We start from the raw sequence: 144,179 nt of genomic DNA on the forward strand, positions 1-144,179 counted from the left end.
AGTTGTGATGTTTCTCAGAAGAGATATGTTGAGAGGTAGTTATGACATGCAGATCATAATGGAATGTTAGAGAGAGAGAGAGTGTGTGTGTGTGTGTGTGTGTGCGCGCGCACACGTCTGTACTCCTGTGTCTTTTCTAGTGTGTGCGTCACGAGTGTGTGTAGGATGGATTGCCAATGCTTTGGTGGTGACTGAACCACAGCACCTGACTTTACAATAAGCTCGCCCCTTACTCCTGAAAGCTACAATTGGCTTATTCAAGATTCTGGGGATATTTCTACTGTTACACATTTATTCAGCAATAAACACCTACATGTGATGTGATCCACTTCAAATTCGAGTAGACACCACAGCTAGGACCAGCAGGAAAGACAATGGGACAATTATCCACAGGGTGGTTCCCTGGAAATGGGGACCTTGTGGGTCAGCTGTAAAATTCAAAGAGGAAATATTCCATGAATGATCCACAGGGCTGCATAGCTTTAATCACTCTGGTTGCATTCTCAGGAAATAAAGATCTGGAGAAATCCAGCTACAGTCAGAAACATTGGGTCATTCATTAGTTGGCCACACTTGTCCTACCGCTTGCCATATCTAGCCAACTGGCAATGAAGGCTAAATTCATCACTATTGACATTCTCAATGGTCTTGACACACATATTCTGACTAATTTATTTTTCTATAACACAGAGTCCTTGCTCAATAGCAAAGCTGCAGATGATACTCCACGTTCTGCAGGATATGTGTATTTTCAATCTATTTACCAGCATATTTTTCTTTATGGAGCCCAAAAAAAAAAGATATTCTGTCAGTTCTTATGCACCAAATGGCCCACCTAAATTTCCATTATTGGCCAGTTTGGACACCAGAAACAGACTTAGAACTTAGTGCTAGGTTTGCTGGCCACACCAGTTCAGACACAAACTGCATTTTCACCCGAACCAGCTTCTCATATCTCCTGCGAATTTGCCACTGACCTAGTATTTTTCACTGCAAAAGTGCACTAAATAATATCTGGCAAAAACTCCAGATTCTTTCCAGGTCAGATAATTGGAAAGCTTGCACCATTCCAGCGCTGACTCCTATTTGTATCTGTGGAACCCAAGCACAGTAGTATTGCAGCAGGAAAAACTACAACCTACAGTATTGGTACTTACCCTGTGGTTATTACTTAACTAAGTAAATGATAAATAAGCCAGGCTACTGCAGGTTAAAATGTGTAACCACAGAATTAAAGATTGACTCTGCGTCTTTTCCCCATTTAATGCTACGTTTTTCCAGTGCTTAATTTTGAAAACAATGGAGTGCAAGGGCCCAAGGCTCTTCATAGGCGTCCACTCAACCTTACAACCAACAGTCCTGCCACTTCTGCCAAATGTAACAGCATTACCTATGTGCTCGATTTTTCATTTTTAAATAAACACTGCACAACAAATTCATCTGAAGAATAGCCCCACAGCACCACCATGTGGTGTGATCCAATAATATTTACGAGAGTTTATAAAATAAGTGCCGGTGCCATGCACTAGAAAACACTGGCAAAAACTAAGCACTACTTTTTCCATATTACAGCGAGTTTCACTGTTGCAGATTAATTAAACTGCCACAGTTTTCTTGGCCAGTTCTTAACAAGGAGCTCATTGTTCCAATATTTTGTGGCTGAGCACTGCCTACTCTGAAGTATACTTGTGTAGGATGAGTGTGGGTGCTGTCTGGTTACAAAGCTTTCCACCCCAATGCTTTCCTCACGGTGGGTGGACAGGAGTGTATTGTACAAGAAGATGCACTATTCTAACGTAAATCAGCATAATGTAGAGAAACACCAATTGAACCAAGTGCAACAGTTTTTGTCCTCGTGAAAGGTGGCTAGTGTTTGCTATTGTGCCCTGAAACCCCCTTCCAACATCTTAATATTGTCTTTCCCTTAAGAGAGAGCAAGGCCTCTTCAACTATACTTAATAAATGTAAGTGCCCTAGTGCTTTCTACTCTCCTCATTGTACATTGTATTTGATACTTGGGTTGTTAGGTCTCATGCTAGCCAAGACCTTTAGCTTTACTAAAATTATAAATTATATAGTCCTAGGGGCTTTCAGAATACCCTCTTCATCCACTGGTCTGAAGATCTGTCCTTCCCGTTTTACTTCCACCAACTGCAGGACACAGCAGGAGCAATAGGTCAGCCCACATCAGCTATTGGATAACATCACTGTGAGTGACAGCTTTCTGTTCTTTCACAGGGACCACATTCACACACAAAGTAGTTCCCTTCATAATTGGCATCTTACAACCCTGAGGCGTGTTATAAGCAAACCAATCACAATGATCTAAATTCTCATACTTGCCCTTCTCAACTGCTATGGAAACTTGGGATTTTGACAATTCCATTCAATTTAAATACAGGGCACTGACCACACAATTGTTCCTGCATTTCTAAAGCTCTCTCTTCTGCCAGTGATGGTGGATTTACTGAACTAGACAGAAAAACATGCCACATAGACCCCCCACGCCTGGCTCTGACTCCCATTCCTTAAGTTTTCATTACTATTTACTTAGCACCCCATCTTCACCAGTGTGCAACTGACACGTGTTTTCTCACTGGGAACCACAGGATGGCGCTGTTCTAGCACTTTTTGTCACCTTTACTGTTAGATGAAGAACGCCAGCTCTGTTAGACCCAAAGGTTTCATTTGGATCAGGGGCCCCGCGTGGGAAGCTCTCAGTTCTGGACAGGATGGAGGAGCGGGGGCGCTTTGCACACTCTGCTGGGGTTTTGATGATCTTGGTTTCAGTTCTATTGCTGACACTTTCACACAGTTACTCATAAAGCATCCACGTCCCTTCCTACCACAAAGGAACGATAATAAGGGCCAGTGGTTGCCTCAAGGTTTGCTGAGTGTCACGTTTGCTGTCAAACCACAACTAAGCCCTGTCACTGTACTGTTTGTAAAAGAATATGTGCCAGGGCCCAAAGTTTATTTTTCACCAGCCCATCGCCGAATACCAATCCTGTCTAGTCTTGATTCCACCTCATGCCTCTTCCATCCACCAACATCAACTCCCTGCCTTTTTACCTCACTCTTCTGGTTCTTCTTCTGCATCTGTCATGTTTTTTCCATCTTCCTCTCTCTCCTTCCTCCCTCTTTTCTAGTGATCGCTCTTGATCCGGGTCAAAGTCTGATGATGAAAAGAAAGTCCCAGTTCCCAAATATGACTGACGGTGGTCCACACCTGCAACCACCGGTTCAAATTAAGTACTGACCTTTCTCCAGTTTTTATAGGAAAGATTATTCTTTGATTGGATGTTGCAAATGAAGCTGGCTCTTCAAAATCACCTCTCCTGGACCTGAGCTAAAATATTCAGTAGCTGATGACCTGTACACATTGTTACCACAGGAAACAACACTAAGGGGCCTGTTTATGCACTGGTTTGCATTGCTCTTGCACCACGCAAAGTGGTGCAAGAGCGACACAAACATTAAGTGAGATTTATGAAGCCACGAAGACCACTTTGTGTGATCCTTAGTGGTTCCATAAATCTGGAGTAAGGCACCACAGTGCAACATCGCTGTGTTGCCTTACTCAGCCCTGAGCATAGTTTGGATGTTTCCAGGCAACTCCCATGGATTTCACACATTCCCAAACTTACTAGAAATGGGAATGCACTAGGGTGTGCGGGGAGGTCTGCTCCACTGGCGGAGCTAACAGAGTTAGATAACTGGGCTGCAGCGTACACTGGAGCAGACCCAGAGGAAGGCAGCTGCTGAAGAAGACCCGTCGGCGTTGGACGACCAGGAGAGGAGGACCCCCGGAAAGACCCATGTAAGTCCTCACCTCTTTTTGTTGTTGTCGCTGTTTGTGCACACTGGTGCACAAACAAGGACTGAAACTGCAGCTTTTGCTGCCTACGGCCCTGGCCTGACTCCAGGCCAAGGCCGTAGGCATTGAAAGCTACAGTTTCAGCCCTTTTGTGCACCAGCCTGCCCTGTGTGCAGTGCACAACAGGCCTGGCAGCTTTCATTGCCTAGGGCCCTGGCCTGAATGCAGACCAGGGCCGTAGACACCGAAAGAAATCTGCAGTGCACACAGGGCAGGCCGGTGCACAGAGGCCTGCAACCGCAGCTTTCACTGCCTACGGCCCTCCTGAATGCACCCGATCTCGGAAGGGCTAAGCAGGGTCGGGCCTGGCTGACCAGGCCCAACCCTGCTTAGCTCTTCTGAGATTAGATGCATTCAGGACTCCAAGAGGGTCACAGAACTCCGCCTCTGCAGAATTCCACAGAGTTGTTTTTCATCTCCACCGAATTCCACAGAGTCGGACTCAGTCAACTCCGCCCAGACCTAGAATGCACCAAAAAGATAAGCCTTCCCCGGAGGAGTAACAAGGAGAAATATATTTATTTCTCCTTGTTATTTTCTCTTTCTTTGTGTGGTGCATTCTGCAGCACACATAGAAAGAGGACTATGCCTCCCAGGATTGTCTTTGTGTAGGAATGTATTCTATCCTGCACAAAAACAACCCGGCATATAATGCTTTCAAGCTTGCACCATGGTGTAAAGGTGGGGGCGTTGGAGCTAGGCAGTCAAAAGGGCACTATCCCAGAGGGAAAAGCAGAAATGCACTGTACTACCTTGAATAAAACACATTACTGCCCTTTCCCTGTCACGCAGTGCACAGCAAGTAATTGTCTTGCTGCACTGCGTAGTTTTTTCCAGAAATAAGCCCCTTTTAATTTATCAACCGCCATCTCATGATGTTTTAGGGGTGTCGGGCTCCACATGTGACAATGAGACTAAAAACTTCAGCCTTACAAAACACATGCTACCTCCCCCAGCTTAAAAAAAAAACCTAATTTAGTCAGAGACCCAGTGCCAACACGCTGTGCCTGTTATCATCCAGTCTCCCTACCCAGAAACACAACTTCAAAAAGCCACAAACAACAGGGGCAAAATCTGTCCTTTGGTGCAAGACATCACCACCCAGTACGCCACTGCCACACTCTACCTTAACTTCCCCTGTACTGCACATATCACGTCCCACCTCATAGAGGTAGACTGCCTTCCAATCCAGAAGTGAGGCTAATTCAAACTGCTCACCCATGCATACAAAGCTCTCCATAATGTCGGACCTGTCTACCTAAACCACTGCCTCAACTTCCACCAACCCCCAGGCAACTGCTCTCAGGCTCTCTCTTCCTTGTGCAGGTTCCCTGCATCCGCAGGAGCAAGACAGGAGGACACTTCTTTCCACAGAGGGAGGGAGAAAACTCCCTGCTTGTCATAACTATTCTGACACAAACTCCTGCTCTGTGAGGTTGTTTCTGAAAAGCCAAACAATGCTAGATCGGCTGCTGTAGGGTGGTAGTCTACTCTGCAATGCATGTTCTCTGACAGCACTGTCACAGTGGAGTGTTTTTGCCAATAAACCGCCCCGTCATAACAGGGTGGAAGCCAGACTGTGGGAGGAGGTTTACCTTATTGTAGGTGAGCAGAGATGTACATTGGCACATTTAACTGTTTATGTGTTTAACTCCACAGAGACAATATGTCTCTTTGTGGGGATACCCAGACTCAGAAGCCTCCATGGAATCTGGAGGAGCTTTATTCCCATGTTACATTTTCCTTTTTTGGAAGAAATATTATATGTATTTCTATGGCAGGAATGACCATGGAAAATATTTTTTGAGTACCTTCAAACTTATGTTTTTGTTTATGCCCCATTTATTTTGCTTGGTCAGCCACCCTTACCCTCGAACTTGCCCACCTTTAACCCTAAAAATATAATGACAGAAGATCTGCCATATTGGATGTGCTCACAGATTGTTTGCCATCATAAATTAACTTTACCAATTTCGACACAAAGATTCAATAATTAGTAATTTAATAACAAACAGTGAGATGTTACATTTGGAAACATAATTCAAAAGTATCTTTTATTTAAAATAAATCTGTGGTGTCAAATTAACATTCCAAGGACATTAATGTCACAATATCACTGTCAAGGAAAAACAAAATCAACAAAGCAATCAGCAAAGATATTTTGGGACAGATTTATGGAAAGTGGCGCTGCACTGAGTGCAGCGTCACGTACCCTGCGCTCTTAGCACCCCCTACCGCCACCATGTGTGCACCGTATTTAAAATACAGCACAGCATGGCGCAGGGTAGGGGCCAATAGTGTAATTTTTCATGATGATATTGATGTACTCTGCAGGAGTAGCGCCAAACTGTTGGCGCTACTTCTGCAGAGTACAAAGGCCCAATTCTAAAGAAGGGAAGCCCCCTTTTAATGCCTGCTCTTGAGCAGGCGTTAAAAGTGCCTTACAGAATTACACAAGGAAATCTCTTAGATTTCCTTGCACCATTTGTTCGCCCCCCCCGCCCTAATGGGGGAACTCCCCCTTTGCATACATTATGCCTGGCGCAGGCATAATGTAGCGCAATGGGTTACAAAGTGGCACAATTCATGCATTGTGCCACTTTGTAAATATGGCCCTAGGATTTTGGCCTTGTTGGGCCACATTAGCGTAAAAAAAAATATGTCAATGTGGCGCAAGTTGGCTCTAGGGGCTTATAAATATGCCCCTTTGTGTACGAAGAGGTGTAGAATCTTTGGAATTCCCCCAGTTAATCTTCCTCCCTTATTAAGAGTGTCCTATTTTCCTTAACAATTTTCTTAATAGATTCTCTCTCCTTTTGCCTTGAGTAGTCCAGTTATCGGGGCTTCCACTAATTGTCCTGTCACAATCCTATGTATTTTCACTGTAAAGCTCACCTACGACCATTATTTTCCTGTCAGAATAAAGAACTATGAGGCAGATTTAAGAAAAGTGGCGCTGCACCCAGAGCAGCACCGCTTTACTTGGGCCCCTTAGCGCCCCCTACTGCCACCATATGTGCACCGTATTTAAACTATGCTGCACCATGGCGCAGGCTGGGGGGCAATAGCGTCAAAATATTTGACGCTATTGATGTACTGTTCAGGGTTAGTGCCAAAAGTTTGCTGCTAACCCTGAAAAGTACATAGGGGTCAATTATAATTAATGGAAGCCCCCTTTTAACGCCTGCTCTGAGCATGCGTTAAAAATGCTGTAAAAAATGGCGCAAAGAAATCTTTTAGACTTCTTTGCACCATTTTTTCGACCCCTGTTAGAAATGGGGTCTTTGGTTGACAGTCAGGTTACCCCCTGTTCAAGCAAGGACCCTCACTCTAGTCAGGGTAAAAGAGAATCACCCTCAGCTAACCCCTGCTTACTCCCTTGGTAGCTTGGCAGAGCAGTAGGCTTAACTTCAGAGCGCTAGGTGTAAAGTATTTGTACCAACACACACAGTAACTTCATGAAAACACTACAAAATGACACGGCACCGGTTTAGAAAAATAGGAAATATTTATCTAAACAAAACAAGACCAAAACGACCAAAATCCGACATACACAAGTCAAGTTATGAATTTTTAGAGATTAAACTCAAAAATAGCGCTTAGAAACAAAAATGCTTTGATGAGATGTTAACACGGCGTCGTGACGGAGTCGTTCCCAACACGACGACACCAGCGGCGCCGAACACGGAGTCGTGTAGACCCCCAAGTACAGTACCTTTGGTGAAGAGTGAAAACAAGCCGATGCGCGAAGTCGGGAATCGCGGCGTCTGTGCGAAACGTTGAATCCGTGCACTTTGAGCGGCGTCGGTCACGGCGTGGTGCTACAACTTCCACGGAGTCGCGTACTTTAGCGGGGCTGCTGCGGCGTCGGGCCTGCGAAGAGCGTCGCGTTCCAGCAAAGGTCACGGCGTCGGGTGCAGGCGGCGTTACCTGATTCAGCAGCGGTGTCGGTCCGAAGTCGTCCGAAGTCGATTTCCTTGGATTTCCACCAGATTTCCTCTCAAGGGCCCAGGGACTGGATAGGGCACCACTTGTCAGAGCAGGAGTCTCTCCAGAGACTCCAGGTGTTGGCAGAGAGAAGTCTTTGCTGTCCCTGAGACTTCAAACAACAGGAGGCAAGCTCTAAATCAAGCCCTTGGAGATTTCTTCACAAGATGGAAGGCACACAAAGTCCAGTCTTTGCCCTCTTACTCTGGCAGAAGCAGCACTGCAGGAAAGCTCCACAAAGCACAGTCACAGGCAGGGCAGCACTTCTTCCTCAGCTATCAGCTCTTCTCCAGGCAGAGGTTCCTCTTGGTTCCAGAAGTGTTTCTCAAGTCTGTAGATTTGGGTGCCCTTCTTATACCCATTTTAGGCTTTGAAGTCACCTTTCTTCAAAGGGGACTCACACCTACTTGTGAAATCCTGCCTTGCCCAGGCAAGGCATCAGACACACAGCAGGGGGTTGGAACCGGCATTTTCTCAGGCAGTCACAGTCCTTTCAGATGAGAGTGACCACTCCACCCCTCCCTCCTAGCAGAGATGGCTAATCAGGAAATGCAGGTTACACCCCAGCCCCCTTTTTGTCACTGTCTAGTGCGAGGTGAAAAACAACCCAACTGTCAAACTGACCCAGACAGGGAATCCACAAACAAGGCAGAGTCACAAAATGGTTTAAGCAAGAAAATGCTCACTTTCTAAAAGTGGCATTTTCAAACGCACAATCTCAAAATCAACTTTACTAAAAGACGTATTTTTCAATTGTGAGTTCAGGGACCCCAAACTCCACATGTCCATCTACTCTCTAGGGGAATCTACGCTTTAATCATATTTAAAGGTAGCCCCCATATTATCCTATGAGAGAGACAGGCCTTGCAACAGTGAAAAACGAAGTTGGCAGTATTTCACTGTCAGGACATATAAACCACATTACTATATGTCCTACCTTATCCATACACTGCACCCTGCCTTTGGGGTTACCTAGGGCCTACCTTAGGGGTGCCTTACATGTAAGAAAAAGGAAGGTTTATGCCTGGCAAGTGGGTACACTTGCCAAGTCGAATTTACAGTTAAAACTGCGCACACAGACACTGCAATGGCAGGTCTGAGACATGATTACAGAGCTACTTATGTGGGTGGCACAACCAGTGCTGCAGGCCCACTAGTAGCATTTGATTTACAGGCCCTGGCACCTCTAGTGCACCTTACTAGGGACTCACTAGTAAATCAAATATGCCAATCATGGATAAACCAATTACATACAATTTACGCGGAGAGCATATGCACTTTAGCACTGGTTAGCAGTGGTAAAGTGCTGAGAGTTGAAAAGCCAACAGCAACAGGTCAGAAAAAAATAGGAGGCAGGAGGCAAAAAGACTGGGGATGACCCTGCATAAGCAAAAGTCCAACAACCCCCATAATGGGGGAACACCCCCCTGTATACATTATTCTTGCCGCAGGCATAATGTGATGTAAGGGGTTACAAAGTGGTGCAACACATGAATGTTGGCACTTTGTAAATCTGGTGTGATCTTAATAAATCTGGGTCTATATTTAAGAGGTTGTGGGCTAAGCCTCGGGCAGTGACATATGAAGATGGTTGGGGGGAGGGGGGATTCTGACATGAATGTGGTTTATTGACCTATTGTGCTGGCAATGGGCTGTCTGGCCCTGTGGCGTGGAGTTGGCCTATGGAAATTGTGCTGTCCCATTTACAGTCCTAGGATAGTTTTATGGTTAAATAGCTAATGTTTATTTGCTCATTGTCCTTGGTAAGAGTGCAATGTATATAATACACATATTCTCCTTTGTTGAATTCAGATATATGATTTTTTAATAATGTTAAATGTAATTTCTGTTCTACAGTTACATGGATATACATTGCAAAGAGCAGGCCTGCACCAGCAGTGCTCACACCACTGCCATAAAAGTGAACAGTCAGGGACAGGCAGAAATTGTTCTCCAGATGGAAAGAAGACGCACCACGGTGGTGTTTGCTGCAACACGAAACTCAAGAGTAGTCAGGTACCCACAACACAAGTGTTAGTTGCCATAACTGAAGTCTCATAAATCTGGGCTCTAGAGAGGTATGTCTAAGCCATAAAATACACAATAACAAAAGGGGACACTTATAGGAGGTCAGGAACCTAATGCTTTCCACTCTATGAAAGCTATTGTTCTACGATGATTACTCTGATCGAAATGCCCATCTGCAGCCCTAGTGCTGCCTTCTGAAGAAAACAGATGGTCAGTGTCCCATCTGGTGGAATATAAGAGCATAGTTTAGAGGAAAGAGGGAAGGTAGCCGGAATAAGAGGACTTATCACATGTCAGTACATCTTCACATCTGTTGTCTGGTTTCCTCCTCCCCATGCAGAGCTGTGTATCCCTCCTTGTCCTCTGGTTTCCTCCTCTCCTTGAACTGCAGAGCTTTGTATCCCTCCTCATCCTCTGGTTTCCTCCTCCCCATGAACTGCAAAGCTGTGTATCCCTCCTCATCCTCTGGTTTCTTTCTTCCCTTGAACTGCAGAGCTGTGTATCCCTCCTTGTCCTCTTGTTTCCTCCTCTCCTTGAACTGTAGAGAAATGTGTCCCTCCTCGTCCTCTGATTTCTTCCATCCTTTGAAATGCAGAGCTGTGTGTGCCTCCTTGTCCATTGATAAACATCTAAAACTGGGTTTATGAACAGAGGATGTGATCTTTTCATGGTTTTTCACAAAAATGGCTGGCTTATTCACTGCTGTCTGCACCATGTGCAGAAATCAGAAACCACTTGCCCTCTGACAGAAGGTTACACATTGTGAAGAACTGCCTGAAAACCTCTGAAAAACTATTGAAGAAACTCAAGCAATGGAAATTTTAGGCACTAAAATTCATGCTTTAAAAGGTATGGGGAGTAAAATTGCACCAGAGACAGCTGGCAAGTAATCTAAGTTCCACACGTCTCCCTTTTATCTCAAAGTATTCATGACTACTCACAGTATAAGGCAAAGCCTGATTTCGAAATCAGTGGCATGAAAGCTCTAAGGATTTCTAGAGGAAACGTAAAATCCAGAGTTGAAGGTACCTGTTCATGTTGCTCCACCACACAGATAAATCAGGAATCAGAGGGTTTCCTGTTATCCCTCAATTCTGCCTCGTGTCCTCAGTCTCTTTACTTGTGTACTGTTACTTTGTTATCTTTCCCAATCATTCACTCAAACATACATTTACAGGTATAAAACAAAAAATGGAAGCCTGTAAATAACACTCATCTGAACATTTCTGTAATACAAAAAAGCTGTAACATCTTCTAATGTTCACCTATACATTATTACATGGCAAGTATTACAAATTTGTTAAAGGGCCTTCATTAACAACATGTGGATGCCATCAGTGGGAAGTAAAATATTTCTCTTAGTAAGAACATATGAGAACCTGCCTCTCCTGTTACATCTCAAAGGCTCAGACAAAAGTCAGCTTTCTAATACTCTCAGACACACAACAAATATAATTTGTTTAAAATGGTAGAGGAATGATGTGCCTCCTAGACAGTATTCTGGTCTTCAGTACTTCCACTCATTAGCAGTAGGGTTTAGATACCACAAACCATACAAAGTTCTTACAAGAATGATGGGAAGAATTGGTCCACCATTGACACTCCTTTTTAAGAAAAACAGAAGAATTGAGGCTTGTTAGAAATTGGGCTTCTGGTTGGCAGATTTATGCAAATTGTCCAAGCAGGAACCACAATCGTAGTTATGTTAAGTCACAAACACATCCTTGGTTAACCTGTGGTCACCCTTCAGTAGCTTGGCACAGAGCAATCAGACTTAACTTGAGAGGCAATGTGTAAAAAATAGGTGTGCAACACTTCAAAGAGTAAAGCAGTGAAAACACCACACAAAAATAATCCACAACAGGTTAGAATAATAGAGCTTAATTTAATAAATAAAACAAGACCAAAGTGAGAAAAATACAATAAATAGAAGTCGAGATATGAACTTCTAATGAATAAATGCAAAATAGTGCTTAGAAGCAATAAGTGCTTACATAGGATATCTGGCTGGGGGCTAAGTCAAAGTTTAGGCTGACCTTGATGGAGCACATTCCAGAGACAGGGACCCACTTGGACCTGCTGGACAAAAGACCTTGATCCAGAATGCATCATTGTTGGCGAGGATGAGAGGTGCAGCTGAAGCAATGCATCGGTGGCAAGCCATGTAGTGGATGAGATACATTGACTTTCTCCATGAAACTGTGGCAATGTGTCAGTTCCAAATGTGATGTGTGGCTGCTGCTCCTGTAGTAAGCGATGCATTTGTTCAAAAGCCGATTGGCTGGTCTACTCCTTGCAACAAATAGAATGCACTGGTTCTGACTCACACATTGGCGAAGATATACCGTTCCAATGAGGATGTAGCAGTTCTGGTTGTAGCAGCACTTTATACCAACTTCCAAAAGTCAGGGACTGGGTTGGCACCATTTGGCAGGGCAAGCCTTGCAGCAAGGTGCTGTAGCAGGGTGAGTGGAAGGCTTTTGTGTCCCTGACACTTCAGAAAACACCAGGCAAGCCAGCAAGTTGTTGGAGTCAGTTTGGTTCTGGGATGGAGAGATGCCGGTCTAATCCTTCTCACTCCTAGGCAAGACGGCCGCAGATCAGCACAGCAAAGTGGGAGTCCTGCAGAGAAGCAGCTCAGCAGACTGGCAGCTCTTGTAGCAGCATATCAGTCCTTCTTCCTGACAGAGTATCAACAGGTCCAGAAGTGTACTGAGATGGTGGTGTCAGAGGACCAGCACTTATACCCAGTTGTGCCTTTGAAGTGGGGGAGACTTCAAAGAAAGGTCTTTGAAGTGCACAGAGGTCTTCCCTTCCTGCCCTGTTTCAATACTCACTACGGGGGTATGCCACCCTGTGTGTGGAGACGGACACTGCCTATTCAGGTGTAATTGTCAGCTCCTCCTTCCTGCCCAGGATGACTCATCAGGATGTTGATGCTCCTTCAGTCACACCTAAACTCCCTTTTGTGTGTGGAAGTCAAGAGAGAATGCACAAAGTCCAGCTGTCACCCTACCCCAGATGTGTACCGGAGACAGAAAGTAGGTACCAAGTGGCTAAAGTAAGAAAATGCCAACTTTCTTAAAGTGTCATTTTCAGAACTTCAATTTAAAATCTGACTTTACCATAAGTTGTGATTTCTTAATATTGATTCCAGAGACACCAAACCTGACAAGCATACCTCGTCCATATTGTGAATTACAGTTATAAGATGTAATAAGGTAATCTGAATGTTATCCAATGAGAGAGATAGGTCTTTGCTGTAGTGAAAAATTACTTTGTGACTTTTTCACCACCAGGATATGTAAAACATAAAAGTACATGTCCTGCCTTAAAAATAAATTGTACCCTGCTCTCTGGATTGTCCAGAGCCTGCCTCAGGAGTAAACATATACATAAAAAGGGAATGTTTGGACCTGACCTAAGGGTTACTTTTGCCAGGTCGACATGGCAGTGTGAAACAGCATACACAGGCTCTGCAATGGAAGCCATGAGTGCTGCTAACAACTCTCCAAACCAGGACATCAGTCAGTGCTCTGCTGGTGGTGCAATGCTCCAGGATGAGGTGATATAATTGGCCTGTCCAATAGTGAGCATCCCTTGACCCTTTGTGGCTCCTCTAAACAGCACGACTCAGTGCCCATCCGTACAGACTTTCATAAAGTGATTAGGAAGTTGGAGCCAGTTTTATTCCTTGCTGGGAACTCTGGGAGGAGATGTGCCTGGAGCCCACAGTAGCCACACATGTTCCTCCAGCTTTGTGAATAGCTTACTGAATGCCATTTCCACATATTCTGCCCTTTTGTTGGATAGTTCATGCGAGCAGCCGAAGATGAGGACATCGTCCAGTGGCATTCTGGCCCTGCATAAGATGTGGCATTGTAGGGTTCCCGACTGGCAGCATTGGATCAACTGAGCCCTTACTTCTTTCTGGGATTTGTTGTCTGTCTGGTACCTGCAAGCTCTCTGAGCTGAGCCTGGCACAGAACACATCAATGGATCCAACTTTGAGCTGGTGGGCTTGACGTAGATTGAATAACTTAAATCCGGGTTCAATTGTGGATTAAAATAAGCATTTAAAGCTGGATTAGCACTGTCGAAGTCTGCACTGGCTGCTTTGTTGCAGAGATTTCAGCAGCTAGCAAAGGAGCAGGGACCATATTGTTTCTCCACTGGTCTCCTTGGTTTCCCTGAAATAGTTTTATTGTCTCCATGCCCACCTGCGCCAGGATGGCACCATTGTGGCAGAGTCACTCAGCTCTCTGAAAGGCAGCAGTGGATTTGCAGCACCCCCACTTGAGTGGTGTGACCTGTTTCAGGGTTGAAACTGTTATTCTGCCCCTCTTGGGGGTTGCAAGTGTTGCTGACCAGGAGCAGCCCTTGCACGCCTTGCAGGTCAGTGCTCATTGTGGGTTGGCCCGGGATATGGCCAAAGCAGCTGGGTGATGGACGACAGACCAGACCTTGGGGGGTCGTGGATTGGTAATGTGGGCTTAGTGCACATGACAAATGAGAGAGGTCTTGCCCCCAAAGAAGTCACTCTCCTATGGAGTAGGATGTCTTTGTCACTATAATGTGCTGCTCAGTTTGTCCTTCCTTCTTTTGCTCCCACGTGGGTGGCTGGTAGTACAAGCATGGTTGTTCTCTTTTTTCTCTTTTTTCTCTCTTTTTGTCTTTTCTCTCGCTATCTGAGCCACTAGTGCATAAATGGCCTTCTCCGGGGTCTCCTTTGAGCGCTGTTCTCACATTCTGATCCGCTTCATTGCAGGTAGCAAGGCAATAGCACTCCCCATCATCGCCAAGGTAGTGGCTCGGCTGGACTAGCCATGCACTGTACAAATAATAAGCCCAGATACATTTGGGCTATTCTAGGGAGTAGCTGCCATGTTTCAGTGCATGAAGCCAGCAGGATCGTTATTTATTTCCTAACACCACGCCTGGCATTAGGATGTGCATGAGAGGATGCATTAAAGTACCCAAAGTATAATAATGTATTTTCTATAATTTTTCTTTCTCAGTCCTCTTTCACATTACCTGATTGTGCACATTAAGTTATCACTATTATAATACATGATGACACATACACATTAGAAGGTGGCGCCCATTATCGTTTTTACCTCTGTATATTATTGCCTGACGTTTGGTTTGGTGGCAGCATTAACGCAGGCAATGGGACAACAAACCAGACTTTGCATTTTGCCAAAGTACCACACTTTTATTTGTTGTCTGTTGTAGGTCAAATATGGGGGTTAAAGCATTACAGCCAGACTTGCCACATTGTAACTGTGGAACCAGGGTTGAGTGGCAGCATCGGTCAGTGGCAGCTGGTAACCTAAATATTGAGGTGAGGCAACCAACCACTGTCCAGCATGCCTTCAAGATCACAGCCAAAGCTGTCAGTCGTGGCTCTTAATAAGCAGTGTTTATAACAAACTATGACTGAGCGCTCTGGCATTGAGGCTGAAGGCAGTGTGAGTCGCTTACAGTGCGTGTCAGTGGGAAATAAATAAAAATAATAAAAACTTACTCACTCCGCTGGCTCTCCTCCTCCGGTCCTCATGCTTGAGTCCATTGGTGCTGGTCCCAGCGCTGGTCTGTAGCAATTGATTTCTCCACACCAATACAGATTCTACCCTGTTGCTGCTGATTATGTGTTGTAATTTGGTCTGGAGGCGTCAATCCAGCAAAAGTAAGTTTATTAGTAGGTTGAGCTACACGGCAACAGAGGGCAACACGCAGATACCCCTCTGCTGTCAGCAAAGAACAATCTGCAGTTAAACTGTCACCTTACAAGCTTCACATTCCATGGGTCCCTACTTCGTAGCATTCTAACATGGAATGCACAGTACTGAGAGTTCAGTGGAGCTGAACTCTCCAGGAAACACATGACAAACACATAAGTTATAAAACATCTTCCCTATTTCTAACAGAAAGCACAACACAAAACACAGCAAACTCATATAACATTGAAACAGTGACAGCAAAAAGATGCAAACAGCATAATTGTTGAAATCCCACCAATGGTATGATGGTTCACCAATTCAGGAGAGAAACCTGCTTGGCTTTATAATGGTTCTGGAACTCTTTTGTCCAACATTACCTTGAGACTAACCACTACCTTTCTGAGGATAACTCATATTGTCTTCTACCACCATGTCACCAACATCACAAGATCCCTCACCATGATCAGGTAAGTTACCAATCTTGAAACTTTTCCCACATGCTACCAGTGGCCTCCCTTGACTTTGATACTGATTCAACACATTTTCTCTACTCTGACGAGAACACTGAACTTGCTCTTCCCTTTTTGCACGAGTTTCAGATTTTATGCAAACCAAACCTTCAATCTTAACAAGAACCTTTATGACACTTTTCTTTTTCCCAGCCCACATATTCTGTTTTCCTTGATTTTGACCTACATTCTTCTTTACCATTTCTAACAATTGCTGTACATCTGACTCACTCCTAACCCATTTCGATATCCACGCAGGACGGAAACTAGTATTAGCTTTTCAACCTCTAGGAAATTCAAAAGGAAATTCAAAAGGAGACACCTCACTGGTGGAAAGAGGCGTGGTGTGGTCAAACCACAGCATGCTGCGCACAGCCTTCATGACCGCAAAATTTCAGCTTTTAGTCCACGTAATGCATTAATCCACAACTCTGTTCATTCTCTCTATGAGTCCATTAGAATGTAGGTGGTACAAAGAACTCTTCAATTGTATGACACAACATGACACAAGAAATTATTGGAACTCCTTACTCACAAACTCGGTGCCATTGTCAGAAAACAAATGTTCTGAAAACCCTTCCATCAGGAAACCTTCCCCTAGAAACTCTACAATAGTACCAGCATTGGGTTCTGTGACCAATCTGAGCTCAGGCCATTTCGAATAGTAGTCCATCAAACCAACAATGAACTTGGATCCTCCTGATAATGCTTCACACTTCCCCATTATGTCAATACTTAATTTGACCCAAGGACCAGACAGACATTCAATAGGCATCAAGGGTGGAGTGGACTCCTTCAAACTTTTCGTCAACAGCCATACAGACCATACATTTTTCCACAACCTCACCTACATCAGAATCCAGACTAGGCCACCATAATAACACATGTATGCATCCGTTGGTAAGAGTAGCACCAAAGTGTCCTTCATGAGCATTGTTTATTATGCTACTTCTTAAGGTATGTGGGACCACAAACTTGTCTGGCCTTAACAGCACACCACCCTCTACAGATTTCATCAATTACTTTGCAGCATGGCTGCACTGCGGAGAGAGTACTTCCTCCCTAGGCTAACCATGTTTGACCATTTCAATGATTTGTTCCAAAAACGGGTCTTTAGACATAGCCTCTTTCCACTTCCCTTCTGAGCATAACTTTAGCTCGGGATGTCTAAGGAACCACTAGACAATCTGCCACTTCCTTGTCTAACAAATTAGCACATTTGGTCCAGTGGTGACCCCTCCCTATTTTCAAATGGTTACCACCACCCTTGTGGAGTTCCTAAAAATGAATGTTTTGCAAATGTAATTCGGTCTGAAGACATTCATACATTTGGCATTTGTAAAGGAATGCCTTAAACATACCCCTTCCAAATACCGAATTGCTAAACAGAAATTGTGTTTCAGTAACATGTTACCGAATCGCAAGTTGTGCTCTGCATTTTTGCAGTCAGGAACGGACCCATTCTGTGAATCGGGATATTTTCCTACCTCAAAAAGACTTTTGTAATCTGACCATAAGTTATTAAATTTCCAAATATATATTTAGAAGAGGTGTCTGTGCAACACTCAGTGCTGCTGTCTGACACCAGAGTCTGCAACATTAGTACAGACCATCTGTTCTAACTTGTTCATTTCTCTGTGACCTGAGCGAGAGCGCTGCTATATAAACATTTGGAAACTTTCTACTGTATGGTGCTGCATGAGATTATGAGGCATGTGTAATGTTTTTAGTTTTCTACCATAACCTTCCCAAAGCAATTCTTAGTTACAAGGTATGATTGAGAATCTCCCTGGAAGAAGCAGGGTAGATAATGTAGAAGTGTAGCTAGATATTGCGCTAAATCATAAGCCATTTGAAAATACATTTATAAAGCCACCTCCATCGTATACAGGACCTTAAAAATTTATTTTAGGGAACTTGTTAAAAAATAGATAATTTTTCCACCATTCTCTCTAAACTATCTGAGTGCGGGAGAAATGAGGCAGAATTCTCTCATCGATCTTTTCCCATCTGGAAAGCTGTGTGACGTGAGTGCACTTGGCACTATGTCACGACACAAGGTGTCCATCTACAGATGTTCCACACTTGCACCAACACGGACACAGGAATTTTTATTTATTTTTTACCAATCCTACAATGTACGCCATATATTGTGTTTTTATTTTACCTTACTACTGCGTTCTCTTGACCTTTGTGATGCAACGTGTAACTTGCTGCCTTGAACAGTACATGTTTATGTCATGTTTGTGCTTCAGACATCTCTTTAAATAAATAACCTGCGATATTCCTGAGAAGGGTCAGGCTTTGGTGGCACCCCATGAAAGAATAATAATATTTTCTGACTACTCCTTTAAAGCCTAAGGGCCTGATTTGGAGTTTGGTGGATGGGTACTCCATCATGTCTCTGTTACAAACTTGAAGGCTATTCTGTATGCCTTATTACAAGTGTCATAGCATACAATGCTCATGCAATGAAAAACTCTAAATCAGGCCCTATAATTGTACACCAAATTAATGTGGAAAACTGTGCTTTAAAAGGAACTTATTGACCCCATGTGCGAAAAATTCCATAAGGGGAGAACCCACCTGAACACCTCTTGCAAAAGTGGGCTACATTGTTCCAGCTGTTTGCTCCTGGCAATGTGGCGGCTGATATGACAACATTTGCCAGGGCAGTTTTTGGTTTCCATTCATCCTTGGAAGTCACACCAACTGTTACCAGACAACTGAATCTGCAAATGTGAAGAAGCCCTACTAGTGACGTGCCGGGTAACATTTTATTGTTCATAGTTTTTTTCTGATCTTTGAGCGCTAGATAGACATGGAGACTGGGTATTCCAATAAAAATCAACCAATAGTCAATCAAAGTCTGATAGGCTTTTACACTCTTTCCTTCACTTAAAATTGTATTTTCTTAAAAGAGAGACTGGTGTTTAAGTGCACATGAGGCCTCCATCCCTCTTTCCATCGTTCCTTTGTCTGTCTATAGCCCTATGCACCTGTGTAATCCAACTTGTCATCTGTCTAACATGTGGGCAATTTGAGCGTTACTTTATGTGTATTTGTATTGTTGTTATTTTCTGTATTGTTTTGTTAACCACTACATCTTGTTCAGTGTTGATAGATAGACATACTGTATTGATTTGTTTATTTAGTTAGTTATCTCTGTATCATTCTTTAGAAATATTTATATAGTGCAGACTATACAGTGCAGACCTATTCGCAAGGGCAGTGTAGCCCATTGCATGTAACAAAATAACCCAGTAAACTAGAGTAAAAATAATAAAAGGAAAGGAGACAAGGAGACAATCATTCTTAAGTCCTCATATATAGTTTGAAAAGGTTAGCTTTTGGACCTCTCCTGGAGGCTAGAAGATTTGAGCTGGGTCGGAATTCCTTTAAGAAGTGGCTCCAGGTTCTGGGAGATTCACATGAAAAGCCTAGTTACTGATTTCAGTTTTTTTTGGTTTTAGGTAGGAGTAGGAGGATAGATTGGCCTCTAGAGTTTCTTTGTCCTACCATTGTGTGGAGTTTATCAGGTGAGAAGGCTGAGGCAAAACACTTTGGTCCGCATTACGAACCTGGCGGTCTAAAGTCAAGTCCAATACTCTGCCCATCCCACTGCTTTTCCATGGTCCTCCGGGCTGGAGGTGAGCACGCCCAGCCCGGCAGACACCGTAATACTGCTGGCAGCATTACGATGCAGAAGACCACCAGCATTTTTCTGGCAGTCGCACCGCCATAAAAAGCTGGCAGTCTTGCATCTTGGTGACATAAATCTGCACACACATCCACATAACCGCACACATGCACCCACATACTCCCACACACAAACACACCCCTACTCCCCCATGCACCTGAGTCATACACCCCCATTCACACTAACACACAAACATCGCACCCATGCACACATTCACTCCCCCCTCCCTCTCAGTGCATACATACATTCACACCCCTGTCCCCCTCCCGCCAGCGCATAAATACATTCACACACCCTCGTCCATGCACCTCAATCACATACTCACCTGCTCTCCCCGTACACACAAACTCACCCGCACTCACCTGCACTCACCTGCTCTCCCTGTACACATGCACTACCCTGCACTCATCTGATCTCCCCATCCACTTCTACATATGCATCCCCCTCCCCATCCACTTAAATACACATACACCTGCACTCCCACACTCACCTCTTCCATCTGCTTAATTTCACTTACGCACTCAATCGATCACACCCGCACACACGCATTCACCCCATCCACAAACACTCACACCCCCACCCCAATCCACTTACACACATGCACCACCTTCACCCCATCCACAATCACTCACACACACAGACACACACCCACAAACACCCCTCCACATTCACTACATACACACATGCACTCACACACACACCCCTCCCCTTTCAGGCCATCCATTTACCTCATCCACCGAGGAGGTCGTCCAGGAGGGGATGGGTCCTGGTGCTTCCACTGCCAGCAGCACCCCACCATCAGGACACCGACACACAGTATTGTCATAATACGGCATGCGGCGTCCTTTTGGCATGGCGGCAGTGGAACCGCCTCTGCACCGCTGACCACCAGCACGACTGGTGTTGGAATTTCACCCGATTTCAGGCGGCATTCTGAATTTCGTCCAGCACTGGCGGTCTTTCGGCACCCACGGCTTCGGCAGTCTTACAACAAGACCGCCGAAGTTGTAATGAGGACTATTGTTTGTGAGGCATACCATTTTTTGATCTGGCCGAAAGACAGTTTTATTTATATTAGCAGCCTCATCTAGTCAAAAAATCTAAACAAATAAAAGATACATTCATGTTGCATATTTGGGACAGCTCTCTTCATCCACTGGTCATTCAATGCTCTGTGCTTGGGCTGCATCTACTACAGTCTCTGTACACCTCATAGAGGTAAAGACTTGGCATTGTTTCTGTGGTAGTAGCTAAGAGTGAACTATCTTCAAGCTTTTTTATTGTGGTATTTGTTTAGTGTGACATCCTACACATGTGTCTCTGTAGCAAAGTCTGGTACGGGTGGCTCTGTAGTTTATTGTACCTGATTGTGAGATTGTATGGCTACTTATGCACTTATGTTCCTTCAGCAAAACGCTGAAAAGCATCTGAAAGAAAATACGGAACAGGCACCAGTGCAACTTTCCACCACCATTTTTGGATGACATCAATCACACTTATACTGAGGCAAGTTTCTGCTAACATGTGTTCTCCCTCACATATGTAGAAATGGAATGTGCACTGCATGTCAAATAGAGAAACCTGTTTGTGCCAATTGACCACTGCAAAACATACAACATTCTGTACCAGTCTTTCATTCCTAGTTTTGGAGCTAATGTTGATGTTAAATTGCACAGATGTGCAATCTGTGTATTTCAGTCTCAGGCATGCAGATCCACTGTCGTTCACTGAACAACTCATTGTGGATTTTGATCTAGTCTGAAGATAAACATCAGAGAACCTTCTCTAAAATGACACTTTTAAGCAATGATCTCAGCAATTATTTCAGAATCAGACTGAAACATAGCATTATGAAGGCTGCAGTCCCACATCCAGTAACTCCACACCCCTGAATATAATGTTTTCCAGGTGTCTACTTAACTGTGAGGAATTTACAGATATTGTGGGTGGAAACCTATGTGATGAAAATGTGGATTCAGGGAACATGAAAGGGCACGTAAATCTGTATGTTTTGGGTATTGATGCTTTTGCTTGACATTATCTGTAAGGTCCTTCTCCGAACCAATGGGGCCAGATTTACAACAATTTTCTTTGGGTTGCATCACTGTTTTGAAACAGTCTTGTCCAAAATCCTTTCTCATATTTAAAAAGCCATAAAATGTCAATTTGCTAACCTTTCTGGGAAAATGAAAAGTGATGCAGTGCATTGTGCTCCCTTACATTACTTTGTGTCAGAGAGGAGTTCCATGAGTTGTGTCTGGGCATTCCTGCGCGTCCACCCATTGATTTTGATGCAAACCTCTATCTATAAACAGATTTGAACATGGATGTGCAATACAATGATGCACCTGCCTGTGTATGTCGTTATGAACAGAAACATCTTTCTTTCTCCTCGTGATTTCCACTTTGCATGTGTGCTGCATCTTGCAGCACACATTCAAAGCGGGAAATAGCCTCATAGGATAGTTTTGTGCTTGAAGTTACCCCTTCCTGCACAAAAACTATCCTGATAATGCAGACACCCTTGCACCGTGAGGCAAGGGTGCCTGTGTTGGCGCTAGGCATCACAAAGTATGCCGGGCATGTGGCTTTTTGGACATTTGTACAATGTGTGAAACTGAGGTATCTTCATTGTGGTATCTTCTGGCTAAGGATCAACCTCATAGGTTGGAGCACTTCCTACAATCATTAAAAACAATACAAAGATGCTGGAACTATCTCAAATTGCTCATTGGTGAAGGGAAAGATGAGAGGTTGAGAGATGAGACTCCTCCCAATAACAGAGACGGTTTAATACTTTGGAGACATGGGGCATGTTAAACTCGAAAAGGCCCTAACTTCTGCCTGTGTCCCAGAGGTAGCTGGAATGTGACCCACACACACCTGAACTCACTCCTTTAATTACTAGAATACTGAACAGAAGCCACATCCAGCCTGAGCTAGGGGTGTCCTTACCAAGTAGAAATAGAGTGTATATAGGTAAATCCCATAAAATTCAAGCGGGGTCAATCACACCTTTATTACCTGCACCCATCACTTCCAGAGTGTTTACATTGCCCAGGAGGTGACAAATAGTTTACTAGTATTTTAGACTCAGAAGGTGAACCACTCAAGTTATTGACTAAAGGGTTTACTTCCTGGGGCTGGACATTTCTGCTTCCTTCTGGCAGATCCAGTATAGATCGTTGATGCAACGTGAGGATCCAATGGAGCCTCTGTTCACCACCCCACACCAGTCTTCATCATCAGGGCCTGTGACACGGAACCTGTAAAAACAAGGACATTAATATGAGACAGCAGCTGTCAATAATAACTGTACAGACTTTTATTACAAAATATTGGCTGAAAGACATGCGGCATTAAGAAATGTTTTAGTGAATAATGTATGTAAGAAAAAGTTTCAATTTGTATGTGCTTTGAGGGCATTCCAAGGAACCACTTCAAAGGTGCGTGATGCAGCCGAAGTGATGCATTGCTTCAGAGATACGGCGATGCTGCAATGCGAGGGCCTCTGTCGCCATTGAGAAGCCTCTTGAGTGGGCTTAGATTGTGAAGCCTGGACTTGAGGATTGCAGCATGCAGTCAGGGCGATATGTCAGTTCCAAAGTACTGCAAGGCTGCAATCAGAGTCCGTTGTAGTCATTGAGTTTGCCGTAGACATAAGATGCAAGGGCCCGCACTGATGGTGCATTGCACAGTGGCGGTTCAGAAGGCACTGTGTGCTGGAGCGGAGATGCAAGTCTTGCTACTGTTCCAATCCACACAGCAGCAGAGATGCATCCAGTTTTGATGGATACACAGAGGCTGGTAAGCACCTTAAGCCGACTTCCAAGGTTCCAGGACAGGCGTAGCATCACTTGGCGCAATAGACTCACATATGGCAGACTCCAGGTGCAGATGGAAGGTTGTTGGAAGCCTGTTGTGTTCCTGAGGCTTCAGATCAGGAGACTAGTCCTTGGAGGTACTCTGGGTTCAAAAGATACATGTACAGTCCTTCTCTCCCGGGTAAGAGTGCAGCAGACAGAAGGTCAGCACAGCTGCAGTTTTGTCAGAGCAGTAGTCCAGCAGAAGGCCTTCCTTGTAGCCGCAGGTCTTCCTCGCAGAGTATCCACAGGTCCAGAAGTGTACTAAAGTGGTGGTTTTTGAGGTTCAGTATATGTACCCAGTTGTGCCTTTGAAGTGTTAAGAAGCTTTTAGAGACATGCCTTTGAAGTGCACAAGTGCCCTGCTTTCCTGGCCCCGGCTCCAGACTGACTACAGCAGGTATGCAGCCCTTTGTGTGGAGACAAGACGTAGCATATTCAACGGTAAGTGGGACTGTACCCAGCTCCTCCCTCCCATCCTGCAAGTGATGCGCATCCAGTCATACCTAAGCTCCCCATTGTGTGTGGGTGTATAAGAGGAATACACAAAGCCTAACTGTCACTCACACCCAGTCATGTTACCCAGAGAAAAGCCACAGGCACTAAATGATTAAGGCAAGAAAATGCCAACCTTTTAAAAGTGGCATTGTCAGAATTGCAATTTAAAATCCGACTTCACCATAAGTTAAGATTTTACATTGTGATTCCAGAGACACTACGCATGAACTGGTCACTTATTCCTATTTGGAAATGTAATAAGGTAATTTCAATTTTATCCCATGGGAGAGGTAAGTCTTGCAATAGTGAAAATGACATTAAGGGCCTCATTAGGAGTTCAGCGGACAGGAAGACACGTCTGCCAAACTACCTCCCCAACGGACCCATTAAGACTTTGCCGCTAAGCTGACGGGCGCAACCGAGGTTTCCACCAGTCAGCCTATCAGGAAAGTGGTGGCAGCATTGTCTACGGCTCATAATCAAGCCAGGGGCAATGCTGTCACCTGCAGGGTGCACTGGCACCCTTGCAACATTGCAAGGATGCTGGGCAGGGGGACCCCTGCACTGCCCATGCCAAGCGGATGGGCAGTGCAGGGGCCCACCTAGGTACCCCCTGCACCTGTTCACCACCAGCCTTTTTCTTGACAGTAATACTGCCATGAAAAGGATGGTGGAGAACCAGGTCATAATCAGAAGGGCGGCGCTGCATGCAGGGCCGCCGTGGGTGATTCCAACCTGCATCCACCGTCAACCCGTCGGACCCCCGATCCCAGCGTAGACAGCGGAACCCTGGCTGTCTGATGGCCGGGTCTTGATGTGGAGGTCTGACCACCACAGCAGCAGTGGTCCTGACTGCCACCGCGAGTCTCGCGGTCTCAAGACCCCCAACCTTGTAATGAGGCCCTAAATTTATTATACTACCAGGACAGGTGAGACTTAAAAGTACATGTCATGCTTTCTAAATACATTGCACCCTGCTCTCTGGTCTGTCCAGGGTCTACCTTCTATTATAAAAGAAGCTTTGGGCCTAGCAAAGGGTGTACCCGGGTCAAAATGGCAGTTTAAAACTGCACACACAAGCTCTACAATGGCAGGCCTGAGCGATGTTTAGAGTGCTAATTGAATGGGTGGCACAACCAGTGCTGTAGGCCCACTAGTAGCTTTTAAATTGCAGGCCTTGGGCACAGGTAGTACCATTTTACTAGGGACCTAAAAGCAAATTAATGACGTCAATTATGTATGAGCTAATGCTACCATGATTTAGGGAAGCAGAACAAGCAATTTAGCGTTGGTTAGCAGTGGTGAAGTGCATAGTCTCCTAAGTCTAGCGAAAATTAAGTCAGCAAAAACAGGTGGTCTGAAGGCAAAGTGTTAGGGAAAAATCACACCAAGGATGCAAGGTCTAGCAATCATCATATGATCCACTTGGATGGATGAATCATTACTAAAGTGCAGGCACAGTGGGATTATGGGAACATTTCTGAAATGGCACTGCCCTGCAACGTGTTGCACATGTACTTGTAGCCTGAAATTGTACTTAGAAAAGTGACTTTCAATAGTAACATGGGGAAGATTTGCATCTGACTGTGCCCAGCCCCACTAAAACTACTCAGAGAGGTACCTGGAAAACTGTGACGCTTCACAGTGTTACCATCTGCCTGTGTTTCGGGTGTTTACATCACAAATTAGTATAAGTCCTACAGGCCAGCTAAAGCAATCATAGCCATTAATATCATCAGTTATTGTTTACTACTATGGCTACTAAGATTTGTTATCAACCTCTTTTGATTCCATTGCAATTTTCGAAATGTACACGGGCTTAGAATTATCCCACGACTGATTTATGTCTGCTGAAGAGTTTTCAGCTAAGGAAACCAGTTATACATAACCTGGTCCATACTTGTGATATGTCTCTGGTAAGAGTTTGCAATCTCCAACTTGACATCTGAATCCGTGAAATTTGTAACACGTAATTTTTTTTTTTTTTTTGTGGCCATCCCATCTGGTGGCAGATATGGAGTAAATGGAGCTTTGCATTACCCCACCCTATATTTGAGGTTCTTCCAGTATAAGGGAATGTTATACCCAGATCCTTCCTTTTTACCAAAGGTTTCATCTGCTTTTCATTTGTCTCTGGATTTAGTTCTTCCATACTTTTTTCCATGTCCCTCTACAGAAGAAGAGTTTTTTTGGCATACTTGTGACCTTCTGAGAGGCCTTTTATCTACATGACTAGGACTTCATCTTTTAGGAAGGTGGTCTCCAACAAAGCCCACCATACTACTTCAACTTTAATTCAGTATATTAGGAGGGTAATTTCTCTCTGTTATCAACATGATGAAGTTGATCTTCCTTCAGACATACAGGGCTGCTGTTCGAGGTGTATGTCCTCATCGTGGGGAGCTTTCAGGGCACCTTCTTAAAAGATATATGTGCAACTGCCTCTCCCCAAACTTTTATCACTCACTACAAATTAAAAATGGGGTAGGTTTTTCCTTCAGATTCTTGAATGGCTGTTCTGTCCTCTTATAACTGGAATGTGAATAAAGCACTTGGGTGTTGCATTGTGTTTTGTGGCACTGTGTTATTTTCGTAAACAGCTTGAGTGTACGCTGACTGGTAAGGAATGGAAAGAAAAACTGTTGGGTTTTAATGTTAGGTAAGTTGTCTACTCCTTTATAGGTCATGTAGTAACTATTTCTAGGGAGTCCTAATGGTTAGGGCATATTTTGTTTTTGGTTTGGGTGAATTCTGTGTGTGGGACATGAGGTGCTCCCTGGTAAGGACTGGGAAAAGGAAGAAGGACGACGCAGCCGTGAGCCGCCTCTCTAATCAAAGTTGTAAATAACTCTCCTTGGGGTAATTGAAAATTTGTGCATGCCCTGGACTTCTTCTCACACGGAGTGAGCGATGTCTTCAAGCTGGTGCCCATCTTAGTGACTCACACACTGGAAGTGGCTTGTGTAACAACAAATGCACTGACCTGAATATTTTGTATTGATTTTTCCTTTCTGGATCTTACTTTACTAGTAGGACTGTTTTAGCTCAAATTGTCATTATATGTCAAGGACAAGAAAGATAATTTAACTTTGATTAATTATTTAGAGTTTGAAGAAAATACCATTTTTGTTCCTTTACAACCGGTTTAGGCAAGAATAGATGATACACAAGAAGTAGCTAAAAAGATGTGAAACACATTTTTGTATTCGAAAGTCTAAAAGTTAAAATGTGATTGTTTCCTTGAGAGCACTGCAGACCAGTGAACTTACACACAATTGTGCTGCAGCACTGATGGTGTTAGCAGTGCTGTGTGATTTCTAAATGGTTACTCGATAAGAGATTAGAAACCAAATTGTGATGAAGCGTCTTCTTAAATTGCAAGAGCCTAGGCTCATCAGGAAGCCTCCTTTACTGGGTGACACAGAAAATATTGAACAATTACATGTCTCAGAAAAGCAATGAGACAAACAGGTTAACAGTGCGGTCTGCCAGTACTGCTAATTACCTCACACATTGCACCACTCATGACATATTCTATGACATAAGTGATAACATTACTGCAATATCTGAAATGACATCAATGATAACACATCATGCAAGGGGGACGTGCACTATTGATACTTTAGGGCACAAGTTGTAGTTACTTGAGAAAACAATACTGTGCTACTAAAATAAACCCCCCTTGTGTGAACCAGGGCCTGGGGCAGCGCAGTACATTACTTAGGGGAGTGGGTGTGTGGCCCCCTCCCTGAGCCTTTGGGTAGCCTCAGAGGCCCCATCCCCAGGAGCTGACATGAATGAATGGGGTGGGGGATCGCGGCTCCGCACCCTGATCCTCAATAGGCACTAAATAACCCATCACTGAGGCAGAATACCAATAAAAAGGGGAGCGGGTTCACCATCTCTCCCCAACCCTCTATGACCCATGGGGGCCTTATGCCAACATTATTAAAAAGGGAAGGAGGTTCAAGCAGCACCCTTCCTGACTTTAATAGTTTCTGGGGACCCTATTCCCAGGGGCAGTTCTCAAATTAAAGGGGACGAGTAGCATGCCTCCCCCATGATCCTGTAAAATCCCTGGGGACCTCTCAATCACTATTTTCTGGGGATCCCACCCTGGGACACAATATTTTGCATGCACGCAAAAGCGTGGGTAGGGAAGCATATGTCTGCTCCCACACCGGTGGGCAGGGAAGGAATGTCTGCTTCCACTCAGTGGGAGCTTTAAAACTGCTCTTGCCAGGCGGGAGCAGGCTTTCGTTTTCCTGCCATACTCCTGTGGGAAGGGAAACACACATGACTACCACCACAGGCTCGCAGTTGAGAGCCATGCAACTTCCTCCCCTTTAAACATATGTTTAGGCTCAGAGGGATGGGGTCCTAGGGTTACTATCTGCTCACAGTCAGGGGCCTCTGCCCACTCCTCTGACAATAAAAAAGGACCCAGGGGTAGGGTTCAACAGGGTCCATAGTGGCGCGGGGGAAGCTGCCTGCTCCCTCCCCATAATAAATAAAACTGCCCTGGGGATGGGATCCCTGAGGCACCTAAGCTTTGGTAAAGTGGGCTTCTGCTGGCACCATTGAAGGGTTGGCCAACCCTTGCAACTGACGGCTATTTGTGGCCGGGTTGGGTGGGATTTGGATACAGGGCCCATCCTTAGGCCAAACCCTGTGGCCAACCCCATGATGTGCACAACCTAAGGCCGCGGGGAATGGCTTTACGAATCTTAATAAAAAATTACTTACTTTTAAACGCTACAGTGACATTATAGTTAGGTGAAAATGTAATTTTAAAAATACAATTTTAAATTACCAAAGCCACTGAAGTTCACAGTTTATAGTTATCTCAAATAAATATAACTCATGCCCTAAGTTCCATATTTATCCTCCTGTGCAAAAATGGTGCACAGGTGGGAGGCGGGCCTAAATAATGGCGCTAAGCCTGCTTAGCACCATTGTTTAAGGCCTGGGTCTGATCAGGTGTTAGGGGACCTGTGGATCCATTCCCATGGTCAAATACAATGTAATGGGCACAGGTGCCCATCCCAAGCCCAAGGACCCCATCCCAGGTAAGTAGGGTGAGTATTGGTACGTATCTTTGTTATTTCTTTTAAAGTGCTACTGGGGGTCCAACAAGGGGCCCCATGTATGGCACTAGGTGCAATGGCCATGCCCAGTTGACACTTGTCCCCTCTGCTGGCCACTGGGGTGATGGGCACAGGATGCAAGGGCCATGCCCAGGGGACACTTGTCCCCTGTTCTGGCCATTGGGGAGGTGGGCATGACTCTTGTCTGCTCCAAGACAGGAGTCATGTTTTTGGTGGTTGTGCGCCAAGAAATGGTGCTAGTCCGGTTAGAGGTATTTTTTTGCCTTTAACCAGGCTAGCGTCATTTTCTGACACACAACCCTCTCCTTCCCTACTGCCACCCCCACCCGGCTAGTGTCTTCTTCTAAGACATTAGCCCATGTTGTGCGCCGGCTTGCGCCATTCAATAAATAAGGCGCCTGGCTGGCATTGTCAAATTATGCAAGCCGGCACTAAACCTTTTGCCGCAAAACTGCGTTAGTGCAGTTTTGCGGCAAAAAATACAAATATGGGGCTTAGTATGGGTAGAATGGTGAGATAAAACCCTGCTTATTGGTGAGGTTGGATTTTATTTTACTATTTTAGAAAGGCCACTTTTACAAAGTGAGCATTCCTCTGCACTTAAAAACCATCTTTACCTTACAGCCGATCTCCAATCAACATCTGGGCTGGTGTGGGGTGGCTGGTTGACAGCTTCCATGTGCATTTCACCCAGACAACCACAAACACAGGACACTCGGTCCACCTGCACTTATCTGCATACTGAATAGGTCTTCCTGGGCTGGAAGGGTGGAGAGTCTGGCACTTATATTTCAAAGGCTAGTGGCCTGCCTTCACACAATGAACTGCCACACCCCCACTGGGTCCCTGGCAGACAGCCCTATACTGAAAGGGGAACACTACAAAATCACTCTTTGAAGTCTCCCCCACTTCAGAGATATGTTTGGGAATATAAACTGGGTCTCTGACCCCACCAACTCAGACACTTTTTGAACTGAACTTGCAACCTGTCAAGAGGAAGTGCTTGGCTGCAAAGGACTCATTTGGACTGCTTTGCTGAGAAGGACTGCTGCCCTGCTGCCCTGCTGCCCTTCCTGCCATCTGATTGTGCTGAGAAGTGCTCTCCAAGGGCTTGGATTGAGCTTGCCTCTTGTCTTCTGAAGCCTCAGGGCCCAAAAGACGTTGGGCCTCATTATGACTTTGGCGGTCATTTTCTGGGACTACCGAAGCTGCCGCAGGAAAAGACCGCCACTACTGAAGGTCTTTTTCCCCCCATAATCGGAGAGTTCAGCTGGTCCAGTGACATCAATTATGAGCCTGCAGCAATGTTGTGGTGCGCCGGGTGCGGCAGCACCTGTTGCGCATTTCACTGCCCGTAATTCAGGCAGTGAAATGTGCGATGGGACGGTGCATGGGGGCCCTTGCACTGCCCATGTCAAGTGCATGGGTAGTGCAGGCACCCCCAATGGCCCACGACACCCCCATTCTGCTAGCCTTTCCATGGCGATGTTTACTGCCATGGAAAGGTTTGCGGATGGGGACTCGTAATCACTACACTACACTTGAGACTGCCACACTCGTAATGAGGGCCTTTATCTCTTCAGGAAACTCCCTGTGTGCCGAAAATCGATGCACAGCATTCCAGAAACTACGGACAGCCTACCTTGTGACCAAGAAATTGCCCCACAGCTGTACTGGAATGACGCAGCCCAACTTCCCCAATGGAAATCTGAAACAACGCCTGCCTTGCGATAGAAAATTCGACGGACCACCCTACCGGATCGACGCACAGCTCCTCGAGTGGAAAATCGACGCAGCACTTCCTGTGTGACAAACAAATGGACACATCTCCCTACCAGATCAACGCAATGCCTGTGACTTCTTCCAGCACACCAAGGATTTCCCTGCATTGTCCCTTGGCGTCAAAAAGATCTCCGCATCGCAGTGAGGAACCAAGACTGTGCGCTGAAAAATGACACAAGCCCCTTGAAGCGTGGAAACAAACAACGCATAATCTGTGCCGCGTCATATAATTTGACGCACACCATATTTTTCCAAGATCTCCTCCTCTGCGGTCTCTGTGTGTGTTATTTTTTGACACAAACCAAGTACTTTGTGTAAAGAAGCGACAACTGTTGATTTCTAGGATTGAAAACCCTTTTTAAACTTGCAAGAGTGATATTTCAACTTTTGCTTATTGAATTTTGATCGTTTTTTACCTTATTTTATTCAGATAAATATCCTATAATTTTCTGAACCTATGTGGTGTATTTTTGTGGTGTTTTCACTGTGTTACTGTATGATATATCGCACAAATACTTTACACATTGCCTTCTAAGTTAAGCCTGACTGCTCAGTGCCAAGCTACCAGAGGGTGGGCACAGGATAATTTGGATTGTGTTTAACTTTCCATGACTATGATTGTGGTCCCTATTTGGACAAGGGTGTATACTTCTGCCAACGAGAGACTCAATTTCTAAAAATAGGTGTAAAAGAAAGCAGGCATAAAAGCATAACTGGTAAATTATCCAGGCGTGGCCAGTGTTGTTTTTCACTGCTGCTGTCCATGTCAATTTCAGAAAAGATTAGTATCCTGCCCTGGGTCCACCTTAAAGACAGATATGTATTTGTGCATGCTGTGTGGTGAGGATATGTATCACGGACAGAATATCAGAAATGGAATTATTGTGTGGACATAATATTGAAGACCAAAATATTGTGAAGGTAAGTGCAAATATGTAAGTATAGATTTACTATTCTTAACTTCACATCTACATACCTTGAAAATACACATATATTTTCAAGGTACATATATGTGGAGTAATCTATAGTAAAACGTAGCTTACTATTAGATACTTATTTTCATGATATTTTTTTCATGAATATTCTTAACAGGAAATTTTAGCCCTCAATATTTCTGTTTCCGACATTCTGCCTAAATACTGAAGATAGAATGTATCACGTTCAGCAAAGATGGCTGCCTCGAGCTAGCATACTACTGTTGCAGAGTATCAATACAAGGTTCACTGAATTCTCCTTTTGTGAGTGTAACTCTGTCCCTAACTGCATCGGAATCTCATTATGTATAGCTTATATTATTAGGTGCATAGGGACTTTGTGGAAGGAATATTGACTACAGTAAAGATACAAAACAGGAATTTATTGTGGGTGCCATACATTTGGGCAACAGAAATGTTAGATCCGAAATCTGCACCCTCTTCACCACCAAGGTGCTTGTAGTGATGAATCTTGTTATCCATTATTGTTATTTATTTTTTACAATAATGTCACATTGAATAACATACTGTATGTTAAGCAAATAACATTCAAACCCGACATTCAACATAGTTAACATAGAAGTAACAGTTACATATTGTATAAGTGTGTCCTTCCTTAGCCACTACTAAAGTCCACTACCTGTCTTTTGATTTCTTCATACTCGTTCAGACCATTATTGAGAGTGATTGACATTTGAAGAGTGTGTCTGCACTTACACTCCCTCATGTTGAGTGTGGTATGAAAGTCCCACCCCTGGGGACTTTTCCCACCTAATCTAAAACCAGCCACCTGATTTCATTGGTCTGGTGTTTGGCATTCTTAAAGTCTTATACTAATGGGGCTCCCTATGGTTAACTATTAAACCAACTACAATTGTGACAAATTCTTCTGTCTCATGTGGCCTATTTAGGCCAAGTTGCATGGGCACCTAATCAAATATATGATATCACACATTGCAAAGCCTTTCAATCAGTATTCCCTAATGTAGTTTTGGGATTTCATGCACTCTTATGCATGGTCACAGGCTTTACATCTCCCAACATGGGGGGGATATTGGATATTAAGGAGTGCTAGATGTGTAACTGGTCAAAGTGATTTAGAACCCTCACAACAGGGTCCCTAATGCTTCTGCCCTGTTTGAATGAAAAGAAGCATTGATCAGCTGTGTGTAGTTCATCACTAATTATCTCAATGCCTATGTATCATATTTTTAATGCATTGCAATAAGTCCAAAAAATGGTAAAACGTACAAGCCTGCTATTGTTGGCATTGTTACGAGTCACTGATTGCAAAAAGGCATTCCATGTGCAGGACTAAGCCCATTTTCTGGCTCACCTGTGTAGACCCTTAGGATATATTTTGTCCAGTAGTTTGGTAATAAGTCCATTTGATTCTCAGAAGTAATCAACCCTCAGAGCACAATTTCACTTTGCTCTCAAGAATTTCCCATAGGGAAGATTGCTCCCCTCAGGCCTCCGGAGCTGTGGCTAAAATACACGAGGAGAGTATTTCTCACAGTAGGCTATGAGTATAAGGTTTATACAACTTCTTGTTCATATGTCAAATAGTAATGTCTAATAAGTTGATTTTCCCTCTACTGTGTGACATGCTGAATTGTGTGTCAACCGACCTGCTCTTTAACAAACTCACAAATGTCTGCAGAGAAGGCTCATCTCCCGACCAGGTAATAGGGACGTCAGCTATATACATGCTCCAGAGAATGATAATCTGGGGAAAGTGATTACATTGGTTTTAAATGTGTGTTGGCTCATAATTATTCATACAGAGATTTGTCAGGTCAGGGCAAATATTGAACCCATGGCAACTACCTTAGATTAAAGTTAATATGAGTTTTGGAAAATGAAGAAGTTCCTGACCATTGCAAACTCCGAAAAGGCTATAATGGAATCATAGGTTTATCTCTGTTTTCAAGTACAGATCTAATTACTTCTAAAGCTTTACTTCTAATCTCTTTGTGGGATGTTCATAAAGAACGAGGTAATGTCAATGATGACTAATATCTGGTCCTGGTGCCCTTGACATATGCTTTAGTTGTTCAACAAATGGTTTCATGAATGTGTCCATGTACTTGCAAAGGTGCTCAAGTAACAAGCCACATCCACATCGGGAGGTTTATCCAGATGTTTGTGTATACTGGGTAAAGTGTATGTTGTGGAAATATGAGGAAATTGCTTATTTTATTCAAATAGACATATTAATTCTCACTAAACTATCAAAATGTGGTGGAGGAATGACAGTGCCCCACCCTATCTGGGCCAATTGGGGCCACATGTTACCATCCTCCTTGGCTAACTTCTGAAAACAGGGGAGGGGGTGCGCAATAGGGATATAATGATATATGGAATAAAATACCCCCCAGATGGTCATACATGTTAGCAATCTGTTATGTGAGGAGCAGGAGGCAAGAACCCATATACCTTCATATGATCAAACAATTCAGATTTGCTACAGGTTACACTTTATTGTAGAGTTGGATGAACCTTATGTCAATATATGCAGGTGAGACAGAACTCCCTGGCCTCCCATGGAGGTCATGAAGCTGTAAAACCTATACCTTTGAAACCCCCATTGCTTCTAGCAGCACAGCAGATGCCTTGAGGTTTGTAAAAGTGTTGTTGGTGAGCAGGTGTTGTTTCACGTTGCTGGATCCAGCTTCATTGTCATGAAGGCATCCTTTTCTGTCATTCGGACAGGCAGTGAGTAGGGGGTAGAGAGGTGCCTGTCTGTGTGACCGAGATACTCCTTTATATTCAACTACAGCCACTTTATGTTACACTCTTATTCAGCTAGTGAGGTGAAATGAGAGAAGGGGTGAGTTGAATCCTGAAGTCAGTGATAGTTAAAAGTGCCAGATGCAGTAAAAGCACCAGCCCTTGTATAAACATGTACTTGATGCAGCATGCATGAATGCTGGGGTCTGTTGTTGCTTGTGGGTATTCTTCACACTATGAAACCATTTAACACACGCAAATAAAAAACCCGCACATTAGTGTGAATTAGACTTCAGTAATAATGTTAAAAATACATGTGGCAAACGTACACAGTTTCATTCAGAGCAGATCCATTAACCCAGGTCCAACGTTTCCCTGCAGGTAAGATGAAAAGTCCAATCCATGCCTGGTTTGAGAATTTGGATGTAAGATAATCCTGCACAAAATAAACACAAATATATGTTAGGTAAAATCAGTGCATTCACCTTCCCCTCTGCCAGGGCACAGCTATGTCACTGAAACAGATTGTATGGAAATTAGTGAATAAACTCAACATGCAATTAGATGCTTTCACTCTCTTATAGTGTGCAGCCCCCAGCTCCAAATGCATCCTTCTCACAATAAAGGGAATAAACATCTTCTCCTACAAGCCAGGAAAAGAAAAAATTGTCCATGTTTGCGGAAGAGCTTGTGACCTTCCCTGGGCATTTCTTTTACAGAACATTGGTATAAAATGTATTATTCCTACTAATCACACAAATACTAAAGCTCTAATAATGCAGGCTAGAAACATGACATATGTTCCAAAAATACATCTGACAATCCTAGCTGTGTAATCCAATTATATAAATGGTACTTATATTGATTGTTGCAACTGAAATTACATTTTGTGTTTATTAAGGTGACAAGTTGACCTATTTTAATTTTGCCTTCTTCAACAATATTGAATAATCACGATAATGCACTCACTCTTCTGTTCTGTTCTTATTAAAATGTTTGCCTAGTTTATGTTTGCAGGTAAGTTTTCCAATGTAGTTAATATTTTTAAATGGACAAAAGAAGACCTTTCTGTCAAATGCATGACTTGGTACAATGGATAGTCTAGTACAAAGATATATTTAAAGAACAACTTGTACCAAACATTTCATTTGAACAATGTGGTCGCAAATTGCACACCTAGGGCCAGATTTAAGATAAGTGGTGTTGCACCCAGTACAGCACCACTTTTCTTCCACCCCTTAGCGGCCCACTAATGGCACCATATGTGCGCCATGTCCAAGATATGGTGCATATTGGCAATAGTAAGGGAACTAGCATCAGAATGTTTTCCGCTAGTTCGAAGCTTTGCAGGATTAGCCTTAAATATGTTCACGCTAATCTTGCAAAGCCCATAGATGCCCATTGTAAACAATGGTGCACCTCCTTTTAACGCCTGCTCTGATTGAGCTCTGAAAGTGCAAAAAAGAATGACGTAAAGAAATCTCTAAGATTTCTTTGTGCCACTTTTCGGCCCCCATAATGGGGAAACGCCCCCTTTGCATTTATTATGCCTGGCGCATGGATTATGTAGTGAAAAGGGTTACAAAGTGGAGCAATGCAAGCATTGTTCCATTTTGTTCATTTGGTGTGCCGATTTTGGCCATGTTGAGCCACATTAGCTTAAAAAAAATTACGCTAATGTGGCGCAAGAAGATGTAAGGGCTCTTAACTCTACCCCTTCAATTTTGCAAATGAAATCTGTTTTTGTAAACCAACCAATGCACTAGCAGTTCATCTACACAATAAGGATTCAGAGTGTGTCACAGTCTTAATACTGTGCATAAGACAGATTGCAAACTACAACTCAGTTTCACAGAGATGGTGGCCTTCTATGTCTAGACTGCCATGCCTTTGACTGCCTCTAAATAAACTTATTTTTATATGCAGCCTGTTTTCCTTAAAGGAAATGCGATTGCTATTTGTTTAAAAAAATATATTTTTAAAATGTGTTTGAGAATTGCCAGTGGTCCTCTGGACTACTGCTTATTCCCAAACACACTTTTCCCAACATGCAGAAAGGGGATGGTATTCCAAAGCATCCTGACCCCTTTGGAAATGGGTTGCCACATGGGCCTGTAGTGTGGTTAGTTTTACGTATCCTTTGCACATTAGCTTCAGGCTTTAGGACCTTTGCCCTGGATGTATTTTATTCATTTGCTCGCAGCTTAGAGCCTCTGTGCACTTTGCTCTACATGCTTGTTATTCAGCTTTGTACTGTTATTTTTCAAATAGCCAGTTCTACGGTCTTGTTTTATATTTCATATCACACTGTTTAGCCTACTTCAGCACTGGAGTTCTCCATAACACATTCTTGTTCACTCTGTGCTTCAGTCAAGGATACAGTCTGGTACATTGCCGATAGACGTGGTAGGAGTTTAGTCTTTGGCATTTCTGTGTAGGGACATTTTGTGATCACGCTAACATGTTAGTTATAAAAACACTTCCTTGTCCCAATACACGCAAGAGGAAGATTCCGACCAGGGAACCACAACTAGACGCTGACTGCCTCGTTGCAGATGCTGAACCAAGATCACAGGCCTTTGCTCAGGTATGAGGGCTGATGTCTCCCCAGGGATTCAGAAAGGCAAGTTAGAAGCTTAACATGCTGTGCTTGAGATAGAACTAGGAGAGGGAGAGTAGAAACTATTAAACACCATGATAGCGTTGTTCTTATGTTTTACTCTCCTGGTGACTATTTCAATCCTACTGTGTTGTATGGTTCTGGTTATTGCGGCTCACGCCTTATTATCTAAAATGCAGTCGTTTTATTAAAACATTACATAAAACTTATACTGCCTTTGTCATTTGTATATGAGATCATACTGTAAATGAGAGAGTTGGTTTGGATCTGAGTGACCACGACTTCCCTGAGAAGTTCCAAAGATGTCATGCGCTCGGCTGCTCAATCATCTCTTCCCTTTGGGAGAAATGAGACACTGCTAGTTAGCCAGAGCAAAAACCGGATTTAGGGTGACAGAGCTCCTTCCACGTGGGTCAGACTCAGTCCCCCACACCGTGATCGATCCTGCTGCCTAGAAATCCAGTAGTCTCATTTAGGATAATGAGAGCCCACGCGACAGGCCGGACTGGTAACCCAAAGCAGCCCTGGCAAATTTTGTCAGACCAGGGTACAAAGTGTGCATAGCAAGCAAGCCTGACTCTACAGTGGGGCTTTGGGGAGGGGGATGTTCTCCCCTAATGACAATTTGGAAAATGATAGAAAAACTAGTGCATTTTACAATACATTTTTCATGATATATTCAATTGTATTAGTAGTTAAAGCATAATAAATGACGACCATTCAGAGCACCAGGATACATCAATCTTTATTGGGGCTCTTCAATTATTCTCTCACCATCACCCCCTAACAGGGCCTCTCATCTCTCCAGAGTACCTCTCACACATGTATTTAATTTGTTTCACAGTGCCTCTCTTTCCCCTATAGGGTGTTGGAACACTTTACATCACACACACATACAGAGACAATGAATCATACATGTGAAAATCAGTGTATAGAAATTGGGATATAAGACAAAGGGAACTAGAAGGTGTGAGATTCACGTCATGCCTACTGGTAGGCATTTTTTAGGAGAGCTTGGTATGGGGCTGCAAAAACAGGATTCAGAATGAAACACCTGGGTTAAGGTTAGCTTACTAATAACAATTTATTTCTACCAAAAAAAAACGTGGACAGCATTTTATAGCTCACTGTGCTACATTATGATTGTGACTTAAAAAGGATCTCATAAAATACTTTTCTGTAATCTGCACAGTACATGTTCTTGCAGCAGGCAATGCCACCCTCTATGCTACCTTAGATGAGTTAAAACTTCAACTAGACAAAACCCTGATCTCTCTTCAGCAGGTACATTAATGACCAGAGTTATCTTGGCACTTTTATTGTTGCCTGAAATCTGTTGGCTATATAAGGAGATCTACAGTGCCATTAAAACTGCTTCATTGCTACAACACCGGACCAACATAAGCGTACAGCTTCCATTTTAGGACATCCTCGTTCCTCACTCCTCATCCCTGGTTCCCATCCATCATCCCTACTTATCATCCATTATCCCTGCTTCTCTTCAATCATCCCTGCTTTTTATCCATCATCCTTACTTCTCATCCCTGCTTCTCATCCCTACTCCTCTTCCATTATCCCTACTTCTTTTCCATCACTCCTACTTCCCACCCCTCATCCCTGCTTTTCATCCATACTTCTCATGTTTTTGCCATGTCTGCAGGCTTTACATTTGCTGCACTTCTTAAATCATGATATGTGGTTTACACAAGTTTTGTTTTTCGTTGTTATGATCTCAGGGCTGCTTTTTTCTAGCTCTTCTCTCATTGCTCTTGCCCTTCTAAAGGTTATTCCAGGTTTACTGGGGGCTTCCTTCCATATTACTGGGTTGTTTTAATAAGACGGAAGTGCTTGTGTAATATAGACCTCACTATCCCTTCCTGCTTGCTGAAGGTTGTTATTGGCCTAAAATGTGGATCTATTGCTTCATGCCTTTTGGTCCCTCCATTCCCAAAGAGCAATTGTTCTCTGGCCTTGGATTTCACTTTCGCTTGTGCTGTCTTTACACAACTTATGGGATAGCCTCTGACCAAAAATGTCCTAGACAGATATTCAAGAGCCTGGGCTTTAGAGACAATATCATTACAGTTACATTTTACTCTTAAACTTTCCCCATAGGGGATACTATTAATTACCTGACCTGGATGGAAACTGCCTGCATGTGATAAGGTGTTCCCTGCATTGGTCTTTCTATATGATTTCATTTCCAGTTTGTTCTTTTTAAACCGTGAGGTCCAAAAGACTAATCTCTTCTGTATGTATAGTGCTCTTAAAGTGTAGATTAAAGTCCTTATATAAAATTTTGTTTATCGATTTCTTGGCACTTTCTTTTCTGCCTTTCCAAACAAAAAGGAGGTTATCTAAATATCTGTTTCAATGTTCCATATGGTCTTACCAATCTTGATGGTGGTCTGCTTGGATCACCTGCTCTTCCCACCAGCCCATGTGCAAATTTGCACAGCTGGTGGCAAACAAGATGCCCATTGCTGTCCCATGAATCTGATGGAATAACTCATTGTTGAAAAGAAACATGCTGCCTCTAAACACCTCTGGATCATCCTTTATAGCATCTGGGTATGTTTCCACTAATTGACAGGTCTAGCATTTGGAAATGTTGCATGTCTTTCAACCCATCAGCATGCTGTATGCTTGTATAAAGTGCTTTACATCAATAATCATCAGGAGGTTATCTTTCAAAAGTATTGTCACAGGCTGCTATAATAGAGTGCCCTGCTGGGTTATTTCCATCCTTGGGCACTTCTGGTATTAAATAAAGGATGATCTATTTTCAGGACCTGGTATTTCTCATATAAAATCAAGCCTTGGTCTCGCCAATCCATCAGTTCTTGATTATACTCAGCAAATATTTGTTTCATTTCTGCCACAGAAACTCTAACGTACCACTGTTCATTATTCAGTTATTTATAAGCTTCTACCACATATAGCTTTTTAGACCACAATACCAGATTTCACCCTTTGTCAGGGTTTCTGATTACACAATTGGTTTGCGACTTACATTTATTCATCCATTTATAATAGCTTTCCTGATTGTAGTTGGAAGATTGTCTCCTATTCATGCCGCTAAAGAGATGTTTAAATTCCTGAGTCACTAGATCACCGAAGGTATCAATTGCATCTATTGCAGTATTTGGTACAAATTTTTACTTTTGGATTAACAAGTGTGGATGCATATTCATAGATGTTAATACCTTGCCCAACACCTATTAAATCTTCAGTGACTGTTACATTAATGCCTGTAATTTCATTCTCATTTAAAATAGGGGATATTCCTGAGCTGATGGAAATCCATGAAATAAACAGAGAAGTATCACAAAGCCCTGATATGGACACAATGCAACTGCTTATTGCAGAGGAAATGCATTGAATAGTAAATCATCACCTCAAGGTGAACCAGAATTAGAAAATGGATTGACAGAGGAAATCAGACAGGACCCTGAGGAGATAACTATTAACATCTTAACCCTACTTGAGATATATTCACTACTGACGTACTGGCACAAAGTGGATGCAGCCTCAGACCACATTCTGTCCCCCACTGCCAACAGGCAATAAAAATTATGTATTCCGTGAGTTTATAGTAGATGATTTAAACTTAAGAAAAAAGTGGCTTAACAGAAGGGACAAAGGGAACTTTACACAGAAGAATTGGACATCATGACCTCAAAAAAGAACAACTCTATGATCATTAAACCATCAAAAAAAGGGGGAATATTGTATTGATGGACCATTGACGCAATGTCATTATACACCTCAATTAATCATTATGATGGATTATCAGAGTGTGAACACTTTTGAGGGTTAGGCCCATTGAACATGGAGAGCACACACAAATAATGATGGATATGCTGCACTTTTGCCTCACCCACAATGTGTTTTCAACAATAAGAACTACCTACAACAATAGGGAAATGCGATGAGTACCTCCTTCACCCCAACTTATGTAAATTAGTTCATGGCATAGTGGGAGAAGGAGATAGCCTGGGATGAGGGATATGATCAGTAAATGTAGAATCATGTATTATGTACACACTTTATTGATGACTTATTCCTCCTATGTGAAGGAGAGGAATTAGAACCGAATACTTTCACCCAGAAGCCGAATCCCAACAGTTTGAACATCTGGTTCACCACAATGCACAGTCGGGCACACTGTAATTTCTTGGATATTGAGTTAAGTGTTGCCAAAGACAATAAATAACTGCAATTCATATAAAAGCTACATCTACCAACTCAATTCTACTTGCAAATAGTGGTCACCCAACTGTGCTAAAATAGACAAATGTTGCGAGCAAGAAGAATATGCTCAACAGAGGATAAATTTGAAAATGAGGTGAAGAAGATGATCGAGAGATTTATCCAACAGGGATATCCATTGTGTATTCTGGAAAAATGCCAGGTAAAGGGCTTCTAAAATATTAAGAGATTCCTTACTGTAGCTACAAGACAGGAGACCTACCCAGAAAGATGAGCAGATACACAGACTCTTAAGAATTTAAACTAGCTCAATCCAACAAAAAGGGCATCTTATAAAAGAACTGGCATTTACTAGAGAAAGATGAACATTTGAAGGAGTTCATTGGCTCTGGCCTCCAAATAGCTTTGAGGAAAGCTATGGATGATATCCTGACACAAAGTTTTTTTGATCCAGTACAGGGGAAGGATTGGCCAGTAGTAGATCCAGAGGGCTTTGCCAAATGCAACTCCTATAAGGCCTGTCAACATGGATTGAACCAGAAATTCTACAGAACATTTGAGGGCCGCACTATCACGATTCAAGATAGAATTACCTGTAATACCGAATATGTTGTATACGCACTGGAGTGTTGTTGAAGTAAACTTTATGTGGGAAGTAGAGTTATGACATAGAGGATCAGGATCCTCCAGCACATGTGAGCCATCAAGAATAGGGAAAGGATTTACCTTTGAACAATATCATGGACGGTTCCTCATGCTATGGGATCACAAACATTAAAACCCACCTATGCAGAGGTGATATCGGTGAGGAATTAAGAAAAGGGGAATCCATACTGACACTTACTTTGGACGCGGAAGCTCCGTGGGGACACAATATTGATGCAGAACTATATGTGCATTTATAGTTTGAAAACATATTTAGAACATTAATACTGATTGATGCCCTGAGATGTGCCCCATAAGTCCTCATCCCTTTTATCATGTTCAATAAGGTTGGTGTTACAATTCTTCTGGGTCATATGAACTGTAAACACACACACTGCACTTTGTATTTAAGGATGAATGTATATTTGAATATGTTCTTTGCTAATATGATATCTAATCAATTTATAATATTTCCTCTTGGTGCCCTTCTGGTAGTAGGAATAGAATTAGAGCGTATAACACATTAGCTGTTGAGATAATATTGGAGCATGTTGCACTTTTTCTTAAGGAAGATAAGTTGAATGGCTCATTTTACATTAACATGTGCACTTTACCTTAAGGCATATATAGAAATGGCCTTCAAATAAGCAATATATTTTATATAGTCCCCTGAGGATGAATGTTGTAGTTTCCTGATTGTTGGATTTTCCTGGTTATATGTGAACCTTCTATACAGGGAAAATACAGTAATTGCTTGTAAAACAGAAACATTCCTTTTGGCATTTGTCAGTTTATGAGCATTCTAGTTGTGCTGTGATTACTATGCTGCACCTTTGCTTGGTGAAAGAGTTATGTTGAAAAGTCATTGGCATATGTGCTATATAAATATGCCGGAGTATTTGTCATTTTGTAGATACTTATTAGTACTGTAATTATCTAAATTATGCGCCTTGGTTTAGAAAGAGAATTACAATGTAATGATATTAGGATATTTTAACTTGTACTTCTTAGCACTTAATAAGTTATGAAGACTATTGACCACTTAATGGCCTTGGGTTGTGCAATAACTGAATGAATTACGAGGATAATTGATATTGCTCTATTATAACTGATTAGGTTTCACCACTAAGAATATTTTTTCCCTCTCTGGGCACTAATGCGAACTGGGTATGAGCACAATCTTTCCCTCCTCATTATTACTGACTAGATAGGATTGTATTAATAATACTTATGTGAAAAATGCTTTAGCTCTTCATTACTTTGGAAACCATGCACACATATAATCTTTGAATGATGTACTATTTTCATATAGTGGGGTCAGAACGTATTTGGAAATTGCAAAAGAAAAACATTGTGGAAATGTATCACATTTATGTATGGTGTAGATTGGTGTAAGACGATTCATGCTGGTCTGAATGTGTTGTAACTTGAAAAGAAAGGAAATCTTCCAATGAAGAATGTCACTGATTATATTTTAATGCATGAGATGTGACCTACCACTATAGAGTTTCTAATTACAATTGTGTCGAAAAGTGGTGGCTAAAATGAGTCACAATGTTGATAAGATAATGCTCTGGTGTTTGATGGGCCAAGGACAACAAGGAAAGACTCTGTTAATAGGTAATGGTCACCATGATAGCACCAGAGACCCAGTTGAAGGTGTTCACCTAAAATGTGTCAGCCGTGTTATTCTTTCTTTGATTTATTTGCATCCCTGTTTGTTGACTGTTAACAAATATGGGAGGCTTACAATAAATCCCATAGTTGGATCAATATGGATTAACATGAATCGAATATTGTAAACACTCTGGGGGTTATTCTAACTTTGGAGGAGTGTTAATCCGTCCCAAAAGTGACGGTAAAGTGACAGATATACCACCAGCCGTATTACGAGTTCCATAGGATATAATGGACTCGTAATACGGCTGGTGGTAAATCCGTCACTTTTCCGTCACTTTTGGGACGGATTAACACCTCCTCCAAAGTTAGAATAACCCCCTCTGTGCTCTTATATGTACTTACATACAGATATATGTAGAAATGTATTAGATAAAGCACATTTAATTTAAGTAACAGATACAAATATTTAATAACTAATTTAAATGACATTATTTATATAATATATCTTCTCTTTATAATATAATTTAAATTAAGATATTATACTTAAATTATAAAACAATGCTTTGATGTTTCTTAAAATATAAAGTTATATGAAAAATTATCTGGTGATGCAAGTCAGTAGTTTGGGACCTATCAAAATGTACTTTGTGTGAAACAGTCCATAATATACCCACTGAAGAAGTGCCTGCCCCGAAAAGCATTGAGGCTCAAAGGCTTTGAAGCGTTGAATATAAAAAAACACCAACAATGATCAAAGATGAACAGAATAAATGGAAAATTCTAAATTAATTCACATATGGGTTAACATGAATCAAATACTGTAAACACCTAAGACTCTATGATTGCACAGTGCTTTGGGAGTGATTAACCATGCTGAATGAATATTTTCTAACTAATTCTTTTGTCTTATTAAGGCACCTCATTACATATATTGGAATCTTTATTCCAGTGTACCTCCAATTTTTGAATGTGGTGATTCAAACAATTTCTGTTGTGTTGTTTGACTTTAGTTTGTTCAGCTATTCACAGGTTGTTAGCATTAATGATGGGCAGTAACACACATACACTGACAGTGATGATTCACATTATGTCATTAAAACCTCCGAAATATTCTTATTCTACATTAGTTTCTATGTTAAATAAGAGAGAATGTGAGCCTAAAAGTCATTTTAACAGAAGCATTTCTACCTAGCTCTGTGCCATCAATGTCAACCCAGTATCAATGATTTCGTACCAGCCCTAGCTTGTCTTTTATGGCTTATATTTTGCTTGCTCTATCATAGCTATATAATTGAAGACATGCTAACGTACTTGCCAGGTCACTAAAACCTCGCCTAGCACCACCACCCTAAGGGATTTTTCATGCAGTGGCAAGAAGCCTACCTGAAAACCGCAGATTGGCTATCACAGAAGCTTTAGATTTCTGGCAGAAAAAATCTGTGACATTCCTGGATTAATGTATACACACAGAATAAAACATTCCTTCTCGGGTAATGCACCCATGGTTAGGAAATTCCACCTTCCTCCTCTGTGTTCGTCTGCCTTCTCTTGTTGTTTTCACTGGTGTCACCAGCCTATACTCTCACTCTTTGGGTGATTTCTAACCTTTTAATTTATGTTTTACTGTGTACCCACACTTCAGTGTTGTGATGTGTAATATCTAATGTTCATTAAAAAATGTTTAATTGACAGTAATGTTTTCAAATGGCCGCACTCCAGTTGGGGTGCTATGTGCATCAAAACTCTTGGGCTGAAAATAAGCTATTTAGAAAATGAAATGAATAAGATCTTAGTGTTAGAAATGGGGTCTCTAGTTGGAAGTCGGTTTGCACCCTGTCCAAGTAGGGATCCTCACTCTAGTCAGGATAAGGGAGATACCCAGCTCAGAGAACCCCCTGCTCACCCCCTTGGTAGACTGGCACGAGCAGTCAGGCTTATCTCAAAAGCAATGTATGAAGCATTTGCACATAACACACAGTAACACAGCGAAAACACTACAAAGGACACCACACCAGTTTTAGAAAAATAGCCAATATGTGTCTACATAAAACAAGACCAAATACGATAAAAATCCAACATGCAGTAATAAATATATGAATTCTGCAAAAGTTACTTAAAAGCACAGTTCCTTGAAGTCGATAGCTCCACCTGGGGCTTTCACGGCGACGTGATCAACAAAAACAACAGTTCAGGCGGACTGCAGCGTCGTGGGCCAGTGATGGTGTCGGGAAGACCCGTAAACAGTACCTTGAAAATGCAAGGCATCGTGATCCTCACGATGAGATCCAGAGTGCGGCATCACTGGCGTCGCAGGCATCGGTTCCAGAGGTCGGTGCAGGGGTCGCAGGGCCCTAGGAGTCACAAGCATTGCATGTCAACACCGGCAGAATGATGAAGTCAGGAGCGCTGGTGTGGATCGTGTCGGGGCTGCGGTGCAAAGCGGGATGATGAGACGTGCAGTGCCCACAGGTCATGGTGCAGGCAGTGGCTCAGTGATGGCATCCAGCAGCATCTGTGGAACCAGGGCTGAGGTGTGAAGTGGGGCAGTGCGATGTGTGGTGTCACCAGGCCAAGGTGCAGGCAGCAGCGTCGTCATTGCTGAAGCGCTGCCATCTGTAGGCCCAAGTTGGCAGTGTGAAGTGGGCCAGGCTCCGATCGGTGCCCAGAGGTTGCGGTGCAGACAGGGACATCAGGTGACGACACTGGAGTCGCTGGTGCTGGTGTGGGTGGACTGAGGCTACGGTGCGGGACAGGACGGTGCTCCATGTACCTCATGAGCAGTGTTCACATACCACAGTACAGGCAGTCGTGTTAGTGTCAGCAGGAGCGTCGTCATTGGGGTTGCCCAGGCTGCAGTGTGAGCAAGGCAATCCCGAAGTGTGGGGCTCACAGGACACAGTGCAACCAGCAGCTCGGTGGCAGCATCAGTTGGCAGCATCAGTGAGATGAGGGTTCCAGTGTGAAGCGGGCGGTGTGGCTCCGTGTGGCGTCGGCAGGTCACGGTGCAGGGCAGCAGCGGTGTTGGCAGCGTTGCAGTGGATTTTCTTCTTGAATAGCACAAAACACACAGTTCCCAGTGCTGTAGGCTGATGAGACTAAAGTCTTTGGTATCCCCGAGACTTTCAACAGGAGGCAAGTTTTACTCCAAGCCCTTGGAGAACTTTCTGAAGCAGGATACACAGCAAAGTTTACCTTTTGCTCTCTTTTAAGGCAGATGCAGCAACTGTAGGCCAACCCAGCAAAGCAACACAGCAAAAGGGCAGTACTCCTCTTCCAGCTCTTCAGCTCTTCTTCTTGGCAGAGGTTCCTCTTGATACAGACATTCTAGCAGTCTGGGGTTTTGGGTCCACTACTTATACCCCTTTCTGCCTTTGAAGTTTCCCAACTTGAAAAATAAGTCTCTCTTGTTTACAGCATCCTGTCTTGCCCAGGCCAGGCCCAGACACACAACAGGGGGTTGGAGACAGCATTGTGTAAGGGCAGGCATAGCCCTTTCAGGTGTGGGTGACCACTCTTCCCTCCACTCTAGCCCAGATGGCTCATCAGGATATGCAGGCTACACCCCAGCACCCTCTGTGTCCCTGTCTAGAGGAGATGCACAAACAGACAAACTGTCAAACTGACCCAGACGGGGAAACCACAAACAGGCAGAGTTACAGAATGGTTTAAGCAAGAAAAATGCATACTTTCTAAAAGTGGCATTTTCAGACTAACAATCTAAAAACCAACTTCACTAAAAGATATATTTTTAAATTGTGAGTCCAGAGACCCCAAACTCCAAATTTATCTGCTCTCAAGGCGGAAACTGCACTTTAAGAATATTTAAAGGCAGCCCCCATGTTACCATATGAGAGAGATTGGCCTTGCAATAATGAAACCTGGATTTGGCAGTATTTCACTGTTTGGACATGTAAATCACATCAGTGCAAGTCCCACCTTTAACATACACTGCACCCTGTCCCTGAGGCTACCTATGGCCTAGCTTAGGGGTGCCTTACATGTATAAAAAGGGAAGGTTTAGGCCTGGCAAGCGAGTACACTTGCCAAGTCGAACTGGCAGTTTAAAACTGCACACACAGACACTGGAGTGGCAGGTCTGAGCCATGTTTACAGGGCTACTCATGTGGGTGGCACAATCAGTACTGCAGGCCCACTAGTAGCATTTTATTTACAGGCCCTGGGCATATCTAGCGCACCTTACAAGGGACTTACCAGTAATGCAAATATGCCAAACATGGATAAACCAATCAACAGTACAATTTATATAGGGAGCACTTGCACTTTAGCACTGATTAGCAAGGGTAAAGTGTGCATAGACAATAAGCCAGCAAAACAGAGTCCAGTATACAATAAAAACAGGAGGTCAGAAGGCAAAAAGATAGGGGAGACACGACAAAAGATGCAAGTCTAACAATTGGCTTCACCTGCATCATGGATAACTTACCAGTGCTGCTTGGTCCTATCGTAAATGCAGGCCAGGTATAACTGACCCCTTAGCAGTGCTACCTGCAACTGTATCACTAATGCTTTACATGCTCTGCCTGCTTCTGCATCACTGATGCCTTACAGGTTCTCTCTGCTTCTGTATCACTAATGCTTTACCTGCTCTGCCTGCTTCTGCATCACTGATGCCTTACTGGTTCTCTCTGCTTCTGTATCACTAATGCTTTACCTGCTCTGCCTATTTCAGTCTCACTGATGCCTTACTGGTTCTGTCTGAATTAGTATCAGTGATGCCTTAACGGTTCTGTCTGTTTCTACATCATTGAAGTCTTATCAGCTCTGCCTGCTCCTGTTCCACTGATACCTTGCCAGCTCTGTGCTTCTTTATCACTGATTCCTTACCAGATCGTTATTGTTCTCTATCACCGCCAGCCGGGAGCCCCTAGAGGAGCATTCTTCGTGGCTCACACTCCAGCTCTTCTCATCTAGTTTTTCTGGAAAAAAATAGCACTTCTCTCCATGCTGATGCCAGTTTAGGGGACAAGATGGTATACAGTGAGCTGCAGTTGAAAGAAGAAATTAAATGAAAGGTTAATGTGGACTTCAAATATCGACTAAAGAAGATGAATAGCATGCCCCAGTCATGAGTATCATCCTTTCATTAGTATTTCAATACGCAGACTTATCTGCTCAGTATTGAAATTTGTATCTGTTTTATGGCCCACAGAGTCGGCTACTGGAAGGTCTGATTCGGGCCTTTCATCCTTCTAAAGAGGATATCTGTATTACTGTGAAAGTGCTATTTACAGTGCTTTAAAACAAAGCACTGATAGCAAATGTTGCTTTTAAGTTGACATTTACAAAGTGAAGACAAACACCCAAAGTTTTCCTGAGGCTGGCAAAAAGAAGAGGCGAACAATATATTCCCTACAAACAAAAGGGGCGTATCATGAACCGCTGCACTGGCTCAGTGCAGGGCACAGGCGCTTGCAATGTATTACAGGCTTTAATTTATCACAATATTTATCATAATTTGTGCATGATTTTCAGACAACAGAACGTGGAACAAAAAGAGATATAGGCTGCTTACTGTGGTGCCTCTAAATCTTGGATCAACCTAAAGAAATACAGTGAAAGAAGATAAAAACTGCTGCTGAGCTGTGCGCTGCCCAAGGGCAGTGATGATTACAAGACCCAAAAGAAGCACCAATGTTCACGCTAAAGAAAGAGAAGCCATTCAATTTCACCTTTCAAAGTGTCTGCCAAAAGCATCAACTTTTATGTTCAACTTAACTTGGAGTAATATTTTTGCATACCTAAATAAAGTGCTCAACAAGTGTTAAATATGCATCCTGTCTTGATCTCATTAAATACATTGAAAAGTTCATTCAAGAAGCTCAGAAGTTCTATTAAGACATTGCCATCTCTAAAGACAATTGAGCTGCAGGTCCATATGAACTTGTATAGGCCCGCTGCTCTGAACATTTCAATGTCCTAATATACAGCCTCTGTAGCTCAGTGTTACTAGGGCTTCAGAAGGAGGGAGGGGTGAATGATGCTCTGCTCCTGTGCTGCTCAGCTCCTGGGTCTCCCTGGATTGACTGAACTGCAAAAAGCAGTGCAGCTAAGCCAGGGAGACCCAAGGGCTGGCTACAGCCCCCTTTCACAGCTCTGCCTGCGAATGTACAACAGATAACAGCAGTCATCCTGCATACAACTGTTCACTGTAGAACATCTGCAGCCAGAGCTGAGAACAAAGGCTTCAGAGCAGAGGGAGATCTTAACTCTGGTAGAGTGGGGATATCAGTTAAATATCAGTTTGCGAAGTAAGGCTTACCAACTCATCAGGGAAGAAATCCCCATGTCACAGGCAATGAACCTTGCACAAAGTTAGGATTAACCAGGAGCAGAACAATAATGGAATAGTCATCACCATTTCAATTATTTTTTTCAGTCAATGATGAGAGTTGGTGTGAGTTCAAAAGCTTTATTTATCAGTCATTTTAATTGTTCAATCTTTGTTGAACCCAGCATTGAATATCATCAATATCAATCCATAGTTAATAAAGCATAGTTATCAATCATTAACAGAATAAATGCATTAAGCATGTTCCATGAAGGAAATAATCCTTGTTCTAAATTTCATGATGGATTTGGGAAAAACGAGAAAAAAGTGTCAGTCATAACCCATAAGAAGCTCCAAACAAAGAGGTAAAGACATAAAGCTTCAGAATCAAATGCCAAATATCAGTCAATGCAGAACTTCCCATAAAAAGAGGTTCAAGAAACTCAGTTGAGTCTCAGAACAGAATAGATTTGGCAGGAAAGTGAATAGGTCTGAGGAGAAGATCCCCAGAAAGAATGTCTTGGAAAGTGTCTGGTAATGTATCTGAGCAATAGTGTAAGAGCCTACTCTAGGAACACACACTAATATAAAATAATATATCTAAACATTTGCAACGTGTTTCTTCTTCATTTCATCAGCCAATCAGCTATTAGTGTTTTCATGAGAACAGGAACATTTCGTCATCATCTTATCGCAGAAACAACAGTCCACAGACAACAATGTTTAAATGAACCATTTTTTATCAAAACTTAGTATAAATCCACGAGGGTTCTCATTATTCAGTTTGCTTAAGAAAACTTCAGTTTCATGGCGAAGTTTTTACCTCATTAAGCTAAAACATTTTACTACATTAATATATGCTGCCAAAATGTGTCTATGGGGAGGTCTAAACTAACCTCTTTTACATTAAATCATAATTTTCACATCGTGGTAGCTTGTCAAAAGTTTAATATTTCACATTCGTAACCTAGGTCAGATTTGCAGAATTTGCAGTATCAGATATTCAAGCCTATTATGTGTGAATGTCATAACCTACTGCTTTTTTACTTGAATTAAAAGACATTGCATTTTCATTTAAGGTTTACATGTTAATTCTATCCATCATTGCATTAATTTTCATTATTTTAAAAAACACTTCTGCAACCTCCTCAAGCTCTGAGAGGCCTTTGTTTTTCTAATTTGTACCTTCTGCCCTCATGGGGGGAATCTTCTAGTACCTTTCTAGCCTGCATTGCAGTTTTAAAAATCTGAGCTTTCGGCACCTTCCTGCATATAAACAATCACACCCATCAATGCATACACCCTTGCACTATGGTTCAAGGATGCCTGCGTTGGGGCTGGCAGCTAAATTTATCTCCGGTGCAGGGGGAAACACAGGGGTGTGTCATATTCCTGTAACTACTGTGCATCCCTGCGTTTCAGAACTGGTGCAGTGCGAAGCTGCTGATTTTGGTGCAGCACCGCACTGCACCAGTTTGTTGTATATCTGGCCTTTGTTCTGTTCTGTACTGTTATGCTATGTTATTTGCATTCATCCACACTATTCAATCTGGCATTGGTACTGAGCCTCGCAATCAAAAACATATATATCACTGGTTCTTTACATATTATATTTATGAATGAGTTGAACTATATGCAATCCATGATTTCACTTCAGCACGTACTGAATGAGGAAGGCATATGCAGTCAACACATCACAGTACCAGGGAAAAAACTAATCTCTCAAGCCAAACTTTAGACATTTGCAGCATGAGGCAGGCATTAAGCCCTGAAAAGATAGCACTGCATAACACATTTCTCTCTCTCTTTTGCAACAGAAAGAGGAACAGAGATTGAATGTGTTTCTGTCTGGGGCTTCAAAACATGATCTCATTCCCCAGGGTGATTGCCAGTACAATTCCAGGGGAATGCAGGCTTCAGTCCTTACCACAGCCAAGGTCTATCAACAGGAACTCTATACCCATGGGCAGTATGCCCTGGATTACACTGATGATGCAAAGTGGAGTTGATAGTACAAATAATCAGGCAGCCTGTTTTGTTTAATTTTCTGTCCTTGGTGTAACCTACTTTGGGAATTGGCCTCCAAGATCTGGCCTGGCAGGTGACTGGTTCCAATCGTGGAAGGATTATAAGAGTGGGAAAGCTGACCGTGGGCTTCTCCTTTTGTTCATATCAGAGCAAAATGGAGATCTGGTGGAGGCATCAACCCTGGGCCCACTGGATGTGATAATTGTGAGATCTGTGTGAGCAAATACAGGTTGGAGAGGATGGTATGTACCCCATCTCTAGCTAAGTACATCCAGAGGACCCTGCTAGACCACTTGTAGGTCATATAACCCTATACTATACTGTGAAGAAGATCATTTTGTGATATTTACTTTAGTTTTGAGAAGGTGAAGCTAAATAAACCTTGTTGAAAGAACAACGTGAATTTACCCGATTTATTGGTGCACTTACATTCTACTCTCTGTTTCAGGCTCATCTTCAGGTCCTCGGTCTCCCTTTGTAACCTGAAAACTGAAGCGAGAGGAGTTATAAGAGAAGGAACCATCAGAGTGGAGTGCAAAGGTGAAGGAATGGTAGAGAGAGGAAGTGGTCAGCCTTTGGATTGGTCCTGCTACACCTCAAAGAAACTGAACTTCAGAACCCTTGTGATTGACCAGCCTTCAAATCCTCCTTTGCATATTCTATGAAGCATGAATTATTCTTCTGTTTTCTCTCATTTAAAAATATCCAGACATTCATCAGAACATAAATATTTAGCTCTCCAAGCTGGGAATTTGTACAATATTGAACCATATTAGCTAGTCACAGTTTGTTTGGATGACATTGGTGTAATAGTTTTAGTGACCCTAAAACTAAATGTGCTCTAGAGGGAGGAAAGTAGGGCACCTGGAGTGAGACTGATTTTCTTTCTGCACTTTGCTGGTCTCATTAGATCCCCAGATTGTGGAGCAAATAAGAACAACAAATGACCAGGTATATAAAGGCACAAACCCAGGTGTACCACCATAAATTACAAACAAAATGATCAGTGTATGGTGCTCAGTAGAGGACAGAGAGACCACTTCAAACTCTGTATGTAAGTTGAGGCTTCTTAATCAAACATCACTGAGCCCCGAGCAATCAAAGATGCATTGATAACATCAAATGTTCATATTTTCCAAAACAAGTAAACAGGATCAACGAAAGACATATTGAGACCATAAAATGTACCCTCTAAATTTGTGTTATACATAATCATGCAGTAAGTACTAAATACCAACTAGCAACTCCAAAACATCCATTAACCTAGATAGTGTTACAAGAGTGTTCCAGCATGCCCGTAAGGTCTCCAGAGATGGAGGAACATATTACTAACTACATTTTCCAAGCAGGAATGGACGCCAAACGAAACCATGTCAGTAACTTGCAATACCAATAGTCACAACATTATGCATCATAGCCAGTGCACGCCGTAAGCTTATGGCAGTCCCAAATGTAACGGACCAGTTTAATCGTACAACTCAATGTCTAACCCTACCCACACTGTCAATAATAAAGACCAATATAATGTGACTAATAGCTTAATACCTGATTGAAAGCAATTTTGCAACTGAAATGATAACTTATTACATCCCTCGGCATGTTGGTCAACAGATACTGTTCTTTTAGTGCCAGAAAGAACACATCAAGGCTAATAATGTTAGAAACTGGAAGTGCTGACACTTCACCCCCACTTGTGCGCAGATTTAAAAGTTGAATATTGATGTATTAGGAGGGTCTGAAAAGAAAGTAACAGTTATTGCTACATAATCACAAGTAAACTTATCAAGAAATCTGTAGAAAACTGACGGTTGCAATAGTCTTTGTTTGCACATAATTGAAAAGAACAGTCTGCAAAGAAAGTTGTCGATAAATAATCGCAAGTAAGCTCAATAAGGAACTCCCAGTAAAGGAACATTGCTATATTCTCTTGTTAGCGTATGATTGACCATACATAACACATTGTTGAACATCATGGTGGACAGAGATCTACATCATTAAACCTTCTTATGTCCAGAAAAAGTATGGAATTTCATGATCAATGTTGAGAACTCGTTTGTCTGTGTGAAATTGCATGAACCAACGTGCCTCCCTCTGATGTAGTTTCAATTTCCAGTTTCCACCCTTAACATCATTCTCGACCACATGGATCCCATGAAAACTAAAACACAAGTATGCGTCCTGAACTACACATTCTCTAGCAAATGGATATTTAACATATTGTTGCTTTAAGGCTCTTAAGAGTTCAGCTATGTGTTCTCTAAGTGGCCTAATAGTGCTTCCCACATATACCTTATTACCCTTACACATAATTGAATAAATTACATACCGGGTGCCACAATCCATATGGGTATGTATTGTATGTTCACATAAGCTGTGATACATGAACTTGGTTGTTCCATCTATAACCCATCAACACTTGGTAGAGAGGCTTCATTTAAAAAATCCTTTAGTCAATCGTATTCAGCAAGGTGCTTGTCTCTCGGGTGTGGGGTAGCTAGGATTGATGATGTTCTGCAGTGTCTTCCCTTTTGATATGTAACACTTGGATGTTTAGTCAAAAATGGCTGAAGGTCTCTCTCCCTAATTAACAGATCCCAAAATTCTTGTAAGATTTTAAACATCTTATTAGGCATAGGATAAAACTAGCAAACAATGTGATCAAATTATAATGTTGTTTGTGGTTCAGTTTTCTATCCACAAGTGTACTTTTGCGGTGTCAATGATGCAGGCTCCTTTGCTTGGCTTCTTCATCACACCCTTATTATATCCATTTATTAAGAATCTTTGCTCTAAATTGCTTAATGTCTGTTTGAATGTTGCTTCCATCTCGCCCACAGCATTTCCCCATAGGGGATAGAATTGATTTGTGATTTGGGATGTTCACTTGATGTGTGTAGAAGGGTATTACCAGCAATCTTTTTCCTATACCTTTTGCTATGTAAAGAACCATCCCTGATATATAATTGTAAATCCAAGAACACACTTTTCTTTCTCATGACTATATTCATAGGTGAATGATAAATTGTATTCATTTGACTTAAGTTATTATTTTATAAAACGGTCAAGTCCCTCACAATAGCCAGTCGAAATCATAAAGCAATCATCAATGTAACATCCCCAGTAAAAAATATTATGAGCCCCAGACGTGCACTTTCTCGAGTCACCACATAAAGCGGTATGAACAAGAGGGCGTAAATCTAGAACCCATTGATATCCTACGCAACAGTTTTTACCATGTTCCATTGATTAGATAAAGATTGTTTTCTACAATTAATCGTGACATAGTAAGAAGCATTTCAGTATGTTCAGGAAGTTCAATGGGCCTTCCGTTAAACAAATGCCTTACTGCATTAATATGGTATTCATGTATAATACTACTATATAATGATAAAGTGTCCATAGTAAAAAACAACATGCCATGGTACCATGTTGCATCATGTACCAGGTTCAGAATATGCTTTACGTTATGTATGTAGGATGGTAAGTTGGAAACAAAGGAAGGTAAAATAAATCTTCAAATTCAGATATTCTCTTTGTTGGTCCACCAATGGCAGATATACTTGGTCCGCTGGGAGGAAAAGGCCCATTTTTATGTATTTTTGGTGGTGCATACAGGCATGGATATCTCGGGTGATGTGAAAACATATAGGGGGTCATTCTAACTCTGGCGGGCGGCGGAGGCCGCCCGCCAGAGTTCCCCCGACAGAACACCGCTCCGCGGTCTGAAGACCGCCGCGGTGATTCTGTGTTTCCCGCTGGGCTGGCGGGCGACAGCCAGGAGGCCGCCCGCCAGCCCAGCGGGAAACCCCTTCCCACGATGAAGCCGGCTCCGAATGGAGCTGGCGGAGTGGGAAGGTGCGACGGGTGCAGACACTGAAATTCTTTGTGGGGCCCTCTTACGGGGGCCCCTGCAGTGCCCAAGCCAGAATGGGCACTGCAGGGGCCCCCAGGGGCCCCACGACACCCCATACCGCCATCCTGTTCCTGGCGGGCGAACCGCCAGGAACAGGATGGCGGTATGGGGTGTCGGAATCCCCATGGCGGCGCAGCAAGCTGCGCCGCCATGGAGGATTCCAGAGGGCAGCGGAAAACCGGCGGGAGACCGCCGGTTTTCCTGTTCTGACCGCGGCCAAACCGCCACGGTCAGAATGCCCTGCGGGGCACCGCCAGCCTGTTGGCGGTGCTCCCGCCGACCCCGGCCCCGGCGGTCCTTGACCGCCGGGGTCGGAATGATCCCCATAGTAGTATTCATCAACATTGAGCAATACTGAATCATTCTAGTATTTCAATTTAGTGTTCCCCAATTTAGATACTTCAAACATAGGATTGTAACTAAGTTCTAGGTAACATGAGACGTTACACAGTTGACTAAGAATCTCATTGTCATATTCTTCCTTATTCATAATTACTTTGTTCCCTCCCCTTGTCTGCTTCTCTGATAACAATATATACACAGATTGTGGGCAAGTATATCACTGCATGGACCACAGAAGATAAGTGTACCAGATGGCTCCATGTTCCCTAGGTCATAGAGCTAAACTCCTGAGGTTCACTCTAACCACAGAGTACATCCTGGGAGTTGTAGTACTGATGCACTTCCTTTGAGTCAATTAAACTACACATCTTAAAATAAATATTTGTTAAACAAAGCCAAGCAGTGGATCATTACACCCTCAGTGACCCAGAGTCTTCTGCTAACCTTAATCCTAAGGCACTCTGATTTCCACCATCACCCTCTGCATTCTAGCAGCACAAAGTGCCCTCTGCTGCCAGGCTGCTGTTGAAGTTTTTCATCACCCAATAATACTGTTTCCATGGCAAGGTTAAGTGGACATCAATCCAAGGCTTACTTTAATGAGTTGAGAACCATTGGTAAAATGTCTCAGTATAGTTGACTGTAGCATATTGTTACGTGTAGCCTTTTTGGTGTTATTGAAAAAAGGTCAAAGGTATAGGGCATCAGATGCAGTAGTTCTTCTATCCCTACCGCAGAGCCTTGGTAAAACTAGATCTTGAATCACAGATGTTCTGCAATTGACAAACAAGTCTTTTCAGTAAGATTTGCCAGCAGAGGGATCCTAGTTGGTTTTAGCCTTAAAGGAGGACACGTCCATGAAGCGTAGGTTGAACAGTCAAACACCAATTGTTGAATATTTGTTCTTGAACAGGGTTGGCATGTCACTCCATGTAAGGAAGATACCATATATCCACTTCTGTGCTTTCATTTGAGTTGTGCCTGCTTAATTAATAGAATTGGCACAGCAAGTCCTGGAAACTCCACTGAACTGGATACACAATGTCCTCATAAAATGTACGGACAGATTTATGTCATGCAAAGTGGCACACATTGGTACAAAGTCTTGCTAAAGTAATTGCTTTTCAGGGCAAAGTGTTTTGCACTGGAAAGTAGTCCCTAAAGTAAAGCAAATGGTGCTTTGCACTACTTTGTATTGAGGGGGTCCCATGAGTGGTACATGGGCATTTCCACATGCTATCACCAATGGTTTTTGACACAAATCCCTGTCTACTAAAATTGATACACAGGGCTTCTGGCAAAAATATAACACCTCCTTGATTTTGGTGTTAATGAGAAGAAATATTATTTCCCCTACTTTTGCACACATTGCATGTCTGCTGCACTGACCAGCAATCACCCAAAGAACACATAGTTTTAAAGTTAGCATAAGCGTAGTATTTTGTACTGGAATGGTAAACTTCTAGTAACACTACATATGCCAGACTATGGTGCAGAGGTGTGTGTGAGATGATAAAAGTGACACTGCCTAAACACTGAAGCATGCAAATAAAAAATGCTAATATTTTGAAAAGAAAATTATGGGTGTCACCTCGAAGACAGGTGTACCTACAAGAGGCATAGTAACCCTTTGACCTGAAGATATATTGCACTTGTATGTATGTGGGTGCATGTGGGTGCCTGCATGTGTGTGTGTTGGTATGTTTTGGGTCTCTAGGATGGGTTGATAATGCATTTGTGGTGACTGAGACAGGGCTATCTAGTTCTGAACCTGATTTTACTATAACCTCTCCTTCTGCTCCTGATAATTGGTATTAAATTATTTGATCATCTTGATGATATTTCTGACAATATTTATCTATTCAGCTACAAAAATCTCCTGGATTTTCCATTATATATTTCTGAGAAATTATTCACTTACTCCAAACGCCAGATCCCACAAAAGTTAGGACTAGTAGGACCATAAGGACTGCCAGCAAGACAATAATCCATGGAGCAGGTCTGTGGAAACAGGGTCCTTGTAGGCCAGCTGCAAAATTCAATGAGGAAATATTCCATTAAGAATCCACAGGGATGCATAATTACAAACATTGTGGTTACACACTCAGCGAATAAAGATCTGGAGAACTCCAGGTACAGTCAGAGATGTTGGAAAGCTCACCGGTTTATCACACACGTATTACCACTTACCCATATCTGCCCAGTTGCCAATGAAGGCTAATTCCGCACTAGCAAATATGTCTTAAAATTATTCTATGCTCATGTATTTCACAGGTCTAAAGAAGCAATACTCAAAGCAACTGCAGGAACCATGTATTCTTCATTCGATTGACCCATGTTCTAATCTAAGCGAATGTGAACATTTTTCTCAGGATACGCAGAAAAATACATTAATATGCCAGTTGATATCTACCAAATGGTCCATCTAGATTCTACATTTCTTGGCCAACTTTGAGACCAGAAACAATACTTAGACCTTACTTCTGGGTTGGATGGTACTACTTGGGCACAAATTGGCATATATAACCTAATCAGCATTGCAAGTTGTGTGTATCACGCTTTGACTCCACAAAGTTCGACAAGTAATGCAGTCAGCCTTTGCCTGGGAAACAAATTCAAGAGCTCTCTAACACAGGGTAAATAAAATACTTATCAATGTAGTTTTGCACATTTTTGTTAGTGAGTGTTTTGGCAGTAAACTTTTTGTACTTTAAACTGCCTTCTGTGTGCATCTGTGTATTCTGTTCTGATTGTCATCTGAATAGATACCAGCCTTGTGTTAACATGGTAGAACCATAAAGGAGTTCACTAAAGCCATTTTTTCTAGATTTTCAATTGATAAAGGCACAAAAAAGTAACACAATCATTTGACCTTCTCAGCTTGTCATGTGTTGGGTATAGAACCCTGAGCTGGTTTTCTTTAGCTTTGGGCAGATATTTTATCATGTGTTTCTACTGTTTGAATGGTCCTCTACTGTGGGTTTGGGTATTACCAATATTGGAACAGTGAAGGGTGTTTTCATTGAGACACACCCATGGAGCAGTAAGTGATAGTATGATCTGCAATTACATCATTAAAATAATAATTTGCAGCTTTATGTTGCCTTTGTAGATCTGAGATCTGCATTCGATCTTGTCCCAAGAGAGAAACTTTGGGGAGTATTAAACAAAATCGGTACCCCAGGAAACTTAGTGCATTTAATTAAAAGATTACATGAAAAAACATTTGCACAAGTCAGATGGGGTAATCAGGGGGAACTCACCGACAAAATAGAGATTAGGAGAGGAGTGCGTCAGGGCTGTGTTCTTGCCCCAACGCTATTTACATTGTTTATCAATGAGGTGGTGCAAGTTGTTACCAACTGCCAAAATGATGCTCCATCCTTGAATAACCACAAAATTCCAATTTTGCTATTTGCTGATGATTCCCTCCTGATCTCCAGAACTCCTATGGGTCTCCAGGTACTTGTGGATAAGTTTAGTTCGTTTTGTGTTGACTATGGGCTTGAACTCAACCATAGCAAAACTAAACTTATGACCCTGGGCTGTGGCCCCACTAAGAGATACTCAATTTTCTATAATGGAACCCCCCTAGGTATGGTAAGCTCCATAGATTATTTGGGGGTGAGAATTAGCAACAACCTGCATTGGGGGCCCCAAATCGATAAAAGCTTAGCTCTTTTGGCACAGAGATCTGGGGCCATTTTACGCTTTCACAAGTCCACCTCTGAGAGAGTGATTACTCCAACTATTAAAATTTACCGAGCAAAGGCACAGAGCGCTGCGGTCTATGGGGCAGAAATTTGGGGGTCCTCGAACACTGGCAAGCTAGCAGTGGGGGAAAACAACTTTGTAAGGTCAACCTTGGCCTGTCCTCGCAGTACCCCACTGCTGCCAATGTTCTGGGACCTTGGCCTTCCACGCATCTCAGATGTAATTGCCCTACGACCATTGCTTTTCTGGGTCCGTGTATGGACCACCCCTGAGCTATCCACATACAAGGAGTCTATTCAAGACATTCTAGATAGACCAAATGTACTTACCATTTCCTGGTTTAACCACATCTCAAAATGGTTTCATAGATTGGGTCTTAGTGAGTTTTGGAGTCATCCAGAAAGTATAAGGAAGGATCAGAAGAATCATCTGAAAACTGTTTACTGGATACATGTCAGGGAAAACTACCTGCTGTGCTCAACACACGGCAGATTGACGTCACAATTCTTTGATTTTAAATGGTATCCATATCTGGAACCATTTATGGATACAATTCTTGATCCATTAAGTAAGAGTCTATATATTGAGTTTAGATATGGTTGTCTGCCTCTTAAATCCTATGGCAGTACGTGCAGTGCGACCCCAAGTCCTGATACTTGCCCGAGTTGCAATCAAATTTCAGAATCTATTGTACATTTTATGTTTATATGCCCTGCATATTTGATTGCGCGACGGAAGTGGTTACGATCTGTGTGCAGTAATATGGGGGTAAGACATTGTATTGTTGCCTTAAGGATCATGATGAGGGAAACTTCTCTCCCTCTATCTTGTGCGGTTAGCAAGTATATTGTAGCTGCTTGGCATATACGTACTAAATTTTTGGGGAAATAATGATGATGAGGACCAAATGTTTAAAAAAAAAAAAAAAAAAAAAAAAAGTGTTTTAGTTGCTAAATTTTAACTACACACCTAGACTGAAATAAAACCCCATGTTTAATTTAAATGTTAGGTATTAGGGGGTTAGGTGCTTTTTCTAAGGAAAATAATTTTATGTGTTTTAAGGCTGAAATATATGTTTTTATCTTATTCTTATCCTTTTTAACCTAATTTCTATTTCCTTTTTCATTCAATTGTTGGTTGTTTTGCTTTTATGGTTGAAAGTAACCGAATAAAGCTATGTGTGGAAAAAAAAAAAAAAAAAAATTGCAGTCAGCTTGCACTAGGGCAATATAGTACCTGCAGTGACAGTGTCTGAGTTATTATTTACACCAGCAGCCTTAGACTGCGACATAACAGAATGGCCAGGAGGCAGAAGGAATAGTGTTCACCTACACTACGTCGGTGATCTGCAGTGCTGCCTCTTACGTATGTGCCAAAATTTGGACTTCTCAGCTGGTTTTCAGGATCACCTTGGTGGCTGGCCCACTTATGGTGTTTGACCCTGACTCATGGTGGCAGTCCTAGCGGTCGCCCTATGGAAGGCCAATGACAGAAGACAACATGGGTGATTTCCTAAGTGCATGCTTGAGCACCGCCCTGCTTTGAGGCATTTATCTATGCTGCACTTAACGTCCTCTTTGTAGCTGGCACCATGAAGGGAACGACGCGCTGTTCATGTCAGTTCCAGGTGGTATAATAAACCAGAAGACATCAGCTAGCCCTCTTGACATGAGAACCCACCAGCCTTGCTCAGCAGAACAGTGCTCACTCGTAGTGGCTAGCATTGCAGACCTCTGGCTCTGGCACACTCAGGGCCTGATTACGACCTTGGCGGAGAGGATTACTCCATCCCAAATGTGATGGATATCCCATCTGCCGTGCTAAACGTTTCATAGGATGTAATGAAACTTGTAGTGCGGCGGGCTGGATACCCGTCACATTTGGGACAGAGTAATCCCCACGCCAAGGTCGTAATCAGGCCCTCAGACTATGAACACTTGGGGGCCACACCTACGATAGCCATGCTGCTGGTGCAGTGCCTTCCCAGGGATGGTAGCTGCCATATTAATTGTGAAAGACCACACTTTTGTAGGTATAAGACCAGAGCTCACTTCGAAGACTTACAAAGGATAGGTGTATCCACTGGTGCTTTGCAACTATCCCACCCTTTGAGCCATTTATCTTGACTGTGCCACATCTGCACCAGCCCCAAGATGGAAACTGTGGTTCAAGCGATTAGAGATGTACTTGACAGCCATAGCAATTGAAGACTGGAAGAAGCCCATGTTGCTTTACCTAGTGAATGAGAAACTCTACTACAGCTCTAAAAATGTTGCGGAGGACGGACCACCTTTCACATTTGCTACATTAAAGACATCCCATAACATCTATTTTATGCCGATGGCCAACCCTGATAACTAGTGATTTCTACTGTGACTCGCCAAATCAGAACACAATGAATGATTGGGCTCTTTTTACACACATAAACACACAGAAAAAAATATAACTCAGCAAAATGGCCAGGACACATACTCACCCAGACTAGATGGGCAAAATGAGAGCTCAGTTGATACAGGGCTGTGCATCAGAAAAATTAAATGTACAAATACTACTATACACAGGAAAATCCATGATGGACATCCTTACATTAGGACACTCCTAAGAACTCCCCAAAGTCAGGGCTACCCATATGGAAGCAGCACTGCAGAAGTCGACTAAGACATAGCCAATCAACCAAGTGTCTATGGGGATGGCAACAGGAAAAAGAGAAAGACACATGGCACAGCCACCCCGCCGGTCCTGCAGATGTTGCAACAGTCGCTCCCTACACACAGGGGAGAGCCCTGGAAGGGTGAGAAGTGTTTATTGTGCAGTAAACTGAATCACTACACCAAGATGTCTCATGTCACAAAACAACACAAGGAAGGCAGTGAGTGCATTAGAACCCACACCCAACACACCACAACATGATAACATGAATGAAGATGGGCTAGAAGGATCTCTATATATCGTTTAGACTGCAAAGCTGTTCTACACTCAGTGAGGGCCACCCTGAAATGCCAGGTGTGAGTGGAAGGGCAGACCTTATCAGCTGTTATTGATGCTGAGGTGTCTATAAACACTGTGGCACAGGAAGAGCATGAGATTGTAGAAAAAAGCCCAAATTCCGGGCAATCCAGGTGTGAAGTATTCAAATGGCAACACTGAACACCTTGTGCAAGCGAGCTTGTTTGCAGCAGGCATCAGCCATGAGGGGCACTCTACTACTTCCAAAATACATGGCATCAAAGAAGACAAAGGCATGGTGCTTTGTGGTCAGACTTAAAAAAGACTCAAACTAATAGTTTGTGCTTAACGAATTCTTGTTAGGAAAAAACTTGAGGTTGGAAGTATCCCAAACCCTGTTTTATGAAATAAGATGCTTGAAAGAGATGATATATGGATTCAAATAAACTGGTCTATCCAGCCAATAGCGCTACTTCACCACCAGTGGCCTTCAAGCTCATGTCCAAAGTGGAGAAGGAGATGAAGTTGGAGCCAGGTGACATCATTAAACAGGTGAGAGATCCCACTCTGTGAGTGCCCCCAATTGTGGTGACTCAAAAATAGAAGCAACCAGGTGTAGTAAGGATATGTGTGTATATGTGCCTCCCTAATCCAGCCATCAAGAGGGGGAGACCCTAACAGTTAATGACATCTTGAGTGAGTTCACAGGTTACTGTTGGTTTTTGAAGATGGACCTCGGGTCAGAGTTCCATCAATTCATGCCAGCTGCAGAGTTGCAATACTTAATTGTATTCTCAACTCAAGTTGGTCTCCCATGTTACAAGCACCGCACTTTGGCGTATCCAGTGGTTCAGAATTGTTTCATGATACCATGCAGCATTTTTAGGAAAAGTGGTGCTGCACTATGTGCAGCACCACTTTTCTTTGGCCCCTTAGCGCCTCTCTAATGCCACCAAGTGTGTGCCGTATTTAAAATATGGTGCTTCATAGCTGTAGTTAGGGGACTAGCGTCAGAATCACCACCTGCTAATCAGCACATATTTATGATATTTAACTGCTGACATAGTTCAGCTAATTGAGCAGTCATGGCTAAAATCTGTTTACTCCTCTGATCACAAATCCCAAACCTGGCAAAGCCAACTCAACTTTTGGGGTCAATTCATTTAGTACCTTCACATTTGATAATATGAACACATATGGTTGTGGGAGGGGTGGCCCCTCCTCTAGGACATGGAGGTATTATAACCCCCCCACAGTGAGGCACCAGTGCAAGATACATAACAATATAAGCATTAAGTCCTGCTTTCTCCGAGTTTAATGGTGTAGGCTGCTGGGGCGGGCTTACAAAGAAGAGAGGATTGGCCAATCAGGGTGATTGGCATTGCTGTCAAGTTGCATTAGCTGAAGTCTAGTGCCCATGCCTGGCTGGACAGGTTTCTGACTGTGGCCAAGCCAACATGAGCACTTCAGACCTCGAACCAGCACTTTGAAAGGGAGCAGGAGGACACAGCACACACCCTTGTTCTGTTCTGCTGTGGAGCGCTGGACTCACCTGTCCTAACCAATCCTTGCTTTGCTCTAATGCAGATTTAAGTATAAAAAGCCTAAGAGAAAAGCCTGGATTGTTTTGGCCAAAGAAGCCTTTCACCAGGGCCACGCTTTCAAGGCAACTATGGGGAGGGATGATTAAGTACTTGACCAATCACTCTGTGGCTTTATACTTTTTTATTGCATTTCTTCAACGCTGACATGATAGCATAGCTTTTTCCCTCATGGTCAACATCAGTGATGGCATTGTGTACAAGGGGGGTGGAGAATATCAGTTGCATGTGTTTGCAGGCCCATATTCAGAGCACACATTAGCCAGCTACATGCCTGTACTGAGTTAATGGCTCTGCAGAGTTCGGGGCTGACTAAAGTGCAATACCTTGACAGGACCCACGTAAGCCATGCTGAGCAAATGTACCTCAATCCGGATTGCAAACAATGAGATGCAGGTTTTTAGACCAGTGACGCATTAGTGTTGATCCCGCAGACAAGTAGATGTGTTGGTTTTCTCCATGAAACGATGGCCATGCATTGATTTCGAGTGCGAATAACCTGTCCTGAGATGCATTAGTTCTGAAGCCAATGTGCTGAGTTTCTCCATCCAGTCAAGGGGATGCATTGATCATTGCCCGCAGTTGTGGTGGTTATGCTGGTGTTCTGAAGCAGTGGTTCTGATGGAGTTGCAGGATTCCAAGTGCAATGCACTGGTTCTGTTCCCGCAACAGTGGTGACGCTTTGATTCTGCTCTAGCAGCAAAGGATGCATTGGTTCCTCTGGAGCAAGCACCTGGGTTCACTCCCATTGAACCAAGCACAGGAGCAGTGTGAAAGACTTTGATGTCCCTCAGTTTTTGAAGAATAGTAGGCTAATCAGCTATCCCTTGGACTCACTCCTGGTAAAGCGATGAAAGCCCAGTCAGAGAGAGCAGCAGGCAGTAGAAAGCACAGCAAGGGAGCAGTTTTCCAGAGCAGCAGTCCAGCAGTGTGGCAGTCCTTAGCTCTGCATTTTTCATCATGGCAAGTTGGTTTCGTGTCCTGAAGTGTACTGAGTTGGTAGGGTCAGAGGTCCAGTACTTAAACTCAGTTTTGTTCTTGAAGTGGGCGTGACTTCAAAGAAGGATCTTTGAAGTGCCCACAGATTCTTTCTTTCTGCCGCAAGGAGTATTCACCCCTTTATGTGTGTACAGAACACAGCCTATTGAGGTGTAAGGGTGAGGCTGCGCCTGGCTCCTCCCTCCCTTCTCCCAGGAAGATGCATGAAGTCACACCCAGCCTTCCTTTGTGTGGGGCTGTCGGGAGGGAATATACATAGTGAACTGTCCCCTAGCCCAGTCAGTGATTAGAGACAGGCAGCAGATACCAAATTGGCTAAGAGCAGGAAAATCTCCAACGTTCTAAAAGTGGTATTTTCAGAATGGTAACTACAAATCTAACTTTACAATTAAAGAGGATAGGATGTATCATTACCGTTCCATAGGTTCTAAACATGATAACTCTGTCTCCTGTCAATTATGAATGACATCTTATTAAATGTAAATAGCAATCTCTTATGAGGGAGAGGTAGACCTCTCTGTAGTGAAAAACAAGTTTGGGAGTTTTTCACTACTAGGACATGCAAAACTTAAAAGTGCATGCCCTTTCTTTTTAGTTACATGCTGCCCTGTCCTATGGGCTACCATGGCCCTACCTTGAGGGTGACATATGTATTAAAAGAGGAGTTGAAGGCTTGGCAAGGGGTTCTAAATGCCAAGTCGACATGGCAGTGTAAACTGCACACACATGCTCTGCAGTGGCAGGCCTCAGACATGTACAAGTACTACGTGTCTGGGTGGCACAATCAGTGCTGCAGGCTCACTATTAGTATTTTATTTAGAGGCCATGTGCACATGTAGTGCACTGTATGAGAGACTTATAGGTAAATTAAATGTGCCAATTGTGAATCTGTCAATCAAATCCTATTTTAGGGGTGAAACGCATGCAACTGAGCCCTGGTTGGCAGTGGTAAAGTACTCAGAGTGTCAATGCCAACAAAAAGAATAGCAAAAATGTGAGGCAACCATGCAAAAGGTTTGGGGGAGACCTCTCTAGGGCTGTCAAATCTAACACACACTGATTTACTGTAGTCCTCTGAAGTGTTAGGAAATTTGCTGCCAAAAACTTGCCAACCTGTTAACAAAGTCTCTACATCAATTGTTTTTAGTTTTCCTAATTAAAGCTGTTAACCTTCTTTGATCATGCTGTTGTATTGTGTAGAGGGGTGTCTATAATAGAGCCCCAAACCAATGGAGATGATATGCAAAGCCCCCCATGTGAGTAGCAAACAGGTGAAAATCCCAAAAATGACCACAAGAAGAGCACGGACTGCTAAACCCTAACTGAATATGTAAACCTGTAAAATGTCATGGATGCTGTCAGATGGCAGAGGTGGATGAGGCTAAAAGTGGATGAGTTGTTGAGACTATCATTTATACTTTTAAGGGAAAACACCTTGGGCCCTATTCCAGAGAGTACACCGGGGGTGAAATGGGCATAAACGCGCACTTTGTACGCCCTCAGGGCAATTTGGTATTACAGAAGGGGCCGCAGATGCTTGGGTAGCCCCTTTCCAGACAAAAATGCTCCAGAAAAAAGAGACCTCAAGGGGATGGGCCCGCGACAGGCCAGTGCTTCCGGAAACTCCAGTGGCACTGATGGTAACATACACAGCTTTCCCCAAAAACTGGTCATCTATGGAATATGAGACTTGAAATGTGATCGATATGACAACATTGTGTGTAAATCCATATAATATGATGCGTACAAGTGAGAGAATGAGGTGAAATCACTAATGTGCAAATGTGCTACATTTTATGAAGATTTAGCATGTAGGCAGGAGTTCCTTGCGCTTCACAAAAAAACACTACCAAGTTTTAAAAGAGCGGACCACATCAGAGCGATTTTACATAGATGTCAACAAATGTACATCGTGTAAAACACACAACGAGTAGCAGAAAGATATCAGAAGTCGAAGCGATGTTTGAAAGCAGCATCTTCAGAGTGTTATCTTCAGGATGGGCTACCCCACCCCCCAGACACAGCTTATACCCTTCCCTCCTCCCGCCCGACCGCAGCAGAGAACAGGTTCAGTGGGGGCTGCAGTCAAAAGTGACCGCACTTCCGGTCCACACAGACAATGTCTGCTCAAAACATACCTCTTTTTAGGCATACCATGTTCCAAAGCAAAACAAAGGGCCATATTTGTGAGCCACTAGCGCCTCTTTGCTCCACATCAGAGGCATTGTATTTTTACTTTAATGTGGCCCAACAAGGCCAAAATTGCTCTGCCATATTTACAAAGTGGCGCAATGCATTGTGCCACTTTGCGCCACTTTGTAATCCTTTGTGTCCCTTTGTGCTACATTATGCCTGCACCAGGTATAATGTATGCAAAGGGGGCACTCCCCTTTCAGGGGGGCATAAAAAATGGTGCAAAGAAATCTAGAAGATTTCTTTGCATCATTTATTTTGGCACTTTTAACCCCTGCTCAGTGCAGACGTTGAGAGGAGGCACACCATTGTTTACAATGGGCCTCAATGGGCTTTGCAGGATTAGAATCAACATTTGTTATGTTGATCCTGCAAAGCTCTGGACTAGTGTAAAAAAGTCTAATGCTAGTCCCCTAACTTCCGCCATGGTGCGCTAAGTATTTACATCTTTCCTACCCTTTCTTTGCATTTTGTAAATGATTGTGGTAGGCAGTATCATCACACATATGCCATATTATTATTATTATTATTATTATAACATTATCAAATGCCATTGGATTGATTGGCTTAAAGTTGAGTGAAAGATGAGACTGGACCTAAGAAAAAAAAAACAGGACGCCTTGCACCAGAGAGAAGGATTGCCATGCCTTACCATTCACTAGTTACAATCTTTATTTTGTAAAAATCAAAGCACTTCACCATTCTGAGAGGTTGGACTGGCACAGACTGGTGTTCATAGCACATTTGACAAAAAGGCCACGAGGAAAAAAAAATCACAGCTCAATTACTTGAAAACAAAGCTCTTAAGAACGAGGTTACACAATCTGCAAATATTTTTTGAAAATTCTTCCTTTCACATAAATTGTTTAAATTTGCTTTAAAATGCACGGTTGGCTTCTGTTTTCAAACTCTTCAGAGGGGCGACACACCAAGAACGCCCTCTACTTATACATAACGTTTGCACCCCACAACCTTCACAACTCACCACCCACCGCTGAGTTACACACAGGAAAGCCACAGCATTAACTATATATAAATAAGTTGTAATAAATGCCTGCGTTTTCTAAGCTGAGAAGCAGAGGTCGGAGGGTTTCCTAAGATTGTCGGTGACCTGCTGAGGTCGGCTCCTCTTCCCAGTAAAAGGGATCTGCTCCCTCCTAAAGCCTGTCCCTGGAATAGTCTGGTACCAAACCCGCCTGAGGGGCAATAGTGCGAAGCTGCTGAGGTCTCTGCTGAGCAGGGACTTTGTGGAATGCGTAAAACCAATGACAGTGTACGGAGCGGAGGCCAGCAGCAACGGAGGTGGAAAAAGATCAATGAAGCCCCTTGAGGTCAATCCCCAGAACATCCTTGTGTCTAGAAACCTTCCCAACCTGGGCCCACGGCTCGGGAATGCCCTCCCAGCAAACCTGACCATTCTTAGGGACCCTATTTTAGATAGTGCTCTGAGTGGATGAATCTGTGAGTTAGCAGTGAACCTCTTGCTGTTCACAGGAGCCACATGTTTAATATTTTATGAATCTAACCTGAAATCATTGGACGTGTTAGATGTATTGATTATATTATATAACATGGCCTATATAAAGAAAGTTAGGCAGATTTATGGAAAGTGGTGCAGCACCACTTTCCCTGCGCCCCTTAGCGCCCCCCTACTGCCACCACGTGTGCGCAGTTCTTAAAATACAGCACACCATGGCGCAGGGTAGGGAGCAATAGCATAATTTCACATTATGCTATTGATGGTCTCTGCAGGAGTAGCGCCAAATTATTGGTGCTACTCCTGCAGAGCACAAGGGACCCCATTCTAGAGAATGGAAGCCCCCTTTAGATTTCCTTACACCATTTTTCCGGCTCCCCTAACGGGGAGAACACCCCCTTTGCATACATTATGCCTGGTGCAGGCACAATGTAGCGCAAAGGGTTACAGGACGCATGCATTGCGCCACCCTGTGAATACGGCATGGGGATTTCGGCCTTATTGGGTCACATTAACGTCATAAATAATTACTTTAATGCGGCACAAGGTGGCGCTAGGGCATTATAAATATCCCTGTGCATTGGAAGCTTGAGTGCACTGTATCAACATCAGAACACCTCCTGAATGAATGTTTTTCAGGAATGGGGCATATAATTGCTGGTGTCTTTAGAAGTAATGTTCTTAGTGATTCTGGGTTTTGACACAGAACTCAGTGCATCTATGTATTATGAGAAACAGAGATGTGACTTACCCTGATTTTCTCAAGAGCAGGTGTCTGTCTTCTTTCAGATATTAATAGGAAGCCGAGTTCTGGGTGACTGTGTATACTATAGAATAGAGCACTGAGTGGTTGTGTATTCTATAGAGCAGAGCTCTGAGTGATTGAGTATTCACTAGAACGGAGCTCTGAATGATTGAGTATTTGCTAGATTAGACTTCTGGGTGACTGTATATTCTATAGAGTAGAGCATAGAACAGACCTCTGTTTGATTGTATATTCTCTAGGACAGACCTCTGTTTGGTTGTGTATTCTCTAGGACAGAGCTCTGAGTGATTGTGTATTCTTAGGAAGAGAGCTCTGAGTGATTGAATATTCACTAGAACAGAGCTTTGAGTGATTGTGTATTCACTAGGACAGAGCTCTGAGTGATTATGTATTCTCTAGGACAGAGCTCTGAGTGATTGTGTATTCTATAGAGTGGAGCCCTGAGTGATAGTGTTTTTTATAGAACAGAGCTCTGGGTGATTCTGTATTTTATAGAACTGAGCTATGAGTAACTGAGTATTCTCTAGGACAGAGCTCTGAGTGATTGTGTATTCTCTAGAACAGACTTCTGAGTTTAATGTGTATTCTACAGAACAAAGCTCTGAGTGGTTGTGTAGTCCATTGAACAGAGATCTGAGTGATTGTGTATTCTCTAGGACAGAGCTTTGAGTGATTGTGTATTCTATAGGGCAGTGCTCTGAGTGAGTTGTACTCTTTAGAACAGAGCTCTGAGTGATTGCTTATTCTCTAGAACAGACCACTGAGGGGGTCATTCCAACCTCGGTGGTAAAATTCGCTTACCGCCGGACAGAAGACCGCCATAACACCGCCGCGGTCGCGGTAAACCGCCACGGTCATTCTGACCCACAACAGGCAAACCGCCAAAATCCCGACATCCACAAAAGTCCGCCACACCAAAGGCCAGCGATAAACTGGCGATGACCAAACCTCCACCGTCACACCAACAGAAATACGCCCATGCCATTACGACCCACGTATGCACGCGGCGGTCTTTCAACCGCGGTATTCCATTGGCGGTACACACCGCTGCGCTCAAAATACACATACCTGTACAAAACACTATCACATTGGACAATTCAAAATACACACACCTGATACACATACACACACCACACCCACACACCCAATACAATATAAAACACACACCCACATCACCCACAAACCCTTACGACCGCAATTGCGACAGAAGGCCAGAGAGAGACACCACCATCAACAATACTAGCAGCCACAGGCACACAACACCATCACCCATACAACTCCCACGTACAAAACACCACACACCACTACATATCACCACACTTATCACCACACACACCACCCACACATCTCCCACATCACCCCATGGCACCTCAAAGACACCCCAGGTTCTCAGATGATGAACTAAGGGTCATGGTGGAGGAAATTGTACGAGTAGAGTCACAGCTATTCGGGACACAGGTGCAGCACACCACCATTGCCAGGAAGATGGAGCTATGGAGCAGAATAGTGGACAGGGTCAACGCTGTGGGACAGCACCCAAGAAATCGGGACGACATCAGGAAGAGGTGGAATGACCTACAGGGGAAGGTGCGTTCCATTGTATGCAGGCACAACATCGCGGTGCAGAAGACTGGTGGCGGACCCCCACCTCCTCCCCCAGAATTTACAGCATGGGAGGAGCAAGTCTTGAACATCCTGCATCCTGAGGGCCTCGCAGGAGTAGCTGGAGGAATGGACTCTGGTAAGTCTCATCTTCACTACTTCATCCCCCCACCCCACCTGCATGCCAAATCATACCCCCATCCTCACCCTCACCCCCATCACACCAACTCCTTGCAATTGTCTCACCATCACAACCCACCCATCCCAAAACCTGGCCCTGCATCCGACCACAAAGCATGGACACCCATCACCAAAGCATGCCCACTGCACATACCCATCCCCCCCCCCCAAAGCACAGTCACAACAGCCCCCACAAAGGAATGCCAGCCCTGGGGTACACGGGCACCCACCCATTGCACACTATGGCACACACAAAAGCAATAATCATTCTTTCGTACCTCTGCAGGACCCGAACGCCACGTCACCTCGCAGGAGGGTCCACAAATGTCCACTCCACCCCCAGAAGAGGCCCACAGTGAGGACAGCAGCTCTGTCGACCTGGATCTAAATGACCAGCCCGGTCCATCGGGGACCTCGGGACAGTCGGTTACCCGCAGGCAGTAACAGGCCACAGCAGACCTTCCCCCCTCTGGGAACACCAGCACAGCACCCACCCAGCGGGCCCATACCTCTGTCCCCAGGACACGTCAATCAGCTGTGTGTCCATCACTACAGGGAACCCAGGATAACCCAACACCCCAACAACAACAGGGACCTGGGGGCAGTGGCAGTGGGCACACGGTCCAGGGGACAGAGGCCCAGGGAAACAGGGGAACTGGGAGGGCTGCTGTGCGACAGGGGGGGGACAGGCCCAGGGAACCCACTCTCCACGAGGCCCTCTCCTCCATCATGGGAGCATACCACCACTCCCAGGAGACGATGGCGACGGTCCTGGCCAGGTTTCAGGAGATCCAACTTCTGCAGGAGCAACAGTATATGGGGTTCAGGGAGGAACTAAGAAACATCAGTTCCGCAATGGGTACCATCGTAGTGGCCCTGAACCAGGTAGTCACCACATTGCGGGACACTGTGGCACCTCAAAGGGCCCCTGACACTAGCATGGACCAAGAAATGCCTACCACCTCCGCCGGCGCTAGAGGACAGGAGGCCCCAACACAAGTCCAACAGGCCACCAGAACCCCACCCCCTGCAGAAGGAGAACCACCCCGCAAGCGGGCCCTAAGATCCAGGAAGAAGACAGAGTAAGATGTCAAGACCCCCGCCAGCAAAGGATACCGCCCTGATTGTCATCCCACTGTCCCACATTGTCACCCTGTCCAACCTTAAATTGCCCCTGCTCCACTTCCCACAGGCATTTGGACAATGCACCTGTGATACTGATAGTCTGGATTCTGCCATGGACAATCCTCCACCATCACCCCTCAATGATTTGCAACCACCCATCCAATTTAGAGCACTTGAATAAACACACTTGTTGCACAGAAACAATCTGGAGTCTGGCTGTGATTTTGAACAAATGTATTATACATGACCGTGCAAAAATGTCCATTCACAATGTGATGCCAAGAAACCGCTGTCACACAGCTGTAGTCCATGGGGAAACAAAGCAGATGTCACGCAGTGGGGCCCACATCTCTGAAAACGGAAGGGAAAGTCACAACACAGTTACCATACACTGGGGAAAAAAGTCAGACAGTAGAGAGATAGGAGTGTTGAAGTATATGTAAAATGACGGGTTGGGCTCTTACCTGTGGGTCACTGAAAATACTGTTGTATTACTGTGTTCCTGTTCTCTATGTCGTCCTCTTCGGCTTCCTCCTCTTCACTCTCCACAGGCTCCACAGCTGCTACAACTCCACCATCTGGACCATCCTCCTGCAGAAAAGGCACCTGGCGTCGCAATGCCAGGTTGTGAAGCATACAGCAGGCCACGATGATCTGGCACACCTTCTTTGGTGAGCACATTAGGGATCCACCTGTCATATGGAGGCACCTAAACCTGGCCTTCAGGAGGCTAAAGGTTCGCTCGATCACCCTCCTAGTTCTCCCATGGGCCTCATTGTAGTGTTCCTCTGCCCTTGTCCTGGGATTCCTCACTGGGGTCAATAGCCAGGAAAGGTTGGGGTAACCAGAGTCCCCTAATAGCCACACCCGGTGCCTCTGGAGTTGACCCATCACATAAGGGATGCTGCTATTCTGCAGGATGTAGGCGTCATGCACTGAGCCAGGGAACTTGGCATTCACATGGGAGATGTACTGGTCTGCCAAACAGACCACCTGGATATTCATGGAATAATAACTCTTCTGGTTCCTGTACACCTGTTCACTCCTGCTGGGGGGGACCAAAGCAACATGTGTCCCATCAATGGCACCAATTATGTTGGGGATATGTCCAAGGGCATAGAAATCACCCTTCACGGTAGGCAAATCCCCCACCTCAGGGAAAACTATGTAGCTCCGCATGTGTTTGAGCAGGGCTGACAACACTCTGGACAACACCTTGGAAAACATAGGCTGGGACATCCCTGATGATATGGCCACTGTTGTTTGAAATGACCCACTTGCTAGGAAATGGAGCACTGACAGCACCTGCACTAGAGGGGGGATCCCTGTGGGTTGGCGGATGGGTGACATCAGGTCGGGTTCCAGCTGGGTACATAGTTCCCGTATAGTGGCTCGGTCAAGCCTGTATGTCAGTATGACATGTCGTTCCTCCATTGTCGACAGGTCCACCAGCGGTCTGTACACGGGAAGATTCCTCCATCTCCTCGCAGGTCCCAGCGGACGGTGCCTAGGAAGGACAACATGGAGCACAGAGTCAATCAACCCACAGGTACGTTCCCACAGCTTGCACAGTACACGATTCTCAATGCATTGAATGGCTTGTATGAGTGTTGATGCAAGGCCTAGGTATCTGTGACGCAGTAGAATTTAAGCCATGTGGGCCCTTGAAATGGCGGCTGCCTGACCGGTGAAGTGCGACAGTGGGATGTGAGGTCAATGCGCTGGCGTGGCACACCGTGGCGGTAGGCGGTCGAAGACCACAGCGCAAAGCCGCATTGGGTAACATTGAGCTCTATGGGTTTCACGAGCCAATGACGATGTGCGCCGGCGGTCGCGGTACGCACCGCCGCGGGCGTGACCGCCATTTTCTATCTGCTTAATCACTCGATACCTGATCATCCACAGGAGAGGACCTATACTGCAAGTGCTGCTGTGACCTCGGTCTGGAAGAGACAATGTCTGCTGCGACTGGGGAAAGGGCCCCTGCCTTCACTTCTGAAGAATTGGAGAAACTCGTGGATGGGGTCCTCCCCCCGTATGGGCTACTCTACGGTCCTCCTGACCAACAGGTAAGTACACTGGGACCATGCTTTGTGGCCAATGCCTGTGTTGAGTCGGGTGAATGAAAGATGGTGGGGAGGGGAGCGATTGAGGCATGCATCAAACGATAGATGAGAGCATGTGCCACATGGCAAGGGTGGGGATGGGGGGCCACTCACATCGAGCATGCAGAAGGTGATGAATTTTGTTCTCCCCCTGTACATGTCACATAGGTCAGCGCCCATCAGAAAATCGACATTTGGCGTGCCATCGCCAAGGACGTCCGGACCCTGGGGGTCCACAACAGACGGGGCACCCACTGCCGGAAGAGGTGGGAGGACATCCGACGCTGGAGCAGGAAGACGGCGGAGGCTCAGCTGGGGATGGCCTCCCAACGTAGGAGGGGTGCCAGTCGTACTTTGAACCCCCTGATGTCCCGGATCCTGGCGGTGGCCTACCCCGATTTGGATGGGCACGTGAGGACATCACAGCAGACACAAGGGGGTGAGTACAAGCACATTCTGCTGATTTTGTGCGCAGTCGAGGTGTCTGGGTGCGGGAGGAGGGCTGTGGGTATCCCTAGGCCAGGGCGATTTCTGTAGGCTAGGCCCCTCCATTAGGCATGGCCCTGTGCCCCCGCCCCCCACCTCTGTAGGTTGCCTAGTACAGCTATTCATGGCCCTGTGCCACCTATGTGTGGAGTTGTCGTCCATAGGGTTGTAGGCCATGTCCCACTGATTGAGTAGTGTACCCCAAGTGCGCGGCGTATTGCAGGGGGCTTCTGTGTCTGTCCTCTCCGCCAACGGTGTCGCCAATGCATGCACTCAACATGTCTTTATTTCTCCCCCCCCCATTTTTTTGTGGTCTTCCTGTTCATGTGTGCATTAGCATCATCAGGCAGAGGAGAAGTGGCATCAGAGCACGAGGGAGCTGCATCCCACATGGCCCTGGAGGGCCATGCAACGGACTCAGAGTACACCAGTGGGACGGAGGGCGAGGGGAGCTCCACAGCGGGGACACGTGGTGACACCAGCGACACAGACTCATCCTCGGAAGGGAGCTCCCTTGTGGTGGCGGCAACATCCGTGCCCCCCGCAACAACAGCGCACCAGCCCCGCCCTCCCAGCAGCCCCTCAGCATTCGCCCCATGCCCGCTCACCCAGGAAGGTGGGCATCTCCTTCGCCCCAAGCACCTCAGGCCCTGCCCCAGTCACCCCTGCTGCCCTCAGTGAGGAGGTCATTGACCTCCTGAGGACGCTCATTGTTGGGCAGTCTACCCTTTTGAATGCCATCCAGGGTGTAGAATGGGAGGTGCACCGGAGTAATGCATACCTGGAGGGCATTCATTCTGGTCAGGCTGCCCATCAGCGATCGTTCAACGCTCTGGCCTCAGCACTGACGGCAGCCATTGTCCCTTTCTCCTGCCTCCCTCCTCCAACTTCCTCCACCCAGTCCCACTCCCCTGTACCTCTGCCTATCCCAGGCACACCTACAGACCAGCCTGCACACACCTCAACACCCAAGGGAAGCTCATCCAGACATAAGCACCACACATCACACAAGCATTCACACAAGCAACATCCACATACAGACATACCAACAGCCACTGCCTCCTCTGTGTCCCCCTCCTCCTCATCTCCCTCCCTGTGACGTCTCCACTCACACTTGCATGCACAACATCTTCAGCCACTACGTCCATCACCAGCACATCCACCAGAACACTCCGCACACGTGCAGTCACCACCCCCACTACCAATTACACGTCCCCTGTGTCCTCTCCCAGTGTGTCTGTCACCCCCTCTTCCAAACCACACAAACGCAGGCAGCCACCCACCCAACAGCCATCCACCTCACGACAGCCTCCAGCACCAGCACCTTGTATTGCTACATACACTACGTAAATGTATTGCTACATACACTACGTGCATGCGGCAGCACTACGTGCAAGGTAAACAGTGGTGCAGAGTGTGGACCATTGGCCTCTGCTTTCATTGGCCTTCGCTTCCATTTTGGTTCACGACTCCATTTTGTCGAGTCTGGTTCGGTGCAATAGGCACTGTTCTGTGTTTTTCCACAAGCTTCGGCAAGCTGAAGGGTGGGGTGTTTTTCTGCTCAACTTCGCTCCATCTGCCTGGTACGAAGGGCGCTATTTACATTCCACGAGCTATCAGTTAGAACAACAGGGGGATGCGCCTGTACACAAGGAGGAATGCAAGCTTCACCTTGGAGTCCTCTCCTGGGAACTTGGCCCGTTCTGAGGAGACGTCTCGAAGGGTGAACAAGGTACCGCCGATTGCACAATTTGTAAAGGAGGGGGTCGTTTTCTAGAAAAGACTCCTGGGCGTTAGTAGATACTATAAAAGTTGGGGGCCTGGATGGGCTGGTTTAGGAACTCTCTTCTGGGTTGGACGCAACGCCAGGAGGACTGATTGTCCCGAACAGAGGCTCCCTGTGTCAGCTGATTTGGGTTCCCCAGCTTTGTGTACGGCGGAGGGATGCAGACGCTCTTTTCGGTGAAGTTTTTCAATTTATTAAGTGTATTGTGTGTGCGCGCGTAATGTGTACTTATTCTTGCAGTCATTTTCATGCTATTGAGCATTGAAGTATATTGTGTGTGCGCGCGTAATATGCACTTATTCTTGCAGTCATTTTCATGCTATTGAGCATTGAGGTATATTGTGTGTGCTTGTATTATATGCACTTACTCTTGCAATTATTCACAGAGTGCTTATATCTTTATCATTATTCTCATGTTATTCTCCTGATGTATATATATATATATATATTAGTGTGGTTTAGTTTTGCTAGCTGAGAACTTGCCCCTTAAATAAACTTGATTATTCTACTTACGAAGGTGTTTGAGAGTGATTGCTTTACATTGTGCCTTAAAATATCCTGAAGTGCATAGTTTTGATATTCTGAAGAGTAAAGCAGCACACACCTGCACCCAAAGACACCAGACTTCACTCTCCTACAACCACATCCTCTTCCTCCACTCCGATACCCACTACACCTACCCGTCCCTCTCTTTCTAAATTGCTTTTCCTTTCCAAACTTGACCTCTTTACAACAACTCACCCACCCCGTCCATCTCATAAGACTGCAATCAGCACCTCAGCCACCACAAAACCTGGACCTACAAAGACAATAGTCCAAGGATTTTGGAGTCCCCCACCTTCAAGGCCAGCTAGTTCGGCTAGGAGCAAAGAGACGGCCAGCCCACCCCCTGAAAAAAAAGCAAAGAAAGCCAGTGCCCGGCGCGAGAGGCCAAAGACAGCAGCCTCCAAAATCCCTACCCTGGCTCCATCAGGAAGTGTGCCAGGTGGCACATCGGCAAAGGGAGGAAAGGCCCACAGACGAGCAGGGAAGGGTGGCAAGGGCAGCACGCCCGACAAGTCCGGCAGCAGGCCAGCTGCCCAGGAGGGCCCCACCAGCCCCATTCCAGGTGTGCAGGAGGACACCCACAGGCCCGGTACGGCAGCACAGGTGGGCCCCGCAAGCGAAAAGACAGATGGGCAGGAAGGGCCCGGCAGCCACATGTCAGGTGGCGAGTGAAATCCATGGCATGGCCGGATCTGGTGACCTGGACACTTATGTCAAGCACCGCTGAACATGGCCCTTCAAGTGAAGAACCGCTGAACAGGGCACTGCCGTGTCAAGAACCGCTGAACAGGGCCCTTCAAGTCAAGAACCGCTGAACAGGGCCCTTCAAGTCAAGCACCGCTGAACAGGGCCCTTCAAGTGAAGAACCACAGAACAGGGCCCTTCAAGTGAAGAACCACTGAACAGGGCCCTTCAAGTCAAGAACCGCTGAACAGGGCCCTTCAAGTCAAGCACCACTGAACAGGGCACCGCCATGTCAAGAACCGCTGAACAGGGCCCTTCAAGTCAAGAACCGCTGAACAGGGCACCACCGTGTCAAGCACCGCTCCGCTGGGCACTGCCGTCTCAAGCATCGCTGCGCTGGGCCCTTCATCTCAAGCACAGCTCCGCTGGGCACCGCGTCTCAAACACCGCTCCGCTGGGCCCTTCATCTCAGGCACCGCTCCACTGGGCACCGCCGTCTCAAGCACCGCTCCGCTGGGCCCTTCATCTCAAGCACCGCTCTGCTGGGCCCTTCCTCTCAAACACTGCTCCGCTGGGCACCGCCGTCTCAAGCACCGCTCCGCTGGGCCCTTCATCTCAGGCACCGCTCCGCTGGGCAACGCCGTCTCAAGCACCGCTCCGCTGGGCCCTTCATCTCAGGCACCACACCGCTGGGCACCGCCGTCTCAAGCACCGCTCCGCTGGGCCCTTCATCTCAAGCACCGCTCCGCTGGGCCCTTCATCTCAAGCACCGCTCTGCTGGGCACCGCCGTCTCAAGCACCGCTCCGCTGGGCCCTTCATCTCAAGCACCGCTCTGCTGGGCACCGCCGTCTCAAGCACCGCTCCGCTGGGCCCTTCATCTCAAGCACCGCTCCGCTGGGCCCTTCATCTCAAACACCGCTCCGCTGGGCCCTTCATCTCAAACACCGCTCCGCTGGGCACCGCCGTCTCAAGCACCGCTCCGCTGGGCCCTTCATCTCAAGCACCGCTGGCCCATTGGCAGAAGGGGCAGGCCCGCATCTATGTCGGGCAGGGCTGCACGAAGCACTCTGGGCACCATGCCTCCTCCAGAATCAGTGGAGTCTGTAATCCACTTGAGAGACTGTGGCATTGCACTCCCCAGGATGGAACAGTGGGCACCCACCGAACGTAGAGACTTGAGACACTGTGGCTTTGCACTGCTGCTGCTGACCTGTGGCCTGCCTGTTCACTAAGAGGAACTGCCACCATCTGCATCCTTTGTGTTGGCCTGTTGTTGGGCCTGTTAGCCCTGTGCTTCCCCTCTCTCTTGTCTCCAGGGCCAGGGTGACGTGGCCCCTGACCCCTGCAACTATCCACAATACAAGGAGTGCTTCTCATTTGCACCTATAGTGCCTGGAGTGTGCTTGTCGGTGCCTCTCTGTGCTTTTCATCGCAGTCGCTGTGAGTAACATACACCGCCATGACTCTGGCTTTGCTAATGCACCCCTGCGCCTGGAAAAGCACATTATTGCTGTAAAGCACTCACCGCCATGACCCGGCTTTGTTATTTTAGAGCGTGCCGGAGTTGCGCTTTTCCCGGACCCCCGGGGCACAAAAAAGCAAAGAGATGGGCATCTGTGCTCTTTTGGTGTGCTTTCACCGCCGTGGCGCGGGAAGGGCAGAAGAGCAGCTTGCGCAGAGTGTCGGGTTCGGCCGCTTCCCGAGCGGAGGGGAGGCCTCATCAGGGACCCCGCTCCACCAGGCCCCAGTCAACGAGGGAGGCTCCCCTCCTTTTTTGGCGCCAGAGATCGTGAGCGGGTAGACGCCTCATTGGAGGTCTCTTCTTCTCCCCTGTTTTGCAGAGTTTGGATTCACCTCCTTCCCCCGTGTGGAGAGGCCCGCAGAGGCCAAGGGAGGGGCTTTGTAGCAATCATGCGTTCCAGGAGGGGCTCGATCGAAGAAACAGAGGGGGTGCGTGCCGCCTTCCGTTCCCGCTGATATAAACGGCCCCGATTTTGCACATAGGAGCGCCGGGGACCCCTGTATTGTTCCTTCTGGCACAGGAGGTGCCTTCCACACAGAAATAGAGGCTACCTTTCAGAGACTACCCATCCTTTTCTAATACTTCTGCTATGGACACTATGGGCCTGATATGATCACCTGTGTGTTTTGTGACAGAACCTATGCTTTCTAATGTTCCTCTTATGGGCATTTATGGTAATACTAGGATAAGAGTATTGGTGGTATACCTTTGATTCCTGACTACTGCTTATGTTGCAGAATCCTGAGCACTTATGTGTTCTAATGTGACTACTGCTTATTCTTGCAGAGTATTAGTAACCTGTGTAACGTTCTGACTCCTGCTAAGGTAGCAGGGTATTACTGACATGTAATGTTTGGTCTAATTATGTTTTGTGCAATACAGTTTATTTTTACATAGCTCAGAGTATGTATTGCGTCACGTGTGTTGTGTGTGTTGTGTAAACGCTGTACACATTGCCTCCGGGTTAGGCCTGACTGCTCGTGCCAAGCTACCAAGGGATGAGAAAGGGTTATTTTGGACGTGTAACTTCTTTACCCTGACTAGAGTGGGCGGGTTCTGCCTTGCTTCAGTGCATACCCTAGCCAACCAGAAACCCCATTTCTAACAAGAGGTATTCATTTATCAAGCTTTGGGAGTCTGCATTACTAGAGTCAGAGCTCTGTTAAACTGTAAATGTTTGTAAAGAAAGAAAACATTGTGTACCCTTATAGATTTAGGAGACAAAAGCTTACAATCTGTTACTTTTGACACACACCACATACAAACACAGACAGAAAGTTTTACAAATGATTATTTAGTGATATATTCTCTATGGAATAGCATCCATCAGTTCTTAATATTAATGCAAATCCTACAGAAAGAATATTAGACGTACTGTGATCTATGACACACATGCTCAGATTAAGAGGACCTACGTCACCAGATTTCATGCTGATGAATATTTCTGACCACATATTGTGAGGTCATAGTTTATAGCACAAATTATTTGAGAGACATCTGCTTCTGATATTATAAGTGTTGTTGTTCCATACACAATTTTCTGAAAGTCACTGTAACAAGGCTGGGCACTAAAATAGGACATTGTTCAGTTTTTTCTGGCTATCGATTTTATACAACACGTATGATGGTTCTTGCATCTGTGGACGTTCACCTTTTACAACAACTGTTCTACTTTTACACTACAATTATCAAGCAGGTCGTTCAGGTTCCAGCGGGTCATAAAGTGTTTCTAATGGGAGTTTTGTTGCTTATGAGCTGTGTAAGCTTCACTGAATGGGACAGAAAAGTATCAAAACAATTCATTAAGTGGTTACAATCCAGATGTTGTCAAGAGAAGAGGTCAGAATCAGTCTCTGCATGATCAAAAAACGATGTTTTGAGCAATGAAAAAAAATAATATCATTAACTATGTGAATCCAGTGCATTATCACTAGAAAGTTATGAGCGACTTAATCACCTATTGAGAACACTGATGAGGACTGAGCATTAAAAGGAGCAAAGAGCTTGGACGATATACCTATGTTTCAAGTAGCAAAGTTCAGAGTCTATAGAACAGAGCACTAGACTTGTGCCCATATTACTCCCCAAATATTACCACTCTTATTTTCTACGCTTGCTTGCTCAGTGATACCATACTGGTTCGAATTCCATATGACTGTGATGAAGTGTCACTAATGGAAAGCCGTCCACTCTGAAAAGAGTTCCAGCACATATTTGGTACCAAATCGCCCTATTATTATGCAGAGCACATATTCTGATATTATAATGCACTTTACATTATTCTATTATTTTCACTTTATTAAATAATTTTTGTATATGCACTTTTGTAGCACTTTTTTGCTTTTAATGATTTCCGGTGCCTCTTCGATCTTGTTTGCCCTATAAAATGCTAAACTTAAATGAATAAAATTACAGATGGGTAACAGTGAATTATGGAGATGTTTTTCAGTGAGGGGTTCTGAGTGACTTCATGTAGACAAGAGCAAATCTTGAGCTGTCCATGATGTCACTCTGAAAGCTAGAGTTGTTTATGATGTCACTTAAAGCTTGAGTTATCTATGATGTCACACTGAAAGCTTGGGGGAGTCACAAACTGTGTAAACATACTATTTGAGGAATTAAACAGCCCTTCATACCTAAGTATTTCTGCAGACTAAATTAATAGTTGGGAAGCCAAGAACTCAGTATGTATAGGTCTATCTGTTATAGAATATAACAGAGATGACTAAAAAGAGGGTCTCCTTCAATCTGAAGTGCCACATTCACCTTAAGTCTGCTATGAATTCCCATTATACTCCAGTGCACTGGGGTCTACTGTGTTGACTTGCGGAATGATTTTCAGGGATTCTAGAGGTGTCCAGAGTTTGTGGGTTCCCTTGGAGGAGACCAAGAAATTAGCCAACATACAGCTAAAATTATTATTATTATTATTTTTTAATGAGAAAATGGCTGCAGAAGAAAGAGTATGTTTTTTTCCCTGAAAATAGCATCAACAAATGGTTTATCGTGCTACCTTCTATCTTCTATCTTCTCAGCTTTTAGGAACAGGCAGACTTGAGTCAGAAAAACCAACATGTCACATAGGTCAGCGCCCATCAGAAGATCGACATTTGGCGTGCCATCGCCAAGGACGTCCGGGCCCTGGGGGTCCACAACAGACGGGGCACCCACTGCTGAAAGAGGTGGGAGGACATCCGCCGCGGGAGCAGAAAGACCGCGGAGGCTCTGCTGGGGATGGCCTCCCAACCTAGGAGGGGTGCCACATGGCAATTGACCCCCCTGATGTCCCGGATCCTGGCGGTGGCCTACCCCGATTTGGATGGGCGCGTGAGGACATCACAGCAGACACAAGGGGGTGAGTATCAGCAAATACTGCTATATTAGCGCACAGTGGAGGTGTCTGGGTGGGGGAGGAGGGATGTGGGTATCCCTAGGCCAGGGCGATTTCTGTAGGCTAGGCCCGTCCGTAAGGCATGGCCCTGTGCCCCCGCCCCCCACCTCTGTAGGGTGCTAAGTACAGCTATCCATGGCCCTGGGTCACCTATGTGTGCAGTTGTCGTCCAAAGGGTTGTAGGCCAAGTCACAATAATTGAGTAGTGTACACCGAGTGCGCGGCGTAGTGCAGGGGGCTTCTGTGTCTGTCCTCTCCGCCAACGGTGTCGCCAATGCATGCACTCAACATGTCTTTCTTTCTCCCCCCCCCCTTTTTTGTGGTCTTCCTGTTCATGTGTGCATTAGCATCATCAGGCGGAGGAGAAGTGGCATCGGAGCACAAGGGAGCTGCATCTCACATGGCCCCGGAGGGCCATGCAACCGACTCCGAGTTCACCAGTGAGACGGAGGGCGAGGGGAGCTCCACAATGGGGATCCATGGAGACGTCAGCGACACCGACACGTCCTCGGAAGGGAGCTCCCTTGTGGTGGTGGCAACATCCGTGCCTACCGCAACAACAGGTACAGCCGCCACCCAGTGCACCAGCTTCGCCCTCCCAGCAGCCCCTCAGCATTTGCCCCGTGCCTGCTCGGCCAGGAAGGCGGACATCTCCTTCGCCCCAGGCACCTCAGGCCCTGCCCCAGTTACCCCTGCTGCCCTCAGTGCGGAGATCATTGACCTCCTCCAGACGCTCATTGTTGGTCAGTCTACCCTTTTGAATGCCATCCAGGGGGTAGAAAGGGAGGTGCATCAGAGCAATGCATACCTGGAGGGCATTCATTCGGGTCAGGCTGCCCATCAGCGATCGTTTAACGCTCTGGCCTCAGCACTGACGGCAGCCATTGTCCCTGTCTCCTGCCTCCCCCCTCCAATTTCCTCATCCCAGTCCCACTCCCCTGTTCCTCTGCCTATCCCAGCCACACCTACAGACCAGCCTGCACACACCTCAACACCCAAGGGCAGCTCATCCAGACATAAGCACCACACATCCCACAAGCATTCACACAAGCAACATCCACATGCAGACATGCCAACAGCCACTGCCTCCTCTGTGTCCCCCTCCTCGTCGTCTCCCTCCTCCCTCCCTGTGACGTCTCCACTCACACCTGCATGCACACCACCATCAGCCAGTACGTCCATCACCAGCACACCCACCAGAACACTCCGCACATGTGCAGTCACCACCCCCACTGCCATTTACACTTCCCCTGTGTCCTCTCCCACTGTGTCTGTCACCCCCTCTTCCAAACCACACAAACGCAGGCAGCCACCCACCAAACAGCCATCCACCTCACGACAGCCTCCGTCACAAGCACCTGCACCCAAAGACAGCACACTTGGCTCTCCTACAACCACATCCTCTTCCTCCACTCCCATACCCACTGCACCTACCCTTCCCACTGCTCCTAAAAAGTTTTTCCTCTCCAAAATTAACCTCTTTGCATCACCTGACCCACCCCCTCCATCTCGTAAGAGTCCAAACAGCACCTCAGCCACCACAAGCCCTGCACCTACAAGGAACATTGTCCAGGGCTATTGGAGTCCACCAGCTCCTAGGGCAGGAACATTGGCCAGCAGAAAGGGGACAGCCAGCCCACCCCCTGGGAAAAGAACTAAAAAAGGGAAGGGCCGGCGCGAGAGGCCTGAGACGGTAGCCCCCAAAGACACTACCCTGGCACCGTCACCTGGCACATCCACAAAGGGAGGCAAGGGCCCCCAGGAATCCACAAAGGAGGGCAAGGGCCGCAGGGCGGACAAGTCCGGCAGCAGGTGAGCTGCCCAGGAGGGCCCCACCAGCCCCATTTCAGGGGTGAAGGAGGACACCCACGGGCCCAGGACTCCAGCACAGGAGGGCCCCGCAAGTGAAAGGTCGGATGGCGACTGAGCGGGAAATATTGGCCCGATATGGTTCTCTGGGACCACATGTCAAGCACCGCTGAACTGGGCCCCGCCGTGACAAGCACCGCTGAACAGGGCCCTTCAAGACAAGCACCGCTGAACAGGGCACCGCCGTGACAAGCACCGCTGAACTGGGCACCGCCGTGACAAGCACCGCTGAACTGGGCCCTTCAAGACAAGCACAGCTGAACAGGGCACCGCCGTGACAAGCACCGCTGAACAGGGCACTTCAAGACAAGCACCGCTGAACTGGGCCCCGCCGTGACAAGCACCGCTGAACTGGGCCCTTCAAGACAAGCACCGCTGAACAGGGCACCGCCGTGACAAGCACCGCTAAACAGGGCCCCGCCGTGACAAGCACCGCTGAACTGGGCCCTTCAAGACAAGCACCACTGAACAGGGCACCGCCGTCTCAAGCACCGCTCCGCTGGGCCCTTCCTCTCAAGCACTGCTCCGCTGGGCCCTTCCTCTCAAGCACCGCTCCGCTGGGCACCGCCGTCTCAAGCACCGCTCCGCTGGGCCCTTCATCTCAAGCACCGCTCCGCTGGGCCCTTCCTCTCAAGCACCGCTCCGCTGGGCCCTTCCTGTCAAGCACCGCTCCGCTGGGCCCTTCCTCTCAAGCACCGCTCCGCTGGGCCCTTCCTCTTAAGCACCGCTCCGCTGGGCACCGCCGTCTCAAGCACCGCTCCGCTGGGCCCTTCATCTCAAGCACCGCTCCGCTGGGCCCTTCCTCTCAAGCACCGCTCCGCTGGGCCCTTCCTGTCAAGCACAGCTCCGCTGGGCCCTTCCTGTCAAGCACCGCTCCGCTGGGCCCTTCCTCTCAGGCACCGCTCCGCTGGGCCCTTCATCTCAAGCACCGCTCCGCTGGGCCCTTCCTCTCAAGCACCACTCCGCTGGGCCCTTCATCTCAAGCACCGCTCCGCTGGGCCCTTCCTCTCAAGCACCGCTCCGCTGGGCCCTTCCTGTCAAGCACCGCTCCGCTGGGCCCTTCCTGTCAAGCACCTCTCCGCTGGGCCCTTCCTCTCAAGCACCGCTCCGCTGGGCCCTTCATCTCAAGCACCGCTCCGCTGGGCCCTTCCTCTCAAGCACCGCTCCGATGGGCCCTTCATCTCAAGCACCGCTCCGCTGGGCCCTTCCTCTCAAGCACCGCTCCGCTGGGCCCTTCCTGTCAAGCACCTCTCCGCTGGGCCCTTCCTCTCAAGCACCGCTCCGCTGGGCACCGCCGTCTCAAGCACCGCTCCGCTGGGCCCTTCATCTCAAGCACCGCTCCGCTGGGCCCTTCCTCTCAAGCACCGCTCCGCTGGGCCCTTCCTGTCAAGCACCGCTCCGCTGGGCCCTTCCTGTCAAGCACCGCTCCGCTGGGCCCTTCCTCTCAAGCACCGCTCCGCTGGGCCCTTCATCTCAAGCACCGCTCCGCTGGGCCCTTCCTCTCAAGCACCGCTCCGCTGGGCCCTTCATCTCAAGCACCGCTCCGCTGGGCCCTTCCTCTCAAGCACCGCTCCGCTGGGCCCTTCCTGTCAAGCACCGCTCCGCTGGGCCCTTCCTCTCAAGCACCGCTCCGCTGGCCCTTCATCTCAAGCACCGCTCCGCTGGGCCCTTCCTGTCAAGCACCGCTCCGCTGGGCCCTTCCTGTCAAGCACCTCTCCGCTGGGCCCTTCCTCTCACGCACCGCTCCGCTGGGCACCGCCGTCTCTGAACTGCTCCGCTGGGCCCTTCATATCAAGCACCGCTGGGCCATTGGCAGGGCCGGATCTGTGTCGGCCAGGGCTTCACGATGCACTCTGGGCACCAGTCCCCCTCCAGAACCAGTGGAGACAGGCATCCACTTGAGAGACTGTGGCTCTGCACTCCCCAGGATTGCACAGTGGGCAACCCACCCACTGTAGAGACTTGAGAGACTGTGGCTTTGCACTCCCCAGGATGGTACAGTGGGCACCCCACCCACTGTAGAGACTTGAGAGACTGCGGCTTTGCACTCCCCAGGATGGTACAGTGGGCACCCCACCCACTGTATAGACTTGAGAGACTGTGGCTTTGCACTCCCCAGGATGGTCCAGTGGGCACCCCACCCACTGTAGAGACTTGAGAGACTGTGGCTTTGCACTCCCCAGGATGGTACAGTGGGCATGGAGGCCCCTCGTGGATCTGATGTTGTGGACTCAACTGGCTGAGGTGCCCCCCCTTCCCTTCCCCCTGAGGTGCCTGTAGTTTTACTATCTGATGCCCCTGCAGTGTTCTCTCCAATGAAATCGGGACTCGTGTGTGGGCTTTGCCCATGTGTTTTGGCCCATTGGCCCACGAACAATGGATGATTGCCAATATTGGCCGGACTTTAGAGCTATGTATATATTGTTCATGTTGTAATATATTTAATTTATCTATTTCATATTTCACTTAACTTCAAATATGCTATAATATACTTCAATTTTAATGATCATTTTATTTTGTCTTTACATTCTTCCGTGGGGTTTGGGGGGTGTCACTCTGAGTTGTTGCTCTGCATTGATTGGGTGTGTCGCGTATGTGTGTGCCCGTAATGTTTTGCCTCCCCCCTCCCCTGTGTCGTAGGTGCAGTACTCACCGTTGTCTTCTGCGCCGGCGTTCGTGCTCCTGGTAGAGGAGCAGGTAGACAATAGCTGGTAGGATGTGTAGTTCGGGTTCCATGCTGTCCAGATTCCTCGTGGAGTGTGTAGAGGTGAGCGTTTTCCGTTTGCAATTTCTGTTTCCGCCGTGTTTTTATCGGCGGGGCTCCCGCCCCGGAAAAGGTGGCGGATTGGTGAGTTGTGATAGGGTGAGCGGTACATTGTCTGCCGCCTGCCTGTTGGCGGTGACCGCCGCGCTGTTTGTTTGTCCCGCCGTGGCGGTCGGTGTGTTAAAGTGGCGGTCTGTGTTGGCGGTTCCCGCCAGGGTCAGAATCCCATTTTTTTTACTGCCTGCCTGTTGGCGGGTTGGCCGCCGCTTTAACACCAACCGCCAGGGTTGGAATGACCCCCCTAATGCCTCTGTTTGTCTTTGTATAAATGAGACTAATGTAACTGAGAGAAACAGATGAGACCTGAGTGACCATGGGTTCCCTGAGAAACCATTTATGTCATGCGCTGGACTGCCCAGTCATCCCTGCCCTTGGGTAGAGGTGAGGCACTGCTAGTTAGCTGGAGCAAAACCAGGATTGGAGCAACAGGTGTCACCTGCAGTGGGTCAGACTTAGGCCCTCATTACAACCCTGGCGGTCGGTGTTAAAGTGGCGGTACTACCGCCAACAGGCCGGCGGAAAAAAATGGGATTACGACAGTGGTGGAAACCTCCAACATAGACAGCCACTTTAACACTCCGACCGCCACAGCGGTACAAACAAACAGCACGGCGGTCACCGCCAACAGACAGGCAGAAGACAATGTACCGCCCACCCTATCAGAAGATGCCAATCCGCCACCTTTTCCGGGGCGGAACCAACTCAACAAAAACAGGGCGGAAACAGGACTTGGATGGGAAAATACTCACCTCTTCACACCTCACGAGGAACCAGGACGCCATGGAGCCAGAACTCCAGATACTTCCTGCAGTGGTATTCCTGCTCCTCTATCAGGAGCACCAAACACGGCAGCAACGACCACGGTGAGTACTGCACCTACAACACAGGGGAGGGGGGAGGGAAAAGAGACTGACACACACACACGCAACATGCAAAACCCCCACCCTCACCCTCACCCACAACAACATACACAGAAATACATGCTGCAACATTACATTTACACCCCCCCCCACCCCACCCCTCTGGAAGAACACAAGGACAAAAGGAAATGAGTTGAACGATTGTAATTATGAAAAATCCAGTAGTCAAAACTTGAAATACTGTATATACAATTATGTACACCAACTACACAAGTCCGGATAGTGCACCAATTATTGTCCGTGGACCACTGGGCCCAAAATGCATGGGCGAGGCCCACACATGATACCAGACTTAAAACGGAGAGAACACTGCACAGGCATCAGATCAAAATGAAACAGGCACCTCAGGGGGAAGGGAAGGGGGGGCACCTCAGCTGGATAGTGTTCCTCCTGCAGCTGCTAGGTCTCCTGAAAGTTGGCCAGTACCGTTGCCATTGTCTCCTGGGAATGACGGTCCCATGATGTTGTAGAGGGCCTCGTGGAGAGTGGGTTCCCTGGGCCTGTCCTCCCCCTGTCGCACAGCAGCCCTCCCAGTTCCCCTGTTTTCCTGTGCCTCTGTCCCCTGAACCATGTGCCCACTGCCACTGCCACTGCCCCCAGGTCCCTGATTTTCTTGGGGTGTGGGTTTGCCTGGGTTCCCTGTAGTGGTGGACACACTGCTGATAGACGTGTCCTGGGGACAGATGGATGGGCCCACTGGGTGGGATGCTGGGCTGGTGTTTCCTGAGGGGGAGGCTCTGTGGTGCCAGTGTCAGGGGAACGGACTGTCCCGAGGTCCATGATGGGCCGGGCTGGTCATCTAGATCCAGTTGGACAGAGCTGCTGTCATCACTGTGGGCCTCTTCTGTGGGGGGGGGTGGACATGTCTGGAACCTCCTGTCCGGTGATGTTGGGTAGGGGTCCTGCAGGGGTGTAAAGGCATGATTATTGCATCTGTGTGTGCCATCGTGTGCAATGGGTGGGTGACCCTGTACTCCAGTGCTTGCATTCTTGTCTAGGACCTCATGTGATTATTGGTTAGGGGTCTGTGTGGGTATCTGTTGTGGACATGCTTTGGTGATGGGTGTCCATGCTTTGGTGTTGCATGCAGGGCTTGGTGTTGGGATGGGTGGGTTGTGATAGGGGGACATTTGTGTGGTGTTGGAGTGATGGGGGTGAGGGTGGGGGTATGTGATAGCATGCAGGGAGGGTGGGGGATGTAATAGTTAAGATTTGACATACCAGAGTCCATTCCTCCTGCTACTCCTGCGAGGCCCTCAGGATGAAGTATAGCCAAGACATGCTCCTCCCATGTTGTTAGTTGTGGTGTAGGAGGTGGGGGTCCGCCGCCAGTCCTCTGTACTGCAATCTGGTGTCTGGAGACCACGGAACACACCCTCCCAAGTAGGTCGTTCCACCTCTTCCTGATGTCATCCCGTGTTCTTGGATGCTGTCCCACTGCGTTGAGCCTGTCGATGATTCTGCACCATAGCTCCATCTTCCTAGCAATGGAGGTGTGCTGCACCTATGATCCAAATAGCTGTGCTCTACCCGGACGATTTCCTCCACCATGATCCTGAGCTCCTCCTCAGAGAACCTGGAGTGTCGTTGAGGTGCCATGATGTGGTGTGGTTGATGTGTGAGGTGGTGTCAGTTGTGATGTGTGAGGGGATGTGTTCGTGTGTGTTGTCTGAAGTGCGTGGATGTTGTGTGAGTGATGGTGTTGTGTGTCTGTGGAAGCTAGTGTTGCTTCTGGTGGTGTCTCTCTCTGGCCTTCTTTCTCAATTTTGGTAGTAAGGGTTTGTGGGTGATGTGCGTGTGTGTTTTATATTGGATTGGGCGTGTGGGAGTGGTGTGTGTATGTGTATCAGGTGTGTGTATTTCAAATTGTCCAATGTGGTTGTGTTTTGTATATGTGTGTGTATTTTTAGCGCAGTGGTGTGTACCGCTAATGGAATACTGTAGTTGAAAGACCGCTGCGTGGATTCGTGGGTTGTGATAGTGTGGGCGTATTCCTGTTGCCGTGACGGTAGCAGTTTTGTTATCGCCATTTATCACTGACCTTTGGTTTGGCGGACTTGTGTGGGTGTCTGGATTTTGGCGGATTCCGAACTGTGGGTCATAATAGCTGTGGCGGAATTCTTCCGCCGTGACGGTGTGTTGGCGGTCTTCTGCGCGGCGGTAAGTGGGATTTATTGCCAATGTTGTAATGAGGGTATTAGTCTCCCACACCGTGGGCAATTCCGCTACTCAAAATCCAGTAGTCTCATTAGAATAATGAGAGCCTATGCACCATGGCGCCACCAACGTTTGGTCGGGCTCTGATTTTCGGGTCCTCCTGAGTATCTCATACAAAGACACCTCAGTACTCTATATACGGAGATGTCCGTGGTATTGAGGATTTCCGCCCCAGCTATGTAGGTAACCCTATCTGATGCTGGACGTTGTTCAAGCTTGAACTCTAAAAGGAAATTCCCCTATTTGGCGTGCCTTCTCTGAACATATATTCCATCTAGCATGGTGAATCCACAGCAGGTAGCAATAGCAGTCAATATGAGACAACCGCTGACTGCACACTTATTAGCAAATGGGCTAACGGCCCAGGGGGGTCCAGTTACATTTGTGGTGGACACCCATGCAGCTTATAGAACAGAACTTTTCTATTCTTGGGTCACATTTCCAGCAGTTGATGGGAACAAAAACACATTTCATCACTGTACACTTGCAAATATACCTGGACAATACAGGGCATATGCATATTTAGAAATACCTTTATCTTATCAAGAACATAATAATTGGCTTGATGACGCTCTACCCCACACGATTTTACCAGTAAGGTTAGGTCCTCTAAGCAATGATGGTCCTACATGGCCTTTATTGGCCACATATACACCTCACCCTACAGTAGCTGAGGTTTGTTGCTGATATACTGAACTAACAGCAACATACAGACGACTAGTACAGTTTGTGATGCAAATATTAAATACAAACCCAGCACGTGCTGCTCCAGCACAACCGCATGCAGTGAAGCCAGGTATAAACCCTGCAACTGTACATTTGATTATGGGTAAAGTAGAATTCTAACAATGTGCTTGCCATTTGGGATGGTCACTAAATCAGATAACTGTAATGCATGGGGCACGGTCCTTGCTGCGCTCTATACTACCACACACGGTACACCGACACTTGCCAACTTACCGGAAGTGTTGAAACAAATTGAAGATGAATACGGGGCTGCCCCAGCCCTGGACTTGGGGATGCAATTAATGGGCAATTTTGCCACAATTTCCTCTATTATTTTAAGTAACCTTAAAGGGGAAGCAGTCACACTTGCAGTGCGCATGCGGCTCCGGGATGTTCCTCAACAGGATCAGGAACGCGAGCTGCCAAAGATTATGACAGAGACCTATTCTAGTATTGGTCGAGATAGTCTAGGGGCCAGACCAACTAAACCACAATTTCAGGGTAAATCTAGTAAAGAATTTTCCAAGCAAGCTCTTGAGGGTAACAAAAAATGGTGGGATAAGAAACAACAGACACCTAAAAAAGAGACGGGGAGAATCTCCGCGAACGGAGACTCCACAAAATAGATATAATCTCAGAAATAGAGATAATTTAAAATCGCTGATAGATATCAATATACTGATACACGCCAATCTTGTTCTTTTCAGGACTCATCGGAAAAATTAAGTGAGAGAGGTGGGCGATCAGAGCGGAGAACAGAGTACGTGAAACCGAGACAGGAATCACAACGCTCTTCAGAGGTTTCGATTGAAAAGGAAGAGAAACCTCCTCAACAAAAACCCCAATTAAAAGAAAAATAAGGTGACAGCAGTCACTGTACGACATGCCACTCAGAAAGAGAGTCCTCTTGAAGAACGGGAAGTGGGTACTAGCACTGCTAGACAGCATGGCAGAGGTCACAATAGTTCGCCGGAGTCTTCTAGAGCATCTGGAGGTGAAAGCAACTGATGACTTTCTACAAGTAGAAACTGTGAAATGCGAGTCTCCATGCCTGATAGGGTGTATAAAGTAATGCTACAGTTAGAAGGAGACGCTGAATGCACAATACACGCAATCTTTTGGCATCGCGTGGTAAATATCTATGATGTTTTGTTGGCCGAACAAGATTGGGCACCTGAATTTGTCTGTACCTGCCTGTATGGAGAACATGTTATTAAACATTCTTTCTCGCCCCTTGTTCCGGAGGAACTCGCTGAATTGTACGCCATTGATTGGGCATTAGCACAAGCACCTGCGTTATATCACATCCATGTAGGATGGGATAAAAAATCCCCTACCATGTCATTCCCATTAAAAATTAACTTTAACCCCAATCTCAGTACCCAATAAAACATGAAGCAAAAGCACCTGTGAGAAAAATACTCACACAACTAGAGAGGGCCTAATTGAACCCTGTGTCTCACCAATGAATAATTCTTTATTTCCAGTAGCCAAACCGGACCATTCATCAGAATAGTCTTAGACAACAGACATTTAAACAGTCATACACACATATGCTATACAAACTGACACAGCACAGCACTAATGACCAATATAGTGCGTAAAAAACACAAAACAACACTGGATATTTCCAATGTTTTTTTCTGCCAGAATATAGCGCCTGAGAATAGAGACTTTACAAGTTTCATTACACTAGGCTCCCAGAAAAAAATTCTGTTGTTTACCTCAGGGGTACAAGAACAGCCCAGGACTGTACGCAGCTCGTGTCACTGCAATTCTGCATGAGATTGACCTTGAAGCATTGTCCTATATAGATGATATCTATCTTATGGAAGATGAATTGCTACAACATTTAAGACGGGTAGCCCGCATTGTTGCAGGATTTTCTGAATTTGGCTACAAATTCAACTTCAAAAAAACAAAATATGCCTTCCTCACCGTCTTGTCTTATCCACACCAGCGCGCCTCGTGCAAAGGTTGAGTATATAGTGGCAAATACCTGTCCCCTCCATCTACGTCGCAATTTGTCAACTTCACTGGAGTTAAGATGGGTCTCCTGTAGTAGTGCAATATGCACTCACCTCCTCTTCAAATATGTCAAGACTCTATGCCTTCTGGCCAGTGTTCCCCATGTTAACAGATTGTAGTCTGAATTGTGTTAGGAAAGGTCTCTCACCCCCCCCTGCATTCACTACCACAGGCTCCTGCCCCCCCCCCAGTCACCAGCATCTGCCTCAGGACAAAACGGTTCAGTCTCCCGCGCTCAACCCATAACATGAAACTACAAGCCCCAACTTCCCTTCCCCAGGGTGCTGCTCCAACAGTAGGCTGCCCAGTTAACAGTGCAAATGCACAACTAAAACAATACGTCATTCTGCGTTCTCGACTTTCACACCTCTGTGGCTGAGAATCCAATGCGGGGGTCTGCAGCCAACAGGACCCCAATTCAATCCAAAGTACCCATCACAGGGCTGGGGTAGCCGAAACAAAATCAGCCCAATTCGTTGGCAGTTTGGGGGGCTAGCTTGGGGGCGCCATCAGGGCGGCAAGAGTCCTCCCTTGATGTTTCTGATGTTGGGTCTGAATCCCTTCCACTGGCCTCCACTGAAGAATCTCTGCACTGTAACGAAGCCACTGCCTCTAGCGCTGCCTTTTTGGCAGATTCCTGTTGAGCCTGGTTTGGTTCCACTCTCAATCGGGGCTAACTTCACTGTCTCCTTGGCCCCCTGTGGCCCTGGCACCATGCTCGCTCCGCTCTGTCGTTGGTACTCACCCCAGCGTTATGCATCTCCAACCATTGCGACACCTCATCTGGAGTCTGAAAAAAGGTGGTGTGAGCCTCAGTGACCACCCTTAGCCTAGCTGGGAACAGGAGGGAGTATTGAATACCTTCATCCCGGAGTGCTCTCTTCACTGCTATGTAGGAGGCTCATTTGTTTTGTACCTCCACTGTAAAATCCGGGAATAATGTTACTGTTCCATTTGCAACCCGGAAAGGTCTGGCCTCTCTCGCTCTCTGCAGCAGCACATCTCTATCCCGGTAATGCAGTAACTTGGCCACAACCACCCGAAGGGGTCTTCCTGGGGCCAATGCCCTTGATGGCACCCGGTGCGCACGCTCCAATACAAAGAAGGGGGTAAGTAGTTCCGGGGCCACATCCGTCCTTAACCATCCTTCCAAGAAAGCCACCATATCCGTGCCCTCAGCAGCTTCCAGAAGGCCTATAAATCGCACATTGTTTCTGCGATTGCGACCTTCGGCTTCCTCTGGTCTGTGTTCCAGCCGCTGTACACGTTCCGTGAGCTGGTGTACTGTGGCCCCAACCTCCCGCTGTGCCGGCGAGAGCTCTGCCAGAGCTTCTCAGGCTCCTGGACCCTGTCAGCCAATTTCTGGTGGTCTGCCCTGAGCAAGCTCACCTCCACTGAGACCTGGCCAATGTCCCGCTGAAGAGTCGCTTTGGTGTCGTCTATGGCCCCCAGGATCTTGTCCGGCATAGCCTGCAGGGACGGCGTCACCGGGTCTACCATGGCTCCCCCAGTCAAATCTCCCATGCACTTATGGGCTTGCACTTTGCTTCTTTTTCTGTCCCTGGAGGTCATCCGGTATGTTGGGGTGGCAAATTAACAACCCCGTCGTTTTTACAGTTATGTTCTGGACTCACAGTTCAGCCTGTTATCCTCTCAGCCGTGCCCTCTTCCCCCCTCTTCTCGCTGGGTCAACACAATTGGTGACCTATTCAGACCTGTGTCCCTCAATGCTCTCCTGAGCTCCCAGAGATCAGTCGTCTTTTGCTCCATCGCATTTGTGTGGGTAGCACAGGGGTACCCGGAGTCTGACTCCCCAAAAGAGGTCCTGTGGGCTCCTGTCCACATCAGGACCCCGTCTCCAAGCCACCGCCTCCGCTGCCACCTCTGCCGGTGTCTGGCTCACCCTGGCTCTTATTGCCAGGCAAGCCCTGTCCCTGGGGCATCTCTGGCTACATGCCACCAAAATCTGCTGGCTCCAGTTTCCACTATCAGGCCTCTCAACGTGCTGCTGGCTTTCTCCTCTATGCTGCTGCTCATAGGGCTCCCTGCTCACCCAGCCGCGCGCCCCCTAGGTCACGTGGAACCAGCAGCATCGTACCTCGTTGTCGGGGGCGGCTCTCACGCGGCTCACCCTCAGTCTCCAGCACGCTTCTCCCGCAGGCCGCAGCCGATTCAGGCAATTTCAGTCTTCCGGACCCTTCCTCCACAGGCCCGTTCCTGTACTGTCCTGCATGCTATTTTCTCCTCACCGGGCACCGTGCCCCCTCAGTGGCCAGGCTGCTCCTTTAACCACAACACTGCTCACTAGGCCCCCGGACCCCTTCTCGTCTGCAATCAGCCGCCCGGAGCGGTGTTTCATGGCCGCCTGCCACTCTGCTCCCGTCCCCGTAGATTTCCCTCGCACGTGAGCCACGCACAGCCCAGCACCAGAGAGCCCGAAAACAGCCTTGGTCACCTGCTCAAGGGGCCCCTTCTTCCCCACACCTTCGTAGGCCACATCCAGCTCCCGGAGGGTCAGGGATGTTAAGGATAAAATATAGGCCCTAGCGGAGCTACGCGCTCACGCCTCCGCCATTTTGACCATCCAGACCACACACCCCTTCCTGTCTAATAACACTGATTTACAGGACTTTCTTTTAGGCCCCAGGGAACATCGCAGAAAGCGTTTCTTATATCAAGTATATAATTAAATTTGGAAGCTTTCCCAACAAGAAGCAGCTGCCCGGTTAAGGCAAATAGACCAGGAAAATTTGAACAAGGTATTAGCCGTTGTTGATAATGGGATTAATACCCTGTCTAACCGGATATACACTTTAAATAACTTAGGGGGTCATTACAACATTGGCGGCAAAAGCCGTTTACCGCCGTGCAGAAGACCGCCAAAGCACCGCCGCAGCAGCAGAATTCCGCCACGGTCATTATGACCCACTGCTCGGAATCCGCCAAAATTCAGACACCCACAGAAGTCCCCCACACCAAAGGTCAGTGATAAACTGGCGATAACAAAACCTCCACCGTCTCGCCAACAGAAATACGTCCATACTATCACGACCCATGAATCCACGCAGCAGTCTTTCAACCGCAGTATTCCATTGGCGGTACATACCGCTGCACTCAAAATTCACACACATTTACAAAACACTACCACTTTGGACAATTCAAAATACACACACCTGATACACATACACACACAATTCCCACACACCCAATACAATATATAACACATACCCACATCACCCACAAACCCCTACGACAAAATTACAGAGAGAAGGCCAGAGAGAGACACTACAAAAAACTACCAAGCATCCACAGGTACACAATACCATCACCCACATAACTTCCACGCACTTCACTACACACACCACTAAATATCACCTAACTTATTACTACACACAGCACCCCACACATCACCTACACCACCCCATGGCACGGCAAAGACACCCCAGGTTCTCTGAGGAGGAGCTTAGGGTCATGGTGGAGGAAATTGTCCGGGTAGAGCCACAGCTATTCGGATCACAGGTGCAGCACACCTCCATCGCTAGGAAGATGGAGCTATGGCGCAGAATAGTGGACAGGGTCAATGCAGTAGGACAGCACCCAAAAAATAGGAATGACATCAGGAAGAGGTGGAACGACCTACGGGGGAAGGTGCATTCCTTGGTCTCAAGACACCACATCGCGGTACAGAGGACTGGTGGCGGACCCCCACCGCCTCCCCCACAACTAACAACATGGGAGGAGCAAGTCTTGCCGATTCTGCATCCTGAGGGCCTTGCAGGAGTAGATGGAGGAATGGACTCTGGTAAGTCAAATCTTAACTATTACATCCCCCACCCTACTTGCATGCTATCACATACTCCCACCCTCACCCTCACCCCCATCACTCCAACTCCTCACAAATGTCCCAACAAGACAAACCACACATCCTAACACCAAGCCGTGCATGCAACATCAAAGCATGGACACCCATCACAAAAGCATCGCCACTGCACATACCCATACACCCCCCAAACCACCATCACACAAGGACCCACACAGGAATGCAAGCAATGGGGTACAGGGTCACCCACCCATTGCACACCATGGCACACACAGATGTAATAAACATCCTTTTATACCCCTGCAGGACCCCTACCCAACGTCACCGGACAGGAGGGTCCACACATGTCCAAACCACCCACAGAAGAGGCCCACAGTGATGACAGCAGATCTGTCCAACTGGATCTAGATGACCAGCCCGGCCCATCTGGGACCTCGGGACAGTCGGTTCCCCTCACACAGTCACAAGCCACCACAGAGCTTCACCCCTCTGGAAACACCAGCACAGCACCTACCCAGCGGACCCATACCTCTGTCCCCAGGACAAGTCAATCAGCAGAGTGTCCATCACTACAGGGAACCCAGGCTAGCCCACCACCCCAACAACAACAGGGACCTGGGGGCAGTGGCAGTGGGCACACGGTCAAGGGGACGGAAGCCCAGGAACCAAGGGAACTGGGAGGGCTGCTGTGCAACAGGGGGAGGACAGGCCAAGGGAACCCACTCTCCACGAGGCCCTCTCCAACATCATGGGAGACTACCACCGTTCCCAGGAGACGATGGCAACAGTACTGGCCAACTTTCAGGAGCCCCAGCGCCTGCAGGAGGAACAGTATTTGGGCTTCAGGGAGGAACTCAGATCATTAATTCCACCCTGGGCACCATCGTAGTGGGTGCTGAAGGAAGTCCTCAACACCAGGAGGGACACTGTGGCACAACAAGGGGCCACTGACACTAGCCTGGACGATGAACTGCCCACCACCTCCGCCGGCGCTAGTGGACAGGAGGCACCACCACAGGACCACCACACCAGCACCCTACTTCCTACAGAGGGAGAACCACCCCGCAAACGGTCCCTGAGATCCAGGACAAAGACAGAGAACGATGTAAAGACCCCCGCCAAGAAATAAGACCACCCTGAATGTCATCCTTCTGTCCCACCTTGTCCCCCTGTCCATCCTCAAACTGCCCCAGCTCCACTTCCTATGCTCATTTGGGCAATGCACCTGTTAGACTAATAGACTGGACTCTGCCATGGACATTCCTCCTCCATCAGCCCTCCCCATTTTACAACCCCCTCCAATATTGAGCACTGATATAAACACCCTTAAAGCACAAAACAATCTGGAGTCTGTCTGTGATTTCGAAATAGTGTATTAGCAATTACAGTGTCAAAATGCTCTTACAATTGTAATGTCAACATACCTATGTCACACAGCTCTAGTCCATGAGGAAACAAAGCAGATGTCACACAGTGGGACCCACATCTGTGAAATCGTAAGGGAAAGTGACAACTCAGTGACCATACACTGGGTGAAAACGACAGACAGTAGAGTGGTAGTAGTGTTAAAGTACATGTAGTAGGCAGGTTTGTATTCTTACCTGTGTCTCACTGGAAGTATTGCAGGATAACCGAGTTTCTGTTGTCAATGTCCTCTTCTTCTGCTTCCTCATCTTCGCTGTCCACAGGCTCCACAGCTGCCACAACAACTCCATTTGGACCATCCTCCTGCAGAAAAGGCACCTGGCATCGCAAAGCTAAGTTGTGAAGCATACAGCAGGCCACGATGATCTGGCACACCTTCTTCGGTGAGTAGAATAGGTATCCACCTGCCATATGGAGGCACCGGAACCTGGCCTTCAGGAGGCCGAAGGTCCGCTCTATAATCCTCCTAGATCACCCATGGGCTTCATTATAGCAATCCTCTGCCTTTGTCCTGGGATTCCTCACTGGGGTCAGTAGCCATGACAGGTTGGGGTAACCAGAGTCACCTGCAAATGGCGAGGGCAACAGTTCGACACACACTAACCTGTAGGGATATCCCCAGACCCAGACAACCATTTCCACTGACTTGCTTCCAGGTGCTCACCTAATAGCCACACATGGTGCCTCTGGAGTTGACCCATCACATAAGGGATGCTGCTATTCCGCAGGATGTAAGCGTCATGCACTGAGCCAGGGAATTTGGCAATCACATGGGAGATGTACTGGTCTGCCAAACACACCATCTGCACATTCATGGAATGATAACTCTTCCGGTTTCTGTACACCTGTTCACTCCTGCGGGGGGGGACCAAGTCCACATGTGTCCCATCAATGGTGCCTATGATGTTGAGGATATGTCCCAGGGCATAGAAGTCACCTTTCACTATAGGCAAATCCTCCACCTAAGGGAAAATGAAGTAGCTCCGCATGTGTTTCAGCAGGGCAGACAACACTGGACAACACGTTGGAAAACATAGGCTGGGACATCCCTCATGCTATGGCCACTGTTGTTTGAAATGACCCACTTGCAAGGAAATGGAGTACTGACAGCACCTGCACTAGAGGGGGGATTCCTGTGGGATGGCGGATAGCTGACATCAGGTCTGGCTCCAGCTGGGCACACAGTTCCAGGATTGTGGCACGATCAAGCCTGTAGGTGATGATCACATGTCTTTCCTCCATTGTCAACAGGTCCACCAGCAGCCTGTACACCATCTCCTCACATGTCCCAGCGGACGGTGCCTATGAAGGACAACAGCGAGCACAGAGTCAACCAACTCAGAAGTACGTAAACACAGCTTACACAGAACACATATCATAATCCGAAATTTGGCCTGTATTAGTGTTGAGACAAGGCCTAGGTATGTGTGACACAGTTAAAAATTAAGCCATGTGGGCCCCTGAAATGGCGGCTGCCTGACCTGTAAAGTGGGACAATGGGATGTGAGGTAACTGCGCTGGCGTTGTACACCGTCGTGGTAGGCGGTCGAAGACCGCGGCGCAATTCTGCATTGGTTAACATTGGACCCTATGGGTCCCAGGAGCCAATGACGATGTACGCTGAAGACGTGACTGCCATTTTCTATCTGTTCAATCACTCGATACCTGATCTTCAACAGGAGAGGACCTACACTCTAACTGCTGCTGCGACCTCGGTCTGGAAGAGACAATGGCTCATGCGTCTGGGGAAAGGGCTCCTGCCTTCACATAGGAGGAGTTGCAGAAACTTGTGGATGGGGTCCTCCCCCAGTACACGCTACTCTACGGTCCTCCAGACAAACAGGTAAGTACACTGGGAGCATGCCGTATGGGCTATGCCTGTGTGGAGTGGGGTGGATGAAAGATGAGCGGGGGGAGATTGAGGCGTGCATGAAACAATGGTGAGTGCATGTGCCACATGGCAAGGGTAGGGATGGAGGCCAATGACTGTGATGGTGCAGTTGGTAATAACTTTTCTTTTTCCCCTGTACAATTCATGTAGGTCAGCGCCCACCAGAAGATATTTGGCGTGCCATCGCCAAGGACGTCCTGGGGGTCTACCACAGACGGAGCACCCACTTCCGTAAGAGATGGGAGGACATTCGCCGCTGGAGCACGAAGAAGGCGGAGGCCCAGCTGGGGATTGCCTCCCAACGTGGGAGGGGTGCCTGTCGCATCATGACCCCCCTGATGTTCAGGATCCTGGCGGTGGCGTACCCGGAGTTGGATGGGCACTTGAGGGCATCACAGCAGCCACAAGGGGGTACACTCTAATTCTGCTGATTTTGCGCACAGTGGAGGTGTCTGGGTGGGGGAGGTGGGCTGTGGGTTTCCCTAGGGCAGGGCGAGTGTGCTAGTTAGGTCCCCTTGTTCTGGCAGACCCTGTGGCACCCCACCCCACCTGTGTACAGTGCCAAGTACACCTAGTCAGGCTCCTGTGACATCCATGTGTGCAGATTGTAGGTCATGTCCCAGGGATTGAACAGTGGACCCCAAGTGCGCGGTGTAGAGCATGGGGCTTCTGTGTCTGTCGTGTCTGCCAACGGTAGCGGTAATGCATGCACTCAACATGTCTTTGTTCTGTCGTTCCCCCCCCTTTTTGTGGTCTCCCTGTTCTTGTGTGCATTAGCATCATCAGGCGGAGGAGCAGTGGCATCGGAGCAGGAGGGAGCAGCATCCCACATGGCCCTGGAGGGTGAAACTACGGACTTGGATTTCACCAGTGGGATGGAGGGCGAGGGGAGCTCCATGGCGGGGACAGGAGCTGACACCAGTGATACAGACTCGTCCTCTGATGGGAGTTCCCTTGTGGTGGCGGCCACATCTGTGCCTCCCGCATCTACAGGTACAGCCTCCACCCCCTACCAGCACCGCCCTCCTAGCAGCCCCTCAGCCTTTGCCCCGTGCCTGCTCACCCAGAAGGGTGGGCATCACCTTCGCCCCAAGCACCTCAGCCTCTGCCTCAGTCACCCCTGCGGCCCTCAGTGAAGAGGCCATTGACCTCCTCAGGTCCCTCACTGTTGGGCAGTCTACCTTTTTTGAATGCCATCCAGGGTGTAGAAAGGCAGTTGCAACAGACAAATGCATTCCTGGAGGGCATTCATTCTGGTCAGGCGACCCTTCAGCGAGCTTTTCAGATACTGGCCTCAGCACTGATGGCAGCTATTGTCCATGTCTCTAGCCTCCTCCCTCCAACTTTCTCCACCCAGACCCAATCCCCTCTACCTCAGCCTATCCCTAGCACACCTTCAGACCAGCATGCACACATGTCAACACACAAGGGAAGCTCAGGCAAACATAAGCACCACACATCCCACAGGCACTCACGCAAGTATCACACACATGCAGACACACCAACATCCACTGCCTCCACTGTGTCCCCATCCTCGTCGTCTCCATCCTCCCTCCCAGTCTCGTCTCCACTCACACCTGCATGCACTACATCTACAGCCACTACTTCCATCACCAGCACACACACCACCACACCCCGCTCACTTGCAGTCACCACCCCCACTACCATTCACACGTCCCCTGTGTCCTCTCCCAGTGTGTCTGTGACACTACCTCCCAAGATACACAAACGCAGGCACACACCCACCCAACAGCCATCCACCTCACAACAGCCTACATCGCATGCACCTTCACCCAAAGTCACCAAACGAACACCTCCTACAACCACAACCTCCTCCTCCACTCCCAAACCCCCTCCAGCTACCCGTCCCAGTGTTCCCAAAAAACATTTCCTGTCCACCCTTGACCTCTTTCCCTCACCTCCCCGTCCCTGTCAGTCTCCTAGGGCCCGACTCTCCAGTTCCCAACCTAGCACCTCAGCCACAACATCTCCGGGACCAGTGGTGCCTGTAGTCACCGGAATCTGGAGTGCACCGGGCAGCAGCAGAGCAGCCAGTGTGGCACGGAGCCACAGCATGGACAGTCCCCCACCTGTCAAGCATCAAAAGTTGGCCAGTGCCCGGCGGGAGAGGGGGAAGACTCCAGCCACCAAAGCCGCTCCCAGGGGTACAGGTGGGAGTGTGGATTCAACTGTGACACCTTCCAAGGTGGGGAAGGGTCACAAGAAACTCAGCAAGTCTGGGAAGAGGAGCACGGTGGAGAAGACCGCCATCATCCCCGCTGCCCAGGAGGCCACCGCCATCATCCCCGCTGCGCAGGAGGCCACCGCCAGCACCAGCCCTGCTGCCCAGAAGGCCACCGCCATCATCCCTGCTGTCCAGGAGGCAACCGCCATCATCCCCGCTGCCCAGGAGGCCACCGCCAGCACCAGCCCTGCTGCCCAGGAGGCCACCGCCATCTTCCCCACTGCCCACCAGCACCAGCCCTGCTTCCCAGGAGGCCACCGCCATCATCCCCGCTGCTCAGGAGGCCACCGCCAGCACCAGCCCTGCTGCCCAGGACAGGACCGCCAGCACCAGCCCAGCTGCCCAGGACAGGACCGCCAGCACCAGCCCAGCTGCCCAGGACAGGACCGCCAGCACCAGCCCCATTGGGCTATAAGGGACCACCAGCACCAGCCCCGCTGGGCCATAAAGGACCGCCAGCACCAGCCCCGCTGGGCCCGACAGGACTGCCAGCAGCTGAGTCACTGCCAAGGACCCCGCCGCCACAAGCACCGCTGAACACGACACTGACGCCACAAGCACCGCTGAACAGGACACTGCCGCCACAAGCACCGCTGCCAAGGACACTTCCGCCACAAGCACCGCTGGCAAGGACACCACCGCATCAAGCACCGCTGAACAGGACACTGCCGCCACAAGCACCGCTGAACAGGACACTGCCGCCACAAGCACCGCTGCCAAGGATACCACCGCCACAAGCACCACTGAACATGACACTGCTGCCACACGCACCGCTGAACAGGAACCTGCCGCCACAAGCACCGCTGCCAAGGACATCGCCACCACAAGCACCGCTGAGCAGGACACTGCCGCCACAAGCACCGCTGGCCCTTGAGCGCCAAGGACACTGATGCCACTAAATCCGTCACAAGCAGGATGAAGCACTCTGGGCACCAGACCCCCTCCAGAACCAGTGGAGATTCACATCCACTACCTCAGTCCTTGGCAGGATGAAGCACTCTGGGCACAAGGCCCCCTCCAGAACCAGTGGAGAGATACATGCACTACCTCTGTCCTTGGCAGGATGAAGCACTCTGGGCACAAGGCCCCCTCCAGAACCAGTGGAGATTCACATCCACTACCTCAGTCCTTGGCAGGATGAAGCACTCTGGGCACAAGGCCCCCTCCAGAACCAGTGGAGACTGTTATCCACTTGAGAGACTGTGGCTTTGCACCCCCCAGGATGGAACAGTGGGCAACCCACCAACTGTAGAGACTTGAGAGACTGTAGCTTTGCACTCCCAGGATTGAACAGTGGGCAACCCACCCACTTGGGAGACTTGAGAGACTGTGGCTTTGCACTCCCCAGGATTGAACAGTGGGCAACCCACCCACTGTAGAGACTTGAGAGACTGTGGCTTTGCACTCCCCAGGATTGAACAATGGGCAACCCACCCATTGTAGAGACTTGAGAGACTGTGGCTTTGCACTCCCTAAGATTGAACAGTGGGCATGTGGCCCCCTCATGAATTTGGCATTGTGCACTCAACCGGCTGAGGTGTCCCCCCTTTCCCTTCCCCCTGAGGTCCCTGTTTTATTGCTATCTGATGCCCCTGCAGTGTTCTCTCCGTCATGTTCGGGGATTGAGTGTGGGCCTCGCCCATGCCGTGTGGGCCCAGTGTTTCTGATAAATTTGGCTATATTTGTTGGTGTCTTGCTGTTGCTATTTTTTATGCGCAATGGCTGTGCCCCCGCAACAAGGAGGAATGAAAGCGCTCCCATCAGCACAGCTGTGTCATGAATGCATGATGCAGTATTTTGGAGCAACACTCCTGGAGCAATTGGAGTGTGACTGGTCTTTGTCATTCAGACCGGTTTTGCATTGTGTGCAGCCCATGTTTCGGTGCCTCTGGTGTCCTTACGAATAAGCACTGGAAATTTGTCTTTCTACATAACACTTACTTTCATTGGACGCTGATCTGTTGATGTTCTCGCTGAGGGCTCATTACCCGGCATGCGCTTTGAGGGTGCATTTGTTACGGGAAGCTACCTATGAGTTGCCCTTCCTGGAGGATGCAGCTCTTGACTCATCATTGAGCACACCACGGAATGCCGCCTTGGCTGAGGCTGAGGCTATGGAACACGATCGCTCCTTGGTTCTTCTTGGCAGTACCTTTCCATTTTTAACACCTGCTGAAGTGGAAGATTTCCTGTCCTCTATGGTCCCGAAATCGATTGGAACTTTTAAATAACTTTTGACTTTTCAAATTTGGTCTTTTTATGCCACATGTTCACGTTTTAAATTGTCCTTTTTATATGCTCATGTGTCCCTTCCACTTTTCATGATTGACATAGATTTTTATGATCTTTTACAGTATAGCTTAGGTTGGGCTTTAGTAGCATTCTATATGTAATTAGGCTTTTAACCACCTTCAACCGACAAGGGGAGGGTGCTGTGTAGCCATTTTAGCTATAGCTCCATGCACGTTATTTTAATATACTAGGCCTGCCGCTGTGCACTCTAACCTAGATATATTTTATTTAGCCTCATTTTATTATTGCTACAATAGCCACTTTTACGGTCTTGTTTTATTTTCTGTTTATCTAACTGTTTTGCCTAGGCCAGTACTATGTTCTAAAACAAGACATTCTTGCTTACTCTGTGCTTCTTTCAAGGCTACAGCAAGGTACATTGCTGGTGAACATGGTATAAGTTTAGTCTCCAACATTGGTAGAAAACATCTTTACGTAGGGACATTTTCTCAGAACATCAGCTGTTTTATTATAAAAACACTTTCCTGTCCCTTACACGTTAGAGGAAGATTCCAGCCAGAGAACCACGACTATATGCTGAATGCTTTGCTACAGATGCTAACGCAGACTACATGCCATTGCTCAGGTATGGGGGATGATGTCTTCCCAGGGGAACCTGAAGGGCAGATTTAGAGTGGAACATGCTGTTCTCTATTAAAACTTAGGTAGGAATTAGTCTATTGACTCTAGTGACAACATGGTAGTGTTATTTTAATGCTTTACTCTCTTTTTCACAATTCTAATCTTGTTTTGTTGTGTCGTCCTGGTTATTGCAGCTCACGCTTTGCTAAATAAGATGCACTTGCTTCATTAAAATCATAATCAAAACATATAGGGCCTGATTCTAACTTTGGAGGACGGTGTTAAACCGTCCCAAAAGTGGCGGATATACCACCTACCGTATTACGAGTTCCATAGGATATAATGGACTCGTAATACGGTAGGTGGTAAATCCGCCACTTTTGGGACGGTTTAACACCGTCCTCCAAAGTTAGAATCAGGCCCATACTGTCTCTGTTTGTCTTTGTATAAATTAGACTAATGTAACTGAGAGAAACGGATGAGACCTGAGTGACCACAGCTTCCCTGAGAAACCAATGATGTCATGCGCTCGGTAGCCCAGTCATCCCTGCCCTTGGGTAGAGGTGAGGCACTGCTAGTTAGCCGGAGCAAACCCGGATTGGAGCGACTGGTGTCACCTGCAGTGGGTCAGACTTAGTCAAAATACAGTAGTCTCATTAGAAAAATTAAAGCCTATGCAACAGGGTGACTTGAGGGGGTTTCACCAGGTTCTGTTACCCAGAATTCTTTGCAAACCTTAAAATTTGGCAAAAAAAACACTTTTTCCTCACATTTCGGTGATAGAAAGTTCTGGAATCTGAGAGGAGCCACTTTCACCCTCTTTCCCCCAAGTCTTCCAATAAAAATGCTACCTCACTTGTGTTGGTAGGCCTAGCGCCCGCAACAGGAAACGTCCCTAAATGCAACATGGACACATCACATTTTTCTATTGACAACTGACGGTTTTTGGGGAAAGTGCCTACCTGTGGATTTTGGTCTCTAGCTCAGCCGGCACCTAGGAAAACCTACCAAACCCATGCATTTTTCAAAACTAGACCCATAGGGGAATCCAGGATGGGGTAACCTGTGGCGCTCTCCCCAGGTTCCCTTACCCAAAATCCTTTGCAAACCTCAAAATTGGGCAAAAAAAACACTTTTTACACACATTTCGGTGACAGAAATTCTGGAATCTGAGAAGAGCCACAAATTTTCTTCCACCTAGCATTCCCCCAAGACTCCCAAAAAAATAGTACCTCACTTGTGTGGGTAGGCCTAGTGACTGTGACATGAAATACAACAATACAAAACATGGACACATCACATTTCCCCCAAAGAAAACTAGCCTGTTTTTTGCAAAGTGCCTAGCTGTGGATTTTGGGCTCTAGCTCATCCAGCACCCAGGAAAACCTACCAAACCTGGACATTTCTGAAAACTAGACACCTAGGGAAACCCAGGATGGGGTAACTTGTGGTGCTCTTACCAGGTTCTGTTACCCAGAATCCTTAGCAAACCTCAAAATTTAGCAAAAAGAAACACTTTTCCTTACATTTCGGTGATAGAAAGTTCTAGAATTTCCTTCCACCCAGCATTCCCCCAAGTCTCCCAACAAAAATGGTACCTCACTTGTGTAGGTAGGCCTAGTGCCTGTGACAGAAAATGCCCCAAAGCACAACATGGACACATCACGTTTTCCCAAAGAAAACTGACCTGTTTTTTGCCAAGTGTCTAGCTGTGGATTTTGGCCTCTGGCTCCTCCGGCACCTAGGAAAACCTACCAAACCTGGATATTTCTGTCTGAAAAGTAGACACCTAGGGGAACCTATGATGGGGTAACTTGTGGTGCTCCCACCATATTCTGTTACTCAGAATCCTGAGCAAACCTCAAAATTTGGCAGAAAAACACTTTTTCCTCACATTTCGGTACTGCCAAGTTCTGGAATCTGAGGGGAGCCATAGACTTATATCCACCCAGCCTTCCCCCAGGTCTCCAGATAAAAACAGTACCTCACATGTGTGGGTAGGCCTAGTGTCCCCAACAGGAAATGCCCCACGACACAATGTGGACACACCAAAATTATTCAATAGAAAACTACCTGTTTTTGCCGGGGTCACCTGCGTTTTTTGGTCCTAAGCTTAGCAGCCCATCTATGGAAACCTACCAAACCCAGACATTTCTGAAGACTAGACACCCAAGGAAATCCAGGGAGGTGTGACTTGCGTTGATCCCCCAGTGTTTTCTAACCCAGAATCCTCAGCAAACCTCAAATTTAGCTAAAAAATCATTTTTTTCCTAATTTCTGTGTGCAACCACTGCACCAGCACAAATTTCCTACCACCCAACGTTCTCCTCAGTCTCCTGATAAAAATGATACCTCCCTTGTGTAGGTGGGCTAAGTGCCTGTGACAGAGAAGAGCCAAAAATATGTCGAAATTGAGAGGGAACGAAAACGAGTCCAAAAGGGCAGTTTGAAAAAAAACATGGGGCAGAATTTTTATTGGTATAAATACAACAATGCTGGGTGGTCGAAATTTTGTGGATTCCTGCAGATTCCGGAAGGTTCCATCACAAAAATATGGGGAAAATGTATGATTTCAAGCAAAGTTGGAGGTTTGCAGGGCATTGTGGGTAGGAAAATGGTGCGGGTGCATGTGAAGCACACCACCCCAGACTCACCTGGGTGTTTAGTTTTCAGATGTGTCTAGGTCTCGTAGATTTTGCTACATGGCAGCATCCCAAAGACCAAGGAGGACGGAAATGGGCAAAATACAATTTACCCACCCAGGCCAGCGACCCTTGCCTAAGGGGTCGCTACCCTCTTGTAAAAAAAGTTAAACAAATGATCCCAGGTGCCTGGTGGCTTCTGCCCCTTCGGGGGGCAGAAAAGGCCTAATAAAAAATTGCCCCCCAGGGGAGAGACCCTTGCCAAAGGGGTCACTTCCCCTCATACATAAACACCTACAAAACAAAAATCCCTAGTGTCTAGTGGGTTTTTCTGCAGCTTACGATCGGGCTGCAGAAATGCTCAGAGAGAAATGAAAGGAAAGGGAATGGCCTTTCCTTTCCTTTCATACCACTCTGCCTGCCCCCACCCCCTGATCGTAAAAGAAATACTTTCATTTCTCTTCCGATGGCGTGCTGACGTCTTCAGACATCACTGGGGGCTGGAGGTGCAAGGGGAAGTGATTCCCCTTCCATCCCTGCACTGGGGGATGTGGGTGGGAGGCCCACAGGGGGGACCACTTCCCCTATGCTCCAGTGTCTGGACATAATGGTTGCATCCTCGGCAAAGGAGCACTGTGCTGTGGGACAAAACCATTACCAGCATACAAGTGGTTAAAGGAGAGATTTCCCCATGCACTCCGTTAACTCATACTTGATGAGAGCCATATAAAACACTTTGTCATGGCCCTCTCTTGAAGTAACTGCTGTAATATAAATCCACTCATAATAATATCCATCTTCAGCCCTAGTGCAACCCTCCAAAGGAAAGAAACAATTTTGAGAACCCCGTAAAGGCACACAGGCCCATATTTATACTTTTTTAGCATCTCATTTGCGTAATTTTTTTACGCAAAAGCAAATCAAACTTATAAAATACAATTATATTTTGTAAGTTTGCAACGCTTTTGGGTCAAAACATTATGCAAATGCGGCACTAATAAAGTATAAATATGGGCCATAATATGTATAAATTATGTATAGAAAAACAAAGACAGGAGAAGTAAGGGAAGCTCTAACCTCTCTGTACATCTTTATGTATGTCCTCTGGTTTCTTCTTCTCCTTGAACTGCAATGCTGTGTATCTCTCCTCATCCGCCATAGTTGAGTTTCTAAACCTGGCCTTCTGAACAGAGCAGCTGATCTTGAGTGGAAACTCACAGAGCTGCTAAACTGCGTCTCTGCTTTTCGTCCCCTGCACAGGAACCGGAAACCACCAGCCCATGGACTGTAGATGCCGGATAGTGTAGTTCTAACCACAATTCTCTGAACAACTAGTGATAGCAATCAAGCAGTAGAGGTTTAAAACTTGAAATATTCATGTTTTGTGTTTATACCTTTTCTGAAAGAAGTACCCAGGCCTTGGCCCAGCCTATCCTAAAATGGAATGCCCAGGGATGAGTCACTTTAGTTACATAAGGTTCATTTTTACACCCTGAGGGTTCAGAGAGAGTAGAGATGAGCACCATAGTGTAACTAACACAGAAGCTGCTTTTAACTCTAGGTAGATTTACTCACATTAAACAAATCAGGTATTTCGAACATTTTCAGATTGAAAACCTGTCATTATCCACTGACAATTCTATATGTTTGACACCAAAATGCCTGAAAGACTTCTTGTAATGTCCTAATAGGAAATATTGGATGGATAAAGGTTGATTTACAAATTTGACCCTGGCCTGCTGTTCACAACAGACTACAGAGACACATTTCCACTACCCATGGGGGTGGCTCAATGCAGTAAGCAAGTTACAGCAGGTAAAGCCCTTTTTAATGTACTTGCTGTGGTGTCTTGGTGTTAGAAATTATTTATGGAATGACGTTAGCCAGCGCTGCAGCCTGGTTAGCATCAAAATAAATGACGATAACCGGGCAGCGGAGGCGAAGGGAAGACTGGGGGTTGTGCGCCAAAGAATGGTGCAAGTCAGAGTAGAGTAAAAGAAATTGGCTGTAACCCAGCTAGCGCCATTTTTTGACACACAACCCCCATGGAAATGACTCCTGTCTTAGCAAAGACAGGAGTCATGCCCCCCTGCCCATGGCCATTGGGCACAGTGGCATGTAAGGGGGCCCAAGTTAGGCCCCCCTATGCCACTTAAAAAAAGGAAAAAAACATTATATTACCTGCACTTACCTGCACTCACCATGGATGGGTCCCCCCCATCCATGGGTGTCCTCCTGGGGTGGGCGACGGTGGCAGGGGGTGTCCCTGGGTGCAGGGAAGGGCACCTGTGGACTGCTTCCATGGTTTCCCACAATTGGAAATGATCCCACAGGTCCCTCAACGCCTGCCCTGCACCAGGTGTTAATAAACGGCACAAATCCGGCTGTGTGCCTCATTTTGAGGCCCGCCTCCTCCTGTGCGTCATTTTGACGCTGGAGGATAAATAAGGTGCACATGCCTTAAAGTAATTTTTGCCATGGGAATGCCTACCTTGCCTGTCATTAGCGCAAGGTTGGTTTTCACATAGAAAAAATGACTCAAATTGCATAACTTTGGGCCAAGAAGGGCCTAGCGCCAACGTATAAATATAGAGTTAAATTTGCACCGAATTAGAGTAAAAAAATGATGCAAATACTTCGCAAACAGATTATAAATATGGGCTGAAGTGTGTAAAGTATTTGTGCGACACACAGAAACACAATGGAAATACCACAAAAAAGACTACCCAAAGGATAAGAAACATAGATTATTATATTCTGAAAACAACAAGACCAAAGTGACAAAGATATAATAAATACAAGTCAAGCTATGAATTATAGAAGAAAAGTGTAAAAATAGAGATTAGAAGCAAATAGCGTTTTAGGGGTTACTTGAGGTCACGCTGGACCGGGGGAAAAGTCAACAGTTCAAGCTGACTGCAATGGAGCATAGGCTGGGTACAGGAGCCATGCAGGCCCGAGGAACCTTGATCCTTGTCTCAAACATGAGCTGCAGGGTTGATTCACAGTCAAGGAGATGCGTTGATTTTTCACACGCATTGATTGTGACGTCTCGGTTTCTGAAGATGAGTTTTGAAGCCACGAAGCACTGATTCCAAAGGCAACGCACTGGGTTTCTCAATGATGTTGAAGGGATGCCTCAATCATCCTTTAGCAGTGCTGCATCAATGCCAGTGTGCCAGGTTTCTTCAGATGTATCAAAGCAATGCATGGATCTTCATTCTGTGATTACAGCACCATGTCGGTTGATGCAGCGGTTCCGGAGATGCTGCTCTGGCCCCAAAATGCATACGCCTATTCTGCTCCTACAATAGGGTCGATTTCCAAGTTGCTGCTTCCAGCAGGCAGGAGATGCGTTGATTTCACTGGTGCGAGTATCTGGATCCACTTCCAAGGAACCAGGCGCTGAGCAGGGGGAGAAAATGTGATGTGATGTTCAGGGGAGACACACATGCATGTTAGCACTAGTCTGCAGTGGTAAAGTGCTCAGAGTCCTAAGGCCAACAAAAAGAAGGAGCAAAGAGAGAAAATGAAAAGCAAAAGGTTTGGGCGATGACCACTCTAAGGATGCCAGTTCTAACACTTGGTTAAAAACATCTCTTTCTCCTGAGAGTGAACTATCTACTTTATATCTATGCTAACACTACTGCTGCCCAATCAAATGTCTTTAAAGAAAGAAAAAAAAAGGGAGCCGAGGTGGAGCCAAAGCCCTTCTTGCTGTACTGTTTTTTGAGTAATCTGTTTTAGTGATTAAATGAGAATTATTTTACTGGAACTTCCACTACTGAATACCATGGACCCTAAATATAACAACACAAATAATGAAGTAAAACATTTCAAGAAGGTCAGTATATATAGGTAAACACAGGTTTACTGCAGTTAACTCCTCATATATCTAACTTGATGAATTGTATACCTTCAAGGTATGAAGATGTGGATTCAAGAATAGTACATCTATACATATTTGTAATCTCTTACCTTATCAATATTTTGGTCCTCAATATTCTTGCCACAATGTTTTGGCCCCATGATATTTTCTTCCTTGCTATTCTATCATTCAACCCTGGCAAACAGATAAAGCTGTCCCATTCCTAAAGATGACACTTCTGTCAATTACATTACACAATACTTTTTGGTTCCTGGCACCATAATAGTTAGGAAAAGGGAACACAGTGTTCAAATCATGAGGGTGGCTTGGCCTAAACTATCTACAAAAAATAACTTTGATTTACTCACACAGCTGCAACTTTAGTTCAATCAAAACAAATCTAAATAAAGGCCCTCATTATGAAGAAGGCTGTAAACACCGCTCTTCCGGCGGTGGCGGCAAAAACCTCCAGCAGAGGAGCGGTCCGGACCACCAAATAATGAACCAACTGAAACACAGGCATCCTGAAAACCACCCACCGCCAGTAGAGGAGTGCTGACATCGATGGCAGAGTCTGCCCACAGGCCGACGGAAAGGCCCAACCCGCCCAGCAAATAATGAACCACTAGACCGCCGTCAGTTCCGGGGCGGGAACCACCACCACGCAAAGCCAGGCGGAAACGAACCCAATATAAGGAAACACTCACTGGAGGCTCACACAACACGCCAAAGCCGACATGGATAGAAACCTGCAGATCATGCCAGCCCTGCACCTCACCATATACCTCCACGACCGAGACCACCGACGAAGACAACGACGGTAAGTACCGCAACCTAGGAAACACGGGAGGAAAGGGCACAGTTACATACCCACTCACCCCACCCACCCTGCAATGCTCCCACAACCCTTCACAACAGCACAACCCTTAAATCCTACAGCAAGAGGTACTTACCCGACACAAGGCAAATCCAACCTGACCAAAGTACATACAAATGCCCCACACCCACAAACAATGAAACAAGGGACCAGAGTGTGCCGCCAAAACACAGGCCACACATAAACTTTACTATTTTTTTTATTTTTTATCTGTGTATTAAACGTAATTCAGAAGCAACAGTACCTTCCACTTAGTTTAGTAAGAGAATAAACATCTTCTCTTCTCGTGTACATCCACGCGTATTTGTAATTTTTGTACAATACGGTTACATGTAACTTAAAATTGTGTAACTTGTAACAATAGTCATATCAATTATTATGCTTAGGTATATATAGTGGCGTCATGAATAATAGCGGTAACATTAGGCTGTAGAGGCAAGAGAGGTATCTTTACATGTGTATAATGTGATTAGTAGTAGTGTCAGGTCAGGGCTAACGGGTTAGTAGCACGCAATCTTGTCACCCAGATTCTCATCTGGATGAAGCTTTGCTTATTACTTGCTTTTATGTTTTGGTATGAGGGATCAGATGTTATAACACTGAGTGTCGAACAGGGGATCCCGTTTCGAATGCCTAGCGTCTCAGGGAGGGTACATAACATCTCTGGTTTCTATTTTTACTACAAAGAGATCCCAGTTTTCAGCACCCTCTTGTATCTGACCCTTATATTGCAATTGTCGTAATGTGTGAGCCTCTGCTAGTGTGCAGCTGTACAGGTCTCTAAGCCAGGCGGAGTAAGGAGGGGAATTTGGGGCCTTTCAGTGTGTGGCAATCAAACGGTTGTATATCACGAATGCAAGGTCTATAAACTTGTGAATGTGTTTGTCTCCCTTGACTGATGCCGTATACTTAACAAGCAGGATTCCGGGGTGAGTGCAAGCGCGTGAGATACTATGGCCCTCATTCTGACCCTGGCGGTCGGTGATAAAGCGGCGGCCAAGCCGCCAACAGGCCGGCGGTCTAAAATATGCAATTCTGACCCTGGCGGGAACCGCCAACACAGCCCGCCAACTTAACACTCCGACCGCCACGGCGGTACAAACAAACAGCGCGGCGGTTCCCGCCAACAGCCCGGCGGCAGACAAAGTACCGCCCACCCTATTACGACCCACCAATCTGCCACCTTTTCCGGGGCGGGAGCACCGCCGATAAGAACACGGCGGAAACAGACTACGAACGGGAAAACGCTCACCTCTACGCACTCCACGCGAGATTCCGGCAGTATGGAGCCAGAGTTGCAGGTCATCCCCGCACTCCTATTCCTGCTCATCTACCAGGAGCACGCCCGGCGGCGCGGAAGACATCGGTGAGTACTGCACCTACGACACAGGGGAGGGAAAAGATTACCGGCACACACCCACCCACCCACACCCACTACAACACACACATCAATGCATTCCCACAGATCACTGTCACAACCCACAAACCACCCCCCTCCGAAATAATGCAAAGACCAAAAGAAGAGATCATAAACGGGCAGATATATTGAAATATGTACACCAGTAATCCAAATAAATAAATAAACTATGTACAAAATATATACAGCTACTAAATGTAGTCCAACCACTGTCCGTGGATCACAGGGGTCCCGTGCAAAGGGGCAAGGCCCAGTCCCACGACAAGAACTCCACGGAGAGAACACTGCAGGGGCATCTGAAAGAAAATAGGACAGGCACCTCAGGGGGAAGGGAAGGGGGGCACCTCAGCCACTTGAGTACACGACGCCAGATCCACGAGGGGACTCCATGACCACTGGCCCATCCTGGGGAGAGCAAAGCCACAGTCCAAACAGTCCATACAGTGGGTGGCCTGCCCACTGGCCCATCCTGGGGAGAGCAAAGCCACAGTCCAAACAGTCCATACAGTGGGTGGCCTGCCCACTGGGCCATCCTGGGGAGAGCAAAGCCACAGTCCATACAGTCCATACAGTGGGTGGCCTGCCCACTGGGCCATCCTGGGGAGTGCAAAGCCACAGTCCATACAGTCCATACAGTGGGTGGCCTGCCCACTGGGCCATCCTGGGGAGAGCAAAGCCACAGTCCATACAGTCCATACAGTGGGTGGCCTGCCCACTGGGCCATCCTGGGGAGTGCAAAGCCACAGTCCATACAGTCCATACAGTGGGTGGCCTGCCCACTGGGCCATCCTGGGGAGAGCAAAGCCACAGTCCATACAGTCCATACAGTGGGTGGTCTGCCCACTGGGCCATCCTGGGGAGAGCAAAGCCACAGTCCATACAGTCCATACAGTGGGTGGCCTGCCCACTGGGCCATCCTGGGGAGAGCAAAGCCACAGTCCATACAGTCCATAACAGACCCCACTGCCACTGGAGGAGGCAAGTTGGCCAGAGGACATCCTGCAGCCCTGCCCGAGATAGATCCTGCCCTGCCACGTCTGCCAAAGGGCCAGCGGTTCTTGCCCTGAAGGGCCCAGTTCAGCGGTTCTTGAGACGGCGGGGCCCAGTTCAGCGGGTCTTGAGACGGCGGGGCCCAGCGGAGCGGTTCTTGCCCTGAAGGGCCCAGTTCAGCGGTTCTTGAGACGGCGGGGCCCAGTTTCAGCGGTTCTTGAGACGGCGGGGCCCAGCGGAGCGGTTCTTGCCCTGAAGGGCCCAGTTCAGCGGTTCTTGAGACGGCGGGGCCCAGTTTCAGCGGTTCTTGAGACGGCGGGGCCCAGTTCAGCGGTTCTTGAGACGGCGGGGCCCAGTTCAGCGGTTCTTGAGACGGCGGGGCCCAGTTCAGCGGTTCTTGAGACGGCGGGGCCCAGCGGAGCGGTTCTTGCCCTGAAGGGCCCAGTTCAGCGGTTCTTGAGACGGCGGTGCCCAGCGGAGCGGGGCGTGAGACGGCGGCCGGTCTATGGCCAACTGCTAATTGCCTGGTGGTGCCCTCCTGGGCAGCGGGGATGGTGCTCCTTCACTGCCCACCTGGGCTGTGGGTGGTGGGGCCCTCCTGGCCAGCTGGGCTGGGTCCTCCCTGGGCAGCGGCTATGGGGGTGGTGCGCTCTCCCGGGGCAGCTGTGCCGGTTCCTCCCGGGGCAGCGGCTATGGGGGTTGTGGGCTCCTCCTGGGCAGCAGGCCTGCTGCCTGACCTCTCCGACTTGCTGCCCTTGCCCTCCTTAGTCGTGGGCCTGTGTCCCTTTCCTCCCTTTGGAGCTGTGGCTGGTGACTGTCTCTGGGTGGTGTCCGGGGGGGATGTAGAAGGCGGGCTCCTGCGGCGCCCCTTCCGCCATCTGCTCCTCTTCCCAGGGGGTGGGCTGGCTGTCCCCTTGCTGCTGGGCGAAGATCCAGACATGCGGGCTGGCGGGCTCCAATACCCCTGCACCCTTGTCAAGGGGGCTGCAGGGCTGGTGGTGGCTGAGGTGCTCTTCTTACCCCGACGAGAAGGAGGGGGGGGGGCTCAGGGTCAGGAAAGAAGTTAGTAGTGGCGAGGAAGAGCTTCTTGGGACAATGGAGAGTGGTAGGTACAGTGGGAATGGGAGTGGAGGGAGAGGATGTGGTTGTAGGTGAGTCACGTTTGCTGTCTTTGGGTGCAGGTGCAGAAGGGATAGGCTGTCGTGAGGTGGATGGCTGTTGGGTGGGTGGGTGGCTGCGTTTGTGTGGTGTGGAAGAGGGGGTGACAGACACAGTGGGAGAGGACACAGGGGACGTGTAAATGGCAGTGGGGGTGGTGACTGCACGTGTGCGGACTGGAGTGGAGGGTGTGCTGGTGATGGAAACACTGGCTGATGGTGAGGTGAATGGAGGTGTGAGTGTAGACGTCACAGGGAGGGAGGAGGGAGACGAGGAGGTGGGGGTCACAGAGGTGGTAGTGACTGTTGGCATGTCTGCATCGGAATGTTGCGTGTGTGAATGTCTGCGTGATCTGTGGTGCTTATGTTTGGATGAGCTTCTCTTGGGTGTTGAGGTGTGTGCAGGCTGGTCTGATGGTGTGGGTGGGACAGGCAGAGGAACAGGAGACTGGGAGGAGGGAGTTAGTAGAGGCAGGCAGGAGACAGGGACAATGGCTGCCGTCAGTGCTGAGGCCAGAGCCTGGAACGATCGCTGATGGGCAGCCTGACCCGAATGAATGCCCTCCAGGTACGCATTGCTGCGATGAACCTCCCTCTCCACCCCCTGGATGGCATTCAAAAGGGTAGTCTGCCCAACAATGAGCGTTCGGAGGAGGTCAATGACCTCCTCACTGAGGGCAGCGGGGGTAACAGGGGCAGGGCCTGAGGTGCCTGGGGCGAAGGAGATGCCCGGCTTCCTGGCAGAGCGGGCACGGGGCGAACGCTGAGGGGCTGCTGGGAGGGCGGAGATGGTGCGCTGGGTGGCGGCTGTACCTGTAATGGCGGGGGGCACGGATGGTGCCACCCCCGCAAGGGAGCCCCCTTCCGAGGACGTGTCCGTGTCGCTGCAGGGTCCAGTCGTCCCCGTCGTGGAGCTCCCCTCGCCCTCCGTCTCACTGGTCCAGTCTGACTCTGTGGCATGGCCCTCCTGGGCCATGTGAGATGCAGCTCCCTCCTGCCCCGATGCCACTTCTCCTCCGCCTGATGATGCTGATGCACACAAGCACAGAAAGACAAACAAAAAGGGGGGGGGGAGAGAGAAATAAAGGCATATTGATTACATGGATCTCCGGTACAGTTAGCGGACATTACAGACACAGATGCCCCCTGCACTAAGTTGCGCACTTGGGGTCCGCTACGCATTCCGTGGAACATGCCCTACACGCCTAGAGTTGACAACTGCACCCATGGATGACACGGCCCAGGGATGGCTGTACTGACAAACTACTGAGGGTGGTGGCTGGGGACACAGGGGCTTACGGGGGTGCCCAGCCTACAGATATCGCCCTGGCCTAGGGGGACCCACAGCCCTCCTCCCCCACCCAGACACCTCCACTGCGCGACAACAGAGTAGATAATGCTTGGACTCACCCCCTTGTGTCTGCTGTGCTGCCCTCACGCGCCCATCCAAATCAGGGTAGGCCACCGCCAGGATCCGGAACATCAGGGGACTCAGTTGACGGCAGGCACCCCGCCTACGTTGGGAGGCCATCCCCAGCAGAGACTCGGCGATCTTCTTGGTCCCGCGGCGGATGTCCTCCCACCTCTTGCGGCAGTGGGTGCCCCGTCGATGGTGGACCCCCAGGGTCCGGACTTCCTTGGCGATGGCACGCCAAATCCCGATCTTCTCATGGGCGCGGACCTATGTGACACGTACAGGGAGGGAGAAATACCACGTTCAAGTTTGTCAGCATTTTCCTTGCCAGTGGCCCAACGCCCCCCATCCCCGCCAGGCCCCCCGCCAGGCCCAACATGCCCCCCATCCCCGCCAGGCCCCCCGCCATGCCCCCCGCCAGGCCCAACATGCCCCCCATCCCCGCCAGGCCCCCCGCCATGCCCCCCGCCAGACCCAACATGCCCCCCATCCCCGCCAGGCCCCCCGCCATGCCCAACATGCCCCCCATCCCCGCCAGGCCCCCCGCCATGCCCCCCGCCATGCCCAACATGCCCCCCATCCCCGCCAGGCCCCCCGCCATGCCCAACATGCCCCCCATCCCCGCCAGGCCCCCCGCCAGGCCCCCCCGCCATGCCCAACATGCCCCCCATCCCCGCCAGGCCCCCCGCCATGCCCAACATGCCCCCCATCCCCGCCAGGCCCCCCGCCAGGCCCCCCGCCAGGCCCCCCCGCCAGACCCAACATGCCCCCCATCCCCGCCAGGCCCCCCGCCATGCCCAACATGCCCCCCATCCCCGCCAGGCCCCCCGCCAGGCCCCCCCGCCAGGCCCAACATGCCCCCCATCCCCGCCAGGCCCCCCGCCAGTCCCCCCGCCAGGCCCCCAAGCCAGCGGCCCCAAATCCAGATAGAATTAAACTCACTTGTTGGTCTGGAGGACCGTAGAGTAGCGCATACTGGGGGAGGACCCCATCCACAAGTTTCTCCAACTCCTCTCCAGTGAAGGCAGGGGCCCTGTCCCCAGGTGCAGCAGCCATTGTCCCTTCCAGACCGAGGTCACAGCAGCACTTGCAGTATAGGTCCTCTCCTGTGAAAGTTCAAGTCGCAAGTGGATAAGTAGATAGAAAATGGCGGTCACGTCCGCGGCGGTGCGTACCGCGGCGGTGCGTCCCGCCACCGCCGGCGCCCTTCGCCATTGGCTCCTGAAACCCATAGGCTTCAATGTTAACCAATGCAGCTTGGCGCCGCGGTCTTGGCCCGCCGCCCGCCGCGGTGTGCCACGCCAGCGCATTGACCTCACATCCCATTGTCACACTTCACAGGTCAGGCAGCCGCCATTTCCAGGGCCCACATGGCTCAATTTCAACTGCGTCACACAGGCCTAGGCCTTGCATAGCCACTCAGACACGCCATTCACTGCATAGAGAAGCGTTTACTGTGCTAGCTGTGAGTACGTACCTGTGGGTTGCTTGACTGTGTGCTCCATGTTGTCCTTCCTAGGCACCGTCCGCTGGGTTGGGCGAGGAGACGGATGAATCCTCCCGTGTACCGACCGCTGGTGGACCTGTCGACAATGGAAGAATGCCACATTATCCTGACCTACCGTCTTAACCGTGCCACTATCCATGAACTGTGTGCCCAGCTGGAGCCCGACCTGATGTCCCCCATCCGCCAACCCACAGGGATTCCCCCTCTGGTGCAGGTCATGTCAGTACTCCATTTCTTGGCAAGTGGGTCATTTCAGGCAACCGTGGGAATTGCTTCTGGGATGTCTCAGCCCATGTTTTCGAAGGTGCTATCCAGAGTGTTGTCTGCCCTGATGAAATCCGTGAGGAGCTACATCATTTTCCCTGAGGTGGGCGAATTGGCTACAGTGAAGGGTGATTTCTACGCCCTTGGACATATTCCCAACGTAATTGGTGCCATTGATGGGACCCATGTGGCTTTGGTTCCCCCAAGAGACAGGGAGCAGGTGTACAGGAACAGAAAAAGTTACCATTCAATGAACATCCAGGTGGTGTGTTTGGCTGACCAGTACATCTCGCATGTAAATGCCAAATTCCCTGGGTCAGTGCATGACGCCTACATCCTCAGGAATAGCAGCGTCCCTTACGTGATGGAACAGCTACAGAGACACCGTGTATGGCTAGTGGGGGACTCTGGGTACCCCAACCTGTCGTGGCTACTGACCCCAGTAAGGAATCCCCGGACCAGGGCAGAGGAACGGTACAATGAGGCCCATGGGCGTACTAGGAGGGTGATCGAACGCACCTTTGGCCTCCTAAAGGCCAGGTTTCGCTGCCTGCATATGACAGGTGGATCCCTAATGTACTCACCTAAGAAGGTGTGTCACATCATCGTGGCCTGCTGCATGCTTCACAACCTGGCTTTGCGTCGCCAGGTGCCTTTCCTGCAGGAGGATGGTCGAGACGGTGGTGTTGTGGCAGCGGTGGAACCTGAGGAGAGTGACGAGGAGGAAGACGACGGGGCTGAAACAGACAACAGGGACAGAATCATTGAACAGTACTTCCAATAGGACACAGGTAACATTTCAAAGATAATTTAGTAAATGCTAACTACTCTCCAGCATCTCTGCTGCCTGTCTATTTGCCCCAGTGTATGATGACTGAGTTTTGGCTTTTCCCTCCCTATTTCAGATCTGGGGTCCCCACTACGAGTCCTGTGCTTCGTTTCCCCATGGACTACAGCTTTGTGGCAGCTGTTTGTTGACTTCACCATGTACAAGGACATATTTGCACTGTAATGTCAATTACAATCTATTGAAATCACAGCCAGACTCCTGATATTTTGGTGCTAAATAGGTGTTTATTTAAGTGCTCAAAATGGGATGGGTGGTTTCAAGTGGGTGGGGGCTATGGTGAAGGAATGTCCATGGCAGAGTCCAGAGTAACAGTCACACAGGTGCATTGTCCAGAGGCCTGTGGAGAGATGGAGCATGGGCAGTTCAAGGATGGACAGGGTGACAATGTGGGACAGTGGGATGACATCAGGTGGTATCCATTGCTGGCGGGGGTCTTGACATCCTACTCTGTCTTCTTGCGAGATCTCAGGGCCCTCTTGCGGGGTGGTTCTTCTCCTGCAGGAGGTGGGGGTCTGGTGGGCTGCTGCTGTGCGGGGGCCTCCTGTCCACTAGCGCCGGCGGAGGTGGTTGGCTGTTCTTGGTCCAGGCTAGTGGCAGGGGCCCTTGGGTGTTGTTCAGTGTCCGCCCTGGTGTTTACGAGGTCCTGCAGCAGCCCTACCATGGTAACCAGGGTGGTGTTGATGGCTCTGATGTCCTCCCTGTACCCCCGATAGTGTTCCTCCTGCAGTGCCTGGATCTCCTGGAACCGGGCCAGTACCGTCGCCATCGTCTCCTGGGAGCGGTTGTATGCTCCCATGATGGTGGTGAGGACCTCGTGGAGAGTGGGTTCCCTGGGCCTCTCCTCCCCCCCCTGTCGCACAGCTGCCCTCCGAGTTCCCCTGTTTCCCTGGGCCTCTGCCCCCTGGCCGGTGTGCCCACTACCACTGCCCCCAGGTCCCTGTTGTTGTTGGGGTGGTGGGTTATCCTGGGTGCCCTGTAGTGGTAGACACACCGCAGATTGACGCGCCCTGGAGACAGAGGCATGGGCCCGCTGGGTGGGAGCTGTGCTGGTGTTCCCAGAGGGGTTAGGGTCTGTAGTGGCCTGGGCCTGTGTGAGGGGAACCGACTGTCCAGAGGTCCCCGATGGTCCGGGCTGGTCATCGGTGTCCAGGTCGACAGAGCTGCTGTCATCGCTGACGGCCTCTTGGGTGGGGGGTGTGGAGAATTCTGGCCCCTCCGCCGCGGTGTGTTGACGGTCGGGTCCTGCAGGGGTATAGAGGTATGGTTATAGTTTCAATGAGTGGCATATGGGTGTATCTATGGGTTCTCGTGTCCCCAAGTGCTGGCATTCGTGTGTGGGGGCTTTGGTGAGGGTGGCTTGTGGGGGGGATGTGTATATGCATTGGGCATGCTTTGGTGATGGGTGTCCATGCTTAGTGGACGCATGCAGGCCTAGGTTTTGGGATGTGTGGGTTGTGATGGTGAGACATTGGCGGGGAATAGGTGTGCTGGGGGTGGGGGTGAGGATGGTGGTGGGGGTGAGGATGGTGGTGGGGGTGAGGGTGGGGGTGAGGATGGGGGTGGGGGTGAGGGTGGGGTTCGAGGATGGGGGTGAGGGTTGGGGTCTGATTTGGCATGCAGGTGGGGGGGAAGCAGTATTGAAGCTTCAACTTACCAGTATCCATTCCTCCGCCGACTCCTGCGAGGCCGTCAGGATGCAGGATGTTCAAGACTTCCTCCTCCCATGATGTGAATTGTGGGGGTTGAGGTGGGGGTCCTCCGCCAGTCTTCTGCACGGCGATGTTGTGCCTGGATACCATGGAACGCACCTTCCCCCGTAGGTCGTTCCATCGCTTCCTGATGTCTTCCCGATTTCTGGGGTGCTGTCCCACTGCGTTCACCCTGTCGACAATCCTCTGCCATAGCTCCGTCCTCCGGGCAATGCTGGTGTATTGTATCTGTGTGCCGAACAGCTGGGGCTCTACCCGAACGATTTCCTCCACCATGACCCTGAGTTCTTCGTCTGTGAAGCGGGGTTGTCTTTGGGGTGCCATGGGGTGGTGTGTATGATGTGTGGGGTGGAGTATGTGTATTTAAGTGAGTTGAGTGTGGTGGTGTGTGTTGATTTGTGTGTGGATAGTGTGTGGGTGATGGTGTTGAGTGGCTGTGGCTGTTATTTTTTGGATGCTGGTGTCTCGCTCTTGCCTTCTTTACGAATTTTTTAGCGTAGGGGTTTGTGGGTGATGTGGGTGTGTGTTTTATATTGTATTGTGTGTGTGGGAGTGGTGTGTGTATGTGTATCAGGTGTGTGGGATTCAAATCGTCCAATGTGGCTGAGTTTTGTTCGTTTGTGTGTATTCTGACCGCGGCGGTGTGTCCCGCCAATGGAATACCGCGTTTGAATGACCGCCGCGTGGATTCGTGGGTCGTAATGGCATGGGCGTATTTCTGTTGGCGTGACGGTGGAGGTTTTGTCACCTCCACTTTTCCGCCGACCGCTGGTCTGGCGGTCTGTTGTGGCGGTCGGATTTTCGGAGGTTTGCCTTCTGCGGGTCAGAATGACCGTGGCGGGTTTCCGCGACCGCGGCGGGATTATGGAGGATTTCTGACCGGCGGTAGGCGCCTTTTACCGCCGAGGTCAGAATGACCACCTATGTCTGCTGTGGTTTCAGTGATGCGACGCCAACCAGTATTTATTGGGTGGCTGTCCCAGACCATATGATAGAATTTAGCTGCAGGAGTGGTGCATCTAGGGCATTCTGGTTTAGAATTTGGGTATATTTTATTGATACGGGCCAGGGACAGATATGATTGATGAATGTAATTAAATTGAGTATATCTTAGTCTGGTGTTACGGGATACGGACTTGATCGTGGCGAGGGTTGCTTCCCAAGTTTTCTGGGTGGTTGATGTAGTAAGGACGGAGTCCCAGCGGAGTTTAACCTGAGGTAAGGCAGTGCGGGTACCTGTTAGGAGTATTTTATATAGTTTAGTCCTTTGCGTTGACAATAGAAAGTATTGAAGTAAATAGAGGAGATTCGTTGGGTTCATTGGGATTGCATCCCCAGAGGTTGTGTAGGAGTTTGGTGATGGCACTAAGGGCCTCATTATGACCCTGGCGGTACAGAACCGCCAGGGTCAACGGGGGCGGGAGCACCGCCGACAGGCCGGCGGTGCTCCCTTGGGCATTCCGACCGCGGCGGTAACGCCGCGGTCGGACCGGGACAACTGGCGGTCTCCCGCCAGTTTCCCGCTGCCCAAATGAATCCTCCAAGGCGGCGCAGCATGCTGCGCCGCCTTGGGGATTCTGACACCCCCTACCGCCATCCTGTTCCTGGCGGTTCGCCCGCCAGGAACAGGATGGCGGTAGGGGGTGTCGCGGGGCCCCTGGGGGCCCCTGCAGTGCCCATGCCAATGGCATGGGCACTGCAGGGGCCCCCGTAAGAGGGCCCCGCTAGTATTTCACTGTCTGCATAGCAGACAGTGAAATACGCGACGGGTGCAGTAGCACCCGTCGCACCTTCCCACTCCGCCGGCTCGATTACGAGCCGGCTTCATCGTGGGAAGGTTGCTTTCCCCTGGGCTGGCGGGCGGCCTTTTGGCGGCCGCCCGCCAGCCCAGGGGAAAACTTGGAATACCCTCCGCGGTCTCTGGACCGCGGAGCGGTATTTTGGAGGGGGGAAGTCTGGCGGGCGGCCTCCGCCGCCCGCCAGACTTAGAATGAGGGCCTAAATGTCAAGAAGGCCCCGGGTTTCATAACTCCAGAATACACCAATTCTGCGAAGGTGCTTGCTTTCGAGTCCGAATAAAGGTCCCTCATGTTCAGTGTTTTGGTAACACGTATATCACAATGAGAGGAGAGAGCATGAATGCCCAGCACTTGAGACAGTGGCAATGAAGGGGAATAAGGGGGGGGTTGGGGTTCTGCCCTGGACATATCTTCGACAGCAGTGTCTGGCCGTATCCAACAGGGGAGATTTATTTAATGGATAGGGGGGTCCAGCTAGCAAAGATGTCAGTGTCGTTTGTGGTGACGTGTAGGCAGTTATTGCTGCACACTCTGGGGTGGACGGTTCGTTGAGCCACATGGTTACCCATTGAAGCTGAGCTGCTGCGTAATATAGCTCAAAATTCGGCATGCCAAGCCCGCCTTCTTCTTGTGGATATTGTGTGATGGTTAGTGCTACCCTGCGTCTGTCCTTGCCCCAGAGTAAATCAGTCAGTAAAGAATGTAGTTTATGAAAAAACGAGCGTGGCAAAGATATCGGGAGTGCAATAAAGTAATATGAAAATCTCAGTAGTATTAACATCTTGGCTATGGCCGTTCGGCCCATAGGTGATAGAGGGAGCGAGCTCCAAAATGACAAGGAGCAACGGGTGGAACAGAGCAGTCTGTCTAGGTTGCCCTCTCTTAGGTCCATCATGAAGTGCTATACATGAACACCTAAATACTTAAAGGTCTGGTGTGCCCATGGCAGTTGGTGTAGGGGCAGTGTCATTTGCTGCTCAGTCGGTATACATGTAAGAAGAAAAATACATGATTTAGTCCAGTTGATGTATAAGCCAGAGGCAAGGGCAAAACTAGGCCAGAATTTGCATTACCCCTGTTAGGGAGGCAGTATGATTGCGCAGGTATATCAGGGCATCATCTGCATATAAGGATGCATAAAATTCTTGGATGCCCCATATATGAGCGTAGCTACGAAGCTTAATTGCCAGTGGTTCCATGGCTATTGCAAATAATAAGGGAGAGAGCGGGCAACCTTGTCTAGTGCCTCTGCGATGGGGAATGCCTCCGATATTACTTGACCCGTTTTGACTCGGGCTGTTGGTTTGGAGTATAATGTTGCGATCCAGCTGATGAAGCCGGTCTCAAAGCCAAACGCTTTAAGAGTACGAAAGAGATAATCCCAACAAAGCGTATCAAATGATTTTTCTATATCCAAAGATACGGCCCTGTTTCTGCTTCTGTGGTGCTATGCATTATGCGGATTAATCGTCTTATGTTTAAAAATGTATTTCTCCCTAGGATGAATTCCAATTGATCAGGGTGAATTAGGTTTGGTAGATGAGGGAGTAATCTGTTTGCTAGGATCTTCCCTAGAAGTTTACAGTCAGAATTTAGAAGGGAGAGTGGTCTGTAAGATCTAACGTCCAGTGGATCGCGGCCTGGTTTTGGTAGCACCACTATCAGTGCTTCACGCATGGAGTCTGGCAGCTGTTTTCTATTGCGTGCTTTGTTAAACACCTCGAGTAGGGGTTGCAGGAGATGAGTGGCTTGTGAGTTATAGTATTCCACTGGCAGTCCATCTGATCCAGGGGTTTTGCCACGAGCCATTTGAGAGAGAGCTAAGCGTAGTTCCTCAATAGTGATGTGGCCATCTAGTGTGTCTGCGTTGTCGGTAATGTTTAGGATTTGGGGAATCAGCGCCAGGAGTTCAGTCAGCTGTTGCTCATTTGGGGGGATGGTGGGTTGGTATAGGGAGTGGTAGTACATGTGAAAGGCCTCGTTAATTTCAGGCTGAGTATTAACCACAGTTCCTGAGTGTAGCCTAATTGCGCCTATGGGTGAGGATTGCGATGGCTGACGAACAGGCCATGCTAACAGTTTGCCCGACCTGTCTCCTTCCGTATGCTGCTGTGCTTTAACATGTCCATAGTCGTGCCTGCTGAGTCTAATGTCAGCCTCTCTGTGATTAGCCTTCAGTGAATTCAATGTTTCTAATGAGGTTCCGCTTGTACAGACCTCGATCTCTGCCTTACGTATTCTGGATTCCAGCACTAGTAGCTCCTTAATAAGCGTTCTTTTGACCCCCGCGGAGGCTGCTAGGCAGTGACCCCGAATAACAACCTTGTGGGCATCCCATTCAGTGGTGCGTGCTGGTGTTGTGTTTTTGTTTAAGGAGAAATAATCCAACAAACACTTGGCTAGCTCTGCGTGAAAAGGAGGGTCTTTGAGGGCATCTGGCTGCAGGTGCCATGTTGGAATACGAGTGTGTGCGGCCCCATAGCAAGGTAACATAGAGCGGGTTGTGGTCTGATATGGTGCGGGCCAGATAACCAGATGTAGTTATTTTTTTAATTATGTCGTAGATGCGAATAACATATCTATTCTGGTGTATAGTTTGTGCACTGGTGAGTATAAAGAATATTCGCGGAATGTGGGGTGGCCGGTTCTCCAAATTTCTCTTAGACCATTGTTGGAGGCCCAATCTGCTAGGTTGAGTGAAGCTGGTTTAGCTGGGGTGCTGTCTAGTGGGGGAATTGAACGGTCTTTCTGAATATCTAAGACACAATTCAAATCGCCACCCCATACGGTGTCTATCGCCGGGTCGCTAAGCTTACTACTGTTGAGTGACCATGAGAATTCCTGTTGATTTGCATTGGGAGTATATAGTGCTACCAATGCCATGGGGTTACCATCTACGGCACCTTCTAGGATCACATAACGTCCATTAGGATCGCATTGTGTGTGAGACATAACATATGGGACTCCAGGGGCTATCCAGATCGCTACTCCTCGGGCGTATGTTGAGAAGGTAGTGCCATATAATTGTCCCTTCCATTTTGCTTTTGTGTTCTCAAGCGAGGGCTTAGCCAAATGTGTCTCCTGCAACATGGCGAAATGCATTTGGGGTCTCCTGGGGTATGCATCGATCTGTTGCTGTTTACACAAGCATGCCATGCCTCTTATGTTCCATGTAAGTATTTTATATTGTGGGGTGTACTGTTTACTCTGGGTGGCCATGAGGTATTCGTAATTTTGTACGGTCGCGTTGCGAGTTTGCGGATCTGGCCCCGCGTGTGTTAATAATGTACTTCGTGCCTATAACGCCTAGCCATTTTGCGTTGGAGTTACCTAGCATATACTTAATGTTTATACGATGATGACACTTACTTCTATTGTCGTAGACTAACTTGTGCAACAGGGATGTGTCTCTTTTAGTTATAACAATATCATTAACTATGTATAACAGTAACTGTGGTTGTAGCAAGGACGGTGTTGATACAGTACTTGCCAACCTGGTGTAACGGTCCTTATGGAGCGGGGGGTGCTTCAGGTTAATGGGTTCGAGTCAATGGTGATCCCGGCCCGTTGTGCTCTTGTTGATGTTTCTGCGGTCCAGGGGCATCAGTGATCAGAATGATGTGGCCGGGAATGACGATGAGTCGGAGGCACGTCCTGACGGCACTTAAGTAGCTGTACAGAATGAGTTGTGGCCCCGTAGGTGGGGCGAGGACCGATGTACCGTGGCATTTAAGTCTAAAGAAGCTAACAACTGTCATATGCCGTCCGTGGAGTAAGATTGGGGCCCCGGGTGGAGTCTACCGCCAGGTCAGGACCTGCTTCCGATTGTGCAGACATGGATGTTGGAGGTGCATTGACAAAGCAAGATGTAGTCTGCAATAGTAGAGATCGCTGCTCTCGAGACTGCTCGGGGGTAGGTTTAGTGTCTTGCTTTCTGCGGGGTCTACGTTTATCCTTTGGAGGAGGCCTTTTGTCTGTGGAGTTTCTTGTGTTTACCGGGTCAGCGAGGCCTTTTGCGTGTAACCAGGTCCATGCATCCTCCGGAGTAGTGAAAAAGAGAGTGCGGGTATCATCCTGTAGTCGGAGTTTGGCAGGGAACAACAGAGCGTATTTGATGTTGTGGTCTCTCAGTCGCTCTTTGACCAGATAAAATGAATTGTGCTTTTTCTGTACCTCCGTGGTGAAGTCTGGGTAGGCCGAGATTTCCGCACTTTCGAAGCGTATTGGGCCTGCCTTACAGAATATGAGGTCTCTGTCGCGGTAGTTAAGGAGTCTTGCTATTAGGGGGCTGGGTTGAGCACCAGGTGGCAAGGGCCTTCCAGGGACCCTGTGGGCACATTCTATGGAGAAAAACTTCGGGATATTGTTTTTAATATCGTTTCTGTTAGCCATTGTTCAATGAACAGTTCTGTGCTAGGGCCTTCGGCACGTTCGGGACATCCCACAAAACTGATGTTGTTGCGTCTTGACCTGCCTTCAGCGTCTTCAGCTCTGTGCTTTAATGCTTCCACCTCTGCCGTTACAGCCCCCATCTGTGATTGGAGTTCAATTATCGATGGTGAGAGGTGTGGCCTGTCTTTTTCCAGACCTGCATCCTTTTCAGCCAGCGCCTGTTGGTCTGTGCGCAGCAGGTTAACATCCTCGATTACTGAGCCTATTTTTGCTTCCAAGGTGGTTTTAGTGTCTAATATAGCTTGCAATATCTTTTCAAATTGTGTTGTGTGCATTTGTAGTGTTACTTCCATCTTTTGTAGTGCCTGGTAAGTGTCTGAGGGTTCCACAGGTGGGGGTGATGCGCCAGAGTCCATGTTCCCTGGGGGTGCCTGTGGGGTCTTCGGTTTGCCCATTGGTTGTCTGTAATACAATGTTATTGCTAACAACTGTGTTTTGCACGGCATCGGTTAATTAACATTGCAGGAGTTTGTCGCTTTTATGTAGGTAGCTTGTTTAATATTGGGCAGAGAAGTTTTTCAGTGTTCTAGTTCTTGAGCGCAATAATCAGCAGGGTTAAGTGTTGTAATCAGGTCACAGGTTTCATAAATTCGCTGTGTGGTTGCTTTGTATTTTATACGTAGGTTTAAGCCATAGACTCTATTTGGAGCAGACAGATCTGGATGGGGATGCGTGATGAAGCAGCACACTGATTTTGTAATGTGTGCTCCACATAGAACTTGAGTTTTTGAGTAGGTGATGTACGGTGGATGCACAAAGTCTCAGATTACACCTTCACTTGTATTGATCCAGATTGGGCGGATCTGTTTTTAGCTAGAGTTTGAGCTGCTGCCTATATGTGCAACCGTTGATAGAGGCGCTTGAATCTTTTGTGTGCGCCGCGACTCGATTAATGTGGCAGGTAAAGCGCGAGGGACGAACGCAGTATTGTGCCTCATTATTTGTTTTATTATTCGGGAATATAATACCCAGCCGTGTTTCTGCCGCAACGGCAGGCCTGGCGTAGTCCCAGCCACCTGCTTCTTGGTGCATGGAGTCTACAGCTCGTCAAGCAAACATCACTTTCGGGGCTCATAGGGAATTGCGGGGATCCGCCTCCCCGCTCATCGCTCCTCAATATGGGCAATTCAGGTTCTGAGAGCCCTCAGGCTGGGGCGCAGGGTGTCCGTCGGCTCTGTTCGCACAGTGCCGCAAGGTATGCCGCACCTCCAGGCGGGCACGGTCCACCGAGGGCAGGGCCCCGGAGCAGGAGCATCAGCGCGGTCCCTCACCTACTCCGATGGCAACGATCATGACTCGGGAGCCGTGCCGGTCCGCGATCACGCAGAGACCACGAGTCCGGCACCAGCCTCAATACAGGCGAAGCAGGGCAGCCTCTCGGCCCGACGCCCCAACCAGGTAGGCCGCGCCCTCCAGCACTCGGCTCAGCCGCTCCACAAGTGGCTGCTTATTCCTTGGCGCTCATAGCGCCCAATTCAGTCTGGTGCACAGGGATGTCCCCCTTCACAGAGCAAGCAACGCCTATATTGCTGTGTATGCATGTGTATGTTGGCTGTGTGAATGCTTGTGGTGGGAGGTGTGGTGCTTGTGTTTAGAAGTATGCTTCTTGTGTGTTGAGGTGTTTGACTGCGTGTCAGATTGTGTGCTTTGGACAGGTGAAGGGAGTGGGGTGCTGGAAGGGGTAGAGGAGGTTGGAGGGGGGACTGAATGACCAGGGAAACTGGATGCCATCCAAGAGGAGGCCAGAGCCTGAAAAGATCTCTGTAGGCCAGACACGGCACCGTGAATGTAATCTAGATAGGCATTTGTCTGCTGCATCTCTGATGCTAGCCCCTGGATGGTATTGACTATGGTTGCCTGCCCTACAGAGATGGTTCTCAGGAGGTCAATAGCCTTCTCCGTGAGGCCAGCCGGGCTGACTGGGGCAGGGGAGGAGGTGCCTGGGGCGAAGGAGACGCCCACCCTTCTGGGAGAGCGGGCACGGGCAACTTGGTTGGGAGCAAATGGGAGGACGGTGATCGCCTGGGGGTAGCGGAAGATGATACTGTAGGTGTGTGCCCACTAGGGTCTGCCACCGCCAGGGAGCCCCCATCAGAGGAGGTATCGGAGTCACTACCTCCAGTGGTAGTTGCCTCCCCCGTGGTACTCCCATCGCCCTGCAACCCACTCGTCCCCTTGGCGTCGGATGACTCTACCTCCAAAGATCCGTGGCCGCTGCATCCCCACTCACCGGTGCCTCAGCTCCCTCGCCAGATGATGCTGATGTACACAAACAACACAAGAGAACAGGGATGGGGAGACAAAGCAGGAGAGACACGTGTAAATAGCTGAAAGGAGTGAACATAGTGCCCATACATACACCCACCCAGAAGACCCTCCAACAGGCAGCACTTCCACTATGCCCATGGTCATGCCCCTGACTAGTGACCAGAACCCTGCTCTACACCCATTCCCTGAACTACCTAATGACCCGACGTGTAGGAGACCTGACCCAAATACCCCACACCCTACGGGGGCCATCATGTAGATGGACATCAGTCAGAGTCCCTGCAACTAAGCAGCATAAACCCTAACGCACACACAGACATCCATCAAGGGTTAAGATTGTGATATGTGTACTCACCCCCTTGTGATTGCTGTGAAGCCTTCAAGAGCCCATCCAGGTCTGGGTACGCCACCGCCATAATTTAAACTGACATACCACAATAAAAAACTTACCTGCGTGATAATGTAAAACCATAAATAGGAATAAAATTAAAGCTGGACTACCATAGGCCAGGACCCCACATGACACATGATAAACAGAGGGGCTCAAAGTGCTCAAGCCCTAATGTGCTTTAGTGCGTTGAATGATCATTAAGTTAGATACCAGTGATGGTCGGAGCCCAAGCGAATTACTACAAACCAACGAGGCAAGAGGGAGAGAAAATTCCAGTCATAGTTATCCATTGCTCGCAGTGCCCCTAAATTTGGTTTGGGTGATTTAAATAAATGTAGTCAATAACACATTCAGCATTACATTTGCAGGATCCAGGGACTTAATAATGGCCTGTCGACAGGAGTGAATCTCCAGGTCCTTCCATTTACTTGAAAGCAGAGATCTACGTTCCTTAAGTAGAGTTGGACACAAACAGACCACATGTTCAATTGTTTCATCCGCATTACCACAACCCCTGAACATCACACCCTCCCCAGGAGGTGACCTCCAAAAGGGTAGATGTTTCAAGAAACCCTGATTGCCCATCCTTAATGCCATAAAGCCGTCTTTCAAACGAAACCCTTAGGAGCAGGAGAAACAGCTAGATGGAGTGCCATGCTCAAAGGAATTAAGTATCGGCCAGGCATGCTTATGTTTAGCAAGGAGTGAGCGATCCGAGTGATACGAGTATAACTGTATGATCTTTTTAACACCTAGTTTAAACAAGGAATGAGAAGGTTAAAAAGCAGTGGTGCAGGCACGCAACCCTGTTTCACACCACGACCAGTGAAATGTTTTCTGGAAAGAGAGCACCCATCACCTAATTTAATATGGACCCAGATATCTGTATGTTGTTCCATAATTGCACCCATGAGAACTGAAAGAATACCCAAGTTTTATAGTTTGGCACACAGGGCACTTCTAGGGATCCGGTCGAATGCTGCCTTGAAATCAACAAAACAGCAATCGCCCTATCCATCAAAATAGAAAGAGCAGAGAATACTCTTTGAACAATGGGGATTAGTCCCTTCGATTCAACCCAGGCACGAAGATCTTTCAGCAGAAGACTGGCATAAAACTTGGTCTCATTGTCAAACAGGGCTATCATCCTACAATTGGCAGGATCCAACCTTGAACCTCTTTTATATAGCAAGTGAAGATTGGCACCATGCCAGGACTCAGGGATTCTTGCGGTCAGAAGGCAGTACTCAAACAGATGGGCAAGATGAACTGCCCAAAAGGAAGGATCCTGTTTGAACAATGTCTGTGGAAGACCAGTGGGACCTGGGGCTTCATATCGCTTAGCTCTTGAGATGATATGAGTGAGACGTGATTGAAAAGAAATCTTCACTCCATGAGGGGAAAACGCAAACCCAGTGGGCAGAGAGCAAGACTTAACCAGAGCAGCAGTGGTGCAATAAGCCCCTCATTCAACAGTTTTCCATCCTGTTCACTTGAAGAGAAGTGAGTAGTCACATAGGATGTCCAGACTCCTTCAGAAATATTAACTGTGCCAATACCCTTTGATTACTTTTTAGGTTGTGGGACCACTGCCTGAGTTAAAAAAATGTTTGCACCCCCATTCGTAAAGGGGAAGGGACCCTTGGGGACCCCTTCCCCCGTGCAAATGGGTTAGCACCAGCATGAAGTTGGTGGTATCTGTGAATGTATTGTGACCTCGTTCCCAGTTGCAAAACATTCTTACATCCCCCTGCAACTCACTATTAGGAAGGGACACCCTTGGCATGCCCCTTCCTAACAGCGACTTGCAAACCTATTTTGTGAGCCTGTAATAGGTTACTGACTCACAAAATAGGGATGGTATAAGGGGAAAAGCCTTTTACAAGTTGCAAATGGCCTGATGGGCCTTTTGTGACCAGTAAATGAGATTGATCTGGTGTCCAAAGACATTTGTTACCAGTGGCCTGTAAAATGGGCCAGTGTTTCTTCCTACAGTCAGACTGGTTTGGTGAATGTTTTGTGAGTCTTGTGTACAATATTAATTTTTTTATTCTTTCTGGGAACCTGTTTTGTCTCTTAAGCCCTCATTGCAAGTTACTCATAACTCCCTACACATTAATACCACACCCGGCAGTTAAGCATCCAATGGTATAACCCATGTAACTCTCCAGTTCTTTGACTACTAAATGACAAATGAACGAAACAAATGGACAGAGAGAGGGGAGAGATAAACACAATGTGTTTCTCAACAATGATACCATAAATCGCCACAGGACGCACATATGTTTGTCAAATTAATTATGTATATTGTATGTACAGAATTAGTAATTAGGCTGTAATGCCATCAACCAAAGATCAATTTATTTACAAAAGGAATAGTGAAACACATTTTTGTGGTGTATTAAGACCCTTGTGACTTTCAATTTAATGGTGGTTATCACCAGTCATTTTGCTGCAAAATCCACCTGAAGGTAGCCTGTGCTACACAGAGGAGAATGTGTCAAAAAGGCTACCTAGGCCCCTGACTAAACCTATTCTACAAATGCTGTCATTTATGCCTCCTCCCAAGGCTGTAGATGCATTTCTGCCTCTATGCGAGACACAAAGGATACTTACGGTATTCTTACAGTGCTACATTTTAGGAAAGTAGTTTTAAGCACCATCATGAATGTTGACAGATAGATAAAGTGCTGTTTAATGGACTGCTTAAATTCCATCCACCCATCACACGTATTTTCACTTTTAGGCCTGGCTTAAGAATGTGGCTGACTGTGAAATAGCGTAGATTGCTATCATCCTTAAAGTCTCTAAAATGACCTATGTGTGACCATGTTATCCGGTTAACTGTGCTAACTGATAGTGATTTAATGTAAAGTGGTGCATTTAAATCACATAATGGAGTGCATTCACTATAGTGAAAGATCATAAAAACTGTGTGGTCTAACCTTTTTAATTGAAATATAATCATTTGTGGTCCTGAAACCATCCTTATGCTTATCAAGATGATAACAAATTTCATAATATGTAAGCTAAAGTTATCAATTAACGTAGAAGAAATATGGTTCTCCATCGTATTCATTTACATGTTAACAATTTATTTATTTTTGCATTTAACGGTAACATGAAGTCTAAAATAACATAGAAGAACTGACTTACATGACCTGATGCATTATAAAGCTAAATTAATTAAATGTGGAATTGAATTAGTTTTATTCTTAGCACAACGTGACATTTCATTTTAGGTATTTTGTGCTCAGAAAATGTTAGTTTGGAAATGGATTTGCTACTGTCTTATTCATAGACAGCCAAAGAATGCAACCTTGGCGAAGTATGCAAAGACTTTGAGAAACCGTATTCATATATGTTGCATCTCGCCTTGGGATTTTACCCTGATGTTGCAAAGTCACACCGTGAGATGAGAGAAGGCCAGTATGGGCTGACAGAAGGAGGCATTACCTAATTGAAGTCTGCAGTTTAACTAGGACTTTCACTAAGTGGCTGTAGGCTATATCCGCTTGGGCTTGGAGAGGTACAGACCTCTAGCTTTCCCCATTCTCAAATTCCTGCTGGGTGTAGATTTCACTTAGACATGATTCTCTGGGAAGACTGTGGACTGAGCTTCTGATATGCTGACAACTTCACTATTCGCCTGCTTTTAATCTTCATTGGTGGTTTACTTTTTGAACCAATGACATTCTTTTAAATTATGCCTGTCTTTTGTTTGCGTTTTACTCTTCACCCTTATGTCCTTTAGTTAGGACATATGCATTCATTAGGTTCTTTTGGAGATCTCTGATAGGATTTAGTTTATTTAGTTAGAGGACTTTAAAATGCACTAAAATGTACTAATATGTAATATATTGCACCACTGTTTATTTTCTGAGCACCAGATTTTACTGCTGATGTTCTGCATTGCAGTCTAAGGATTCCTTGTTTGCCTTATTTTAGCCTGTTTACAGTTTTTTTTGCTGAGACAGCTGTCCCATTGTTATTCTGTATCTTTATAGTGTGTTTTTGAGAATGGTTTACATTAACCTGAGTGTTAACTTGTAATAAAACCCTTTAACTTGATTTCTGACTTGAGTTTTCAGTGTGTGACCAAATTGTTTATACTGTTTACATTATAATGTTGAATGGTTTCTCCAGTATTTCTAGTTCAAACGTTTGCAGGATCTAAAGGTTTGTCGACATCATTACTACTGTTTCAAATTTACAAACATTGAGCTTTGAGGCAAATCCCTTCAGCCATTGGCTTCTTTCTGTCAGCCCCTTACAGCCATTGCTTTGCTAATTTGCAAATTACATATTGGATCCGACTAGTGGAGTATACATCTCTCGCATTATGCTATTATTTATTTGGGTTATCATTGTGCTTACACTGCAGTGCTTACAGAACTATTTTATATCTGAAAATCACACTTTATTATCACACTTTTTACAAGGCCCCTTCATACTGCCATCTCTCTTCCCATGGTAAGGTTTTGTCAAGCACTCTTACTGGTTTAGAGCAACAAGTAGTTCACTTGCTACAACATCAGGTGGCCACTTTTGCATTGAAGCAAAATTAAAAAAAAGACTATAATGATTGAATCAGCATCTCCCACTGCCTCTAAGGTGCTGCTCAACCTCTGAACTAGACAACTGTTGACAGAGTTAGTGTGTCACATGATTCCTCTCCCCCACTGCAGCTTTCACCTGATGCTGGGGTGTTGTTGGCAGCCCCTCTCCACTGCTACCAGGATGCTGCTGATACCTTGAGCACACTCCGAGGAGGCTCCCCCTTCTGCTGGTTACTATTCATACAGTGAGCACACCTTGAGGCAGCTCTCTCTTTACCCTGGTTAACTCTTTACACATTGAGCACACTCTGAGTAGGCTCCACTCTTCTGCTGGTTACTCTTCACAAACTGAGCACACCCTGAGGCAGCTCTTCCCTTACTGTTTTTAACTCTTTGCAAAGTGAGCACACCCTGAGGAGACTCTCCCCTTCTGCTGGTCACTTTTCATACAGTGAGTGCACCTCAAGTGGCTGCCCCCTTCTGCTGGTCACTCTTCACATGGTGAGTGCACCCGGCGACTCCTCTTAACCTGCCATGGGCCACTGTTCAGAATGTACTGCTCCCTTCTCCTGACAATAAACCAGTGGTCATGGTATCCCTTCACTTGTGTAGTGCTAGTTACCCACCACTCATGTGTCCAACATCTCACACGCCACAGCCTATGTGGAAGAGGTAGAGCTGGATAAAGGTCAAGGCCATCTGTTTTGTGGCAGATGCAAGGGCCAGAAAACAGGAGCGTGCAGATCCTCTTTTTTTGTGGTTGTTCCAGGCCTTAGATGTCCTCCATAGATTGCGTTGATTCCTTGAGAGTTTATTACAAGATCCTTAAACATTATTTAATTACTTAGGGCTGCATCTGCTTGGGGTATGGGATTCAGTGTATTTGTTTATGTTTGAGAAATATGTACTGTGCTTACTACCCTTGATTATTTAGAAAATCTTGCACAATGAGACATCTACGCATATTACTGACACCTTGCTAATGGGTGGAAACAGTTTGCTTCGTGGTTATTCTTATACTGTCCTATCACTGGCATGTTTGCTCCTCTCTATGACCATAATACAATGGCAAGTTTCTTACCCTACTACACAATCACACTCCAAAATCCATTGGTTTATATGTTCTGGGTTCCTCCCCTACAAAGATCCCTTGCAGCTCTTATGCCCTCTACCAGTGTGATAGAAGAAACCATTATACAACTGTCCAGACAATCCATACCAGATTTATATTATATCCACATGAGATCATTTTCATTGAATTAATCTAAACAGACCTCAAGACAGCAAGAGGTTAATTTGAAAGGCTGACAAGGATCCAATCCTCTTTGGATAATATTGATCTCTCCTTGTTTAAACGATACTTTATTTTGTTAGCTCATCTCTGTTCTGTCTCCATTCTGTCTTCATCTCATGCTTTGCAAAGATGATCTCCAGAATTGCGCACACTGTTTCAGAAGAAACCTAGGTACTGCAGCTTTGTTTGATTTGCTGATAGTTGCCCTCACCCCCAGGCATCTCACAATATGCTGATGGTGTGGTTGCACATTGTAATTTACAGACAGTTCATTTTACAATGAAATGGCCACTAAATGTGACTTTAAGTTTTCCTATAATAGTGTATAAAGCATAAAGATAATAAAAGAAATCTGGTTGCAGCAAATGTTTATAACTAAGTAAAGTGTATTGATTTGTTTTGATCCTTTTAAAATCTTTGATTCTATCAAACTTCACAATTGCAAAAAATGTGCTTCATTTGTGGTTTCCCAACTGCTGGTATGTTTTTAAATATTTGTACGTTCCTTAAAATTTGTGCTCTGTATTCTTGCAACTATTAAAATCTCTTGTCCTTTACCCACCGCACTGTTGGTTGACTGTCATTCAGTGCCCAGGCCCTCCTGGGGGTCATTTTACTCACTCATGTAAGTGTGAAGAATTTCTTCAACAACAACACAGCGATAGGCACACCTTATTTTGAGAGGCTATTGTTCTGTAATTTTCATCAGTTGACATTGTTAAAGACTGTTGGATGTAACTCAGTGATGGGCCCACTTGTTCATTTGGTGTAGCAATATTCTCACGATGACAGACACACTTTATATACATCTTTGATTTGTCCCTGCATTCAGTATACCTACAGTGTTGCTGGTGAATTGTGTAGAATTGGGTAAGGGGTTAATGCATATACTTTATTGATGCATTTTGAGTTGGATTGTATTATACACCTTATTAAGTCAGTGAAGGCTGTCCACATACAAAATATTACACCATTGCCCTTCTTTTTAACTTCGTCAGGAGAGCCTCCTATCCGATGGGCAAAGTGGAAAAAGCATTGCCCATTATATGCTTGGTTTTTGTACTTTAAGTGCCAGAAGGGACTCTTATTACTTCTACAATATTTGGACTCAGAAGGTCAAGATTTATTTGAACACTTTCCAGATATTGGAGCCAACGAGGCAGAGGAGTTGAGTGAGTTAGATATATGCATTCAAATGCTTGATATGCATTATTTCCCGAAAGTAAGTACTAGTGTTGAAAGATACTATTTTGGTAAGCGAATACAGAATTCTCAGGAGTCTGTGGAAAGTTATGTTGCAAGTTTACAGAAATTAGCTGCCACCTGAAAATCTGAAGAAAAGTTGAATGAACACATCGTTGAATAGTTCATGCTTGGATGCAATCATGAGAAAGTAAGAGACGAATTGTGGCAGAAAGATGATCCTAAACTTGATGAAGTCCTTATGACCCTCAAGAAAATTGAACTTTCTCTGGCTTGTGTTGATCTCATTAGAAAAGAACAACCCTGGCAGATGGGGGAGAAGTGGCGGTAATACCGCCAACACGCCGGCGGAAAAAAAATGAATTATGACCACGGAGGTTACCGCCATGGGCATCCGCCACTTCTCCACTCCGACCGCCAGGGCGGTGATGACCGCTGGGCTGGAGACTTCGGTCTCCAGCCCGGCGGTGGTCACAAGACCGCCGGCGGTATCACGACCCTGCATACCGCCATGTATTTCGGGTGGTTTGGAACCGCCATGAAATCCATGGTGGTAGGTACTATCAGTGCCAGGGAACTCCTTCCCTGGCACTGATAGGGGTCTCACCCAATCCCCTCCCCCACCCGAGTCCTCCCCCTACACCCCCGCCCCCGTGCCACCCCCCAAAGGTGGCAGGACCCCACCCCTACCCCAACATGCACAGACACACACCCCCTCCCCACCCCATCCCCAACATGCACAGACACACACCCCCTCCCCACCCCTACCCCCAACATGCAAAGACACACGCCCCTACACGCACACATACACTGCAACAACACTTACCCGCACACATACAAACAGACATGCACACAGACCGACCCGCACACATTTCCCATACACACAACACACACCCGCATGCATACACGCACTCACACACCCCCTCTACATACTCACACGTGCACAACACACAACACCCACCCTAACAGACGATCAACTTACCTTGTCCATTGATCCTCGGAGAGGAGATTGGATCCCAGGGGGCTGCTCCACCGCCAGCACCCACTCACCAGAACACCGCCACACCGAATCATGGGACGTAATCCAGGGGGCGGTATTCTGATGACGGGGCGGTGGAGGTGGAGCAACCTCCACTTCCCCGCCGACCGCCAGTATGGCTGCTGGCGGCTCTCCATCCGAAAAAGGACGGAGGGCTGCCAGCAGTCATAATACACCGCTCTGAAAACCACCTGCACTGGCGGTCTTGAGCACGGCGGTTCCTCTGCGGTCTTTGAAAAAGTAAAGGTAGTATAAAAGTCCATGTCTAAATGTAATGAGTCAATTTATTTAAGAAACCAGGTAGGTAGAAATGTTTTAGTTGTGGTGTTGCTGGTCATTTGGCCATCAGCAAGAATTGCATTGTTGTCTTGGCCTCCTCTTCCAAAAAAACTTAAATGGGAAGTGCTATAGATGTGGTGCTTTCAGTCATTTGGCCAATGATAAACATTGCCCTGCACTTTTAGTTAAGTGTTGCATGTGCGCTAATATTGGACACCTTGCTAAGAATTGCAGGTCTCAAAATAGGAATAAGGTGAAGAAAGTAATATAAGTAACCATTTTTAATGAAGTTGATGGAGAGGAGGTTGGTTATGATGAATTACCCAGTGGTTACATTGTTCTCCAGGTTAAGCAATGACACACAAAAGGTCCTGTTGACAGAGTGAAAGTTAATGGAGAATATGTAGACATGCTGTTTGATTCAGGTGCTCAGATAACTCTGATACCCAAAGATGTTTATACACGCCTGCTTTCTGGCTATGTCAAACTGTACAAACCAGAGGTTCGTCTTTTGGCTTATGGAGGGTAGCCTATTAAGCTATATGACTATTTCAACGGAGACTTGGCATACAAAGGATGTCTTGCTGCAGGCAAAATGTATGTGTCATGCAAAGGAGATAGTATAATCAGTTGTTCCACCAGAATGACTTAAGAGTTATGTTGGACCCCAATAGAAAACCAAACATCATTTTGAAACAACTCCTGGATGTGGTGGCTGAGGTTACTGGTAATGAAATTGGTGTTCTGTGCCAAACATGAATTTAAAGAGGTTTTCATGGAGAAGTTGGATGTTTAACTAATTACACACATTAGATTATTCTGAAGAATGGTGTTTTACCTGCAGGCCTCAGGAGAAATACGCTTATGCATTGATCTGAGAGCTCTTAATAGGGCCATAGTAGTAGATAGATACACTCTCCCGAATGTTTCAGAGATGATTAAGCATTTAGAGGGGGCTATGGTCTTCTCAACTCTAGATCCTAAACCGGCATATCACATAATAGTGTTGGATGGTGATTGTATAGATTGTCTTCTTTCATCAGACCCTTTGGGATATACAAATTTACTAGGTTACCATTTGGATTCAATTGTGCCAGGGCAGAATTCAAAGGCCTATGGAGGAGGTGTTGGATGGGGTCTCTGGAGTGAAGATATATCAGAACGATTTGCTGATATATGGTTCTAACCAAGGGAAGCATAATTGTAGGCTTAAGTTAGCCTTAGAAAGGTTTAGGTTGAGAAGTGTAACATTACAGGAAAGTACATGTAAGTTTAAACAACACTAAATTGAGTATCTAAGACACAGGTTGACTATAGAGGGGATGAGACCTAAAGAACAATTGAGTAAGACCATAGATAATCCTCATGTTATTGGTGTGGCTGAATAATACAAGTTTTTGCCTTTCTTTGTCAGTCACACATAAAACATGAGGTCATTGTTAAAAAGGCATTACGTTTAACTAGTCCTCATTGTGTAAACACGAATTTCAGGATATTAAGTCGGCACTGAGTAAAGCCCCCGTCCTTGCAAAGTTTTGATGTCCAGAAATAATACAATTTTGATAACAGATGCCAGCTTCAAAGTGTTAGGTGCAGCAATGAAACAAACTAGGAAAGGGTAGAAAGAACCATCATGTTCATTTTAAGAACTTTGGGGGTATTTTGTAATTGACTGTGAGGCTCTTTGCATCTACTGGGCCATAAAGAAACTGAAGACATTTCCCTGGGGGTTTCAGTTTGAAGTAAGGACAAATCTTAAACCTCTCAAAGAAATATGTTATGTGAAAAACTTGGATGAAAGACTACAGTTTCGAGGTGGTGTATATCCCTGGAGCAGAGAACCAGGTTGCAGACTGTCTGTCTCGTTTGAGTCCAAAACTATAAAAACATGATCTTGATGGAGTTGATGAAATGTGGGACTCTGATGAGTACACAGTTTGTGAGGTAATTGATGATGTAGTCAGTGAAGATGAGTGGAGATGTTGTGTGAATGAGACTGAAGTCTTGAAGGAAGTAATAGAGTTGGTCTGGAAAGGGTGGAATTCAAGTAAAGGAGTGAGTGAGGAAGGTTTGAAGTTTTGGATGATTAAGGATGAATTGTCTGAGAAGAATGTCTGCTATGGAGAGGTACTAGATTGATACGTCCTGGTGAAGCCTGAGAGAAACCTATACAGATTGGTCACTGCAACCATTTGAGATTTTAAAAAAAAACAAGGAGAGAATCAGATTGCATTTTTGGTGGCCTGTAGTGGGCACATAAGTTCAGAGGTGTGTCATTGAATGCTTGGAGTGTTGCTTTGGCAATAAGAGTTATAAAAGCACAGTGCAACCCATGGTGATAAGAGACGCCCCAGTGAGGGCATGGCAGGAAGTAGCTATGGACATTTTGGATTCAATTACAAGCAGAGCTGGACAGCATTATATGTTGATCCTTATGGATATATTCTCAAGGTAGCCAGAAATTTGCATTACACAAAGTGTGGAAACATGTAAGGTAGTTGCATTCCTAAAGGATATTTTCAGCAGGGAAGGACTTCCAGATTATGTTCTGATGGACAATGGTGTGCAGTTGGTATCCAAGGACAAGGAACTGTTTCTGTCCTCAAGAAGAATAAAACACAATAAATGTTCTTCCTATTATTCCAAGACCAACAGAACGGTGGAGAGCTTTAACAGAGTACTGAAGGAGTCTTTCCAAATCAGCAAGGCACAGAATAAAGACTGGACAGTAGCTTTATGGGTGAGAGTTGTAGTTTATTGGTTTATACCACACAGCATTATGGGTAGTGTGCCATTTGAGTTGTTTCAAGATAAGAGACCCAAAAAATAGCAAACCTGTTGTGGATGAGAAGTGACAAGATTGAAGGGAAAGGAGGCAAAAAAGGTGGATGTAAGGGTAGTGATAGGCAGGTATCTCATTTTATGAAAGTTTCGAAGATGAAATAAAAGTTGCATAAAGCTGCAAGTTCTACAGTGGTGTGTGTTGGGGACGTGGTGAAGGTGAAACTTCCACCGAAGTGTGGAGCTACAAAATTCTTTACACCTTTCCAGGTGGTGAATGTATTTTCAAATTCAGTTAAGCTGAGTGGCAATCACATTTGGAATTTAAATAGAATTGTGGTGATACCTGAAAATTAGAAAAAAGAGGAACCGTAAAAAGCAGAAAAAGCAAAAGAGATAGTTCTCCTGAGAGTGATAATGACTATTACCTAAGGAATAGTAGGAGTAGCATAGTCCCAACCAACTACCTGAACGATTATGAATAAACAATTATTATAATTATTATATTGGAGGGGAAATGTATATTATGCATAATAGTTCCATTTCAATTATATTTTACCAATTATATATTGTGTTGAGCTAAATTTCAATGTGTTATTAGTAGTGCCATATCCTTATAAGTAACATTTTGTTTTGTTTTCTTTTCCTTTGCAAATACACTGGGCAGACTGTAGTAGATTAACTATGAATGTAGAATCTTGGTTAGAATGAGAACGTAAAGAGGAATTGACCTCCAGTGCTTGAGGTGGCTGGGGCGTCCTTTAGATCTCTGAATTATTTAATTAAATGGATCTTTGAGCCAGCTTCTCGAGTAGACAGCAGTCATTTACCAGAGGTTGCCATGTCAAAAGTTGTTGGATCCAGAGGGAGGTAAGGAGGGGGACGATGATGAGGGCAGTTATGAATCAATGTGGCCAGACGGAGAATAAATAAAGTATCAAGGGATACACTTTTACGTAAATCAAGAGACCAGAGAGGTCAGTCATCGTCTAATTGTGTTTATTT

The 144,179-nt window shown here is 47.0% G+C and overlaps 1 protein-coding gene across 2 annotated transcripts; it reads right to left on the reverse strand.

Moving 5' to 3' along the window:
- Nucleotides 1-22,818: 22,818 nt before the first annotated feature.
- Nucleotides 22,819-110,303, reverse strand: LOC138247172 (killer cell lectin-like receptor subfamily B member 1B allele A). 2 transcript variants are annotated; one of them, XM_069201913.1, is made up of 6 exons: nucleotides 110,134-110,303; nucleotides 58,373-58,480; nucleotides 52,626-52,685; nucleotides 48,725-48,882; nucleotides 35,112-35,218; nucleotides 22,819-23,090 (listed from the first exon to the last, which is right to left on the reverse strand). In XM_069201913.1, exons 1-6 carry the CDS (start codon nucleotides 110,213-110,215, stop codon nucleotides 22,955-22,957), a joined length of 651 nt encoding a protein of 216 aa, XP_069058014.1. In that variant the 5' UTR covers nucleotides 110,216-110,303; the 3' UTR covers nucleotides 22,819-22,954. The 2 variants fall into 2 exon arrangements, with proteins under 2 accessions (XP_069058014.1, XP_069058015.1); XM_069201914.1 differs by lacking the exon at nucleotides 58,373-58,480.
- Nucleotides 110,304-144,179: the final 33,876 nt, after the last annotated feature.

This window comes from Pleurodeles waltl, chromosome 7, assembly GCF_031143425.1.
Source record: "Pleurodeles waltl isolate 20211129_DDA chromosome 7, aPleWal1.hap1.20221129, whole genome shotgun sequence".
Lineage (NCBI taxonomy): Eukaryota > Metazoa > Chordata > Amphibia > Caudata > Salamandridae > Pleurodeles > Pleurodeles waltl.

Excerpts from the sequence above, each read along its gene's own strand:
- LOC138247172 (XM_069201913.1), bottom strand. The coding sequence starts at position 110,215 with ATGGCGGATGAGGAGAGATACACAGCATTGCAGTTCAAGGAGAAGAAG. Across the intron at positions 52,686-58,372 it reads TGTGGGATCTGGCGTTTGGA|TTTTCAGGTTACAAAGGGAG; the intron begins GTAAGTGAATAA and ends CTCTCGCTTCAG. Across the intron at positions 35,219-48,724 it reads TAGAGAACAATAACGATCTG|GATTATCTTACATCCAAATT; the intron begins GTAAGGAATCAG and ends TATTTTGTGCAG.